Source organism: Pongo pygmaeus, chromosome 2 (assembly GCF_028885625.2).
Source record: "Pongo pygmaeus isolate AG05252 chromosome 2, NHGRI_mPonPyg2-v2.0_pri, whole genome shotgun sequence".
In the NCBI taxonomy this organism is placed as follows: domain Eukaryota; kingdom Metazoa; phylum Chordata; class Mammalia; order Primates; family Hominidae; genus Pongo; species Pongo pygmaeus.
Genome location: NC_085930.1, coordinates 32,919,553 through 33,046,147, shown reverse-complemented (window position 1 = coordinate 33,046,147; position 126,595 = coordinate 32,919,553). Strand labels below are relative to the sequence as shown.

The 126,595-nt window shown below is 39.9% G+C and overlaps 2 protein-coding genes across 3 annotated transcripts; one reads left to right on the top strand and one right to left on the bottom strand.

Moving 5' to 3' along the window:
* Positions 1 to 31,754: 31,754 nt before the first annotated feature.
* Positions 31,755 to 88,322, bottom strand: LNP1 (leukemia NUP98 fusion partner 1). 2 transcript variants are annotated; one of them, XM_054483000.2, is made up of 4 exons: positions 87,415 to 88,322; positions 58,254 to 58,442; positions 36,102 to 36,389; positions 31,755 to 32,287 (listed from the first exon to the last, which is right to left on the bottom strand). In XM_054483000.2, exons 2-4 carry the CDS (start codon positions 58,407 to 58,409, stop codon positions 32,138 to 32,140), a joined length of 594 nt encoding a protein of 197 aa, XP_054338975.1. In that variant the 5' UTR covers positions 58,410 to 58,442; positions 87,415 to 88,322; the 3' UTR covers positions 31,755 to 32,137. The 2 variants fall into 2 exon arrangements, with proteins under 2 accessions (XP_054338975.1, XP_054338974.1); XM_054482999.1 differs by lacking the exon at positions 87,415 to 88,322 and having other exon boundaries at positions 58,254 to 58,515.
* Positions 88,323 to 88,408: 86 nt separating this feature from the next.
* TOMM70 (translocase of outer mitochondrial membrane 70) lies at positions 88,409 to 126,282 on the top strand. The gene is made up of 12 exons (XM_054482998.2): positions 88,409 to 89,235; positions 103,001 to 103,174; positions 103,635 to 103,761; positions 105,377 to 105,486; positions 108,186 to 108,334; positions 111,849 to 112,056; positions 114,605 to 114,739; positions 116,110 to 116,217; positions 117,037 to 117,153; positions 120,635 to 120,732; positions 121,616 to 121,738; positions 124,027 to 126,282. Exons 1-12 carry the CDS (start codon positions 88,912 to 88,914, stop codon positions 124,178 to 124,180), a joined length of 1,827 nt encoding a protein of 608 aa, XP_054338973.1. The 5' UTR covers positions 88,409 to 88,911; the 3' UTR covers positions 124,181 to 126,282.
* The last annotated feature ends 313 nt before the right edge of the window (positions 126,283 to 126,595 follow it).

Sequence of the window (126,595 nt, the reverse complement as noted above, 5' to 3'; positions counted from 1 at the left end):
ATTAGCCCAGCATGGTGTCACGCACCTGTAGTCCCAGGTACAGGTGGGACTGAGGTGGGAGGATCACCTGAGCCTGGGAGGTTGAGGCTGCAATTGCCACTGCACTCCAGCTGGGGCAACAGAGTGAAACTCTGTCTCAAAAACAAAACAACAACAACAACAACAAAAAAACAAATGTCGATCAATGCAATTCCTGATATGAACAATCTAAAGAAAAGAAAAATCACATGAATATATCAATCAATGTAGAACAAGCACTTGACAAAATTCAGCACCATAAAAATGCTCAGAAAAAGAAGAATAGAAGGGAATTTCCACACTTGATAAAGAACACCTACCAAAGTACCTACAGCTGACCTTATACTGAGTGTGAAAGACTGGATGCTTTCCATACATACTTGGTAATTCTATTTGTGCAACATCCTTCAAGTTACAAAATTATACAAATAAAGAACAGATAAGTGGTTGCCAGGTATTAAGGAGATGGTGGAATAGGAGGGAAGTACGCTTGGCTATGAAAGAACAACATGAGGGATCTTTGTGGTGATGGAAATGTTTATTAATAGCTTGACTGTATCCATGGGATATTGTTGAGATATTGAGATATTGTAATTCGGCAGAACGTTACCATTGGGGGAAACTGGGTGATCAGTACACAGGCTTTCTCTGTATTATTTCTTACAACTTGCATGTGCATCTACAATTACCTCCAAACAAAAAGTTTAAAAAAATATTTCTGACTCTATCTCCCTCACTTGCTCCTGACCCCCACAATTTAATAATGCAGTTTGGTCACTGGATGCAACTCTCTCCAGAAAGGGATCATCTTGCTCAGTTGCTTCCTAGGTCATGTTCCAGATGAAAGGAGCAGAGGGTTAGGAAAATTTGGGATCCTGACCTGACCATTCTTGGGCATGATGTTTCATTCTTTCTCTTAATGGTAACACTAGGCCAGCTGAGTTGGTGTAACCTTCAGAGTTAGGCTGGACAAAAGGCTAGGGGATTCAAACTTAATTCTGGTTCAGCAACCTGCAATCTCTTGTTGGACTGACCTTGTCCTAGATCGTAAAGTTAATGAACACTTAAGAGTTGAGTTGAGTACACTGCTCACTGAGTCCTCCTACAGTATCCTGTGTGGGCCCAAGCAGTGGACATAAGGGATCTCTACAAACTTTATCAAAATGTACTATCCCTCCTGCACCTGACCCTCTGGACAAAAGGGCTTGGTGTGAATAGGGGATGACTGGGGTGAAAGGAAAGCAACAAGCCTGGCACATGAGGAAGATACACCTTAGACCCTGTGATATACAGAGGAAAGAGGGACATTAGTGATACTTTGTCTTTCAGAACTGCCTTAGAGCCTTCCTCCCCAGAGAAAATGCCTTAATGACACTCTCCCAAACTGTTGCAAGCACCTTAAATTTTACTGACTGTGGTTCTGCCACCCCATCAGATAGTTCTAACCATAATTTGATAACCATTCTCTTAACCTTACCAAGAAGACTGTTGACAACATCAAAGGATGGCCCCAACTCCTAAACTTCCACACCAAGCACCTGTCAACACCTCTGAATGTCTTCATCACTCCCATTCTCAGTCACTCTAGGGGGTAAACAAATGCCACTCAGCCAGTGGCATGAACAGACAGGACAGATAGGACTTGTTACCCTCAGACAGTCTTTCCAAAAACAACCAGCTTCAATTTTTCTAACTTAACTAAGAACCCCAAGACTTACCAACTAGCCAGGAAGCCACATTGGAAGAACTGTCATTTGTACTCCTTCCCCCAACCCCACTGATGTGGGTTCCCCTGAGGGCCCCAGCAATTGTCGACAATCCTGGTCTTTCTAGGGGAACCATGCACATCCCCAATACCATCCTTCTTGAGAAGTTTGGCATTAACTTGCCTCCCTCCCAAAAACATAGTGGGCCAGGCCTGGTGGCTCATGCCTATAAACCCTACACTCTGGGGGGCTGAGGAGGGAGGATTGCTTGAAGCTAGGAGTTCAAAACCAACCTGGGCAACATAACAAGACCCCATCTCTACAAAAAATTAAAAATTAGCCTGGCATGGTGGCATTCACCTGTAGTCCCAACTCTTCCAGAGGCTGAGGCAGAAAGGTTGCTTGAGTCCAGGAGGTTAAGGCTACAGTGAGCTATGATAGCACTGCTGCACTCCAGCTTGGGCAACAGAGTGAGACTCTGTCTGTTAAAACAACAACAACAACAAAAACCATAGTGAATTGCATCTTAGGAGTTGTCAGAAGAGACCTATTAACATTTGAACAAACACTACCAGCAGATTATGCAACTTTCAGATCACCAAGGAGATCTCTTTAAAAAATGAGACTACTCTGAGGCAGGAGAATCACTTGAACCTGGGAGATGAAGGTTGCAGTGAGCTGAGATCGTGCCACTGCACTCCCGCCTGGGCAACAGAGTGAGACTCCATCTCAAAAAAAAAAAAAAAAAAAAAAAAGTGAGACTACCCTTGGTTACTTGGAGAAGCTTCCCAGAGAGTAAATGACGCATTACTTATGCACACCCTCCTGGTAGTTTTTCCAACAACGGAAGTTGTATAATTAGAAATGATGGGCCAGGTGCGGTGGCTCTGGTCTGTAATTCCAGCACTTTGGGAGTCTGAGGCAGGCAGATGGCTTGAGCTCAGGAGTTTGAGACCAGCCTGGACAACATGGCAAAGCCCCATCTCTACAAAAAAAATACAAAAAGTTATCCGAGCATGGTGGCACACACCTGTTAGTCCCAGCTACTTAGGAGGCTGAAGTGAGAGGATCACCTGAGCCCAGAAGGCAGAGGTTGCAGTGAGCTGAGATCACTCCACTCTGCACTCTGCACTCCAGCCTGGGCAACAGAATAAGACATTTTCTAAAAAAAAAAAAGGGATGATGCAAGACTTACCCCTTACTTTAAATGATGTCATCAATGACACCACTTTGGTCCTTAAATGCATTCAAGTCAGTCTCAACTCACTAGCCAGGATTGTTATAGATGATAGACTTTCTCCTTACAGACCAAGTCAGGGTCTGTACCATCACTCATACATCCTATTGAATCAAGATTAATGCCTTTTTGGGCCAAGTGGAAAGGTCAACACAGAAACCTAAAGAAAAAGCCATTTGGCTTTCAAAGATAGATTCTGATGGTTTGTGGCGTTTGGTCAGCTGGTTTAATCCAGGATCCTGGGCAGAAAGGGAGGTAGATTTGAAGTCAATATTCTGGGACTCCTGATATTTGGAGTCCTGTTGATGGTAGCCTTAATTAAATGCTGTATGGGACAAATTAAAGAGATTTGGTCCCAGCCCCTATTGGTCAGGTTAATCAGATTGGCTAATGGAGTGGCATATTCATGGGAAAATTTGCCCCAAGTGAAGATAGTATTATAAAAACAAGGGTCAATATTGTTAGGAGACAATTCACTGATGTCTCAGGTTTCTGCATATCTATGAACAGAGACACAGAGAGCCTTTTTTTAGACTATCAGCTCAAGAAGGTAAAGCAAACAGCCTTGGAAAATAAAGATAATGCCTCCTTCCAGAGGAGAGGGCATTTTAAAAAAATAGAGACAATGTCTTATTTCAGGGAAGAAGTTGGAAAGGTTTGCTTGCAAGCATTATAAAATATTGGAAGTTTCTAAGCTCAGAAACCTGCTGCATGTTTAGGCATCAACTGGCCCTCACCATGTCATCCTGTAGGATTTGGTATTCTGGAAACCAGTGCGAATGCTGATAATCTGGCTCCTGCTATGACCATGAATAATAAACCACCTTTTGTCCCTGATGCAAGAGTCTCATGTCCTTTGTCATCATCCACAACACTGTGGTAGACTAGTTTGTTAGCTTACATATAGGGGAAAATCTTAGATCCTTCACAGTTCTTAACAGAAACACCATGGTCTATTAGCCATCACCACAGATCCCTGCCAGCCAAGGCACTAAGTACTCTGGCAAATACTGGTACTCTGACCCTGTATCCCATTACAGTAATTAAGTCCAGCTTATCCTCACCTGCACTCTCATAGGGAGCCAAGCACTGTGGCAGTATCTCCTATTGTTAAATAGTGGATGGTACCAGTGCTCAAAAACACCAAGTGCATTACTCCTTTACTGATGAATTCCTTATTATTGCAATGGATTCAGTTTACTCTGGGTTCTCTTGGGCAACATAATCAAGGGATGAGATATCTAGTCTCATATAATAAGTCTACCTCCCCAAGCCCTCTGATCCTCCCTCCCTCAATAATCTGCCAAGGCAGATCTGGCATTTCCACCTTTTTTTCTTTGTATTTTTTTTTAGAGACAGTGTATTGCTTTGCCACCCAGGCTAGAGCACAGTGACACAATAACAGTGGCTCACAGCAGCATCGAACTCCTGGGCCCAAGTGATCCTCCCACCTCAGCCTCCCGAGTAGCTGGGACTACAGGTGCATACCACCATGCCCAACTAAATTTTTATAATGTTCTTGTGGATATGGAGTCTCATTATATTTTTCAAGCTGGTCTCAAATTCTTGGCCTCAAGCAATCCTCTCAAAGTGCTTGGATTGCAGGCATAAGCCACCACACCACCTCTTTTATTGTAAATCCTTATCATGCCCAAGCTTCAAGGAGTCATTCCAGTAGGCTACTAGTATAGACTCCAAATGTCCTTTCCAGGTTACTAAATTCAGAGTCATAAGAGAGTGCTACCATGTTGATAAATTCTTCCCTGTCTGGTCGATATTTCACCGCATATACTCCAATATTCACATATGTTCTAATATGAATCCTGCTGATTCATATTAGCTGGGTCCTGAAATTCTTTTGGAAAGCAAGATATTTAATCTTGGTGAAGACTGTATTTCTCCTCTTAAGCTGTTGGTCTGTAGGCAGTGACATATAGCATGAGCTAATCTCAAGAAGGGTGAACATCGCCCTGTGAAGCAGCCATCTGAGGGAGTTTTTTATGGTTACCAGGAAAATGAGACTAGTCTCCTCCAGAAGAGGGGAAGCAACTGCTTCTGCGAAGCAAGTGCCTAAGGGTTAGGGCACTTGCTCCCTTTTGCCATCAGAGAATTCCCTGGGACTGAAAGTGAAAAATACATATTGAGTGCTGGAAATGAGATGCTGTTCACCTGAGGTAAAGCTGCACTCAGAAGGAGCTCTCTACTACAGTCGCAGCAGAAATCTGAAGTAGGATAAGAGGATATGATGCAAGGTATCGGCTACAGCTACCAAGCTAATTTAAGGGGGAAATGGAACAGGCAAAAATATGAAATTTAAAAGAAATTAATAAAGGAGAGAAAAGGGAACACAAAACAGATGAAGCAAATAGGAAGCACAGAGTAATATGGTAAATTTAAACAGCAATATATCAGTAATTACATTAAATGTAAATAAACCAAACACTTCAAATAAAAGACAGATTGTCAGAGTAGATAAAACACACACACACACGCACACAAATGCATATACAGGTATATGCTGTTTACTAAAAAAGCACCTAAAATATGAAGACAAAGAAAGATTGTGTATAAGTGGATGGAAAAAATAAACATATGAACAGTAATCAAAGGAAGGCTAATATGGTCATATTTTAATACTAAACAAGATAGACTTTAATGCCAAAAACATTAATAGAAATAGAAATATTTTGTGATGATAAAAAGTTCAATGCACTAGGAAGATATGACAGCTCTAAGTTATATACACCTAATAAGTTATATATGCCTCAAACTATGAGGAGAAAAAATAGGCATAAATACAAGAATAGCCAGGGGTGGTGGCTCACGCCTGTAATCCCAGCACTTTGGGAGGCCGAGGTGGGCAGATACCTTGAAGACACGAGTTTGAAACCAGCCTGGGCAACATGGGCGAAACCTTGTCTCTACCAAAAAAATACACAAATTAACCAGGCGTGGTGGCCTATGTCTGTGGTCCCAGCTACTCCTGAGGCTGAGGTAAGATGATCGCTTGAAGCGGGGAGGCAGAGGTTGCCATAAGCCAAGACCTTGCCTCTGTACTCCAGCCTGAGCAACAGAATGAGACCCTGCCTCAAAAAGAAAGAAGGAAGGAAGGAAGGAAGGAAAGGAAAGACAGGAAGGAAAGGAAGGAAGGAAGGAAGGAAATAGAGTGACAGAAAGTAGATCAGTGGTTGTCTAGAGCATGATCGGAGGAAGGAGAAAAAGGGAAGGGTTCCAAAGGGGTATATATGTCAAAATTTATCAAGTTGGTAAATTTTATGTTCTGTATATTTAGCCACAATAAAAAAAGGAAATTATCAAATTGTCATTTAAAATATGTGCAGTTTCACGTCTGTTTATTGCGGCACTATTCACAATAGCAAAGACTTGGAACCAACCCAAATGTCCAACAATGATAGACTGGATTAAGAAAATGTGGCACATATACACCATGGAATACTATGCAGCCATAAAAAATGATGAGTTCATGTCCTTTGTAGGGACATGGATGAAATTGGAAGTCATCATTCTCAGCGAACTGTCGCAAGGACAAAAAACCAAACACCACATGTTCTCACTCATAGGTGGGAATTGAACAATGAGAACACATGGACATAGGAAGGGGAACATCACACTCTGGGGACTGTTGTGGGGTGGGGGAGGGGGGAGGCATAGCATTAGGAGATATACCTAATGCTAAATGATGAGTTAATGGGTGCAGCACACCAGCATGGCACATGTATACATATGTAACTAACCTGCACATTGTGCACATGTACCCTAAAACTTAAAGTATAATAATAATTAAATAAATAAATAAATATGTGCAGTTTATCATATACTAGTTATACCTTAATAAAGCAGTTCAGAATGGTGTATTTAAGCAAAATAATGTAAAAAACACCATTACACAAAAATCTTTGATCCCACAATTATTATTTCTTAAGAATGGCTTCCTATAAGGAAATGTACTGGGTGAAAGAGTAATAATATTTGCAATATTCTTGAGACACAAATTACATTCAAGAAAGGTTGAACAAATCTCGTCTCACTCTCCCAAGTACTGAGAATTACTGGTTAAAAACATTTGCCAATTTATCATTTTAAATAGCCTCTTGTTTTCATTTACATTTTTATTAGTATAGGCACCATATTTTAGAGGGGTTCAAAGGAAGCCATTTAGGGCAATGTGGCTGTGGAGCTTAGGTTTTGTAAGGAATGATGGATGGTGCAGGGATGTTCACCTGAGGAGACCCCATGGGAACAGAGAGGCAGAGAAAGGCATGAGAGCTCTTAAAGGAACAGTAGTGACATCATTCAGGAGAGGATTAAGACCTTTGCTTTGGGGTACCAGAGGGAAATAAAAAGACCAAGTTCCATGTGGATGGAATCCTTCAAAGAAGATTTCAGCTCAGGATGAAAAACGATCTTTTCATTTGGACAGGATTATAACAATATCAACTACTAGAGCTTTAATGCAGTGAAATAATTAATAATAGTTATTATTATTATTATTATTATTATCATCATCATACTATGAAGGTTAATCTGCTTTCCTAGCCCTTAAACTAATCAAGAAAAGCTGGGGAAACTTGGCAGACACATTGCAGAGGGAGTTCCTGCCTCAAGTGGGAGTTTGAGCTAGACAGTCTTGAATCATGATCTTTAAAAGATCTCTGATTTGTTATTCTCATTCCTCCTCTTTCACTTTTTTTCTATTTGCTCCTGTACTTCTCTGGGAATAGTGACTTATCTATCTCATTATGTTTGCAAATTGAGGAGTGAGAAATATAGCCACTTGTTTGTAAGAACATACTGAGCAGACTTTAAACGCAAATTCACTAATCACAGATGATGGAATTATTTCAGATATGACAAGAGAGATTCCTGGCAGAGTACCTGGTTGGATCCTTAATCCTATTAAAGTGGTTTATGACAAGTACAACAATATTATTACCCTGTTAATGAATGACTAGCCAGTGCCCATCCCAGCTGATGAGTCTAAACCGACACAATAGTCATTATGAAGATTTAATTTGTTTGCACCTATCACTCCACCAAAACACTTGAAGGCAGTTTACACAATAGCAATGAAAACATGTGCTATGAAGAAAGATACTGTATACAGTACACACAACAATGAGAAGGGAGGAGAACTGGAAGAAAGTAAGAGTTTGAAACAATGTCTTCCTTAATGTTCGAAAACCTGCTAGAAGGGGTATTTGATGCCTTGCTCAAGGCTTTTTTATTTACTTTTGTGAACAATGAGTAGCCAGTCAAGGTCATCAAACTAGCAAGTGATACAATCTTTTTTTTTTCATGAGTTATCTTTGTGGAAATGATGTGCAAGGTGAAAGGAGGTAGGAAAAAAAAGCTAATGGTGGGAAGACAATCTAGGAGACTGTTGAAATAATTGAGATAAGAAATAATGTTAACTAATCTGGTGGCTGTAACAATTGCGAAAAGGCTTTCAAACTGCAAGTTTAAGTCATTTCACAATTGTTAGTGTAGGTCCCCGAGGTCCCTAATCTTCCTTAAAACCTTTCCCTCCCATATTAGCCTGGCCCACACTCTTCTTTTCTTATTTAAGGTTATGTAGAAAGATGAGGAAATTGCATTTACAAGAATTTCTCTTGGGGGATAAAATATCATATGAATTTAAAAGAAATGCTTTAATAACTCACTTGATAGAGGGAATGAAATCTTAAAGGGTATAACAATAAAAACTCACCAATTCCTTCCATTCCCTCATTCTTTCCACAACTAAAGATTGACAGACTGCCGGGGTCCAGACCCTGGAAATACAAAAATGGATGAGAAGCACAAAGCTCCTAATTTACATTAACTTAAGTTAGAATATCTATTATGGAAAACAGTGTGGAAGTGCCTCCAAAAATTAAAAATAGAATACCATATGATCCACCAATCTCGTTGCTGGGTATACAGCCAAAGGAAATGAAATCAGTATGTCAAAGAGCACACCCATGTTCACTGCAGCTTTATTCACAACAGCCAAGATTTGGAATCAATCTAAGTGTCCATCAACAAATGAATGAATAAAGAAAATGTGGTATATACATACAAAATGGAATACTATTTATCCATAAAAAAGAAGGAAATCCTGTCATTTGGGAAGACATGGATGAACCTGGAGGACATTGTGTTATGTGAAATAAGCCAGGAACAGAAAGACAAATACCACATGATCTCACATATTTGTGGAACATCGAAGATTTGAATTCGTAGAAGTAGAAGTTGCATGGTGACTACCAGGAGCTTGGTGAGGTGGTGGTTGGGGCACAGGGTCAGAAAGTTGGGAAGATGTTGGTCCAAGGATACAAGATTTCAGTTAGATAGAAGGAATAAATTAAAGGGATCTATTGTATGGTAATAATTGTTAATTAGAATGTATTGTATTCAAAATTGCTAAGACAGAAGATTTTAAGTGTTCTCACCACAGAAAAAAATGATAAATATATGAAGTAATGCATACGTTAATTCACTCAATTTAGCCATTCCACATGTATATATATTTCATAAGATAATGTACACAATTACATATAATTTTAATTTATCAATTAAAAATAATGCTTTAAAAAAAGAAATGCAGATTGAGAGTCACTTCCAAGATGGCCAAATGGGAACAGCTCTGGTCTGCAGCTCCCAGCGTGATCAACGCAAAAGATGGGTGATTTCTACATTTCCAACTGAGGTACCTGGTTCATCTCACTTGGACGGGTTGGACAGTGGGTGCAGCCCACAGAGGATGAGCCGAAGCAGGGCAGGGCATCACCTCACCCAGGAAGCTCAAGAGGTTGGGGGATTTCCCTTTCCTAGCCAAGGGAAGCTGTGACAGACTGTACCTGAAGGAAGGGTACACTGTCGTCCAAATACTGCGCTTTTCCTATGGTCTTAGCAACCTGCAAACCAGGAGATTCCCTCCAGTGCCTGGCTTAGTGGGTCCCACACCCACAGAGCCTTGCTTACTGCTAGTGAAGCAGTCTGAGATCGACCTGCGGCACTGCAGCCTGGTCAGGGGTGTCTGCCATTGCTGAGGCTTGACTAGGTAAACAAAGTGGCCGCTAAGTGCGAACTGGGTGGAGCCCACCGCAGCTCAGCGAGACCTACCACCTCTTCTGTAGACTCCTCCTCTGCGGGCAGTGCATAGCTGAACAAAAGGCAGCAGACAACATCTGCATACTTAAACATCCCTGTCTGACAGCTCTGACGTGAGCAGTGGTTCTCCCAGCACGGCGTTTGAGCTCTGAGAATGGACAGACTGCCTCCTCAAGTGGGTCCCTGACCTATGTGTAGCCTGACTGGGAGATACCTCCCAGTAGGGGCTGACAGACACCTCATACAGGTGGGTGCATCTCTAGGACAAAGCTTCCAGAGGAAGGATCAGGCAGCAATATTTGCTGTTCTACGGTATTTGCTGTTTTGCAGCTTCTGCTGGTGATACCCAGGCAAACAGCGTCTGGAGTGGGCCTCCAGCAAACTCCAACAAACCTGCAGCTGAGGGACCTGACTATTAGAAGGAAAACTAACAAACAGAAAGGAATACCATCAACATCAACAAAAAGGACATCCACACCAAAACCCCATCTGTAGGTTATCAACATCAAAGACCAAAGGTAGATTAAAACCACAAAGATGGGGAGAAACCAGAGCAGAAAAGCTGAAAATTCTAAAAACCAAAGCACCTCTTCTCCTCCAAAGGATCACAGCTCCCCACCAGCAATGGAACAAAGCTGGATGGAGAATGAATTTGACAAGTTGACAGAAGTAGGCTTCAGAAGGTTAGTAACAACAAACTTCTCCAAGTTAAAGGAGCATGTTCTAAGCCATCGCAAGGAAGCTAAAAACCTTGAAAAAAGTTAGATGAATGGCTAACTAGAATAAACAGTGTAGAGAAGACCTTAAATGACCTGATGGAGCTGAAAACCATGGCATGAGAACTTTATGACACATGCATAAGCTTCAATAGCCAATTTGATCAAGTGGAAGAAAGGATATCAGTGATTGAAGATGAAATTAATGCAATAAAGTGAGAAGACGAGATTAGAGAAAAAAGAGTAAAAAGAAACGAACAAAGCCTCTGAGAAATATAGGATTAGGTAAAAAGACCAAATCTATGTTTGATTGGTGTACCTGAAAGTGACGGGGAGAATGGAACCAAGTTGGAAAACACTCTTCAGGATATTATGCAGGAGAACTTCCCCAACCTAGAAAGGCAGGCCAACATTCAAATTCAGGAAATACAGGGAACACTACAAAGATACTCCTCAAGAAGAGCAACCCCAAGACACATAATTGTCAGATTCACCAAGGTTGAAATGAAGGAAAAAATGTTAAGGACAGCCAGAGAGAAAGGTCAGGCTACCCACAAAAGGAAGCCCATCAGACTAACAGCAGATCTCTCAGCAGAAACCCTACAAGCCAGAAGATAGTGAGGGCCAATATTCAACCTTCTTAAAGAAAAGAATTTTCAACCCAGAATTTCATATCCAGCCAAACTAAGCTTCATATGTGAAGGAGAAATAAAATCCTTTACAGACAAGCAAATACTGAGAGACAGTGTCACCACCAGGCCTGCCTTACAAGAGCTCCTGAAGGAAGCAGTAAACCTGGAAAGGAACAACTGGTACCACCCACTGAAAAAACATGCCAAATTGTAAAGACCGTCAATGCTATGAAGAAACTACATCAATTAATGGGCAAAATAACCAGCTAACATCAAAATGACAGGATCAAATTCACACATAACAATATTAACCTTAAATGTAAATGGGCTAAATGCTCCAATTAAAAGACACAGACTGGCAAATTGGATAAACAGTCAAGACCCATCAGTGTGCTCTATTCAAGAGACCCATCTCACGTGCAGAGACACACAGAGGCTCAAAATAAAGGGATGGAGGAAGATCTACCAAGCACATGGAAAACAAAAAAAGGCAGGGGTTGCAATTGTAGTCTCTGATAAAACAGACTTTAATCCAACAAAGATCAAAAGAGACAAAGAAGGCCATTACGTAATGGTAAAGGGATCAATTCAACAAGAAGAGCTAACTATCCTAAATATATAGGCACCCAATACAAGAGCACCCAGATTCATAAAGCAAGTCCTTAGAGACCTACAAAGAGACTTAGACTCCCACACAATAATAATGGGAGACTTTAACACCCCACTGTCAACATTAGACAGATCAACGAGACAGAAAGTTAACAAGGATATCCAGGAATTAAACTCAACTCTGCACCAAACGGACCTAATAGATATCTATAGAACTCTCCACCCCAAATCAACAGAATATACATTCTTCTCAGCACCACACCACACCTGTTCCAAAATTGACCACATAGTTGGAAGTAAAGCACTCCTCAGCAAATGTAAAAGAACAGAAATTATAACAAACTGTCTCTCAGATCACAGTGCAATCAAACTAGAACTCAGGATTAAGAAACTCACTCAAAACTGCTCAACTACATGGAAACTCAACAACCTGCTCCTGAATGACTACTGGGTAAATAATGAAATGAAGGCAGAGATAAAGATGTTCTTTGAAACCAACGAGAACCAAGACACAACATACCAGAATCTCTGGGATGCATTCAAAGCAGTGTGTAGAGGGAAATTTATAGCACTAAATGCCCACAAGAGAAAGCAGGAAAGATCTAAAATTGACACCCTAACATCACAATTAAAAGAATTGGAGAAGCGAGAGCAAACACATTCAAAAGCTAGCAGAAGGCAAGAAATAACTAAAATCGGAGCAGAACTGAAGGAAATAAAGACACAAAAAATCCTTCAAAAAATCAATGAATCCAGGAACTGGTTTTTTGAAAAGATCAACAAAATTGAAAGACTGCTAGCAAGATTAATAAAGAAGAAAAGAGAGAAGAATCAAATAGACGCAGTAAAAAATGATAAAGGGGATATCACCACCGATCCCACAGAAATACAAACTACCATCAGAGAATACTATAAACACCTCTACGCAAATAAACTAGAAAATCTAGAAGAAATGGATAAATTCCTCGACACATACACCCTCCCAAGACTAAACCAGGAAAAACTTGAACCGCTGAATAGACCAATAACAGGCTCTGAAATTGAGGCAATAATTAATAGCTAACCAAACAAAAAAAGTCCAGGACCAGATGGATTCACAGCCGAATTCTACCAGAGGTATAAGGAGGAACTGGTACCATTCCTTCTGAAACTATTCCAATCAATAGAAAAAGAGGGAATCCTCCCTAACTCATTTTATGAGGCCAGTATCATCCCGATACCAAAGCCTGGCAGAGACACAACCAAAAAAGAGAATTTTAGACCAATATCCCTGATGAACATTGATGCAAAAATCCTTAATAAAATACTGGCAAACTGAATCCAGCAGCACATCAAGAAGCTTATCCACCATGATCAAGTGGGCTTCATCCCTGGGATGCAAGGCTGGTTCAACATATGCAAATCAATCAATGTAATCCAGCATATAAACAGAACTAACAACAGAAACCATATGATTATCTCAATAGATGCAGAAAAGGCCTTTGACAAAATTCAACAATGCTTCATGCTAAAAACTCTCAAAAAATTAGGTATTGATGGGATGTATCTCAAAATAATAAGAGCTATCTATGACAAACCCACAGCCAATATCATACTGAATGGACAAAAACTGGAAGCATTCCCTTTGAAAACTGGCACAAGACAGGGCTGACCTCTCTCACCACTCCTATCCAACATAGTGTTGGAAGTTCTGGCCAGGACAATCAGACAGAAGGAAATAAAGGGTATTCAATCAGGAAAAGAGGAAGTCAAATTGTCCGTGTTTGCAGACGACATGATTGTATATCTAGAAAACCCCATTGTCTCAGCCCAAAATCTCCTTAAGCTGATAGGCAACTTCAGCAAAGTCTTAGGATACAAAATCGATGTGCAAAAATCACAAGCATTCTTATACACCAATAACAGACAAACAGAGAGCCAAATCATGAGTGAACTCCCATTCACAATTGCTTCAAAGAGAATAAAATACTTAGGAATCCAACTTACAAGGGACATGATGGACCTCTTCAAGGAGAACTACAAACCACTGCTCAATGAAATAAAAGAGGATACAAACAAATGGAAGAATATTCCATGCTCATGGGTAGGAAGAATCAATATCGTGAAAATGGCCATACTGCCCAAGGTAATTTATAGATTCAATGCCATCCCCATCAAGCTACCAATGACTTTCTTCACAGAATTGGAAAAAACTATTTTAAAGTTCATATGGAACCAAAAGAGAGCCTGCATTGCCAAGTCAATCCTAAGCAAAAAGAACAAAGGTGGAGGCATCACACTACCTGACTTTGAACTATACTACAAGGCTACAGTAACCAAAACAGCATGGTGCTGGTACCAAAACAAAGATATAGACCAATGGAACAGAACAGAGGCCTCAGAAATAATGCTGCATATCTACAACCATCTGATCTTTGACAAACCTGACAAAAACAAGAAATGGGGAAATGATTCCCTATTTAATAAATGGTGCTGGGAAAACTGGCTAGCCATATGTAGAAAGCTGAAACTGGATCCCTTCCTTACACCTTATACAAAAATTAATTCAAGATGGATTAAAGACTGAAATGTTAGACCTGAAACCATAAAAATCCTAGAAGAAAACCTAGGCAATACCATTCAGGACATAGGCATGGGCGAGGACTTCATGTCTAAAACACCAAAAGCAATGGCAACAAAAGCCAAAATTGACAAATGGGGATCTAATTAAACTAAAGAGCTTCTGCACAGCAAAAGAAACTACCATCAGAGTGAATAGGCAACCTACAGAATGGGAGAAAATTTCTGCAATCTATTCATTTGACAAAGGGCTAATATCCAGAATCTACAAAGAATTTAAACAAATTTACAAGAAAAAAACAAACAACCCCATCAAAAAGTGGGCAAAGGATATGAACAGACACTTCTCAAAAGAAGACATTTATGCAGCCAAAAGACACATGTAAAATTTTCATCATCACTGGCCATCAGAGAAATGCAAATCAAAACCACAATGAGATACCGTCTCACACCAGTTAGAATGGCGATCATTAAAAAATCAGGAAACAACAGGTGCTGGAGAGGATGTGGAGAAATAGGAACACTTTTACACTGTTGGTGGGACTGTAAACTAGTTCAACCATTGTGGAAGTCAGTGTGGTGATTCCTCAGGGATCTAGAACTAGAAATACCATTTGACCCAGCGATCCCATTACTGGGTATATACCCAAAGGATTATAAATCATGCTGCTATAAAGACACATGCACACGTATGTTTATTGCGGCACTATTCACAATAGCAAAGATTTGGAACCAAGCCAAATGTCCAACAACGATAGACTGGATTAAGAAAATGTGGCACATATACACCATGGAATACTATGCAGCCATAAAAAATGATGAGTTCATGTCCTTTGTGGGAACATGGATGAAGCTGGAAACCATCATTCTCAGCAAACTATCGCAAGGACAAAAAGCCAAACACTGCATGTTCTCATTCATAGGTGGGAATTGAACAATGAGAACACATGGACACAGGAAGGGGAACATCACACACCGGGGTCTGTTGTGGGGTGGGGGGATGGGGGAGGGATAGCATTAGGAGATACACCTAATGTTAAATGACGAGTTAATGAGTGCAGCACACCAGCATGGCACATGTATACATATGTAACTAACCTGCACTTTGTGCACATGTTTCCTAAAACTTAAAGTATAATAAAAAAAATCACAGTAACTTAGAAAGATTTTAATCCTCCAATTCAATTGTCAATAAAGAATTGACAAATTTAAAAAAAGGCAAACAAACTTTCATTATCCTTTACTATTACATGAAAATCTTATTCAAGAGACAAAGACAAATTTTACCCTTGCATTAGTCTACTATTTATGTCAATCCCAATTTTCTAATGAAACCTTATAGACAAGTCCATCAAATTTTACCAGTTTGACCATGAGGTGAGATTCTTATAAACCTCTAATAATTCTTTACAAATTTTGCTAGAGAGCAGATTTGTGCCTTAAGAGAACTTTGTTGTGCTTTTATTTCAATGCACAATTTTTGGAAGAACCATAAAATACCCTTTTAAATTTAGTCAATATGTTCATGCACAAAATTTCTTTTGCAGGATTAATTTTTTACAATCCTTCTACAACTTGTTTAAACCTTCTGCTTTATCTCATCTAATTCAAAACAATCTTTTAATCATGGGCAAAAACTTACATTTCTATGCCTTCTTATAATCTTTTACTAAAAACACATTTTACTGTTCTTACACACCTTGTATGTAAATCCATTTTCAGTTGTCTCAGTTACATGTCATAAAGGTAACTCTTAGCAATTTTTAACTTTAATGTAAAATCAGATAAGTTGCTTTAATTATTCACTAGGCATCAATTCAACTCTGACTCCTTCCAGTATAATTAAGAGCATGGTTAATTTCATATGTCCCCAGGCCTTACCAAGTTGTAAAGCAGGCTAGTTGAACAATTCTCAAAGGCCAAAGAAGCAGTTTACAACCTTAAAACATTTACCAAATCTAGCATCTGACCTACATGAGTCGGCCCACATATTTACATTTTTATGACATTTGTATTTTACCAATTACCTTTAAATTGCCTCTATCTCTCAAAGATTAAAGTCACATGAACTAAAAGACATTACAGCTTTTATTTTTCCTTCAAAAAATATTTGATCTAAGCACTTATTTTTCTTTAAGCCAATTAATTAGAGCTATTTTTTATATAAACATCACACATATAACACATATATGATTACACAGACAGACAGAAGAAGATCCAGTAGTTGTAACACTTTTCATTTGCCAATCTCCTAATCTGATTATTGGCCTCAGGGTGGAGCCCTTCAAGAAACAGAGTAATCAGAATAATATGGTTTGACTCTGTGTCCCCACCCAAATCTCATCTTGTAGCTCCCATAAGTCTCACGTGTTGTGGGAGGGACCTAGAGGGAGATGATTGAATCATAGGGGTGGGTCTTTCCTACACTGTTCTCAGATAGTGAATTAGTCTTACAAGATCTGATGGTTTTAAAAACAGGAGTTTCCCTGTACAAGCTCTCCTCTTGCCACCACCATGTAAGAAATGCAACTTGCCTTCTGCCATGATTGTGAGGCCTCCCTAGCCATGTGGAACTGTAAGTCCTTAAACCTCTTCTTCTTTATAATTTACCCGGTCTCAGGTATGTCTTTATCAGCAGTGTGAAAAATGACTAATACAGTAAATTGGTCCCAGTAGAGTGGGGCACTGCTGAAAAGATACCCAAAAATGTGGAAGCAACTTTGGAACTGGGTAACAGGCAGAGGTTGGAACAGTTTGGAGGGCTCAGCAGAAGATAGGAAAATGTGGGAAAGTTTGAAACTCCCTAGAGATTTGTTGAATGGCTTTGGCCAAAATGCTAATAGTGATATGGACAATGAAATCCAGGCTGAGGTGGTCTCAGATAGAGATGAGGAACTTGTTGGGAACTGGAGCAAAGGTGACTCTTGCTATATTTTAGCAAAGATACTAGGGGCATTTTGCCCCTGCACTAGAGATGTGTGGAACTTTGAACTTGAGGGATATGATTTAGGGTATCTGGCGGAAGAAATTTGTAAGCAGCAAAGCATTCAAGATGTGACTTGGATACTGTTAATGGCATTCAGTTTTAAAAGGAAAACAGAGCATAGAAGTTCAGAAAATTTGCAGCCTAATGATGTGATAGAAAAGAAAAACCCATTTTCTCAGGAGAAATTCAAGCCAGCTACAGAAATTTGTGTAAGTAACAAGAAGCCAAATGTTAATCACCAAAACAATGGGGAAAATGTCTCCAGGGCATGTTAGAGATGTTTGTGGCAACTCCTCCCATCACAGGCCCAGAGGTTGAGGCATAGGAGGAAAATATGGTTTCATGGGCCAGGCCCAAGGTCCCCATGCTGTGTGCAGGATTGGACTTAGTGCCCTGTGTCCCAGCTGCTCCAATCACAGCTGAAAGGGGCTGACGTAGAGCTGAGGCCATGGCTTCAGAGGATGGAAGCCTCAAGCCTTGGCAGCTTCCACATGGTGTTGAGCCTGCAAGTGCATGGAAGTCAAGAATTAAGATTTGGGAACCTCTGCCTAGATTTCAAAAGATGTATGGAAACGCCTGGATGCCCAGGCAGAAGCTTGCTGCTGGGGTGGGGCTCTCATGGAGAACCTCTACTAGGGCAGTGAGGATGGGAAACATGGGGTCAAAACCCCTACACAGAGTCCCTGTTGGGGAATCACCTAGTGGAGCTGTGAGAAAACAGCCACCAGTCCAGACCCCTGAATGGTAGATTCACTGACAGCTTGCACTGTGTGCCTGGAAAAGCTGCAGACACTCAACACTAGCCTGTGAAAGCAGTTGGGAGGGAAGCTGTACCCTGAAAATCCACAGGGGCAGAGCTGCCCAAAACCGTGGAAACCCTCCTCTTGCATCAGCATGACCTGGACGTGAGACATGGAGTCAAAGGAGATCATTTTGGAGTTTTAAGATTTGACTGCCCCGCTGGATTTCGGACTTGCATGGGCCCTGTAGCCCTTTGCACTGGCCAACTTCTCCTATTTGGAATGGCTGTATTTACCCAATGCCTGTACCCATATTGTATCTAAAAAGTAACTAACTTGCTTCGGATTTTACGGGCTCATTGTTGGAAGGGACTTGCCTTGTCTCAGAGAAGATGTTGGACTGTGGACATTTGAGTTAATGCTGAAATGAGTTGAGACTTTGGGGGACTGTTGGGAAGCTATGATTGGTTTTGAAATGTGAAAATACGAGATTTGGAAGGGGCCAGAATAACATAGTTTGGACCTGTGTCCCCACCCAAATCTCATCTTGTACCTCCCACAATTCTCACGTGTTGTGTGAGGGACCCAGTGGGAAATGATTGAATCATGGGGATGGGTCTTTCCTGGACTGTTCTCATGACAGTGAATTAGCCTCGTGAGATCTGATGGTTTTTAAAATGGGAGTTTCTCTGTACAAGCTCTCTCTCTTGCCACCACCATGTAAGAAATGCCTTTCACCTTCCACCATGATTGTTAGGCCTCCCCAGCCAAGTGGAACTGTAAGTCCTTAAATGTCTTTTTCTTTATAATTTTCCCAGTCTTGGGTATGTCTTTATCAGTAGTGTGAAAACCAACTAATACACAGGGCTAGGAAAGCATGCAGTTTCTAGGGCCCAATAAACAGGCATAGCTGGAAGACAAAATCAGATTTTGAGAGGGATCTATCCACTTTCAATTCCTGGGGTTCTATGAGGAAAACAGAGGTTTTTTCCCAAAATGGGGTCAGTGGCACTCTCTCTTTCCCAAGGAGTCCCATGTGCCGAGAAGTTATCTTAGGGCCTCTCGTGTGCATTAAGAGTGGCAAGACAAAACGGAGAAAAGTAATTCAGTCAACTGAGAAAAAACCTTTTCCAGAAAAACGTAAAGGTTTCTTAAATATACCTATAGCTTTGATATCCACTTTTAATTAAGCTAAGCATTCTTTAAGAAAATCCTTTTAAATCCCTTGTTACCCAACCTTAGCCATGTGAACCCGCCAACATTTCTGGTTTTTGAACCTTACCAAAAGTAACCTCACAGGTGAAACCAACAAACTTCAATTAAGGTTATGACTTAACTATGAATGTATGAGGTATATATTCAAAAAGGTGGTAAGCAGTTTTTACAAAATCTAGAACCTCTAAAGGTAACTCAGAGAATGGAAGCTAGAAGTTGTTCATGGATGGGAAGAGAATCAGCAAATGGTAGAAGTCACACAGTTGTTTACTTGAAAGTACTCATTCCCCAAGCCAGGATTGAACCCAGGCCACCACTGTAAAATGGCAGAGACTAAAATTAAGTACTGTGACATGGTTACATTTCAAGCTCCCAAGGACATAAAACAATATGGTGGCCTGCAGCAAAGTTTGATACTGACCAGTTTGTTGGGCTAACTTGAACAGCGGGCATATAGGGTCCTAGGCCAACATTCTATCCTAAGGCACCCCTCTTTCTGACAGAACCATACAGAAAAACACACAAAGCACACCAGATTGGCTATAGCTTAAGACAAACCTCATAAATCATTTTTCATTAATCAAAACTTTACGGAGAATATAAGCAGTTATCCTCACCATTTTTTTTTATCGGTTTGCACAGGGAGAGTGAGGTCAAAAGTCTGACTGGGTGAAAAAAACTTTTACCCTTTTGCTGGCATGTCAGGCTTCTGGGTTCTCTTCCCCTGAGCTCAATTCTAAGCCAAGCAGTTTAAGGTTTGGTAAATTAACTTTTCCTAGTTTAGAGGATGCATCCGAGGAGAGTATCCTATAGTATGGGGATGCAATTACTTATCCACAAAGAGAGGACAGAGGAGGAAAAAGGAAAAAGAAGGCTTTTTTTCCAAGGTGCCCCCCCAGGACTCAGGTTGCATTCAAGGGAGGTATGAACTAAAGATGAATGGTTACCCATTCATGAATTGTTCTTTAGACAAAAGAACTGCCTCAGTGGGTGCATGGACTAAAACAAAGCGAATGCTACTGACCCCATTTTGGGAAGATGAATGGTTACCCAGCTGGAAAGAGTGGATAAGCCATCCCCAATTCCTTTTACTTCCCAGTGAATACCCAGGGTACTTGAGGGGGAGAAAAAATAGGCATCTCTTTTCTTTCTTATGTCCTTGTATCCCTGAGTCCCAGCGACCTTGACAGGGTGCCACCCATGGGTGCCAATGTGGCTTTCACTCATAGTAACAGAAGGGCCAAGGGGGTGGGAATATTTGAACTCACCCACATATGCCCTGTGCCTGCCTGTTGTCATAACCTTTGAGTTCCCTAGACCTCATTTATGCCATGGATACAGGCATGACCTCTATCCATGAAACAGGAGGCTTGGTTTAATTGGCAGGAATTAGCCATGGTCACCTATGCTGTGCATTTTAACTTCCATTGTTGTCTGCCTCTGGACCCCTCATATTCAATTTTCTATCCTAAGTCTTCAACTCTAAGCTTGGAATTGAGTTTGGGATAAAAGAACTGCCTCTGTGGGTACATGGACTCATCAAGTCCCAGGTGTCCCTCGCCAGACTGCAGCCGGCAGCCAGCGGGACTGCTCCTCTGCTGCCTCCTTACCGTAAGCCAAATGCTAAGGTAAAGCTGAGGAGCTGGGTCCTCTTCAAACAAGGGAGCGAAAAGGGTGTCCTGTGGCCTAACAAGATGCCTTCCAAAAGGAGAAAAAAAAACTCTTGCACAGAAAACTCCCTATATCTACAGGGCTGTGTTAACTGCTGACAGGGTGGAGAAAAGGAAGAAAAAAAAGCTTAAGTTCAGGGCTGGGAAGATGCCTGGGGTAGAAACCTCTTGTTTATTCTTATGCAAGTGGGTTTCTTCAACAGGAAAAGAAACTTTTAATTGCTGTCTCCTTCTTCTTGGCTCAGCAAGGGGAGGAAAGACTCCTTGGGCACCTAGCAGGAGGGGACGGCAAGTGAGAAATGCTGGCTGGCCAGCCATGTGGGACCCTTGTGCCATGTGCCCCAGCCAGGAGGGCAGTAGGGCAGGGAGCTTGCCAGTCTGTCTTGTGTGCATGCCTGTGGCCATTGGGGTGGGGGCGGAATATGCCCACTGTTGTAAAAGAAAAGATAGGTGCCATTACAGTCCTGAAAAAAGAAGGAAAATGCCATAGAAAAGACTGGGTTGGACAAAGGCCAACATTCCTGACCCCTGAGAGCAACAGGGGGATGGGGGGCAGGTTGCAGTATCCCCTGCCTTCAGAGAAAGTCTGAGGATGAGAAAGCTCAGAAACAAAAGTGAAAGAGATTGTTGGGCCCACATTTTACTCAACCTTCTGACAAATGCCGGACAAGCCTCCAAAATGATGCAGAATTTTTTGCTCCTTAGTTCAGCTTGGTCTGGGTTCTTGTCTCACAACCAGGAAGAAGTAGATACGTGGACATTCAAAGAGTGAGCAAGGCAGGAAGTTTTATTGGGTGATGAAACAGCTTTTAGTGGGGAAGTTACACAGGGGTAGTTCCCCTGCCTGAAGGTAGGAGAGTTTCCAATATGGCTGAGCCCGGGGCTTTTTATGGGCTCAGAATAGGGAGTGTGTGCTGATTAGCTTGTGAGTATGCAAAAAAGTCAAAGACACCACTTAAAAATGGGCATGATAGTGTAGGAAAACAATTAGGAAAGGGTAGGTATATGTTAAATAGGTGAAGGCTGAGTATCAATCAGAGGAAAGCACGCCAAACAGGAGGGCGGGTTCTCAATCCGGTTCAAGGATTTACCTGGAACTGTTTCTGGCTTGAAGGTTGAATTTCACCAGGGACCTGCCCCTACCTGCCTAGGTATTTATCAACAAGGCTGCAATCAAGTTGTCAGTCATGTGAAGCTCGATTAAAGAAGGATCCATTTCCAAGTTCACATGGCTGTTAGCAGGATTCAGTTCTTTGCAGGTTTTTGGAATGAGGGCATTTCCTTGATGACTACTGGCAAGAGGTCACCCTCAATTCTTTCCCCATGGGCTTCTTCATATGGCAGCTTAAACCCCCTTATACATATATAGTTTGCAAATATTTCTTCCCAATCTGTAGGTTGCCATTTCATTTTGTTGTTTCCTTTGCTATGCAGAAGCTTTTTAGTTTGATATAGTCCTATCTATTTATTTTTGCTTTTATAGCCTGAGTTTTTTATATCCAAAAAATTATTGCCACTGCCAGTGTCCAAAAACTTTTTCCCTTTGTTCTCTTTTAGGAAATTTATAGTTTCAGGTTTACATTTAGGTATTTTATCCTTTTTGCAAAACTCCTAATTTTGGTACATAGCATCTGTCACAGTCAGTCCTCCGTATCTGTGGGTTCCACATCCAGGGATTCAACCAACCATGAAAAAAATATTTGAGAAAAGATAAATGGTTATGTCTGCCCTGAACATCCACAAACTTGTTTTTCTTTTTATTATCCCCTAAATAATACAGTATAACAAGTAGTTATATAGCATTCACATTGTATTAGGTATCATAAACAACCTAGAAATGATTAAAAGTACAGTTATTCCCCGTTATATGTGGGGGATTTGTTCCAGGACCCCCAATGACACCAAAAGCCATGCATATTCCGGGTCTTGAAGTCAGCCCTTTGGAACCCACATATAAGAAGAGTTGGTGCTCCATATACACTGGTTTGACATTCCTCAATAATGTATTTTCCATCTGTGTTTGGTTGAAAACATCTGCTTATAAGTGGACCTGCACAGTTCAAGCCAACATTGTTCAAAAGTCAACTGTATACAGAACGATATGCATAGGTTCTATGCCAATGCTACACCATTTTATATATGAAACGTGAGCATCCATGGATTTTGGTATCCACAGGGGGTCCTGGAATCAATCCCCTATGGATATTGAAGGACAGCTGTATATCTTGATGCCTCAGCCAAAATCTCAATATAAGCATTCTGTTTTGTGTATATGTCTATTTTTCCAACTAAAATTGAAGTTCCTTGAAGGCAAGAGCTGTGTCTCACTCATCTTGGTGTGCCCCACCTATTACGCTGCAGTACATGCAGCCCTTAGTAAATATCCATGAATTAGCATAGCAGAGAGGAAACTGTTTCAAGATGTTTATAATACTTAAGAAATGGCTTTGCTGGCTGGGCACAGTGGCTCACACCTGTAATCCCAGCATTTTGGGAGGACAAGGTAGGCTGATCACTTGAGGCCAGGAGTTCGAGACCAGCCTGGCCAACATGGCAAAACCCCATCTCTATCTACCAAAAATAGAAAAATTAGCCAGGCATGGTGGGACATGCCTGTAATCCCAGCTATTAGGGTGGCTGAGGCAAGAGAATCACTTGAACCCGGGAAGCAGAAGTTGCAGTGAGGAGATCGCACCACTGCACTTCAGCCTAGATGACAGAGTGAGACTTTGTCTCAAAAAAAAAAAACGCCTTCACTGTTGTTTCATTCATTATTTCTTTCACTCATTCAATAAACCTATTCATGCACCGTGCTGTTTGCCAAGAGGATATTCTCAACTTAGAAGGAGAGTACCATAATTTTTTTCCCCACTTCAAGAAACTTTTCTTTGTCTTCTAGCCACAGAGCTAACAATGACTAATGATGGAACTTTGGGAAAGCAGCATGCTAATATATCTGAAGTGGCACAGCAATATTGCCTCTGTGATGTATCCCTCCCTGAAATCGTCACACCATGTGATTCACTCAAAACCTTCCAACAGCTTCCCATGACACTTAGAATAACAACCAGCTAGGGAACAGATTATCCACCCTTTGCATTTTCCAGCTTCGTTTTCCATTGCACACCTGTCATGCACTGCTTTCCAGGAATATCTTGCTATTTTTAAAAGAAGCCAAGCAAGCTCTTACCTTAGTGCCTTTACACTGCTGCGCTGCTGCCTGAGACCCTTTTCCCTCATTTCATTCATACCTCAGCTCAAATACCACCTCAAGACAGGCTTTTTTGGAAACTCACTCTTAAAAAGCATTCCCATTATCTCTATTTCCTAACTGTTTTTCATTCTTCATGACATTACGCTATATTTTTCTTTGATTTTTGTTTACCATCTGACATGGTTTGGCTCTGAATCCCCACTCAAATCTCATCTCAAATTGTAATCCCCACGTGCTGAGGGAGGGAACTGGTGGGAGGTGATTGGATCATGGGGGTAGTTTCCCCCATGTTTTTCTCATGATAGTGAAGAAGTTTTCAAGAGATTTGATGCTTACACCTGTAATCCCAGCCCTTTAGGAGGCTGAGTGGGGGGATCATTTGAGCCCAGGAGTTCGAGGCTGCAGTGAGCTATGATCACACCACTGTACTCCAGGCTGGGCAACAGACTCTAAAAAAAAAAGAAAAAAAAAAAGAAAGAAAATAAAAAAGTAACAATAGTGATTTTGTCATTGGCCAAACACTGAGGCTTGAGTCCAGCATTACCTGTCCAAATGCTGGCTCAAGTCTGCCACCTAGAGTAGAGTAACCAGAATGCTTGACAGTAATAATGAGCTGTATTAAGGTCATAACAACACTTGGCTTTTCTGGGAGGCTGTCGTATTGTTTTCTGCATTACTTGAAAGTGTGTCAGCTATTACTTTTATAAGCAAAAAAAGTTTCCATTTTAGGAGGGAAAATATTAACTACAAATACAATTTTTCATTGTGAGAGAGTAATCTATGACATTGTTTTGCCTACAATAGGCAGAATCAATTCAAGTTTTAGGGTCCTGCTTGTTTAGAGTCACACCCTCAAACTGTATATGGTCGTCCCTCAGTATGCACAGGAGGTTGGCCCAGGATCCTCACAGATACCAAAATCCAATGATGCTCAGGTCTCTTATATAAAATGACATAGTATTTGCATATAACCTATTCACATCCTCCTGCATACTTTAAATCATCTCTAGATTACTTATACTACCTAACACAATGTAAATGCTATGCAAAAAGTTGCTATACTGTATTGTTTTTATTTGGATGGTTTTTTATTGTTGTATGATTATTATTATTGGTTTTATTTTTGAATATTTTTTATCTGTGATTGGTCAAATGTGTTGATGTAGAACCTGTGCATATGGAAAGCCAGCTATATATTGAGATGCTACTATGTGATAGGTGCCTATTGAGTTTTGGGAATGGAAAGATGATTAAGATATGGTTTCTCTCACTAAGAGTTCACAGGCTAGAGAGGAAGACAGACATGTAAGGAAATCATTCCATTACATAATGAAGCCTACGTGAGCTATACTATAGCACAAGAAAGAATATGAATAGACAGGGCACTTTTATTTAGAGAAGAAAGATGGAAACAAGGAAGAATGGAAGAAAGACAGTTTAGGTATAACAAAATTTACTTAAAATGTTGTAACTAGTATTAGGCCAATTAACCCAAAATAGCACCTTGGATTAATTAAATTTAAATACATTTTAAGCTCAGTTAAACTTAAAAACTAAAATTTTAGTAATATAAAAAGAGGTTTGAAAGTTAGCCAAGGTATAGATCAGTGCTATCTAATAAAAATAGAATATGAGACATATATGTCATTTTAAATTTTCTAGTAACTTCATATAAGGGAAAAAAGATAAAAATTAATTTTCATAATATATTTGATTTAACCAAATATATCTAAAATATTATTATTTCTATTGTAAGAAATGAAGCAAGATATAAAGGGCCTGAAATCAGGTAGCAGCAATGAGAATGGTGGGAATTGGGTAGATCCAAGTGATATTTAGAGGCAAAATAGACACAAGTTGATGATTAATTAGATGGAGAATGGGAGAAAAGGAGGAGTACAAGTGGCTTCAAACGCAGGTAAGTTCTTTCATGAGCAACTGGTAAATGATGCTACCAGTCACTGAGATAGGGAACACAGAAAGAGGGGCAGAAGGAGAGCAGACAGGGCAAGAAAGAACAGTTTACTTTCAAAAGATGAGTTTGAGATGTCTGTGAAACCTGTAACTAATACATCCAAGGGATGCTTTTATATATGAGTGTGCTGCTCAGGAGAGAGTCTGCACCACAGGGACAGATTCGGGAGCCATCAGCACATAGGTGACAGATACCCTGGAAGTGTTTGAGATTACCCAGGGAGGATAAGGTGACTGAGGCAAGTGCTTAGGCAGACCTCTGAAGAAAATCGGTATTTAAGGTGTATAGATCTCTCACCAAAGCACCAAAGACAACCAGCAGTGATCGGAGAGGTACAAGGAAAACCAGAAGAATATAAGTCTCAACAGCTAGCCAGAGAGGGGGCTTCAAGAGGGAGGGAGTAATCAGCAATGTCTGATGCTTCTAGAAAGTCAGGAGATGTTTTCAAACAATTTGACAGTAAGGAGCTCAAGGGTGACTTTGAAGAGAACGGTTTCTATAAAAGGTAAGGATAGAAGTCACATTGCAGCAGACTCAAAACTGAGGGGAAATGTAGATAACTCTTCAAGAAGTTTTGTATGAAAAGGAAGATAGCTAAGTTGGTTACTATTGGCTATCAAGAATGGTATCTCTTGGTATGTTATGAGGGAAAGTATTTATGGTAGAAGTGGCGGCCGGGCGCGGTGGCTCACGCCTGTAATCCCAGCCCTTTGGGAGGCTGAGGTGGGCGGATCACGAGGTCAGGAGATTGAGACCTGGCTAACACGGTGAAACCCCGTCTCTACTAAAAAAAAATATAAAGAAATTAGCTGGGCATGGTGACTGGCGCCTGTAGTCTCAGCTACTCAGGAGGCTGAGGCAGGAGAATGGCGTGAACCCAGAAGGCGGAGCTTGCAGTGAGCGGAGATCACGCCACTGCACTCCAGCCTGGGCGACAGAGCAAGACTCCGTCTCAAAAAAAAAAAAAGTGATTTGACTCCACTTAAACACCATTTAAAATTATGTAATAAACAATTTCATTGATTAAAGAGATGTTAATGATATATTCTTAACTGAAATGAGATTATGACTGAAAAAGTGTTTGATGTGCACTTATGTTCATGTGCATATGTACACGTAAATACCATTCTGGAAGTACATACACCAAGGTATTAACCATATTTATCTCCGAGAAGGTAAACAAACACATTTAAAATTTTTGTTCTGTTAGGCGTGGGGGCTCACACCTGTAATCCCAGCACTTCGGGGAGGCCAAAGCAGGAAGATCTCTTGAGCCCAGGAGTTTCAGAACAGCCTGGGCAACACAGGGAAACCCCCCCCCACCTTACAAATAATTTTTTTTTAGTTAGGTGGCTGTGGTGGTGTATGCCTGTGGTCCCAGCTACTGGGGCGACTAGGGTGGGAGGATCACTTGAACCCAGGAGGTTGAGGCTGCAGTGAGCAGTGTTTGCACGGTGGAAGATGATTGGATCATGGGAAAAGTTTCCCCAGTGCAGTTCTCATGATTGTGAATGAATTCTCACAAGATCTGATGGTTTTATAAAGCAATTTTCCCTGCTCTTCCTAGCTCTCTTTCCTGCCATCATGCGAAGAAGGTCCTTGCTTCTCCTTTGCCTTCTGCCATGATTGTAAGTTTCTTGAGGCCTCCCCAGCCATGTGCAACTGTGAGTTGATTAAACCTCTTTTAATCCTGTTTTCTTTATAAATTACCCAGTCTTGGGCAGTTCTTTTTTCTTTTTTTTTTTTTTTTTTTTTTTTTGAGATGGCATCTTGCTCTGTCACCCAGGCTGGAGTGCAGTGGTGCAATCTCGGCTCACTGCAACCTCTGCCTCTCAGGTTCAAGCAATTCTCCTGCCTCAACCTCTCGAGTAGCTGGGATTAAAATTGCCTGCCACCACACCTGGCTAATTTTTGGTATTTTTATTAGAGATGGAGTTTCACTGTGTTGGCCAGGCTGGTCTTGAACTCCTGACCTCAGGTGATCCACCTGCCTCAGCCTCCCAAAGTGCTGATTACAGGCATGAGCCACTGCATCTGGCCTTGTGCAGCTCTTTATAGCAGGTGAGAATGGGCAAATATAGGAAATTGGTATTGCAGAGAGTGGGGTACTGAGATACAGGTACCAGAAAACATGGAAGTGACTTTGAAACTGGGTAACAGGCAGAGGTTGGAACAGTTTGGAGGGCTCAGAAGACAGAAAAATGTGGGAAAGTTTGGAACTTCCTAGAGACTTGTCAAATGGTTTTGACCAAAATGCTGATAGCAGTGTAGACAGTGAAGTCCTGGCTGAGATGGTCTCAGATGGAGATGCAGAACTTTTTGGAAACTGGAGCAAAGGTCACTCTTGCTATACTTTAGCAGAGCAACTGGTGGCATTCTGCCCTTGCCCTAGAGATGTGTGGAACTTTGAAGTTGAGAGACATTATCTGAAATTGGAACTTACATTTAAAAGGGAAGCAGAGCATAAAAGTTTGGAAAATGTGCAGGCTGATGATATGGTAAAAAAAAAAAATCCATTTTCTGGGGAGAAATTCAAACTGGCTAGAGAAATTTTACAAGTAACAAGGACCTGAATGTTAATTACCAAGACAATGGGGAAAATGTCTCCAGGGCATGTCAGAGACTTTCAGAGCAGCCCCTCCCATCACAGACCCAGGGGCCTAGGAGGGAAAAATGGTTTCCTGGGCCAAGTCCAGGGCTCCCCTGCTGTGTGCAGCCTTGGATTTGGTGCCCTGCATATCAGCTGCTCCAGCTGTGGCTAAAAGGGACCAAGGTACAGCCCAGGCTGTTGCTTCAGAAGGTGCAAGCCCCAAGTCTTGGCAGCTTCCACGTGGTGTTGGTTCTGTGGGTGCACAGAAGACAAGAAACAAGGTTTGGGAACCTCTGCCTAGATTTCAGAAGATGTATGGAAACAGCTGGATGTGCAGGCAGAGGTGTGCTGCAGGGGCAGAGCCCTCATGGAGAACCTCTGCTAGGGCAGTGCAGAAGGGAAATGTGGTGTTGGAGCCCCCACAGAGAATCCCTACTGGGGCATTGCCTAGTGGAGCTGTGAGAAGAGAGCCACCATCCTCCAGACCCCAGAATGGTAGATACACGGACAGCTTGCACTGTGCACCTGGAAAAGCTGCAGACACTCAACACTAGCCATGAAAGCAGCTGGTATATGGGGAGCTGGGCAGAGGTACTACAAACCCACAGGGGTGGAGCCACCCAAGGCCATGGGAGCCTACCCTTTGCATCAGTGTGCCCTGAATGTAAGACATGGAGTCAAAGGAGATTGTTTTGGGGCTTTTAGATTTAATGACTGCCCCACTGAATTTTGGACTTGTACGGGATGTGTAGTCCCTTTGTTATGGCCAATTTCTCCCATTTGGAATGGGAGCATTTACCCAATGCCTGTACCCCCACTGTGTCTTGGAAATAACTAACTTGCTCTTGATTTTACCAGCTCGTAGGTAGAAGGGACTTGCCTTGTCTCAGATGAATAACTTTGGACTTGGACTTTTGGGTTTAATGCTGGAATGAATTAAGACTTTGAATGTTGGGAAAGCATAATTGTGTTTTGAAATGTGAGGACATGAGATCTGGGAGGGGCCAGGGATGGAATGATATGGTTTGCCTGTGTCCCCACCCAAATCTCAACTTGAATTGTAAACCTCATAATCCCTTGTCAAGGGAGGAACCAGGTGGGAGGATCATGGGGGTGGTTTCCGCCATGCTGTTCTTATGATAATAAGTTCTCATGAGATATGATGGTTTAAGGCAGTTTTTCCTGCTCTTGCTAGCTCTCTCTTTCCTAATACCATGTGAAGAAGTTCTTTGCTTCCCCTTCACCTTCCGCCATGATTGTAAGTTTTCTGAGGCCTTCCCAGCCATGCAGAACTGTGAGTCAATTAAACCTCTTTTCTTTATAAGTTACCCAGTCTTGGGCAGTTCTTCATAGCAGTGTGAGAACAAACTAACACTCCCCTTTTCCTTTTTATTTCTACTAAGTCAAAGTCAATGCTTGCATAAGCAATCAATTACAGTATTAGTTATGAGTAGTACTTTTGGGGGATTTTCCTCTTCACAAAATGGGTAAGCTGCCCTTGGGCATTTGAAAGTCTAAGACAGATGAGGAATAAACAGAGAGAGCATTAGAGAACTCCAGTATCTTTGCTCTCGGGGGAAAACAATTAGTGATAGAGTATGGTTCCACAAAGTTAAAACCCAGTGCATAAAGCTGACCTCAGAGAATCAGTCTTCACCCATGTAATCAAAACTGCAACCTACCCTCGCTCCTGCTATTCTCACTCACATCCACTCTTCACATGCACATCACACACAGACTGTCTCAGAACCTGCTACTAGAAGAAAATGAACATCCTGCCTCACGTTAGGACCATAAGCTCTAGCATCAGAATGAACTGGGCTCTGGCCCTAACTCTGCCACCACACCAACAAGCTACAGAACTCTCTAAACTTTGTTTCCTCATCTAGAAAGTGAAGAAAAAAATAGGTCTGTGATGGTTAATGTTAGGTGCCAGCTTGACTGGATTAAGGGGCACCCAGACAGCTGGTAAAGCATTATTTCTTTCTGCACAGATGTGTCTGTTAAAGTGATTCTGGAAGAGATTGGCATTTGAATCAGTGGACTGAATAAGGAAGATGCACTCTTACCCAATGTGGGCAGGCACTATCCAATTGGCTGAAGATCTGGATAGATGAAAAAGGCAGAGGAAAGGGGAATTTTCTGTCTCTCTCTACTCTCTCTCTCTCTCTCTGTCTCTCTCTCTCTCCATCTCCCTCAAAGCTAGGATGCCCTTTTTTCCTGCCTTGGATATTAGAACTGCAGGTTCTATGTGGCCTTCGGAGTCAGGGACTTGTACCAGTGACTCTCCCCTACCCTACCTTCAAACTAGGACCGAAAGTTATATAATCAGCTTCCCTGTTTCTGAGGCTTTCAAACTTGGACTAAGCCACCCTACTGGCTTCCCTGGTTCTGAGGCTTTTGAAATTGAACTGAGCCACACTACAAGCTTCCTTGGTTCTCCAGCTTGGAGAGTTTATGTTGGGATTTCTCTGCCTCCATAATCATGTTAGCCAATTCCCCTAATAAATCCCCTCTCATATATTCTCTATCCCTATTTATCTCTATCTCTATCTCTATGGATCTATCTTTATCTCTATCCTATTGGTTCTTTCTCTCTGGAGAATCCTGACTAACACAAGGTCCCACCTCAGAGTGCTGAAGCTTATTTTAGGTAATGCATTAAAGCATCCAGCATAGTACTTGGCATGTTAATTACCAGTTCTCCTTAAATGATGGCCATTAGACATACTTACATAATTACTTCTGATAAGAAAGTAAACTCAAGAGTCATACCAATGACTTTTATTTAAGATGATTTATGAGTTGATGTGTAAGAAGGGTTGGTGAAGCTATGTGGGTGGCTCTTTAAATACCTTCCATTACATTTTCAAATTTTTCTTTATTAAAATACCTTTTATTCTCTTTATTCCCATAAAAAGGCAACCAAGCAGATTATACTCTCAACTAAGATGCCAGCAGTAATTGGGGTATGATGCAAGTCATCTTGGAGCAGCTACATACCCTGCCCACTGCAGTCACTCGGCATCTGCAGTTGCTTTTTATAGCTGTTTTTACCCCCAACCCCGCCCCCATCCACATCCTGAAATGGTGAATTGGGGCTCAAAGAAAAAAACCAAAACAGTAGCATCTGATGTCATGAGGTGGAAGCAGAGTATTATTCAGGCCCTTTTTCAAACAGGGGAGCCATGTGTCCTTCTCCATGTTCTTCTTTCCTAGAGCTCCTTTCTTCCTCTACTTTCTTTCGGGATTTTATCTCCATCCTCAGGCATTCTCTTTCATTTCTCTCCTTTCGGCTTTCAGGTCCCTGAAAGGGAAAGATCAGAAACAGGTAAAAATGCACAAGCAGCTGACAACACTCCACATTTCTCTTAATAAGCAGACACGGAGAAAGCCCTGATGGTTTAGCAGACTTCCACCTCTTGGTTTCTAGAAATAAATTAGCATAAACCTAAGGATGTTGCTAAAGCTTTCGGTCACAAAGAAAAGAATAGAGGGGGTTGGACATCAGCAGATGGTCTGGGAAGGAAGTACAACCTGCAAATGCCTGTGACTCTTTGCCTCTGAACATACTGAGGGGTGTGATTTCATGGCACAATGAAATTAATAGTCCCCTGGTGCTTTTTGAAATGGAAAGTGGCAAATGAGATCACACATGGAAAGATTCTTAGCTTTCTGTGTTCACTCCCTTAAATTACGTTAACAGTAGAGTTTGCACTACATTTTAATATGAGGACTGTGGGAAGAATGAAGTCTTAAGGAATGACGCCCAACCAGATTAACACCCCCCAATATGTGTCCCCAGGATTCCACATTATTCGCTGATTAACTGAACATAAACTGTTGTTGTAGGATCAGGAGATATAACACTAAATAGACCTACTTCCTAGATCTTATACCTAGGTGGAGGGATACAGACAGACATCAATAAACCTAAAAGGAAATGAAAAAATAATCAATAGTTCAATAGTGATAAGTGCAATGATAACTGTAAACAGAGTGATAGGGACCTACTGGAGGGTGGGGGGGTTGCTTCTTTAGTTTGTATGGCCAGAGGGTGCCTTTCAAAGGAATTATCAAAACAATGGCATGGATAAATGTGGCCACCGTATCTATTTATCCTTCCATTTTAAAAAATAAACAAGCAAAATCATTACTCCTCTCCTATTTGAACTAGAAATGTTGGGAAACCCCTGAGTGCTTTTCAGGTGAAGTTAAGCAGTGGTGAGTGGTGGTCACATGAGCAAGGTCATGCTTGCTCAGCCGTGTTAGTTGAGAGTTATTGAGGTATCTGTTTAACACAGTGGTGTCAGCTGCTCTACAGTGTTAATGCAGTCATGAAGGTCTCCTATCAAAATGGTATAAGAAAGAGAAAATAGAGTGATGATTGAAGACTATCTGAGAAATGCTTGTAAATAATGCCCTGAAATACATTTTATCACATCTCTTAGACGCTAAATGTGAAAATTATCAAAAGAAGCCAACTGAATTTTTAAATATAAAAATGAAAGAATTTAACATTGTTGGTCATGTTCAGGACACAGAAACAGTTTCTGGTTCTTTTTTATGTCAAAATATGTAAAATTTAAATCTAGGTATTAGTATACATTTGGTCCCCAAACAAAAGACGATATAAATCATTTTTCAATTTGCTGAAAAAGAACACTTTCTAATGGAGTTAGCCTTAGGAAAGTGTGTAGATTATCAAATAGGGGAAAGTTGCAGTGTATCTGTATATGTTTGGAATTTCTAATTTTGCATTAAGATTTTATAATGTACTCTTTAAAAACTGATATAAAATAAAATATTCAATTTACAATTAATTATCTAATGTGCAAATATTAAAATAATTTTATAAATTCCTAACAGATTTCTAGTTATTACATATAACTGTGAAAAAGAGTTTTTGAGTTTAAAAAGTAGAAAATGCTTCCTTCCCTAAGTGTCTTGGAACTCAAAAGGAAGAACGTGGAAAATGAATGCAACAAGCATATTTTGTATTTTAGAGATAATATGATGAATATCTTTTAAGCAAAATGACTTTATATGCTTTTAGGGCTTATAATAATAATATTAGCTAATGTTGTGAAAGACACGGAAAGACTAAGAAAGTGCTCCAGGGTAAAATAGAGCACAGGGACATGAACCTTGGTAGCAACACAATTTCAAATTTCACTATAAAGAATATTATTGGGACAATTGGCAAAAAAATATAAATAAGGTTTATGGATTAGAGATAATAGTATTATATCAGTATTAATTTCCTGAGTTTAATTATTGTATTGTGTTTATGTCAGAGAATGTTCTTGTGCCTGTGTTTGGAGATGGGAAGAGGAGAGATAGTGTAGGCAAATAGGGACATGTTAACATTTGGAGGTAATCTAGGAGAAGGGTGTATGGGAATTCTTTGTCCTATTCTTGCAACATTTCTCTAAGCCTGAGACAATATGAAAACAAACAATATTTTTTTAAAAAGACAAAACAGGAATTCTTTTTTTTTTTTTTTTTAGAGTCTTGCTCTGTTGCCCAGGCTGGAGTACAATGGGTCCAATCATAGCTGACAGCAGTCTCAAACTTGAGCACAAGAGATCCTCCCACCTCAGCCTCCCAAACAGTGAGGAATACAGGTGCAGGCCATCATCCCTGGTAATTTTTTTTTTTTTTAATTTTCGTAGAGACAGGATTTCACTATGTTGCCCAGGCTGGTCTGAAATTCCTGGCCTCAAGCGATCCCCTGGCCTCAACCTTCCAAAGTGCTGGGATTACAGGAATTCTTGATAATAAGGTTTAGATACAGTAAAATGACAGCTGTTCACTATTCTCCCTTCCTTGTTCCTCTTATGATCAGGTGGAGAAAGCAGCCTACTGAAGGGAAACCATATGCATACAGGGTCACTCTGAGCAAAAGTGAGGTGTCACTTGAAAGGCAAAGATGCATAGTGACAATCCCAACAGCCAGTCTGCTAGGTATCACTGTGCTCAGGTGGACAATGAAATACGAAGCACCCAAGTATCTTCACCAGTGGACTCACAGAGTCTAGCTCCAGAACTAGGAGTCATTACACTTAGGTGCAATTATTTGTTTTGTCTACTACGTGGCAGCAACCCATTATTATTCCTGTTTTGCAAAATAAAACAAAAAGCCAAAGACCTACAAAAAAGAAGCATTTTGCTCAAGGCCAGTCAGTGAGCATGCTGCAGAGTTGAAACTACCCCCACATTAATTGATCTTTAGTTTATTACTTTATGTATCAAGTTTAACATCACCAGTGGAGTTTCTATTCTTCCTCCTATTTCATGTCTGTCTCTTCCTGTTGCTTTACTTTGACTCCCATGACGTCACCATGAGCACCTAGCCCACTCCTATTCCTGGATACTTACTAGACAGTGTTTGGTTGTTACTGTGTTTTTTAAGTGTAGGAGAACAAAACACCATCATAGACTATTTGCTAGAGGATTAAATATGAAAGGAGAGAAGCCCTGGGGCAATTTTTTTTTTTTTCCAAATTGTAAAAGGGGAATGAGTTACAATTATTTATAATAAGGTTGATGAAAGCAGGCTCAAGAAACTAGGGGGCTGGGTGTGGTGGCTCACACCTGGAATCCTAGCACTTTGGGACCCCGAGGCAGGAGCATTGCTTGAGCCCAGAAGTTTGAAACCAGCCTGGGCAACATAACAAGACCTTGTCTCTAGAAAAAAAAAGTTTAAAATTTAGTCGGGCATGGTGGCACATGCCTGTAGTCCCAGCTACTCAAGAGGATGAGGTGGGAGGAACACGTGAGACCAGGAGTTCGAGGCTGCAGTGAGCCATGATCAGGCCACTACACTCCAGCCTGGGCAACAGAGTGAGACCCTATCTCAAAAAAAAAAAGAAAAACTAGAAGACTTTGGTAACAAAAATGTTCTGGGAACTCTTCCTATACCAGATGTCTTCAATTATAAATAATAATTTTTAAAAATTCATTCTGGGTTATGTTAAACTGAATGTCATTTTTCAAAGATCTTATTACCAAGCTGTAAATGAAGAAGTTACATTTGTTCCCCTCAATCTTAAGGAGGACAAAACCTTTGGGTTTCCTTTTTTAAAGTGGCTTAAATATTCAGTAGCTCTGTTACATACCAAAGAGGCAGAACGTTTGGTTCTAAAGCACAGTTGCCGTTCAAAGGACTCTGAAAATTTCTCAATTTTGGAATGGGATCTTCCTTTTGATTCCAGTGGCTCCTTGAATGACCCATCCTCTGAGTATTTTCTGTAATCCCGCACATGGCTACGGCATCGAAATTCTTGGTCCTCATGAGAATGCCTTCTAGGAAGATGGTCAGATGATCGGCATCGGAATTCCTGGTCCTCATGAGAATGCCTTCTAGGATGGCGGTCAGATGATGGAATTCTGGGAAGCGCAGGAAGCTGAGAATACAGAATGAAAAAATTCACAATATAAAAGGACTGTGCAATGTTAGCACAGAGGCAGAATGTTTATAAACTACTAACTAAATGAATCTCATGTTGAATTGACATATTATCTTTGTGAAAGGAAAATAAAACTTGGGGCCCCCAAATCACTAAGCTAAAGGGAAAAGTCAAGCTGGGAACAGCTTAGGGCCAACCTGCCTCCCATTCTTTCAAAGTCACCCCTCTGCTCACTCATTTATCTCATGCATTGAGACAAACACATACCTGATTGCCTCCTTTGGAGAGGCTAATCAGAAACTCAAAAGAATGCAACCATTTGTCTCTTATCTACCCATGACTTGGAAGCCCCCTGCCCATTTTGGGTTTTCCCACCTTTGCTTTGAGTTGTCCTGCCTTTTCAAATCGAAACAATGTTCATTTTGCATGTGTTGATTGATGTCTCATGTCTCCCTAGAATGTATAAAACCAAACTGTGCTCTGACTACCTTTGGCACATGTCATCAGGACCTCCTGAGGCTGTGTCAGGGGCATGAATTCTCAGCCTTGGCAAAATAAACTTTCTAGATTAACTGAGACCTGCCTCAGATTTTGGGGGTTCACATTTTGGCAACCATGAAGGGATTCTGAGTGGAGATGCCCCTGACCTTTGACAAATCTCCCATTGGTGCTTGGTACCAGCATAAGCTAACTGTATGGCTCAAACCAATAGGACAATTTGCTGAGGTCTGAGACCACCCCCTCCAGAAAGTCCCTGATCTCCCAAAATTTGGTCAAGACCTAAAGTTTATTTTGCTGTACAACTCCAATCTCTGTCTCTCTCTTTTTTTTTTTTTTTTTTTTTTGGAGTTTTACTTGCTTCCAACAAGGAAGGCAAGATTTCCTGTTGCCATGGTGATGGAAGGCAGGTAACTCCTTTATGGAGTTTGAGTTCGCTTCCAGCAGGGAAGATGAGGTGTTTTGTTTTTTTTTTCCTGCTTCTTAGGATGGTAGAGAGCAGTGTACAGGCTGAGACCCATCCCTAGGTAAGGAACTGAATTAGGGTTTGTCTTGGCTAAAGTTAAGATTGACATCCAGGCCAGGCGTGGGGGCTCATGCCTATAATACCAGCACTTTGGGAGGACGAGGCGGAGGGATCACCTGAGGTCAGGGATTCGAGACCAGCCTGGCCAACATGGTGAAACCTCGACTCTACTAAAAAATACCAAAAAATACAAAAAAATTAGCCAGGCGTGGTGGTGCGTGCCTGTAGTCCCAGCTACCCGGGAGGCCAAGGCAGGAGAATCGCTTGAACCCAGGAGGTGGAGGTTGCGGTGAGCCGAGATCACGCTATTGCACTCCAGCCTGGGCAAGAAGAGCGAAACTTCGTCTCAAAAAAAAAAAAAAAAAAAAAAGATTAACATCCAGCTGGCATTAATTTCTCCTTGCCCATTAGAGCACTCAGTGACCATATAAGTTGTGCCATTGTTTGTTTTAACTGTTTTTTTATTGTTGTTTGTTTCTGTTTTTGTTATTGTTTCAGTCTTTTTCCCATTGGGTTTGATCAACTCTATCTGACTTGATCAAATCCAAAGGAAATTTCCAAAATTATGGGGAACAAGGCCTCTGAAGTGGCTACGTTCCCACCAAAAAAAAAAAAAAAGTGGTATGGCGTGGAGAAAAATGGCCAGCAAAAGGAAAAATAAAAAAAGGAAAGATTTTTTTATTTTGACTACTTAAGAGTCTTTATTTACATAACAAGGCCATCTTTTTGCTAGCCAGGCCAAGCTGAAAGCAATGGCTGTCCCCTCACATTGCAGTTTGATAGCTAAGGTCCTGCCTTCTTTTCTCCACCATGACAGCCTGGGTTTTGTTTCTTAAATAAAGCCATTTCTGGTTTGATACTTGGTACTTCTGAAATAGCTACAATTTTTCCTAACTAAAATATGGTAATAAGATTTAAAAAGTTTTTTTTAAGGAGCTCAATGATTAAATTAAGCTTAATTAAAAGCTAACATTCAAGATGTGTGTGTATATGTGTATGTGTGTGTGTTTGTATTTAAAAAGCCTTTATGTTTTTGGTTGGTTTTTTTGTTTGTGTTTGTTCGTTTGTTTTGTCTCCTAGGACCTTGTCCTTCTTTGAGCAAAAGTTTTTTTCTTCTCAGTTGACTGAACCCTGTTTTCTTCATTTACTTCTGCTGTCTCTCCTTTCTCTTGCATCCTCTGCTGCATGAGAGACCTAAAATAGTATATAATAGCCCAGCCCAGGGTTCTTTAACGAAAAACGGAGAAGGTGCCAGACTCCCTTTGGGGGAGAAACCTGTTTTTCCTTATGGAACCACAAGAGTGTAAACAGACAAGTTTGTCTCAGCTTTTAAACTGCTTGCTTTTGTATTGTGTCACCTGATTTGTTACTAAAATAGTTATTGCAATGGAGGATATCCTTGGGTTTTTAAAGAAGAGTGTATTTAGACACTTAGAAATGTCTTTATTAAAAAAAAAAAAAGTTTAAGTGCACTATGAAAACAACACATGGGCTAGCCTCAGGATAATTCTCCATTTTTGGAAACCCAGGATTCAATGTGGGCTCTGCCCAAAGCTCAGAGATCCAGTTAAAAGATAGGTAGTCCCTATGTAAATAAAATTAGTCTCCTTATACAATCCTATAATAGATTTTTATAATTTTATGTTTTATTTGACATCCATCTTTAATCTCCCTCTAGCACACCAGACTTTTATTCTCCATACCTTATAATGTAAGTTTTGGTACTAGATTTTTCACCTGAGTTGTTTCCTTTAATATGCAAATTTAAAGCTATTTAGCTGATAACTGCCTAGGGTTGCGAAACAGGTTATTAAGAATCTGAATGTCTAAGATAGGAAAAAAAATGGTTTTTATGAATCTATAAGCTGTACTTCTTTCAGCATCTGTAATACCTCTATGTACTTATGTGTTGTGTACACAGTGTTTTACTACTGAAAATACATAAAAGAGCTCTAATTAATTGGTTTAAAGAAAAATAAGAGCACTTAAATCAAATACTTTACCAGGAAAAAAAAAGACTAGTCAAATGCATTTTCAATTTTATGTAACTTAAGTAAAACCTTTAATAAGTAAGCTAACTTTAAAATTATTGGTAAAATACTATTATAAATGTTTGAAGAATTGCTGGCATACATATTTGTTTGCATTTATTAATCAAGTAATTTTATGCTTATCCCTGCCAAATACTATAAGGTGACAAAATTTGACATAGGGGTTACAGAACTATAAACCCAGCCAAAAACAGAATGATCTTTACTCATGTAATATTTAATAAATATGACATTGATATTGGTTTAATAAAAATGGCTACATTTTGAATTTAGTAAGATTACCATAACTTCTAATCTTGTGACTTTAGGCAGTCTAGTCCACAGGCAGTGAGGTTTGTTTTGGAAAAGGACTGTTATTGTCTTTGTTTCAAAGCTAAATTATAAACTAAGTTCCTCCGAAAGTTAGTTCAGCCTATGCCCAGGAATAAACAAGGACAGCTTAAAAGGAAGTTAAAAGCAAGATGGAGTCAGTGAAGTCCAATCTTTTTCACTGTCTCAGTTATAATCTTACAATGGTGGTTCCATAACTTTAGATGATGACTATCACAGTTTTCATAAATAATCTAGGTAACCAATTAAAATAAAATAATTAGGTAAATGTAATGGGATAAATACTTGTGGACAAACTCATCATAATTTAGAATCTAAAGTTAAACTAAAGAATAGAGATTTCATTATTTGGGTATTTTCCAATTAAAAATATATTTGTAGGAAAATATTCTTTCTTAAAGAAAAGGTGTGTCATTTTAAAAAAGAAGAACAATTTTTGTCTAATTCAAAGCTCATTTAAAGGTCATATATAAAACAAGGTAACAGGAACCAGGAAACAAGAGAGATGTAAAAAAAAGTTATCAAAATAAAGAGGGAATTTTCTTGTTAGGAAGCTTAAAGAGAAATAATTTCATAGGAGAAAGACTCTTGTATGGTAAATTTAGTCCTAGAGTAAAATGACTCGTTGTTTAAGAAAGAGGGATGCTCGGGACAAACCAGAAAATCTAAGCATATCATGAAAGGTCTGTGTAAGTCATAATAAAAGGATTTTTTTAATTCTTTTTTTAAATTATACTTTAAGTTTTAGGGTACATGTGCACAACATGCAGGTTTGATACATAGGTATACATGTGTCAGGTTGGTTTGCTGCACCCATCAAGTCATCATTTACATTAGGTATTTCTCCTAATGCTATCCCTCCCCCAGCCTCCCACCCTCCAACAGGCCCCTGTGTGTGATGTTCCCCTTCCTGTGTCCCAAGTGATCTCATTGTTCAATTCCCACCTATGAGTGAGAACATGCGGTGTTTGGTTTTCTGTCATTGTGACAGTTTGCTGAGAATGATGGTTTCCAACTTCATCCATGTCCCTGCAAAAGACACAAACTCATCCTTTTTTATGGCTGCATAGTATTCCATGGTGTATATGTGCCACATTTTCTTAATCCAGTCTATCATTGATGGGCATTTGGGTTGGTTCCAAGTCTTTGCTATTGTGAATAGTGCCACAATAAATATACGTGTGCATGTGTCTTTATAGTAGCAGGATTTATAATCCCTCGGGTATATACCCAGTAATGGGATCGCTGGGTCAAATGGTATTTCTAGTTCTAGATCCCTGAGGAATCGCCACCCTGTCTTCCACAATGGTTGAACTAATTTACACTCCCACCAACAGTGTAAAAGCATTCCTATTTCTCCACATCCTCTCCAGCACCTGTTGTTTCCTCACTTTTTAATGATTGCCATTTTAACTGGCGTGAGATGGTATCTCATTGTGGTTTTGATTTGCATTTCTCTGATGACCAATGATGATGAGCATTTTTTCACGTGTCTGTTGGTCGCATAGATGTCTTCTATAGAGAAGTGTCTGTTGATATCCTTTGCCCACTTTTTGATGGGGTTGTTTGATTTTTGCTTGTAAATTTGTTTAAGTTCTTTGTAGATTCTGGATATTAGCCCTTTGTCAGATGGGTAGATTGCAAAAATTTTCTCCCATTCTGTAGGTTGCCTGTTCACTCTGATGGTAGTTTCTTTTGTTGTGCGGAAGCTCTTTAGTTTAATTAGATCCCATTTGTCTATTTTGGCTTTTGTTACCATTGCTTTTGGTGTTTTAGTCATGAAGTCCTTGCCCATGACTATGTTCTGAAAGGTATTGCCTAGGTTTTCTTCTAGGGTTTTTATGGTTTTAGGTATAACATTTAAGTCTTTAATCCATCTTGAATCAATTTTTGTATAAGGTGTCAGGAAGGGATCCAGTTTCAGCTTTCTACATATGGCTGCCAGTTTTCCCAGCACCATTTATTAAATAGGGAATCCTTTCTCCATTTCTTGTCTTTGTCAGGTTTGTCAAAGATCAGATGGTTGTAGATGTGTGGCATTATTTCTGAGGGCTCTGTTCTGTTCCATTGGTCTATATCTCTGTTTTGGTACCAGTACCATGCTGTTTTGGTTACTGTAGCCTTGTAGTATAGTTTGAAGTCAGGTAGTGTGATGCCTCCAGCTTTGTTCTTTTTGCTTAGGATTGTCTTGGCAATGCAGGCTCTTTTTTGATTCCATATGAACTTTAAAGTAGTTTTTTCCAATTCTGTGAAGAAAGTCATTGGTAGCTTGATGGGGATGGCATTGAATCTATAAACTACTTTGAGCAGTGTGGCCATTTTCATGATATTGATTCTTCCTATCCATGAGCATGGAATATTCTTCCATTTGTTTGTGTCCTCTTTTATTTCATTGAGCAGTGGTTTGTAGTTTTCCTTGAAGAGGTCCTTCACATCCCCTGTAAGTTGGATTCCTAGGTATTTTATTCTCTTTATAGCAATTGTGAATGGGAGTTCACTCATGACTTGTCTCTCTGTTTGTCTGTTAATGGTGTATAGGAATGCTCATGATTTTTGCACATAGATATTGTACCCTGAGACTTTGCTGAAGTCGCTTATCAGCTTAAGGAGATTTTGGGCTGAGACGATGGGGTTTTCTAAATATATTTTTTTAAAAACCAAAAACTTTTATATGATCAAGTTGTCATAATATTATTAGGTTTTGGTTTGCTAAAATAAACTGAGATTAAAAATGTTTTTTAATTAAGGTTCTTACATCATGTATCTCTCTGTATGCACTTTTAAATACTTGTGACATTGAGTAACAGGCTTTGACTCCTGGGTCTAAAAAGGAAACCAAGTCCTGATAAATGTTAAACACTGACAGCAATTAAAACCCTATCTTCAGGCCCTGTAGAAAACGCAATCAAAATAAACTGCATTCCTGAGACCCAGGGCCAGAAATTAAAGCTATTCAACTCCTCAAGGCCTGGGGACTATCAAGGAAGAGGTGGGTGTGTGAGATTGTAAGGGCTAATTTTGAGAGATAAAATAAGTTCAGTTTCTCTATAATTTTTTTTGAGAGAGAGTCTCGCCCTGTGTACCAGGCTGGAGTGCAGTGGTGCAAGCTCAGCTCACTGCAACCTCTGCCTCCAGGTTCAAGCAATTCTCCTGCCTCAGCCTCTCAAGTAGCTGAGATGACAGGTGCCCACCATCATGCCTGGCTCATTTTTGTGTTTTAGTACGGATGGGGTTTCACCATGTTGGTCAGGCTGGTCTCAAACTCCTGACCTCAAATGATCTGCCCACCTCTGCCTCCCAAAGTGCTGGAATTACAGGCATGAGCCACTGCACCTGGCCAGTTTCCCTATAAATTAATCAGCAATGTCAAAGACACACTGATGCAAGACCAGCATATGGGCCCCTATGTCAAATTAACAAGGTTTTCTTGAAGCATTAGCTGACTCCTTAATAAAGGTTATAAAGGTTTTAAAAGGCTTATGGAAGTTATATCTCACAGACAAGCTTAAAATTTTACAGATTGTTTATAAAATTTTGAAAAACAAATTTAATTGGCTTCATGCAGTTTTTATTAGGGCTTACTGTCTGGAAAATTAAGTCTCCTATCTCAAAGAATGAAGATTTCACCTTTTTAAAAAAAATCCTTTATTACTTTGGTTAAACGAAATGACTTATTTCACAATGACCTGTGATCCTATTTTGTGATACCAAGTGTTTTAAATCTTGGATATTTGATAAATTTTCCAAATCAAATAATAAATTATGTCTTTTCCTGACCTAATTAGTCCTTTAAGATATGAGGTTCCCTAAAGTCCAAAAATGACATAATTGGCTTAGTTGGTATAACAATTATACAGGAAGCATTATCAAATATAAAATGGTGTTTGGTTTTCTTAGGGCTGTATTTCTATAAATATGTTATTGGTTTGTGTTCCAAAAGTATGGGAAACTCCTATAATTCTGATATGACTTAATGGACATTATAAGTAATAATTATAATTGTTAGGTTAAATTATGGTGTGCCAATTAAGTAACAAATTTCCTTGTCAATTGTGTCTTTAACTATGGCTGCCCTAAAACATTTTTGTCATCCATGGACAATTGTCTTGTTTTGGTCCTCTTTAGAAGGTGGTTTTATAATCAGCTATAAAACTCTAACAGGTGCTCTTGAATGCAGGTTTCTGATAACTTTGGAGACTGTGACATCAGAATAGAAGAAAAACTTCAGGACTCATGGAGAGCTGAAATGTTTATGACTATTAAGCAGAGCAGGAATTAACTGCATCAACTAAACTAATAATAGAAGTCTGAAGTAATCTTTTTAACTTTTTGCCTAAAACGCTGCTGAGCCTTTGTTTTGTTTTTCAGAGTCAAGAAAACTTTTAAGCTATTTACAATAGGTTTTAACAATTAAGTAAAGTATACTCCTATGAACAAAATTTGGAGCATATTTGTTTTCTCTATACCTGATTTCTCCGGAATTTGGAAACTGTTTGGGAGTATTCTTAACTTATGGCAATACAGTTATTTGCCTAAGTGCAATAAGAATCTGTTTTCATTTACAACAGGACACAACTGGAGAAACTTGTTATTTTACCAAGGCTTTGACTGGAATGGTGTGCTTTCCTTTAAGGAATCAAAGTTGACTTACAAAGCCAATAAAATCCCTGAGGAAAACTGGCCACAAACTTGTCTACACAATTCCTGTATAGGGTTCCTGACCTGTGGTAAGTAAAGAATGTAACTTTCTTACAGGCCTAGGAGCCTCAGGTTTTATCTTAGAACCTCAAGAGGAGAGGATCACCCAACTCAGCTCAGTTTTTTAAAAAGTCTTATCTGAGATTCCTTCTATGGAACAAAGTTCCATCAAAGCCAATTTAAAAGCCTATGTAAAAAATAATTATTCTTTTTGAACTGTATACAAATGATTAGGCCAAGTATAATAAAGCACAGCAGTCCTACCGTGATTTATCTTTGGTAAAAATGGGAAACTGGAGAGAGAAAAATTGTTTCAAAAACTATAGCACACCTGTTGTTAGATTCTAGTCTTGCCTAATGTTTTTCAATTTTTATTATTTTCTACATTTTGGACTGAATTATGTATTTTCTTGGCTCCAAGTCTTCAAAACATTGTTTTCCATTTTTTCCTTCTTTTTTTCCCCATGTTTTTCTCATTTGGAGTCACCAAAATCCAGGCTGTGCTTTCATAAAGCCCTGCAAACTGAAACTAGACAACTTAAACTTCAGAAGAAAATAAGAGCAACCTATTTACATACATAAGCCACTAATACCTGCCTACTGATGTATGGACTTCAGAGTAATGTGAAAAAAATATTGATTTTCCAGAATTGTTCTTTTGTTTGTTGTTGTTTTGCTTCCTTCCTCCTCCTATTTTCTCTTCATAGGACATGAGACTTCACAACTTGCTAAAAATGAGCCTGCCTAACTCAGGACCTACCTGTCTAGGAATAAACCATCCTATCCATGAGAGATCAGATGAAACCTGAGACCAGAGACTCATTTTCTTCTAAAATACTTACTCCAAAAGATTTTATTTTTAAAAAAAGGTGGGAAATGTGAAAGAAAAATAATCTTGGGGCCCCCAAATCACTAAGCTAAAGGGAAAAGTCAGGCTGGGAACAGCTTAGGGCCAACCTGCCTCCCATTCTTTCAAAGTCACCCCTCTGCTCACTGAGATAAATGCATATCTGATTGCTTCCTTTGGAAAGGCTAATCAGACACTCAAAAGAATGCAACCATTTGTCTCTTATCTACCCATAACCTGGAAGCCCCCTCCCCACTTTGAGTCTTCCTGCCTTGCTTTGAGTTGTCCTGCCTTTCCAGATAGAACCGATATTCATATTGCATACATTGATTGATGTCTCATGTCTTCCTAGAATGTATAAAAACAAACTGTGCTCTGACCACCTTAGGCACTTGTCGTTGGGACCTCCTGAGGCTGTGTCACAGGTGCGCATCCTCAACCTTGGCAAAATAAACTTTCTAAATTAACTGAGACCTGTCTCAGATTTTCAGAGTTCACATCTTGATCAGTAAGACTTTTCTCCTACAGTGAGGCAGCAGAATCAATTGGTTAAAACATTAAGTAGAATATCCTGAGACTAGCTTTGTTGCTTACTACTCCATCATTAGAACACTAAAACAAAAGACGCCAAGCCTTAAGTTGATATGTAAAAATAAACTCCAAAATGATTTTTAAAATTTTTTAATGGAGCCATAAATGTTTAGGAAATATAAAGGTAAATATTCACATAATTCATATATGGAGAAAGAATTTCTAAGCAAAAGAGCAATGGAAGAAGTCATATGGAAAAAATCAACTTTACTATATAAAAATATAAAGCTAGGGCCAGGCACGGTGGCTCATGCTTGTAATCCCAGCACTTTGGGAGGCCGAGGCAAGTGGATCACCTGACATCAGGAGTTTGAGACCAGCCTGGCCAGCATAGTGAAACCCTGTCTCCACTAAAAATACAAAAAAATTAGCTGGGTGTGGTGGCAGGCACCTGTAATCCCAGCTACTCGGGAGGCTGAGGCACAAGAATCACTTGAACTCACGAGGTGGAGGTTGCAGTGAGCTGAGACTGCGCCACTGCACTCCAGCCTCGGCAACAGAGCGAGACTCCGTCTCTAAAAAAGCAAAAATAAAATAAGATTTTTATATATATATATATATATATTTAAAGCTAATGTGTATCAAAAGCAACATAAACAAATTTAAACTACAGGTAAAAAATGAACTTCAAAAATTTGCTGCATATTGCTAATGTTTAATAAATATCCTAAAGATACATCAGTACATCTCACACAAATAAAGAGATCATATAATATAATGACATCAATCATTAACATCACAATTGGAAAATGGGCAAAGGACAGACAGTTTAGACAAGCCAAACTTTTTGAAATAATTATGACATTTGCTCTCTCAATTTCTCTGACTCACTCAACTCACTCCAGTCCAGCTTCCTCGCCCACAGCTAATTTTGATCAGGATATTGGTCTTCATGTTGCCAAATTCTGTGCACTTTTTGGTCTTCATCTTAGTCATTCAGTGGCATTCAACTCTGTTATCCACAGGAGCCTTTTGAAAACACTGTTTCCTTGCTTGCTACCACTGCACCCTCCTGCTTTCCCTTTGATCTTGCTGCCACTGTAATTTAGACATTTGCTCACTTCTTCCTTCTATCAGCTCATAGCTGTTGGGGCTCCCCAAGGTTCTAGACTAGTCTTCCTTTTCTACCTTTCCTTTCTCACTGGTCTTTGATCTCTTTCTCGAGCTCACCTGCTCCTGTGCAGTGCAGGCCCTGGCACAGGCTCCTCCCTGCCAGTGACCTCATCCACAACACTACTCCCTCATCTTTCTAATGGCTAATCATCCTTCAGTCACAGCAAAAACTGTATTTCCTCAGAAAGCCTTTTCTACCTCTCTGATTGGTTCAGGTTCCTGCCAGATGCTCTCTTGGGTTCCAATGCTTCTCCTCTGGGATACTTATCACAACTATAATTAATAATTTGGGTAATTTTGTTCAGTGCCTCTCTTCTCCACTAGATTGTGTGCTGCATCATATCACGGGCTATGTTTTACTCTCTGCCAGGACCCAGCACCTTGCCTTGTTCATAGCATGGGTTCATTAAATATATATTCAATGTACAGTATAAAGAATAAAAGAAAAGGAAACACCAAATGGTTACAAATGTTAATATTTAATTAGCAAAGATTATGTAAAATAAAATAACAATATTTTTACCTTTCAGGTTAGCAAAAAAACTGTGTTTTAATAATACCAACACTGGCAAGAGTACAGGGAGACAGGAACTAACATCCCTTACTGATGGGATTATAAATGTGTGCAGCCTTCTTAGAAAGCCTTGAGAAATATGTGTTAAGAAGCTTAAAATATTGGTATCCAAGAAGACGTAAAAAAGAAAACATAATAAGCTTAAAATATTCCCCTCCTTAGATCCAGCTATTGTATGTTGTTATGGGCTGAACTATATCTCTCCAAAAATCACAGGTTGAAACCCTAACCTCCAACAGCTCTGAATGTTACTGCACTTAGCTATAGGGCTTTAAAGAGGTGATTAAGTTAAATGAGGCCATTAGGGTGAGCCCTAATCCAATCTGACCGGTGTTTTACAAGAAGAGGAAATTTGAACACGAAGAGAGACAACAGAGTTGCTCACTCTCAGAAGAAAGACCATGGAAAATCACAGTGAGAAGGCAGCCATCTGCAATCAAACAAGCGAGGCCTCAGAAGAAGCCTTAATCTTGGACTTCCTAGCCTCCAGAACTGTAAGAAAATAAATTTCTCCTGTTTAAGCCACCCAGTGTGTGGTATTTTGTTATGGCAGCACTGGCAAACATATGCATATCTTTCTAGATATGCATACCTAGAAACTTACTCTCAAATAATAATCAGAAATATGGTTAAAGATATGTAAAGCTGCTAAGATACCTAAGTTAAATCTGTATATATTAGTCCATTTAGTAAATAGGTCAGTCGTGGTAGTAGGTGCTGTGGATAGGATGGGGAGCAAAACAGGCTATTAGAGATTGCATCTGCATAGGAGATAGATGTTAAACAAATAGGGCATGTGCCTATGTCCTTGGCTAAATGCTATAAAGGGGAAGTTCAAGGTGCAATGAGAAGGTAGAACGGGGTAAAACTTAATATATTGGGGTGGGTGTTGGGGGGTAGAGGAGAAGGATCCAGAGAGAATTCTGTGCATGTGTGATGATTGAGCTACAAGCTGAAGGATGAGCAAGGGTTAGAGGACAAGGACTGCTTTCTGCCTGGAGATGAGCACCACATGGGCAGATCCACTGCCATGGAAGAAGCTTGCTGGCATAGTGGTGCTGGGGAGCACAGTGGACCAAGAGGAACCAAGAGAGCTGGAATGAGGAGACATTGAGGGATTTCAAGTAGGGCAATATCCCAAGATTGGTAATGTTAAAACATATCAAACTCTTACCAAAGTTTTTCTCTGTGATGTGCTATTCTTCCTTTTGCTTTTTTTTTTTTTTTTTTTTTTTTTTAGTATTTTTCACAGTTATATCTGGGGAACAAGTATTATATTGTCAGGAAAAAAAAAATACATTAAAGTTTTGCGACTGGGAGTGAAATGGATGTTTGTACAAACGTCCTTTTCCATTAAGGAGCCTAAAAAGAATGGCAAGAGTTTGATCACAACATAAAGTGTGTACTTAAAACTCTTTACAGCAAATGGGTTTTCCAGTTTGTCTCTTCTCTTTGGCATATGACTTTGTGGAAAATGGGCCTAAAAGAGAACTGTAATTGGGACAGGGAGAAGCTCCTCCTCTTAAAAAATGTTTACTTGCTATGCGAGCTCTATTTTTGGAATTTTATATGCCCTCCTAAGGTAATTATCCTCAATAAGACCTAAAACAATGTCCCAAATGGCTTAAAATAGCCTCACCTATCTATCCCCTATTTTGTGAATCACGCTGTAGCAACTGGGTTGCTATCTTCTCACACTCTGAGCTCACCCTGGGCTCCTGGGCTACAGCGTTGCAGCAGGCACTGACTGTGAGGGAAACGACTGCCCTGTACACCGACTCTCCTAATTAGAATGCTCCAAACAGCACGACTCTTTCCCCTGTGGTCCCAGAACAACAATCTCTGTCAAAGAAAATCCCATGCGCTCTCTGTCCCCAAGTCATTGGTTCTCATTTAAAAAGAAATTGGTTTTTAGGACAGTGAAACTATTCTGTATGCCACTATAACGGTAGGTGCGTGCCATTATACATTTGTACAAACCCATAAAATGTACAACAGCAAGAGTGAATCCTAATGTGTAAACTATGGACTCTGGGTGATAATGATGTGTCAGTGTGGGTTCATCAGTTGTGACAAATGTACCGCTCTAGTCAGGAAGGTTAATCATGGGAGAGGTATGCATATCTGGGAGTATGGGGGCTATGGAAAATCTCTGTACCTTCTGCTCAGTATTGCTTTGAACATAAAACAGATCTAAAAAAAGAAAGTTTTTTTTTTTTTTTAAGTGCCAATAAACCTAAAAGGAAAGTTGGGGAGGGGGAAATTGGTTATGTAATATATTCACCTCAAGAATATATTCTTGAGCTTAACTACTCGATGTTCTTTATTTTGGCTGTAATTGCAATCACCCTTCAATTGTATCCCTCCCACCCTGTAGTCAATGGTTAACAGCAAGATGAGACATAATGGGAAAGATCCAGGTGCTGGCATAGTAAGACCCATATTGAGTACTAGTGCACAGTATGTACCTGGCACTCTGGGGCCATGTCCTTGATAGCTAACTTCAGAATAAAGTCTACAAGGGAGTGATTCTTCCCCTTTTACATATGAGGAAAATGAATCTTAATGAGGCTAAGTCTTGCCTAAGACTTATGTGACTAGTGACTTTATTAGAGAGATAAAGTGACATGCCTAAGCATGTGACATCTGGTTCCTGGATTAGCAGTACTAAATCCTTTATCTTTAACAACAGCAACAACTTTATTCTATTTCCATGTGAAACTGCCTGTAAATGTGACTTTTAACCATGTACCAATTTAAACAGAATTCTATTATAAAGTTAGTAATAATAATCTATAGGTCTTTAGGAATTCATCTGAAAGAATTTTATATGAGGAGTATTTTATAACGTAGTCTAATGCTATCATCAGAGCCAAGAGGACTACACATGAGTGGACTAGCTATACTTGGAAACACTATCAGGGAAAACATTCAAATGTTCAACTGGTAAAATGATAGTTCTTTGAGAAATAATAAAGATAAGCTTAGTAACCATGCACTGTACATTGTTTTGGGAAGCCAAACAATGTTTTAAAGTAATCAGTAAAATAACTTTTTTTAATTGGGGAAATGAACAGACCCTGCTTGGTCACACTATTACACACTAAATCAATACAAAACTGTCACCAACACCATATCATAAGTTATATAGTGGCTAAACAGAGGAGAGCTATAAGAAGAAACTCCTGTGAGCTTATAACACTTCACACCTCAGGCACTTGGAATCTTTTCCTAAAGCAAAATTCAAGGACTTGTCTTACTCATCCCAAAGCTGCAGTAGCCAAACTAAGCCCATATAAACCATATGCCACTGAGATCATAACCCCAAATGACATTAAATTAGGTCATGTATAATAATGTTTTCCCTACTTGGTCTCCACTCTCTGGTGATGATGCTTGTTATGAGAATGTATTAGTCAGCTTGGGCTGCCATAACAAAATACCATAGGCTGAGTAGCTTAAGCAACAGAAATTTGTTTCTCACAGTTCTGGAGGCTAGGAAGTCCCAGATCTAGGTTCTGGCTAATTCAGTTCCTGGTGAGGGCTCTCTTCCTGGCTTGCACATGGCTGCCTTCTCACTGCAACCTCACATGACTGCTTTTTTTAATGCACATGTGGGGATAGAGAGAGAAAGAATAAGCTCTCTGATGTCTCTTCTTATAAGGGTATTAATCCCATTAGGCCAGGACCCTACCCTCATGAACTCATCTAACCCTAATTATCTCCCAAAGGCTCCGTTTCCAAATACCATCACATTGGAGATTAGGGCTTCAACATATGAATGGGGGAAGGGGAAGCACAAACATTCAGTCCATAACAGAACATATGTTACCTGCCAATGTTCAACATAAAATTACCAATTATCTTCCCATTGTAATATAAAAGAAAAACATAAAAGACAATGAAGTAAAGAGAAAATGAAAAACTCTAGAATTTTGTGCAGTAATTAACTGAAGACATCTGGAAAAAAATTTCTAAGTGTCAACACCTCTGACAGAGGAGGAGGAGGAGGAGATGCAGAGGGAGGAGATGAGGGAGGGGAAAAGGAAAAGGGAGAGGGAAAGCATCTTATTAGGTATGTAAACTAAAAATAAAATCCTAAGCCCCTCATCAACTGAACAGACCCCCTCTTCGCCAAGGGGATTCCATAAAAACCTTAAAAACTTAGTTCTGAGCCATGACGGGACGGGAGGTCAGATGCGCCTCGTTGTACTCCCTGTCTTTTATGGTTTAGACACAACAATTGACCAGCATTAATGTTAAAATAGAGACTATAACACTGACAGAACAAAGCCTTTGTGGCAATAAGATACCTAATTATAAAAAGGACCTAAGTCCATGCCAGGCAAGGGTTAAGAATAAACTATGAATAAACTTAAAGAATAAACTATGTTATGACTGCCACAAGGTTTTTCTTTTCCTCTAGCAGCTAAACAAGCACCGGCCCTGACATAAGCAGTATTAAAACAATTTGCAGCTCCATCAGATGCTGACTAGCTGATTCCCTTGTTCCACCAGCCATTACTACAGTTTTGATTGGACAAGAGATTGATTTCAATAACTTTCTCCTGACAAGACTACCAACCATGGACTGGTTCTAGCCAGTTTATGGGGGCTGCACACTCACTCACCTTCCTGTCCTAAGAAGATCTTTTCATGAATAGGGCCTAATTGTAATATGTTTAAATGTTAAGTCTCCATCCCAAAGTGAACGTGGGTCATACATGCTACATTCATGTTTGTTCAAAATTCCTGTGTCCACAGAACTGTGTCAGGACCACCTTCATGAATATTCATAGCTCCTCCTATAACCTGTTGCATATGGAAGTTTAGCCAACCTGTTCAGCATAAAGCTCCTACCCCCTACCCCTCCTCCTTTGAAGTGCCTGTCTCCAGTCTTTCTGGAGGCTATGCTTCCCAGGCTGTGGGATGGCCACCTTGCCGGCTATAAGCTTTACAAGAAATAAAGTCCCCTCTCCTTTTCTAAATGTATACACTGTATGCATTTAGTTTAAAAAAAACTTATTTTTTAATAAATAAGTTAATAGGTACCAGGCACTGTTCAAAGCACTGTATATACATTACTTATTGAATATTCACAGCACCTTTATGAGGTCTGTACTATGATCACCAATCCCATTTACATGTGGGGAATTGGAGGCAAAGAGAGCTCAAGCAGCTTGCTCAGAGTTATGCTGCTAGTAAATGAATGACACGGGAGGCCAGCTCCAGAGCACTTGCTCCTGACCACTCCTCTCCGCTGCCTTTCTAGCAACTCCTCCACCTTAGCACCTAGAAGAAGAGAGAAAAGTCCACAGAACATTATGCTAAAAGCTCCCTATAGAGTTGTCACTGGTACCTGAAATTCTATCATTAGTTTCATTTCCTTGGATTAAGGAATTGCCTCCTATGAAAATTAAATTCAAATATAATCTGAAATACAAGAAGCCACTGCCAATCATGACACTTGATAGTATGTGTTCTCTCCCAGGTTTGTGAGAACTCCCCTAAGAGGGCCATGCCCCACCTGCCCTGTAGTGAGATATTATAAGAATGAGAGTGCAGCCATCTGAAAGTAGATCAACGATAAAAAACTAAAATTACAAATATCTTTCATCACTTTAAATTGAGAGCATGGAGGGAGAATATACAATGGAGAAAGGTAATTTTATTTAAAAAAAAAAAAAAAAGACAGCCAGGCGCAGTGGCTCACACCTGTAATCACAGCACTTTGGGAGGCCGAGGCGGGCAGATCACCTGAGGTCAGGAGTTCAAGACCAGCCAGGCTAACATGGTGAAATTCCATCTCTACTAAAAATACAAAAATTAGCCAGGCGTGGTGGTGCATGTCTGCAGTCTTGGCTACTCAGAAGGCTGAGGCAAAAGCATTCCTCGAACCCTGGAGGCAGAGGCTGTAGTGAGCCGAGATCTCACCACTGCACTCTAGCCTGGCAATAGAATGAGACTTCAACTCAAAAAAAAAAAAAGAAAAAGAAAACAGAAGGAGAAAAAAGGAGGCATCACACTACCTGACTTCAAACTATACTACAAGTCTACAGTAACCAAAAGAGCATGGTAACAGGTAACAGGTAACAGGTACCAAAACAGACACATAGACCAGTGGAACAGAATAAAGAACTCAGAAATAAGACCACACTTATATAACCACCTGATCTTTGGCAAATCTGAAAGAAACAAGCAATGGGGAAAGGATTCCCTATTTAATAAATGGTGCTGGGAAAACTGGCCAGCCATATGCAGAAAACTGAAACTGGACCCCTTCCTTACACCTTTTACAAAAATTAACTCAAGATGGATTAAAGACTTAAATGTAAATCCCAAAACCATAACAGCCCTAGAAGAAAACCTAGGCAGTACCATTCAGGACATAGGCATGGGCAAATACTTCATGATGAAAACACCAAAAGCAATTGCAACAAAAGCCAAAATTGACAAATAGGATCTAATTAAACTAAAGAGCTTCTGCACAGCAAAAGAAACTATCATCAGAGTGAACAGACAACCTATGGAATGGGGGAAAATGTTTGCAATCTACTCATCTAACAAAAGTCTAATATCCAGAATCTACAATGAACTGAAACAAATTTACAAGAAACAAACAAACAAACCCATCAAAAAGTGGGCAAAGGATATGAACAGACACTTCTCTAAAGAAGACATTTATGCGGCCAAACATATGAAAAAAGCTCAACATCACTGATCATTAGAGAAATGCAAATCAAAACCACAATGAGATACCATCTCACACCAGTCAGAATGGCAATTATTAAAAAGTCAAGAAACAACAGATGCTGGCAAGGCTGTGGAGAAATAGGAACAGTTTTACACTGTTGGGGGGAAAGTAAATTAGTTCAACCATTGTGGAAGACAGTGTGGTGATTTCTCAAGGATCTAGAATGAGAAATACCATTTGACCCAGCAATCCCATTACTGGGTATACACCCAAAGGAATATAAATTATTCTACTATAAAGACACATGCACATGTATGTTTATTGCAGCACTATTTATAGCAAAGACAAAGGACCAACCCAAATGCCCATCACTGATACAGTGGATAAAGAAAATGTGGTGCATATACACCATGGAATACCATGCAGCCATAAAAAAGAATGAGATCATGTCCTTTGCAGGGACATAGATGAAGCTGGAAGCCATCACCCTCAGCAAACTAACACAGGAATAGAAAACCAAACACCACATGTTCTCTCTCACAAGTGGGAGCTGAACAATAGAACACATGGAAATAGGGAGGGGAACATCACACACACTGGGGCCTATCAGAGGGTAGAGGGCAAGGGGAGGGAGAGCATTAGGACAAATACCTAATGCATGCAGGGCTTAAAACCTAGATGACGGGTTGATAGGTGCAGCAAACCACCATGGCACATGTATACCTATGTAACAAACCTGCACGTTTTGCACATGTATTCCAGAACTTTAAAGAAAAAAGAAAAAATCTTGGGTGTACATCGGTAGAGACTTATTCTGTATCCTTCAAAGTACATCATGTGGGCAAGTACATATGGTGCCTTCCCTGGAGCATAGAAGAAGCACTGTGAAGGTCCATCAGGAGTTACAAAAGCCCTGGGCCAATAAACTCAGTTTCTTCTCCCAAAGATCTTTCATTTAGCACAATCTTCCCTTCCACAAGCCCCAGACTACATAGAACAATGTTAAGAGAACCATGTTAAGCTGAAAGAGGTGATGACTAGAAAGCTAAACAGACTAAAAGTATTAAAAATGCACTTCCACAGAATAAATAAATGACAGGGAAACTGTTTTACTTCAGTTTTGTACTCACGTGATGTTGGAGAGAGAAGGCAAGTCAGTTTAATAACAAGAGAAACTTCACATTATGTTTTTTTCACTAAGGACAACAGAACAATAACGTCAGATTTCTTTATTCACTTTAATTCAGCAAACACAGGTTCTAATGAGTCTGGGGAAAAAGCAGCATTCTATAAAAAGGCCTAAGCTTTACCCTTTGTTGTACTTCATTCTTTCTGCCCAATTTGTATTTTCTACTAGACTGACAGTTCCACAAGTGTGGGGACTGGGCATGTCTTCTTTCACCCTGTGATACTTGGACAATGTTTGGCTCACAGTAGGTGTTCAATAAATATGTTAAATTAATTAATGTTGATCACTGTGGTTTTGTGTGAATCATGAGACTGATGAAGATGTATTAGAAACTACATTCAAGGAGAAGTGGGGAAAAAAAGAAACCACATTCAAAGTAGGCAAGGGGGAAAGCTCTTCTCCTCCTATGCATATAATACTGAATGTAATATTGATGGTTATAGATTATTAAAAGGTTGAGAGAGGGAAGGGCCTTAGAGCAGTCGGGAGAGAAGAAAAAAAGTAAGAATAAGAGTAAGCTTTTCTCTTTAAAGTATTTTCATTAGCTCAAAGCAGACAAAAAATTGAAAACCAAATTGTTCCTTAAAATAAGAATATATATATATATGTATGGACAGAGAGAGAGAGACAGAGAGACAAGGTCTCATTCTGTTACCCAGGTTGGAAAGCAGTGGCATGATCACCGTTCACTGCAGCCTCGACCTCTTGGGCTCAAGTGATCTTCCCACCTCAGCCTTCCAAGTAGCTGGGACTATGGAAGCACCACCACACCCTGCTATTTTTCTTTTTTTTTTTTTTTTGAGAGACGGAGTCTCACTATGTTGCCCAGGCTGGTCTCAAACTCCTTAGTTCAAGTGATCCTCCGGCCTTGGCCCCCCAGAGTGCTGGGATTCCAGGTGTGAACCACGGCACCACGCCAAAAGTAAGAATATTTGATTACATTTTAGAGATAGAAAGAGTTAAGTATTCAAGTATAGATTCACTTATACATATACAGCATTATGTAGATAAAGAATGAAGAATTAGACTCCCCAACTACTTTCCAGTACTCTGCCCATTGACCTCTGGTTCCTCTGATTTGTGCTCTATGCTTATTGTTTCTCCATTCTATTCAGTCATATTTTTAACTTTTTTAATCCAGCAATTTTTATTCTGCATGTTAGTCTAATAATTATGGAATTCATTGCTGACTCAGAGAATCTAAACAGGTTAATTCAGGCAAATGCCCGAAGCAGGGATAAGCAGATAAAGATGTCATAAGGACACAGTTTACAAATGTTATACAAAATAGATGCTGTGATTCCATAGATTAAGGCAAACAACATTGCAACCTAAAAGTGAATTCTGTAAATAGGGTAACTATCTCTGTTTCAAAAGCCCCATAGATGCTAAAGTTTATTCAAGGAACTAGTAAACCATGTTTCTTTCTATGTTTTCATATTTCCTGTGGCTCCAAGAGGCCATTGTAATAAATAGTAAATTACGGTTTTGGTTTTTGTTTACCCCTGTTCTAACATCTGGAAACTGGAAACTAATCATACTCCTAGTTCACACAGCCTGGATACTTTGCTCATTGTGGAACATATATTAAAATGAGAGGCAATAAGCAGGTGTTTATTTTATAACAGAACATGGAAGGTTAGAGGTAGAAGGGTTCTTAGAGATCACTCAGTCCAACACCCCCGTCTTTTTCACTTTAGCAACCTGAAGCTGAAAGAAGGGTTGAAGATTGCCCTTTGTCCCTGAGTATGCATTTGGCAAGGGATATATTTTGAAATATTTGTGTCTCAAAGAATTCTCGTTCCTCAAACTTGCTGATCACCAGGAGTAATAGAGGTTGCCTTATACACTTTCATATGTCTTATAGACATTATGTGTCTGGGAAGCCTGAAGTTAAAAATAAAATAATATTACCCCAAACAAAACTTACTTGGTTCCGGGGTTGGCAACAGCAGGGGATTGAGAAACTATCCTCTGGTAGCTGACATTTAATAGGACTTATAAAAAAGAAAAGCTGTATTATTGCTGTGTAACTATGAAGCGCAGGACACACATGTCTACTGTGGAGCCTTCTAGCATCACAGTAGAGCAGAGAGAATAGCCGCCTGTACATATCACTGAGTCCACAGCTGACCAAGCCCATCCATTCCCCTCTTGGGAGCTTTCCTGCTAGCATCTTGTTCCCCAGATATCAGGTGCTCTGCCTAGCCATAACAAAATAGTGCTGAGGGCAGGAGAATTTTAGCTCCCTCTCCCATCTAGAAACCAAATGGACTCCCTGAAAGAAAAACAAGTATGTCAAATTTCTCAAAGGTAGTGACTTGTTATGTGGGATCCCCAGTTCCTTAGAAGGTCTACCAAAGAGTGGAACAATTTTTAGTATTTCAAACGGAAATCACACATTGAGCCACAAGGCTACACAGACTAAGTATAGCATCAAGTTTCTTTCCTTTGGCTTAAATTCCGTCACTCAGTGGGATTATCTCAGGCTTATCAGGAGCTCTGGAGAGTGGTTAAAGATATCTCAGATAACTAAAAATGAAGAAATGATTACCCATTAGATGACAATAAGGTCCCTTGAAAGACAAGATGAAATAATAAGAGAGATTTCTGTGGGTATGAGAAAAACTCGGAAGTACTGGTTTTAAACCAAAGAAAACTTTATATCCAAAGATTCCTCAAAAAATTATCTAAGAGAAACCCCCTCCCCTATTCCAGCTCTCCCCTCCAGTTCCATGACAATCACTCACTGGGCAGGGCAGGGAGGTTTTCCTGTGACTGGTGGCTTGTGGTCGGTGGCGTTCCCGGAGTCCTCTCTGATCCTCCTCTCTCCAGCTGTGGCCCCAGAAGCTGCTCATCCATTTGGCAAAAGACACATCATCATCATCATCATCTTTGTGCTCCATATAAAGGTGATGCCAAATACTGAAGGCCTGTCTCTAAATGCGACAGAGGGAAATATCACCCAACAGGGCTGACAATGAAACCCAGGATCTCTCCCAAAAGACAAAATGAAACTGGTCTTTTTAAAATGGTCTCCGATACTGGCATCCTTAAAGGAGAAAGATTTACTAAACAACCACTTCATCATCAGGCAGCCTTGGGCAACGTCTATTTATAAATTGTGCAGCCCACATTCCCCTCCCCTTGTCTTTTTAAATTGAAAGGCTTTCTAATCCTTCCATTGCTGGGGCTTGTGCCTCACAGCCTAAGGGTGGGAAGCAGAGTCCACTGCCTGGTTTTCCCTGTGCTTTGCTGCCAATGACATGTGATGGCATCTCCAGCTGTCAATGATGATGGAGCATGACCCTCACAATATGCCTGTCAGCTCCAGGCAGGCTCTGAAATGGGGCCACATACAAGGAACAGACTGACCACAGCTTGCAAGGTAGCCAGCTGTTGCCATGTCACATCTAGAGCTAGATACTCTCCTAATAAAATGATATTGATATAAAATCCAGCTCCTGGATCAAAAGGAGTAGTTTTTAAAATCGAGGTATTACTTATACATGTACAAATGTAAATAATATACAAGTACATGTAAAATGTACAAATCATAAGTGCACAGCTTGATGAATTTTTATGTATGTATACCCCTGTGTAACCACCACCATGCAAGTAAAGACATAGAACATTGCCAGCACCCCAACTGGCTCCATGTATCCCCCTTCCGATCCATACTCCCTTCAAAAGTTTACCATTAATGATCTGTGTCACCATAGATTAATTTGCTTGTTTTTGAACTTACTTTCAATGGCATTATACAATATGCATTATCCTGTGTTATTCAACAGGATGTAAGTGAGATATATCCATGTTTTTGCAGTAACAATAGTTGATGCTGTGTGTAGTATTGCATTGCATCAACATGCCACAATTTTTAAAAAATTCAGTCTGCTAGTGATGGTCATTTTAGGCTGTCATTTAGGTTACTTCTAGTTGGGGCTTTTATAAAGTTTATATAAATTTTATAGTCCCTGTCTTTTAGTGAGCATTTTTTTCAAGGTAAAGAGAATATTACATTTATGGAACTCCTACTTTGCATCAAGTATGGAGCCAAGTATTCCATATACGCTAATTTTCTTTTTTTCTTTCTTTTTTTTTTTGAGATGGAGTCTCGTCCTGTCGCCCAGGCTGGAGTGCAATGGCATGATCTCAGCTCACTGCAACCCCTACTTCCCAGGTTCAAATGATTCTCCTGCCTCAGCCTCCCAGGTAGCTGGGATTACGGGTGCCCACCACCAAGCCTAGCTAATTTTTGTATTTTAAGTAGAGATGGGGTTTCACCATGTTGGCCAGGCTTGTCTCAAACTCTTGACCTCGTGATCTGCCTGTATCAGCCTCCCAAAGTGCTGGGATTACATGCATGAGCCACCACGCCAGACCCCCATATATGCTAATTTTCTTATAACAACCCTGTGACTGGGAGATTTGTATGACATTTTATTGATAAGGAAGTTGAGATGCAAATAGATCACCCCTTGCCAAAGTGAAATTAATACTAAGCGGCAAAGCCAAGTTTGAAGCGGGGAATAGAAAAACAAAGTCCAGGCTCTTTCCACCATCCTGCCAGTATTTCAAGAGAACTTGCAGAAGTCTCGCATTTTCAATCAGGAATTCTTGGCCATTTGCCATATGAAAATCCTTCCCTGAGCTGCAAAAAGATAAGCTTGATAACTATGACCAATGTTTGTAGAGCATGGTATCACAACTTTTATGTTACTAAGGAAAAGCAGCCAAAGCTTAACATATCTTCTAACATTTTTATTTTTTGCAAATGGCCAAGACTTCCTGTGTTATCACAACTCATTGCTGGAGGAATTAAGCACATCCTGTGGGACTTCACTGGAACAGGACTTTCTGGAAGAGTGTGCCTGATTTCCTCCAGACTGCACCCCATATGCCTTTTCCATTTTCTTTCTCAGTTTTACCTTGTATCCTTTCAACATAATAAATCTTATCCATGAGTACAACTATATACTGAGTTCTAGCAAATCCCCAAACTGGGGATGACAGCTACTATCAGAAGTGGGATTTGCTAAAAAACAACCCAAACCACTGAACTATGGCTAAAGCAGCGTTTGGGAAAAGGAAGGATGAAGAAGACATGATGGTGAACCTCCAATGCCCAGTGGCTACCTAGCCATCTATAGTATGAATCAGCTGCTGAGATGATGTCTGTTGTGAGAGGTAAAAGTTACCTACAGAATTCAAAATGACAGATCCAACCCCAGGACAACTGGTTCATTAGATTCCTTGGCTGCTTTTGGCCACAGGTAGCTAAAATGAAGGGATTAAAAAGTGCAGCCTGGCTGATGCCTTTGGGTTTTGTTCTCTCCTCTAGATGAGAAGAGAAAGGGCCCAAACATTCCCAAAACACATTTTGCATGGGCCAAAAATGTGAAAAGTTTGCATTGCTTTCTCCTCCAAGTGGGAAGGAAGAGAAAGCAATGCAAACTTTTAACGTTTTTGTTAAGTCGGTTCTAAGAGCTAGAACAAGGCTTTAGATAAACCAGCAAGAAAGGGGAGGGGGGAATAATACCCCATCGCCTGGTACAGCGGCCCCTGGCATTCCAACTGGGAATCTCTCAGCAGGTATAATGTGAATCATACATGCTGAATTTACCACTTTACTACTAGGAGTTTGAGTAAACCTGCAATGAAAAAAAGAGAGAGATTTTTTTAAATGGCTTCTATTCTGTGGCTATTGCACCTAAATATATGATAAAAACTGATGTAAAATATTATATGCTTATACTTTCATAAATGCTTGAGGGATTACTCCAGTTAGGGAAAGCTGCTTCATAAGAATTATTAGGAGAATATGCACCTCTTGATTTTTGTTGCTAGTAGATGAATTACAATGTAAACTCTGAGTATTTAAGTACTGAAATATCCGTAACTGATTATTTTTGCTATAATTTTTGCCTGTTGGAGCCTATGGGAAAATGTAGACAACACAGAAGCACAGCTCATCTCCACTGGAAAAAAACACCTTTTGAATTTTAAAAAGCAGTTTTTAGTTTGCTAATAAGTTCTTATAAAATCAGGCGTCTATCTGACCCTTAGAGGCTAATGATTTTCCAGCCTAATGTGCATATTTTGGAGTGGGTCAATTGGACTCTAAATCTGACCGTGTAAAAAGGGCTTAGAAAACATTTCTTGTCAATTGGACTTGGAACAAAGCTGTTTGGCCCTGTATCTTCTTGGCTTTGCTGCTGCTATAGAGGAAAAGTTGCTAGCTAGTTTGGAATCCTGAATTCATAGATCCTAACTGCCTGGAGCTTATGCTAAGCTTGATACTGTCCGTGAGGGATTGTTCCAATCTCTGAAGACAGGCATAGGCTCAAGGAACAGAATTCAGCCTCGGGGACTATTGCAGGTTTGTTTACAACACTCCTCTGTGGGGCCATAAACTCTGCTATCCGAATCACATGGGTCACTTTCAGATGCCTACGGGAAAGGGCTTGTTCTTTGACAGGACCATTTGAAACCAAACTAGTTGCACCAGAAATGATGAATCCCAAGAACCCTGTCAAAAGCTGCAAGCTGGGGGAGAGCACATCACAGAGAGTGGGACCCGTCCATCCACTCCTGACAGATAGGGCTCTTGACCCCTTATGGGATAGCTCACTGCTATTAATTTGTGTTCAGCTTGCCAGAGTATTTTGAAATTTGCGATGATGGATTGATAGTCTGACTCTTCTTTGCTCACCTCTCTTCTTAGTTAGGCAGTTTGATTGCTAAATGCAGCTGTTCCTAGACAGAAATTGATATTTTCTAGGCTGCTTCCTGAATAAATAATCAGGACAAAAGGGATAGGGTAATGTAAACACAGTTTGAAAATTTTTGAAAATTCAGGATTTTGTCCTAGCCCATTCTGGAACACGATGTGTTTCTTCTGGTTGTTACGTGAAACAATGATTTTCTATGTAAATTCTTTTGTCCCTCTTACACCCAACCCTTCCTACTCTTCGTTATAAATGGTCTAGATAAGAATAAACAATGGCTGGGGAAAAGGTAAAGTTATGATTTCTGAATGAATCACACTGTTGCGTAATAGCAAAGAAGAAAAAAACCCGGCACCTGGGGAGATGCAGGAGAAAGAGGGCATTAATGATCTGTTTTTCAGAACTGCTCCTGAACACCAGTGCTGCCTTTCCAGGATGCTGGCTTGAATTCGAACTGACTGCGAGCCTATGATCACACCCAACAGCACTGACTATGAGATAGCAGCAACTGGCCCCAGCTCCTCTAGTTTCCAAGAACACCTCCAGATATTGTCCACACTTATGAAAAAAACTGACAGAAACAAACTGCCTTCAGGCAGTCCTTCTAAAACAAAGAACTTAGCTGAATTATTTAGACTGGACAGGGAAACCGTGGGCTGAAGTCCCCACGGTGGGAGGACACACTGGGGGCTCTGCTAAACTGTGTTACCTGACTAACGCATGTTTTCATTAGGGTAACTGAACTTGAATTCTTTGTTTCTAAGAATGCTCTCTGGGATTGTCCTTCCTGTGTATATATCTTGACTATCTTGGCCTGCCTCAGCCCAAGAAGGCATGCAGGTCAGCTTCAATTTACTACCCAGAGATGTGCTGTGCTTGAATTGATGCCTTGGGCTAGGTTAAAAAAGGTTAATACAAAACCTTAAGGAGAAAGCCACCTGGCTTCCTAAGATTAACCTTTGTAGCTAATGGGATTTGTTTTAATTGGATAAATCCAAGACCTCTGGATTTTAAGTAAAGTCAATACTCAGGTTAGTTTCATACTGTGTCATGGGACACTACTGTTAATAATTTTGCTACAAAATGCCTTGACCGAGGAGATCAGCTACACAGAAAATGGTTAATATAGCAGGCCTGAAACTGCCCATCCTTAGAAGGACCTGCTTGCAAGGTTAGCCCTTAGCTGGCTTCTGGGAACTTGGCTGGTAAACAGTTCCTGCAGTGACATAACATTTTCCTTAAATTATAGGAGTGGTCTAAACTGTTTGCCCGACTAATGTGGTTTATGCTGAACAACTGACTTTCTTCTGCAAATCTGGAGTTTGTGTATGTGATAGGCAGAGAGTGCCTACCTGACCAGCACCCAGTCATTATCTGGGGTACTGAGTCTCTATTGAGCCTCCATAATAAACACTTGCCTTGCACAATGGCCACAGAGCGTTGCTGGAGGAATTAGGCGTGTACTTTGTAACTCCACTGGGAGAGGACTCTTGGAAGCTTGAGCCAGATTTCCTCCAGACTTTCCCTATGCAACTTTTCTCTTTACTTGTTTTGCTTTGTATCTTTGCACTATAATAAATCTTAGCCATGAGTACAACTATATGCTGAGCCTTATAAGTCCTTTTTAGCAAGTCATGAACCTCAGGTTGGTCCTGGGGAACCTCCTAATACTGGAAGGAAAGGGAACTCTTCAGATCTCTGACCAAAAATTCTCCCAAAACAACAAGATGTAAATATACCCCAGAAAGAAAAAGGGATTTGGACTACATTAAAGAAAATGAGACTTCCAACTCCATTTTTTCCCCTAGTTAAGCCTATTTCTTCTTTACAAACATGAGGAAAAGATAGCTCCCTACTCTACTACGCTAAGGTTCTTGAAACAAACATGGGGCACCAAAAAAGCACTAGCAGAAAGTGTCAAGTCTTTCAGCACTGGGAGAGATGCTCTTCTGGGCTTTCTTGGGAGCCCTGGCCTGAGGGGAGACTCCAGCCCACTCCTGAAGCCCAGACACCTGCTTTCCCTAGCAAGGGCCCTGGGCACCTGCCTTGAGGAGATGCTGCTGGGGATGCATACCAAAGGGAGCTGCCCTTTTGACCCTGCACCTTTTTGAGCCTGCAGGATGATGCAAAAGCTGCCAAGTGACTGCGACAGCTGCAGCTTCTGAGCTGAGAATTTGAGTATCATGCTGATACTCAAGAAAATGAGAATTTTCTTATCATGCTGAATGTGAAAAAAAAAAAACCTTCTCTTACAGAATAGGAAGCTTGTAGTGTGTGTATTCTCATAAAGTGAACGGATATCATGGGTGCCCAGGTAATCAGTGAAAATGATCCTTGGGCTGTCAAGTGGTTTCTCAGTGCCCTCTCTCTTAGGAGACTATGCAATTATGAGAAAATGATTTTCCCTTTATTTATTTTATTTTTACTTTTTTTATTATTATACTTGAAGTTTTAGGGTACATGTGCACAATGTGCAGGTTAGTTACATATGTATACATGTGCCATGCTGGTGTGCTGCACCCATTAACTGGTCATTTAGCATTAGGTATATTTATTTTTACAGAGATGAGGTCTCACTATGCTGCCCAGGCTGTCTCGAACTCCTGGACTCAAGCAATCCTCCAACCTCGGCCTCCCAAAGTGTTGGGATTACAGGAGTGAGCCACCACGCCCACTCGATTTTCCCTTTATTTATTTCATTGTCCCAGTGCCATGCTGTTGTTGCAGTAGTAACTTATTTTTTTTTATTTCATTTTTCTTTTTCTAAACAGTTAAGGGAAAGCATCATTCCTCTTACTGATTTCAAGCTTGACTGAACCGGTCTCATTCTAGAAAGGAAATGCTGTGTCCAGAAGAGCTAAACTGCTACATCTTTTTTTTTTTTTAACAGTCAAAATACATCAATGGTTTTGAGTCAGTTTTTACTTCCCAGAAAGCAGTGCTTAAATACTTGAAACTGTGTGCTATGTTCTATTCAATGACCTGATTGTCAGACTCTTGTTGACACTTAGTGGCAACGTGTCATAGTATAATCATCCATTTCCTTGTATGTTATCAAGTTATACTGTGAAGTTTGCCACTCTTTTGAGGTGGTCATCAAAGACAAACCTTTTTTAACCAAGTGTCCTAAAGCATGTCTCTAAGGGTATATCACCATTATTTTTTATTCTAAAAAGCCATGAAGCATGTATTATGAGAACTGTTTTTAAACTATACCACTAGTGGTGTAGAAAAAAAAAAAAGAGGAGACAAAGAAAGGTATGTTTTCAGAGATTTGCCTATAAAATATTGGTTATATAAATATCCAGTTACCTTGGCATTAAGCATCATTAAATTCTTCAGGATTTTGGCTAATTGTGGGCTTCATAATAGTTGTTAGACATTGGAAGAGATTTTAAAGAGCCAATAAATCATCTCTTCCACAAGAGACCTTCAAACACAGCCCTGATTCTCATCTGCCAAAGATGAAATCTGTGTAGCTTTGTCTCCAGAAGTGTTATTAGTTGGTTGACCTCTCAAAGTCTCTTCAATCCCTAGGCACCAATTATTCTAAAACAGATGAGCTACTACTGTTAAAATTTACTACTATGTAAAAAACTTTTTGGGAGGCTGAGGCGGGCGGATCACAAGGTCAGGAGATTGAGACCATCCTGGCTAACATGGTGAAACCCTGTCTCTATTAAAAAGGCAAAAAATTAGCCAGGCATGGTGGCGGGCACCTGTAGTCCCACCTACTCAGGAGGCTGAGGCAGGAGAATGGCATGAACCTGGGAGGCGAAGCTTGCAGTGAGCACAGATCATGCCACTTCACTCCAGCCTGGGCGACAGAGCAAGACTCCATCGCAAAAAAAAAAAAAAAAAAAAAGACTTTATCAATCCAGTTCATCAGTGTGCTATATTTCAGAAAAGGCTTCCTTTCAGTTATTAACTCCAATGTCACAGAATCTAAAGGTAATGCCTCAGCACTTCTGTTGAATCTACAAGCCTCTCCATAAGAAGTGATCCAAACAAGAACTGGGGGAACTGAGAGTCCTGAGTGCCTCATATTTGGGAGGGACAAAATGTTGCAATTTACAATAAAGGAGAGGATCATCATACACATAAAGAAAACTGACAAAATACAACATTTAGGAAAATAAATTGCAAAAACTAAAGTTTGAGTCAAAAAATAATGTGAAGTTTTCAGACTATTAAAACAAACTTAAATGAACCTCCGTAACAATCTTTTCTGAGGATCAAATATCACATGTTATTAGCAGGAATAAGGTCTTTATGGAAAGGTATATGGCAAGATGCATTTAAAAGCTTTAAAAAAAATTTGCATCCTTTGACCCAGAAATTTCTCTATTTTTTACAAGTGGATAATAAGAGGTACATACAAGGATGTTTGTTCATATAACATTATTTAAAATAGCAAAAACTTGTAGGATGTGGAAACATCTTAAAAGTACAGCAACTGGAGATCAGGCTAATACATTATGATATATTTATACAATAGAATTCTATGCAATCATCAAAAATCATAGGATTTAATGACACAGGAAACTTCTCAAAATAAAATAGGTGACAAAATAAAATACAATACAGGGTGATAATTAATTTTATGTGTCAACTTCGCTGGTCCATGGTGCCCAGATATTTGGTCAAACATTAATTCTGGATGTTTCTGTGAGGCTGTTTTTGATGAGATTTACATTTAAATAGGTGGAATTTGAGTAAAGCAGATTTCCCTCCATACTGTGGGTAGGCCTCGTCCAATTAGTTGAAGGCCTGAATAGAATACAGATTAACTGCCCCAGCAATAGAATCAAGAAAGAGACCCACATATATTTCTAGCTGAATTTTGGAAAGAGTACAAAAGCAATTCAATGGAGGAAGGATTTTCAACAAATGGTGTTGGAGCAATTGAACATCCACAGTTTAAAAAAATAAGTCTTCAACCCAGTGCAGTGGCTTATGCCTGTGATCTCAGCACTTTGGGAGGCCAAGGCAAGAGGATCACTTGAGCTCAGGAGATTGAGGCTCCAGTGAGCCGTGATTATGCCACTGCACTCCAGCCTGGGCAACAGAGCAAGACTCTTATCTCAAAAAATAAAAAAAGAACATTACACAAAAATGAACTCAAAGTGGATCACAGACTTAAATATAAATTGTAAACTGTAAGACTTTTAGAAAAAAAAAAGCATGGGAGAAAATCTTTGGGATCAAGAGCTAGGCAAGAATTCTTAGACTTGACACCAAAAGCATAATCTATAAAAGGAAAAATTGATAAATTATACATCACTGAATTAAAAACTTTTGCTCTATGAAAGATCCTGCCTCTCCCTCTCCCTCTCCCTCCCCCTCCCCCTCTCCCTCTCCCTCTCCCTCTCCCTCCCCCTCCCCCTCTCCCTCTCCCTCTCCCTCCCCCTCTCCCTCCCCCTCACCCTCTCCCTCTCCCCTCTTCGGTCTCCCTCTCCTTTTTCGGTCTCTCCTTTTTTCGGTCTCCCTCTGTTGCCGAAGCTGGACTGTGCTGCCGTGATCTCAGCTCGCTGCAACCTCCCTGCCTCTGGCTCCTGTGATTCTCCTGCCTCAGCCTGCCGAGTGCCTGGGATTGCAAGCGAGGGCCGCCACACCTGACTGGTTTTTGTATTTTTGGTGGAGACGGGGTTTCGCCGTGTTGACCCGGCTGGTCTCCAGCTCCTGGCCTCCAGTAATCTGCCCGCCTCGGCCTCCCAAGGTGCTGGGATTGCAGACGGAGTCTCGCTCACTCAATGCTCAATGTTGACCAGGCTGGAGTGCAGTGGCGTGATCTCGGCTCGCTACAACCTCCACCTCCCAGCCGCCTGCCTTGGCCTCCCAAAGTGCTAAGATTACGATTACAGCCTCTGCCCTGCCGACACCCCGTCTGGGAGGAAGTGAGGAGCGCCTCTGCCCTGCCACCCAATCTGGGAAGTGAGGAGCGCCTCTACCTGGCCGCCCCGTCTGGGAAGCGAGGAGCGCCTCTGCCCGGCTGCCCCTTCTGGGAAGTGAGGAGCACGTCTGCCCGGCCGCCCCGTCTGGGAGGTGAGGAGCGCCTCTGCCCGGCCGCCATCCCCTCTGAGAGGAAGTGAGGAGCGCCTCTGCCCGGCCGCCCAATCTGGGAAGTGAGGAACACCTCTACCTGCCCGCCCCGTCAGGGAAGCCAGGAGCACCTCTGCCCGGCCGCCCCGTCTGGGAGGTGAGGAGCGCCTCTGCCTGGCTGCCCTGTCTGGGAAGTGAGGAGCGCCTCTGCCCGGCCGCCCCGTCTGGGAGGTGAGGAGCGCCTCTGCCCGGCCGCCCCGTCTGGGAGGTGAGGAGCGCCTCTGCCTGGCTGCCACCCCGTCTGGGAGGAAGTGAGGAGCGCCTCTGCCGGGCCGCCCCTTCTGGGAAGTGAGGAGCACGTCTGCCCGGCCGCCCCATCTGGGAAGTGAGGAGCGCCTCTGCCTGGCTGCCCTGTCTGGGAAGTGAGGAGCGCCTCTGCCCGGCCGCCCCGTCTGGGAAGTGAGGAGCACCTCTGCCTGGCCGCCCGTCTGGGAGGAGAAATTCTTCTGCCTTGGGATGCTGTTGATCTATGGCCTTGCCCCCAGCCCCGTGCTCTCTGAAACATGTGCTGTGTCAACTCAGGGTTAAATGGATTAAGGGCGGTGCAAGATGTGCTTTGTTAAACAGATGCTTGAAGGCAGCATGCTCTTTAAGAGTCATCACCACTCCCTAATCTCAAGTACCCAGGACACAAACACTGCGGAAGGCCGCAGGGACCTCTGCCTAGGAAAACCAGAGAACTTTGTTCATGTGTTTATCTGCTGACCTTCTCTCCACTATTATCCTATGACCCTGCCATATCCCCCTCTCCGAGAAACACCCAAGAATGATCAATAAATACTTAATTAAAAAAAAAAGAAAGATCCTGTTAAGAGGATGAAAAAAGTAAGATAAAGACTGGTGGAAAATGTTTACAAACCATGTATCCGACATAGGACTAGTAACTAGAATATATTTTTTTAAAAACTTTCAAATTTCAACATTAAAAGAACACACAATCCAATTAGAAAACAAAGGCCAGGCATGGTGGCTCACACTTGCAATCCCAGCACTTTGGGAGGCCAAGATATGAGGATCACTTGAGCCCAGGAGTTTGAGACAAGCCTAGGCAACATAGGGAGACCCTGTCTCTATAAATTTTTTTTTTAAAAAAACTAGCCAGGCATGGTGGCATGCACCTGTAGTCCCAGCTACAGGAGGCTGAAGTGGGAGGATCATTTGAGCTTGGGAGGTTGAGGCTACAATGAACTGTGATCATGCCACTTTATTCCAGCATGAGTGACAGTAAAGACACCATCTCAAAAAGAAAGAAGGAAGGAAGGAAGGCAAAGAAAAGAAAACAAGAAAACAAGCCAATGACATCAAAGAGATTTCACTGAGAAGGATATACAAATGGTGTCTATGGCCATAACGCCCTGAATGTACCCAATCTCAACTGATCTCAGAAGATATACAAATGGCAAATAAGTACATGAAAAGATATTCAACATCATTAGCCATTAGGTAAAGACAAATTAAAATCACAACGCAATATTACTACGTACCTATCAGAATGTGTAAAATTTAAAAAGAGTATTAACACCAAATGTTGAAGAGGAAGCAGAGAAGCTGGGTCATTCATACATTGCTGATGGGAATAAAAAATGGTACAGCCACTTTGAAAAATAGTTTGCCTGTTTCTTCTAAAACAAAAAATACATCTACCATATGACCCAGTGATTGTACTCTTAGGCAATTATCCTAGAGAAATTAAAACCTATGTTCATGCAGGAGCCTGCACATGAATGTATAAGCTTGATACACACAACCTGACATATTCAAGAGAACTATGCTGCGTAAAAAAGTTCAATCTCAAAAGGAATTTTATAATTATATAAATAAAAATATAATTCCATATAAATAGAAATAATTTTTATATAGCATTCTTTAAATAACACAATCATAGAGAAGAAGAACAGATTTAGCGGTTCCCATGGGTTAGAGATTGAGGAAGTGGCTATCAGAGTTTAGTTTGAGGAAGCTTTCTGACGATAGACCAGTCCTGTACTTTGATTGTGACAGTTAAACAAAGCTATGGATGTGATAAAATTGCACAGAACTACACACACACATACACACACACAAATGAGTGTGTGCATAGCTAGTGAAATTTGAGTAAGTTATATGGATTATACCAATGTCAATTTCCTGGTTTTGACATTATACTATAGTTATACAAGATGTCAACATTAGAAGAGTAGGTGAAGGATGCATGGGACTTCCATGTACATTTATTTGCAACTTCTTGTCATTATTTCAAAATAAAAAGTAAAAAAGAAAAATGACTTATATCAAGAAAAAGAAACTTCTCTAAATGGGTAGCTACAGGATCAAAATGCTGTTGAGTTAGAGGTACTCTGGGAAGAAAGCAACGATGACAGCATAGGTTTTTAATCTGTTTGAATCCCCACATGAAAACTAATAGAGCAACTGTAGCAGAAAAAACCTATGGACAGCTCTACGACAAAGCCAAGTGACAAGATGACCCCTCAAGATGTGCCCTACTCCCAAGTGCAGGTTGTGGGGTCAAACCACCAACAGCTATAGACCTGGTATGGTTGTCCACGCAGGAGGAAGAGGAAAGAAGCAACAGGGCATCCTCTAGACCTGAGAACAGGAGAACCACAAAATAGTCAACAGTTTGGAAAGCACAGGGAACCAATTTGAGAATAGTAGCTGAAACTGGGAGGGATTTGTTCTCTCCAATACTGAGAGAGTACAAAAAGCCTGTGGTAAGAAGGATTGAAAGGGCTGAACTGTCCAGCCACCATAAACTCTCAAATCTGACCTTCTAGGACAAAGCCTCACACTGAGGAGAAACTGTGAAGAGTGGAATCAAAACTGCAGTAGGCAGGGACAACAGAGATGAAGAAAAGAGTGGGTCTAAAACCAAATGGGATGGGGAACACAGCCAGCACATCTTAGAAAGCAAGCTGCCATATTTGTAAACACTATACAAACACAACAGAAGAGGAAGCTCTGTGGAATTTCAAAAACTTTCCTGCACCCTATGTCATTCTAAGAGTTCAAGAATTTTACATAAAAATGAGGGACAGAAAATATCAAGGTAGAATCTCACACAGCATTTCTGTTTTAAAAATGAGAATACAGACCTACAGACAATGAAAGCATGACCAAAAAAAAAAGTACCTACAAAACAGATCAATGTTGGTAGCCACTATTTCAAAATGAACTAAATGATAGTTACAAAGTGATGTGAAGTGGAGCATGGTGGCTCATGCCTGTAATTCTAGCACTTTGGGGGAGGCCAAGGCAGTTGGATCACTTGGGGTCAGGAGTTCGAAACCAGCCTGGCCAACATCGTGAAACCCCGTCTCTACTAAAAATACAAAAAAAAAAAAAAAAAAAGTAGCCAGGTGTGGTGGTGGGTGCCTGTAATCCCAGCTACTTAGGCAACTGAGGCAGGAGATTTGCTTGAACCCAGGAGGCAGAGGTTGCATTGAGCCGAGATCACACCACTACACTCCAGCCAGGGTGACAGAGTGAGATTCCATCTCAAAAAAAAAAAAAAAGTGGTATGAGAAATGAAAGAACAAAAAAGAATTAGAATAACATACAAATGATCTGATAAAACTCAGGAAATAATTAGAAATAAAGAGAAAAAATCATGTCAGAAAAGGTTAAGCTAGAAGGAATGAGTAAAAAATGCAATCAATAATGTCTCCAAATAAATAGAAGATAAAAAAGATATTTTTTAATAAATGAAGAAAGAAATCAAAAGAATTCAAGACTAACTAACAATTATAAAGATATGCAAAGGAGAGTAACATTATAGATAATGAACTCCCTGAAAAAGAAAAGCAAAGCAAGGGAACAGAGCAAATACTGTAATTCAAAAAACAAAACGCTTTCCTGAAAAGAAAAAAAGATTTAAAACTACGTATTGAAAAATATACTGGCAGGGCGAGGTGGCTCATGCCTGTAATCCCAGCACTTTGGGAGGCCAAGATGGGTGGATCATTTGAGGTCAGGAGTTCAAGACCGGCCTGGCCAACATGGTGAAACCTCATCTCTACTAAAAACACAAAAAAATTAGCAGGGCGTGATGGTGTAGGCCTGTAATCCCAGCTACTCGGGAGGCTGAGGCAGGAGAAGTGCTTAGCCTGGGAGGCAGAGGTTGCAGTGAGCTGAGATCGCACCAATGTACTACGGTCTGGGTGTCAGAGCGAGATCCTGTCTTGAAAAAAAAAAAGAAAAAAGAAAAAAAAGAAAGAAAGAAAGAAAAAGAAAAAGTATACTGTATATTTGAAAATATCAACGTCATACAACCGACACCAGGACGTATCATAATATGTTTGCTAAATTTTAAAAGAGAAAGAAAGATTCCTTGAGGGAACCTGGGCAGAGATGGGGAGAGGGAGGTAATAGAGAGCATGAGTTATAAGGAAAAGGCGATTAGATTATCATCAGACTTTTTGCCAGCAATGTTTTATAGCCAAGGAAAATATATGAACTTAAGATACTAAGGAAACATTGCTTTGGAAGTATGGTTGCCAAAAAGCATACGGTCAGCACAATTAGAATAAAAAATAGGCACAGACACAAAAAGATAAACAAGGAAAAAAAGAAGGTATGAGCTAGGAATTTTATACCTAGCAAAATCAACTGTGGCAGACATGAATTTGAATGGGACAGGTCAAGATGAACTCAAGGGTAACAACATACACCTGGGCCTGTTGCTGGGTTAGGGGAAAGGGGAGGGAGAGCATTAGGACGAATACCTAATGCATGCGGGGCTTAAAACCTAGATGATGGGTTGATAGGTGCAACAAACCACCATGACACATGTATACCTATGTAACAAACCTGCACATTCTGCACATGTATCCTGGAACTTAATGTAAAAAAAAAAAAATCAAAACAAAAAAATGTATTTATATATTTAACCAAAATAATTTTTTCTAAAAAAGGACAGACCAGAAACACCACACACACACACACACACACACACACACACACACACACACACAAAAGATGTACTCAAGTTATTATTTATATCCTGACTCTGTCCATGGAAAAGGCCTAGAAGCAAGGGCCAACCCAAATGCAATGAACACCCAGATTGTGGCCTTGAAATGCCAATTCTCATTAAACAACAACAGCAGCAGCAGCAACAGAAGATTAAAAAATAAACAAAGACAAAGAAAACAAAACAAAACAGGGCTTCTTGAAGAAATGGCTGATTCCTGGTCTGTTGCAGGAAATAAACAAAATGACCTTGGAACCTCTTGACATAATAGAGAACAAGGAAACTATGAATGACAACTAGGGCTTTTTTGTTTGTTTTTCAAAAAGACTCAAAGCCACAGATGGAACAGTTTGAATTTCAATTTCCCCTTATAAAAATATTCCAACTAATAAATGAAAATGAGAGAATAGAAAGAATTAGAATATTGCCATTCTGTGATCACCATGGAATTAGTGAGCATTAAGCATAAGTGGCTGCTTATATTACAGAGAGACAATCAGACATTATCTGCCTTCTGCCTTGCAAAGGAATCAAACCTTGGTCTAGTCCAGACTCTAGGTTCATCTACCAATATAGATTACAAGAAACTTAGAAAACATCAATTTTTGCTAATGGACAAGACTAAACCACAGCATCTGGGGTTGCACATTTGGGTGACAACAACGCTTTTTTAAAGCAAGTAAACTATTGTTGATAGTCAAGATAATGGTTACTTATAAGTGGAAGAAGAGGATTTGTGATTTGGATAGCAGTCATAGAAGAAGCTTCTAAGGTGGTGGCAAAGTTCCAATTCTTTGCTTGAATGGTGAAAGATAACATCGAGGGTGTTATCTTTATAATAATCCATCCATTGTTCTACTGTTAAGCTTTTATGTAATTTCCACTTTTTGCTATCACAAGCAATGGTGCCCTAAACAGGTTTTCTTGTGTGTGCAGTGTGTTGTCTATCTAGAGGTGAAATTTCTGGATTGGAGGTATCTGAATCTTCCATTTTATTAAACACTAACAGTTTAGAAAAGGAACCCACAAAAAATACTCATAATGGTTGCCTTTCTAAAGTAGCTCCATCAATTTACAATTCCACTTTTTGACATCCTTGCCTCACTGGTACTGCTGGATTTAAAAACTGTTGCCAATATTGCAGATGCAAAGTGAAATTTCATGGTTGTTTTAATTTGTATTCCCCTATTTATTGGTGAGATTAAGGATGTTTTCATATGTATATTTTCCATTTGCACTTCTTTTACAAGTAGCTTGTTTATATCTTTTGCTCATTTTTCTTCAGAGTTGTCTTTTTCTTATTGATCTATAGGAGTTCTACATGTATTCTGTATATTAACCTTCTGTAAGTTTTAAACATCACAAATACCTTTTCCCAGTATGTCTTATCTTCCGACTCTTCTGTAGTGTATGCTTTCTGTAAGTTAAAATCTTTTAATGTACCCAAACTGATCTTTTTCTTCATAAGCTTATCCTTTACCCTATCACAAAGTCATCAAGATATTCTCTCATATTTTCTCCTATAAGTTTAAAGTTTTAGTTTTCTGGGTTTTTAATCTATTTGCCATTTTGTGTATGGTATGTGGTAGAATTACCCTTTTTGTTATTTAGGTATCTCTATTAGTTTTCTTTGGCTGTATTTCAAATTATCACAAATTTAGCAGCTTAAAACCACACAAATTTATTATCCTACAGTCTCCAAGATTTAGAAGTCTGAACACAGGTTAGCTGAGTCCTCTATTAAGGGTCTCATTAGACTGAAATCAAGGTATTTGAGGCTCATGTGTCTTCCAAGTCCACTCATCATTGGAAGAATTCAGTTTATTTTATTTGTAGGGCATTTTCTTGCTGGCTATTGACCAGGGATCACTCTAAGCTCCTAGAGTTCCTTGCTATGTGGCCCCTCCATAGGCAGTTTGCTTCTTCACAGCCAGCAGGAAAAATCTCTTTCACTTCCAATCTCTTTGACCTCTCTGAAGGGCTCTCTTGATTAGATCAGGTATATGCAGGATCGTCTGCCCTTTGATTAACTTTTTTTTTTTTTAAAGACTGAGTCTAGCTCTATTGCCCAGGCTGGAGTGCAGTGGTGCGATCTCGGCTCACTGCAACCTCTGCCTCCCAGGTTCAAGCGATTCTCCTGCCTCGGTCTCCCAAGCAGCTGGGATTACAGGTGCCTGCCATCATGCCCGGCTAATTTTTGTATTTTTAGTAGAGACGAGGTTTCACAATGTTGTCCAGGCTGGTCTCAACTTCCTGACCTCAAGTGATCCACCCACCTCGGCCTCCCAAAGTGCTGGGATTACAGGCGTGAGCCACCGCACCAGGCCGCTTTCATTAACCCTGATTAAACCATCTTGAACCCTTCAGACCAACCCATTCAGCAGCTGAATAACATGGAGTAATCTCTGTTGATATTACCAGAGGAGCCATGTCCAAATTCCTGAGCAACAAAATTATGATATGTAACAAAACAATGTTTCAAGACGCTGAGTTTTGGGGTAGTTCGTGAAGCAGCAACAGATAGTCAGAACATAGTTACAGAACCTATTTTTTTTTTTTTTTTTTTGCAGCTTTGAATGTTTTTCATAATTTGACAAAATTGGGTCTTTTCTTCATTGTTGAAGTTAAGGCTATCTTCCACTGGTCGGGAAAAAATGGCAGAAAGATGGAAAAGCACAGACTAGAGGCTCTCAGGTTCAGTGCTAGAGCAATGCTAAGATCAGCACTGCACAACCATGGCTACTAGTTTAAATGCCTTTTATGAGTGAATACTCTACTCTAGGCCCATCACTTTGTAATGGACCAGAATTCTCATGCAAATCATAAAAAGAGGCACCTTTCTCCAGGCAGACCCAGCCTGACAGAAGGCTGTGCTGAGCAAAGTGCATGCTGGACCTCAACCCCCACTTGCCCCAGCATCCTTGTGTAGGGCACCATAAGCATAATCTGTATGTAATATCTTTATAAATTAAAGTGCAGGGCAACAATTCTGCATTTACAAATGACACAAATTCTTGTGGGTGGCAATGAACTAAACTGATGAAGGTGGAAAGATCTTATAAATCCATATGAGTGGGAAGAAAGGTGGCAAATGAGTGCATAAAATATACATATGAGCTATCAGTCACAGCTAAGGAGAGGAAACTAGTGTTACTACAGATTGTTCCCTGAAGATAAATGCAGATGCTCCTTCTGACAGCAAAAAGGGCAACCACTTGACTGAATCATAAAATGACATTCCCCCTGAAAAGTGAAGCAGTACCACCCACTCAACTGATGCTTTGATGGAAGTTGAATAATGCAGAAACCATCAGGATTGGGGAAAAAAAATAACAGCATAAGGGCTCAAAAGAAACAGGCTTCTATATATCATAAATGAGACACAAAGTACAAATCAATCAGGTCTTCCAGGAGGCAGCTTCAGTGGTGGAAGTGGTAGCAGTGACCACAGCATGCTAGGGCCTGGGATCTAGCCAGAGGCCATAAAGGTGGTTGTGATGAAAGGAGACTATTTCTGGTGGTAGCAGCTGCAGCAGCAGGAGCAATTGGTGTCCCAGCTGACACCAGTGGTATTGGACAGCAATGGTGGCACCAGACCGTTAATATTGACAACAATATCAGTTAGAAACTTGTTCAACAAACACTTCATCAGCTTTTTATTTGGCATTGACCATATTTCAGGTATTGTGTTGGGTGGATAAATAAGTTAACAGGCACCCATCATATGCCCAACCCTCTTACAGATACAGGAGTACAAAGACGACTAGAACATGCTCCCTGCCCTTCAGGGACTCAGAATTGAGCATAGGCAGCAGATATGAGAATGAATAATTACAGCAATACAGTAATTGTGAGGAAGAAATAGAAACTGAGGTATGGTCTAATACAAAAGAGAAAACATATTACTTTGCTCTGACATATAGAATTAGAGAAGGCATTGTAGATTTTGTACAGGATACAAAATAAATCAGACACAGCTTCTGATGTTGAGATACTTATAATCCAGTAGATGAGTTAGGACAAGCATAATACTATAAAACAAGGCAGAAAAGTAATAAGTTTTGAGAAAGTCCCAGAAAAAGTATTTTGGGAGTTTAGGGGAAGCATGTAATAGACAATAAATTTTTTTTAAGTAAATGCAAATCCTACCTATTCCATCCATGCTATTGTTTGGATATGGTTTGTTTGTCCCCACCAAAACTCAGGTTGAAATTTGATCCCAAATGTGGCAGTTGGGAGGTGGGGCCTAATGGAAGGTGTTCGGGTCAACGGGGTGGATCCCTTATGCTTGGTGCTATTCTCACGGTAGTGAGTTCTTGCTCTCTAGAGACTGGATTAGCTCTCTGGGAACAGATTAGTTCCTAAGAAAGTGGGTTATTACAAAGCAAGGTTTCTCTTTGGTCTGTCTTCACACATGTTCACATCCTCTTTGAACTTCTTTGCTGTGTTTTGATCTAGCACGTGGCCTCTTCCAGAAGCCAAGCAGATGCCAGTGCCATACTTCTCAGCATGCAGAACCATGAGCTAAATAAATTTCTTCAGAAATTACCCAGCCTTGGGTATTCTGTTATAGCAACACAAAAATGGCTAACACAATCTTGAATGTCCCTTTTTCCTTCTTTGATACCTTTAGCAGAATATTTATTTACTTAAAATAATATTTATTGAGTGCCTATTATATGCTAACTATTATGGACTGAATATTTTTGTCCCCCATGTTCCCACAAAATCCATATGTTGAAGCCCTAACCCCCAGTGCGATGGTATTTGGAGATGGGACTTTGGGGAGGTAATTTGGGTTAGATGAGGTTATGAGGGTGGGGCCTTGGTTTGATGAAATTAGTGCCCTTATAAGAAGAAACATCAGAAAGTTCACTCTCTCTCTCTGCATGCATACAAAGAAGTCATGTGAGAAACAGAGGGAAGGTGGCCTACAGTGAGCCAGGAAGAGAACCCTCACAAGAAAACAAATAGACCTGAACTTTGATCTGGGACTTCCCAGCCTCCAGAAGCATGATAAACAAATTTCTGCTGTTTATACCACTCAGTCTGTGGTATTTTGTTATGGCAACACTTGTAGAGTACTACAGATTTTGGTACTAAGAGTCGGGCATCCAGCCTCCAAAATTCATGCCCTTCTTACATACAAAATACATTCATCATTCATCCCACCCTAATGTGCTAAAAGTCTTAACTCATTACAACATCACCTCTAAAGCTTAAGGTCCAATGTCTCATTAAATATCATCTAAATCAGGTATGGGAGAGAACTGAAGTGTGATTCATCCTGAGGCAAAATTCTCTGCAGGTGTGAACCTGTGAAACCAGACAAGTCATGGGCTTCTAAAACATAATGATGGGACAAGGCATAGGATAGACATTCCCACTCCAAAAGGGAGAAATAGCAAAGAAGGAAGAGGTGATGGGTCTTGTAACAAGTCCAAAATCTAGCAAGGAAAATTCCATTGGATCTTAAAGCTAGAGAATAACCCTCTTTGGTTCAACTCTCTGCCCCCCAGGCCCACTCGGGTGGTAGTATCATTCTCACAGCTCTACAGGGTAGCCTTGCCTCTTCAGCTTAAGAAGTAAGGCCAGTCCACGAGCTCTCTGCTAGGGCAAACCTGACCCTGACCCTGATATAGTAGGCAAGGGTTCCTGACCCACCAAAACTGGAAGGGCACACCCACTCTTTGAAAAACAGAAGGATTCAGACCTACTCCCTGGGCCTGTAATGGGACTGGCAGCCCTGAGGATTTCTGAATTGCTGTTGGAGTCAGTCTTCCCTTTTCTTGAAGGATAAAGTATTTTCAGAGCCAAATAGCTCTATGGTCTCATCCTGTAAAATCTAAGTCTGATAGCTTTCCTTCATCCTGTCTCATTTTTTTCTGTTTCCTTAGTCTCAGCCGGCAGTGTTTCTGCTGGTAAAATCCCATCTCTATTCTTGGCTTCTGATGAGATGGCTGATTAAGTCCATGAGGTGTACCCAATCTCCATGTTTTGGCTCCTTTTTCCTAACCATTCCTTCTACAATTCACCTCTCTCCTCTTGCATTTTACTATAAGCAGCAAGGAGGACCCAAGGTGTACCTTTGATACTTTACTTAGATATCTCCTCTGCTACGTATCCAATTTCATCACTTGCAAGTTCTACCTTGCACAACACTAGGACGCAATGCAGCCAATATTCTTTGCTACTTTATAATAAAGATCACCTTCCAGTTTCCAACTGTCTGTTCTTTATTTGTATCTGAGATCTCACCAAAATGGCCCTTAACATCACATTTGAATGAATATTCTATTCATGTATTTACATATTCTCTAAGAAAACGGAAGCTTTGTTTCTAGCTCTCCTCTTTACTTTCTGAGCCCTCGACAAAATTGCTTTTAACATCCATATTTCTACCAACACTTCCCTCACAGCAATGTTGGCTTTTTCTAGCAGGCACTTGAAAAATCTTCCAGCCTGTACCCATCACCCAGTTCCAAAGCTAATATGTTTAGGTATTTTTCTGTTACATCAGCACCTCACTCCTAGTACCAAAATCTGTATTAGGGTTCTTCAGAGAAACAAGACTAATTATAGACAGATAAGATAGGTAAACAGATAGATAGATAGATAGATAGATAGATAGATAGATAGATACAGAGGTAAGCTATGTACACATATATTTATGCATATATTTAATTAAATATATACAAATATATATTTAGGCTGGGTGTGGTGGCTCACGCCTGTAATCCTAGCACTTTGGGAGGCTGAGGTGGGTAGATCGCTTGGGGTCAGGAGTTCAACACCAGCCTGGCCAACAGGGTGAAACCCCGTCTCTACTAAAAATACAAAAATTAGCTGGGCACAGTGGTGGGTACCTGCAATCCCAGATATTCGGGAGGCTAAGGCAGAATCGCTTGAACCCAGAAGGCGGAAGTTGCAGTGAGCCGAGATCACGCCACTGCACTCTGGCCTGGGCTACAAGAGCTAAACTCAAAAAAAAAAAATATATATATATATATATGTGTGTGTGTGTGTGTGTGTGTATATATATGTGTGTGTGTGTGTGTGTGTGTATATATAGCTGGGATTGCAGGCGCCCACCACCACGCCCAGCTAATTTTTGTATTTTTAGTACAGACAGGGTTTCACTGCCTTGGCCAGGCTGGCCTCGAACTCCTGACCTCATGATCAACCCTCCTCAGCCTCCCAAAGTGCTGGGATTACAGGCATGGGCCACCGCGCCCAGCCTATTTATTTATTTACAAAATTATGGAGGCTAAGACCTATAGTAAACAAGCTGGAGACCAAGGAGAGCTGATAGTGTCTTTTCAGTCTGAAAGTCACTAGGCTCTACACCTAAGAAGAGCTGATATTTCAGTTCAAGTCCAAAGGCAAGAAAAGATGAATATCCCAGCTCAAGGAACTTAGGGAGGAGGAGTTCCCTCTTATTCATCGGTGGGTCAAGTTTTGTTCTATTTGGGCCCTCAACTGATTGAATGAGGGCCAACCACATTGAGGGCAATCTGCTTTACTCACTCTGCCAATTCAAGTATCAATCTCATCCAAAACACTCTCACAGATTAAAGTAGAGCAAGATGGTGGAATAGGACTCTCCAGCAATTTTCCCCCAGAGAAACATGAATTTGAACAACTATCCATGTATAAAATACCTTCACAAGAGCTAAGGAAACCAGGTGAGAGATTACAGCACCTGGTTATAGCATAATGATAAGAAAAGACACATTTAAGTGGGTAGGAAGAACAGTTTTACATTACCCATGTCACCCTTCCCCCAAGACCAGGCAGCACAGCCTGGAAAAAGATATTGTCTGCTTGGGAGGAAGAGAGGAAAGTAAAGATAAGACTTTGCCTTGGACCCCAATACCAGGCCTGTCACAGTAAAACTCAGCACTGGGTAGACCCCCCATGCCCCATGACTTCAGGCCAGTAACTGCAGACTGAGACTCTAGACCCATCCCAGCAGCAGATGGGAAACCATAGCCCCTGTGAGACAAACTTGAGTTCCAGCCCACATCACCATCAGCCAACTACAGTGGTCTTGGGCTCCAAATAACCCACAGCAACAGGCAGCCCTCAGTGGCTGCAAGCTTCAGATGTACCCCAGCGCTGCACTAGCCTCAGCAGCTGTGGGCTTTGAGTGCACCCAAGTGCTGCACCAGCCTCAGCAGCCACAGGATTCCATCCCAGTGCTAAGTCAGCTTCAGTGACTATGGGATTTCAGCCTGGCACTGTGCTGGTCACAGTAGGGAGTACATAGCACTCCCTAGAGCTGGAAGGGCTGCAGTGGTCACAGGCTCGGAGACCACACCAAATGACCTGCCTAGAATCTCTGGACAGGCTTACTGTTAGAGGATGTTCCCAGACAAAGCCAGACTGTGAGGGCTGGAATAAGTAACTGCTTCTTGAATGCACACACACTGACACATGACCACAAGAACAATCAGGGAATCATGACATCACTAAACAGACAAAATAAGATGCCAGTGACAGACCCTAAAGACACAGAGATATATCAAGTATCTGCCAAGGAATTCAAAACAGCCGTTTTAAAGAAGCTCGAAGAACTTCAGAAAATACAGAGAAACAATTCAACAAAATTAGGAAAATAATAAATTGTCAGATGAGAAATTTACCAGATAAATTGAAATAATAAAATCAGACCAATTTTGGAGCTGAAAAATACAATGAATGTAAAAATGTAATAGAGAGCATCAAGAGCAGGATTGATCAATCAGAAGAAAGAATCTGTAAACTTGAAGACAGGCTATATGAAAATATACAGAGGAGAAGAAAGAAAAAAGAGTGGAAAGGAATAAAGAAACTTTATAGGGTTTATGGGATAGTATCAAAAGAGCAAATACGCAAGTTACCAGCATTCAAGAGGGAGTAGAGAAAGATAAGGGTGTAAAAGGCTTATTTAAAGCAGTAATAGCAGAAAACTTTCCAAACCTGGAGAAAGATATAAATAGCCAAGTACAGGAAGGTCAAAGATTTGCAATTAGATTCAATCCAAATAAGACTACCACAAGACATATTATAATCAAACTCTAAAGATTAAGACAAAGACAGGATCCTAAAAGCAGCAAGACAAAAAAAGCAAGTAACATATAAGGCAGTTCCAATATGCCCAGCAGCAGATTTCTCAACAGAAACCCTAGAGGCCAGGGAAGAGTGGTATGATATAGTCAAAGTGCTAAAGGTAAAAAAAGATTGTCAATCAAGACTACTGTACTCAGCAAAACTGTCATTCAGAAATGAACATGAGATAAAGACTTTCCCAGTCACACAAAATCTGAGGGAGTTCATCACAACCAGACCTGTCTTACAAGAAATGCTAAAGGGTGTTCTTCAAGCTGAAAGGACACTAATGATAAACACGAAAACATCTGAAAGTATAAAACTCACTCGTAAAAATACGTACATAGCCAAATTTAATTTATAATACTCTGATACTGTAATGGTAGCATTTAAATACTGTAATGGGGGTGTGTAAATCACGTATCTTTAGTAGGGCTAAAAGATAAAAGTATTAAAAATAATAACTACAGCAACTTGTTGATGGATATGCAATATAAAAATACTTAAATTGTGAAATTGAAAGCACAAAATATTGAGGAAAGGAAGTGGAGTTAAAGTGTAGCTTGCATGTGTATGTGTAAATAATCAAAGTTAACTTGTTATCAGTCTAAAATAACCTGTAATATCTATGTTTTTTGAAGCAAAAACCTACAATAGATACACTAAAAAAAAAAATCAGCCAGGCAAAGTGGCTCATGCCTGTAATCCCAGCACTTTGGGAGGCCGAGGCAGGCGGATCATGAGGCCAGGAGTTCAAGATCAGCCTGGCCAACATGGTGAAACCCCATCTCTACTAAAAATACAAAACTTAGCCAGGCGTGGTGGCGGGTGCCTGTAATTCCAGCTACTTGGGAGGCTGAGGCAGGAGAATCGCTTGAACTCGGGAGGCGGAGGTTGCAGTGTGCCATTGCACTCCAGCCTGGGCAACAAGAGCAAGACTCCGTCTCAAAAAATAAAAATAAAAAAATAAAAATCAAGGAATCAAAAACACCACCACAGACACATTTATAATGTTTAAACAAGTATCTGGGTATCCCATGGCCCAGTCAAATTGACACATGAAATTACCCATCACACCACCTACATTCTGGGCTCTGGCTGTACAAAATGAACAGTTTCTGTCCTCGTGGGGCTTACATCCTATTGAGGGGATCACACAATTTATTTTTGTATTTTTCCCACAGACAAGTGTACAGTTCACAGTTTGTTTTTTTTTTTTCTTGAGGCGGCATCTCACTCTGTCACCCAGGTTGGAGTGTAATAGGGTAATCTCGGCTCACTGCAACCTCTGCCTCCGGGGTTCAAGCGATTCTCCTGCCTCAGCCTCCTGAGTAGCTGGGATTACAGGCATGTGCCACCATGCCCGGCTAATTTTTGTATTTTTAGTAGAGACAGGGTTTCACCATGTTGGTCAGCCTGATCTTGAACTCCTGACCTCAGGTGATCCGCCCGCTTCGGCCTCCCAAAGTGTTGGGATTACAGGCACAAGTCACTGCATCCGGCCCACATAGGTAATTTCTAATAGTGCTAGGTGCTAATATTGTAGACCAAGGAAAGAGAAGAGGTGTATGAAGGGAGGCATGGGTGGGCAGAAACATTGAACTTTATAGTGAAAGTGAAGAGGATTTAAAAGTCTTTGAGCTCAAGAGTGAAATTACAGTTATGCTATAGGAAGAGTAAATTGATATCAAGGTGCAGGGTGACACATAGAAGAGAGGCACTAGAGGCAGAGAAGTTATCTGGGAAGCAAGCAAATATAGGATTTAGGGAAGATGAAGGAAATGAATAAAAGAAAAAAGAAGGGAATGTGATAGTATTAGGAGTTGAGGCCTTTGGGAAGTGATTAGATCATGAGGATGGAGCCCTTAAAAGTGGGATGAGTGCCCCTATAAAAGAGACTCCAGAGAACTTTCTTGCCCCTTTCCACTATTTGAGGACACAAACCAAATTTGCAGTCCTCAACCCAGAAGAGGGCTCTTACAGAACTTGACCATGCTGGCACACTGATCTCAAACCCGCATCCTCAGGAATTGTGAGAAATAAATTTCTATAGTTTATTAGCTAAGTAGTTTTATGAGGTTTTTGTTATATCAGCCTGTACTAAGATGGGAAGAAACTATTTATTGAGTGTCTGTTATGTGTTATACATACTCTTAGGAGTTTTCACTTAAATGAACTAAGAAGTGTCAGAATGGGTGAAAAAACTATAAGAAAGATACTACAACAAAGTTGAATTTGTTGAAGACTTCACAGCTGATTTTGTGTTTATGTGTGTATATAAATACAACAGCATAATCATTTGTGCTTGGGTAGGTAAGGATGAAAAAAGAGAGAGGTCTAAAAAGGTCTATGGTTTCAAATATGAGTAACTGCTAAGGTAATAGTGCTATTATTAGAAAAAATGGATAACACAGGCTGGGCACAGTGGCTCATGCCTGTAATCCCAGCACTTTGAGAGGCCGAGGCGGGCAGATCACGAGGTCAGGAGATCGAGACCATCCTGGCTAACACGGTGAAACCCCGTCTCCACTAAAAATACAAAAAATTATCCAGGCGTGGTGGAGGGCGCCAGTAGTCCCAGCTACTCCGGAAGCTGAGACAAGAGAATCGCTTGAACCCAGGAGGCAGAGGTTGCAGTAAGCCAAGATCACACCACTGCACTCCAGCCTGGGCGACAGAGCGAAACTCCGTCTTGGAAAAAAAAAAAGGATAACACAAAGAGAAAGAATGAGTGGAGAAAATGACGAGTTATATTTTTGACAAAAGTCAGAAATCGAAGCAAAACTGCTTAGTAAGTAGTAGGAAATATAGGGCTAGAGGTAAAAAGAGAAGCTGTGCCAAAAGATATATAGACAGTGATTATCTGCATAGAAATGGTACCTGAAGCAATGAGATTTACTTTGGTTACTAATGGAGAGATTAAAGATAAAGAAGACATATTCTAATAAATTCCTCACTTGAGGAATATCTAGAGCTGTGCTGTCCAATATGGTAGTCATTAGCCACATGATACTACTTAAATCAATTAAATAATGAAAACTGTAGTCCTTGTCACACCACATTGGACATCATAAATATAAAACATTTCCAGCATCATAGAAAGCTGTGATGGACAGCACTGATCTAGAGTTTGGTCAGAGCGTAGAAGAACCAGAACAATCTATTCTCCTGAAGCCAAGGAAAAGAACATTTCAAGGAGAGAATAATCAGTGGTATCAAGTAAAAGTGGGTGACAGCCAACCTCCCCCACCCACAAAAAAACCACAGTGAATTTTATGACTTCTAAAGCACTTTCAGACTAATTATAAACTTGTAAACTAGATTACAACAGATTTTGGAAGAAATGGGTGCCAAATAAGTAACAGATGTAGACAATTCTTTTCAGTAATTTTTCAGTAAGGAAAAACAGAGAATGAAAACATCAGAGAGCTGAAAGAGAATAGAGCTGTTCTATATGTACGTGCTTAATATAAGCAGATTTGTGCACTGGCTGGAAGGTTTGGACACCAGTCAACCAGCTATTTACCAACTCTAGCAATCTGAAAGGCCTTTCATGTAGCAGTGACAATTGAAGGGACAGAATTACATCATTTTAAAACAATAAGGAGCCTTAAAAATAACCTAATCCACCTCTCCTCACATTTTAAAGAAAGCAGAGTTGCCCAGGTCACACACACAACTCAGTGGTATTAAAATCTAGAATAAGAATTCAGGTCAGCTGGGCATGGTGGCTTATGCCTGTATTCCGAGCACTTTGGGAGGCCGAGGCAGGTAGATCACCTGAGGTCAGGAGTTCAAGACCAGCTTGGCCAATATACAAAAAATTAGCCCGGCATGGTAGCGGCCGCCTGTAATCCCAGCTACTGGGACGCTGAGGGAGGAGAATTGCTTGAAGCCTGGAGGCGGAGGCTGCAGTGAGCCAAGATGGCGCCATTGCCCTCCAGCCTGGGCAACAAGAGAGAAACTCCATCTCAAAAACAAAACAACGCAGGTCTTCCACAACCTAGTCCATTAGACTGTCTCATTCAACTGCCTCCTAAGATACAGATCAAAGGTGAAGAAAGCTTCTTCAGTTGAGTTCCACTAATCTACCAAGAAAAAGATAATGTCTATGTTCATATATACAGAACTTCAATTTTTTAGAAATGAAATGCAGTATTTTACTTCTTTACTTTAAAATTTAGAAAAACTGAGAACTAATCATCAAATATCTATTACTTTGTAACAAACATCAAAAGAACTTTAAACATTATCTAATTAAATCTTTACTATAGCCTGAGAGGTAGATGTTTTCACCATTTCACAGATTAGAAAAACATGCATCAGATCAGTAAGGTCCCAAAGCCAGTAAGTGACACTCTATTTGGCTCTACAGTACCATCAATTAGGAAATGGAGGAGAAAATGAGAGAATAGAGCAGCATAGGCTAGAGAATGGAAATGAGATGTTTATCAAAGTATAAAAGTAACCAGAACAGATTCGTTTACTAATGCCAACCTTAAAAATAAAGCCAAACAAAATCAGGCCTTTAGATAAATATTAACCTAAAAAATGTTTCAAGAAAATAACACTGATTCCCTTTGGAGTGGGGAACTGTGCAGCTGAGGACAGGGATTGAAGGAAGACTTCACAGTAAACTCTAACTTTTGGAGTTTAACCATAACGGTGTATTGCTTACTCCAATAAATAAGAAAAAGGTTTAAAAAAAAAAAACTTCAAATATGTTTTAGTTCCTATCAAGTTTGTAATTGTTAGCATTCTACAATCCTCCAAGAGGCCACAGCAAAACTGAAATTTCAGAAAAATAAAAAAAAATCCTAACTTCTGTTCTGAAAAAAGCAAGGCAGAGCTTATATTAAGGTGCAGAAAATTTGCCTTTGGGGATTGGGGGATCAGGAGGGGAGAAAAGCCTATTGCCTGCAACGATCAACTCAATTCCACTGCTATTTTTAGCCCATTTTTTTAGTCTGTTGCTAAGAAACCCTATCGCCTGAAGGCAATTTACTAATAGGAACTTACATGAAGCAGGAGAAACCGGTGATCCTGAAATTCTTTCAAATTAGGCCATTCTATTTTAATCAGTCCATTCTGGTGCCACTTGATAAAATATCTCCTTTCAATCTTTATGTAGCTCTACTGTGATGTTGTTGCACTTAATAGCAAAACAATCATTTATGAAATTTTAATGTAAGGCTTCTGCAAACCAGTATACCAGAAATGGAGAGCCATAGTTCTGGACTCTGATTTTTCTATTAATAGTTGTCTTCATGAAAATACCGTGTATTCCAAACAATACCTTGCAAGGTAATTTTATATTTTAAGAGATCTGGTGCAGAGCATCGGAAAAAGAGTTGATAAAGCTATTATAGATAAAAAGCTGTGAACTGAAATTGCGATTTGGGAATGAGACGAGAAGAGGGCTGAGACCGCTACTGCAAAGCAACCCGGGGGGTGTGCGGATCAGAGTGAGATGTGGGTTGGTGTGTCACGCAGAAATCAGCTCAAGACACAAATACGCCAAGAAAGGCTCGAAGCCGGCGGGAACCCTGACGCTTCGCATTTCTACCAACTCAGTTTAAGAAACCCCTAACAACGTAGATGTCATCGCTTCCGTAATTGGTGCCGACGAGGAGCCACAGCGACCACGCTCAAACCGTTTCGACTGGAGCCAACCTAGACGTGCCATTTCCACCTAGTCTTCTGCCATCGCTATCTCCCCTATAACCTCAAATTTGTCCAAACTAAAATCTGGCTATGTTAGTGATAAGAAGTTCAGTGATGCAGCAGCCTTCTTCAGCGGTGAGCTCTTTTCTCACACATCTTTAAATGTCCTTCTAATCCGTTGGTTTCTCGGGCACGCGGGCAGAAAACCGAGCTAACGGCCACAGAGGCTCAAGAGGTGCCAACGTGGCTATAACGGGAAAACTGGATCCGAAATCGACCAGTGAACTGCGTAGCTCGGTCTACGCCCCGCCCACCACCCTTGCTAGCCAATAGCCTTCACAACTCTTCTGCCACTCCCGCCCATTCCAGTGCTGCGGCGCTGCTTTTTCCTCCGCTCGGATCTTTTGAGCGCCCCTAGCCCGCTGTATACGCGCCCCTCCTCGGCTTCGGTAGGCAAGAGGGCCATCTGCCCTTCTTTCCTGAAGGTAGAGGGGACAACACCAGCTACGACGGGGACTCCAGAAGTCAATCTCCCGAACAGCAGCGGGGCGAAAAGAAAGAAAAAGGGTTTCCGGGGACTCCCACTCACACCCACGCTTTCCCTTAACCCGGAAGTGATTTCCGCCCCTCCTCTCCCTCTAAGGTTGAGACTGGAGGAGAAGGACGGCTAGGTCTGGCCCGGCATGCCCTGGGCTTCCGGTGACCTCTGGCCCTTTTCTGTCGTCCGCTTTCTCTGCTTAGCGTGCTCGCTCGCTCATTGCTTTCCTTCCCTCCCTCGGTCTTCCTTCGCACGCTGTTTAGTGATTGTGGCGCTCGCGACAGACAGGGAGGCGGTGGCGGAGGACACTTGTCATGGCCGCCTCTAAACCTGTGGAGGCGGCGGTGGTCGCAGCAGCTCTACCGAGCTCCGGGAGTGGGGTGGGCGGCGGCGGGACTGCGGGCCCGGGCACGGGGGGGCTGCCGCGATGGCAGCTGGCTCTGGCGGTCGGGGCACCCCTGCTGCTGGGCGCGGGTGCCATATACTTGTGGAGTCGGCAGCAACGGCGCCGGGAGGCCAGAGGCCGGGGCGACGCCAGCGGCCTGAAGCGCAACAGCGAACGGAAGACCCCGGAGGGCAGGGCCAGTCCGGCCCCGGGCAGCGGACACCCTGAGGGTCCCGGTGCTCACTTGGACATGGTGAGAAGCAGCCCCAGGCCGTAGAGGAGGAAACTGGCGCGTGCAGCTTTTCCTTGGCGGGTTGTGTCAGTGAGGGGGCTTCCCATCAGACGGAAGCTGCCAAGCGGCAGCACAACACTTGGGTTTAGGGAGACTCATTTCTGGCTGCCAGTGGAGGGCATAGAGTAGCTCGATGACAGGTTACTGGCATTCTTTGACAGTTTCCTTTTGGTTTCAGGAAAATCTTTTGCTTTTCTTCTCAGTGACACAGCATTTATCCCTAGTGTTGTAGATGGGAGTGGGGCATTTGCTAATGTGATGATTGTGTTTAATAAGTGAAGGAAGCTAAATTCCATTAACAATTGGTATGGTACATCGTGATACGAACTATTTCTGTGATATCCAAAGCCTGCAACCTAATCGGTAAGAGCCGTTTAATAATGAGCCACTCCCCCTTTTGGAGTGTGTTTTTGCTGGGGGTAAGTGGGCAACTACAGTGACGATTAATTGACAAAAGCAAAAAAAAAAGAACACACACAAAAACGATTAGATGGCTTTCTACATAGAAAAAGAAAGACTACACAGGTTCTAAAGAGTGAAATGATGTTCAGTGGCATTTGTTTTACAGTCTCTGAACTGTAAGCAGAACTGTCAAGCTCCCAAGGCTCGTCCTCTCTCAGCAGCCCCGAAGCCCCCTTGACTGCAAGCGCTCAGCACCCGTTACCTCTCCTGCCATGCCCCAGCCCCGAGGTGTCCTTTTACACTCCGGACCCCTTGGCATTTGTCAGAAAACGCTCTGCACTGCACTGTTCCCTCTTGTTGCACAAGAGTAGCAGCCACAGCAATGCTTACCCGGCTTGGTTGCACACAGCCCCCTGCCCCAGGTCCAGGCCTGCACACAAATACAAAAAAAAAAAAAGATGGGAGTGACTTCTTAAACTTTTTGATTGGAAGCATCTTAAATTCAGTTTTTTCATTTCACCTGGAAATGTACATGACCAAGCCTAATATGCATGATATAGTTTCTCTGATGTGAGGCCAAGCATTGGAGTATTTAGTGAACTGCTTTGTGTGGTTTTGGTAACTGACTGTTAAATCTTTTTGGTATCTAACAGCTGTGCAGAGAATTAGCCTGGCTGCATTTGACAATACTGGGATTGGGTATGGTGGATTTTATCTGGGTCTGGAGTTGTTCAATGGTAGTACCAGAGTAAGTCGAGGTCAGAGAAACGTTTGGTCAAATATCTCCCAGTTTTATACATACATATATACAGTTGGTCAAGTAACTTCTAATTGTATCCAAGTGTATACACTTAAATACGTATGCAAGTCATTTCCATCTCATACTATTCAGGTTGAATTTTTTTTTTTTTTTTTTGAGATGGAGTCTCACTTTGTTGCCCAGGCTGGAGTGCAGTGGTGCGATCTCAGCTCACCACAACCTCCGCCTCAGTTCTGCCTCAGCCTCCGGAATAACTGGGACTATAGGCGCGCGCGCCACCATGCCCAGCTGATTTTTGTATTTTTAGTAGAGATGGGGTTTCACTGTGTTGGCCAGGCTGGTCTTGAACTCCTGACCTCAGGTGATCTGCCCGTCTCGGCCTCCCAAAGTGCTGGGATTACAGGCGTGAGCCACTGCGCCCGGGCGAAGATATTTTTACTAGGATGTCAAATTAGCTTTAAAGGAAGTTTTGGTGTAGGAATGAACAAACTAGTATCTATAGTGTGTGAGGCATTGTGCTAGGCCATGAGAGAGCCATATGATCTTTCCTATGGGAGAGTGAAGCCTTACCTATTTTCTAAAAGGTTTATGACTGGATAGTAGGAGAACCTATGGACTGTGAGAACTAGGATTTGTAAGCTTTATAGTGGGCTCTCCAGCATTGTCACTTTGGGAAAGTCATTTTATCTCCTTGACCTTAGCGTCATTCCTGTAGATAAGAGGATTAAAATATTAGATCTCTTCTGTTTCTTTCAGTACTAAAAATTGATGATTCTGATTATGATCATTTATAATAGTTCACTGCTGCTATTAAAAGTAGTTATCAAGAGGGTTATTTGAATTATCACTTGTCTTACATCAATTTTGGATGTCTGAAATTCTCCAGTCATTTTCTATTTCGTTCGTTAATTTAGTTTTAATCATGGAAGAATAGTAGGTAAAATGAAAGATCCAAAAAGTTCTCAGTTCTGTAAACATTAAAGATAGTTATACATGAAACTAAATTTTTTTTTTTTTTTTTTTTTTTGAGACAGAGTCAACTCTGTCACCCAGGCTGGAATGCAGTGGCACGATCTTGGCTCACTGCAACCTCTGCCTCCTGGGTTCAAGCAATTCTCCTGCCTCAGCCTCCCAAGTAGCTGGGATTACAGGCATGCGCCACCGTGCTTGGCTAATTTTTGTATTTTTAGTAGAGACAAGGTTTCGCCTCGTTGGCCAGGCTGGTCTCAAACCCCTGACCTCAGGTGATCGACCCACCTTGGCCTCCCAAAGTGCTAGGAATTACAGGCACGAGCCACCTCACCAGCTGAAACTAGATTTTAACATTTCATTGTGGTTTTAGCCACCCCACCTCATCCCAGGGGTTCTGTACCACTGGTATTTGATTAAACCTAGCCATCTTCTTTTCAGATTTTAGATGTCCCTAATTCCTCTTTTCCACTTTTCCACATTGTCTGGATCAACACTGATTTTTTAATTTCATGATGTTTCAGAGTTTTTTAGTTTTTTGTTTTTTTTTTTTGTTTTTTTTTTTGTTTTTTTTGAGACGGAGTCTCACTCTGTCACCCAGGCTGGAGTGCAATGGCGAGGTCTCGGCTCATTGCAACCTCCGCCTCCTGGGTTCAAGCGATTCTCCTGCCTCAGCCTCCCAAGTAGCTGGGATTACAGGCACACGCCACCACGCCTGGCTAATTTTTGTATTTTTAGTAGAGACGGGGTTTCACCATGTTCGCCAGGCTGGTCTCGAACTCCAGACCTCGTGATTCACCCGCCTCAGCCTCCCGAAGTGCTGGGATTACAGGCGTGAGCCACTGCCCCTGACCACAAATAACTTTTTATTCACCCGACTGCTGTTAAAAATTAGAATTTAAGATTGGACTGTTTGTGTAACTTAAATTGCTTTAAAATGATTTATTTTTGGCTCCAGATAAAACAGGGCAAAACATTTGCGCTAACCATTGTCCATCTTGTGGAATTTGTAGGCTTACACCTCTAATCTTTGAATTACTAGATAGTTCTTTGGTAAAGCAACAATAGGAAGGTCTTTGTGATTTTTTTTAAATGGAAATTTATATCTTAACTGTTGGCGACCAGTAAATATTGAAAGACTACTTTTGTCTTCTTTTAATAGTCTGGTCTTTAGAGTTATTATTAGACTATCTAAATGTAATTGATCAGTAATTGTAATTTCTTATCTGTGGTTGGATAAACTGCTGTACGTTTGAATAGCACCTCTAAATTGGCATCCTCGGTGGATTTCACAACCAGAAGCATTTGCTTTCACTGATGGAAAACTGGCAGAATCCTGATGCCCTAACTGTCCTTTCTCCACCTGAGCAATAGCTACAGTTTTTAAGGGAACGAATAAATAGACAAATATTGTCTGTTTAGGGTTTGATATCAGAAAATAGAATGGAAAATCTGTATTTTTGTCTTTTGGCTTATGTTTACCTTAATGTAAAATGATCTGATAGAATTACTGGACTTCTGTCTATTGGGTTGGAGATTTTCCTTTACAATTAAGTGAGTACAATTACCTTTTTTCTGGGATAGCAAAAACTTGTAAAGGAAGTGCAAAGGATATTCATAGTTGTTTTAATTAATGGGAATACTGGGGTATCACTGAAGAAAAGCATTTAGTCACAGTTGATAGTATCTAAGACTGAGGTGCTTAAAGTATTAGATCATATTCCATTTTGAACTATTATAAAATCTACCATGATGTGCCATTTTGCTTCAGTAATTTTTTTAAACTTGAAGAATTAAATTTTAAATTGCAAGACTTTTTAGAAGATCATATTATCCACAGTGCTTCTCAATCTGTGGGTTTGAGTCATCATGAGGGACCACGACACATATATTCCAAGCATGGTATCCTGGCTGTACCAATGTCCCAGATACTTCTTTTTCAAACATCCTGTGATTTTTTAGAAAAATGCACTTATTTAAAAGCATTATTGACTTCATGGTAACTTTTTGTCCAATTGTTATTTAATCTGATGATAAAAAATGCAGTCATTCTTGTGTTCATATTTAACATTACACAGAGTTTAACCCACATGAAATGGTTAGGAACCAATAATCTAAGCCAGCCTGCTACAGTAGGAAAGGGAAGATGTACCTACACATTTTAGTAAAGGGTCGAGGACTGCATAAACTGTTGTTATTGGTCATCTTGTTTGAAATGAAGTCATTCTCTCCCCCAAATGATCTGTTTTGAGTCATTTTTAAAAAATCAATCAGGGACACCAATGACATTCCCTCTAAGCTTAGTTAACACTTTTCAATCTCTTAATCCTTGGCAGTATTTCACATTGTATTCTAAATGTCATAACTTTTCCTGCTGCTTCTGAGGTACTACATTTTCCTGATTAAAAAAAACAAAACGTGATACCAGCCTCATGATTTCTTAGTCTCCTTATCACAATACAGAGGTCATTTCACCTTTTCTGAAACTTCTCTCTACCTAAGCACACCGCTATGTGATTTTATAACACCCTGGACTTTTCCCTTTTGTAGCACTTAACCACGTGGTACTAGAATTGCTCATTCCTGTTTCCTGCTATGCTCTTGAATCTGTGAAGGCTGAGACTGGCTCTATCTTGTTCACCATTGTATTGCCAGAACCTAATACAGGTGCATAGCAGGTGTTGAATGAATGAAGTTTCATTTTTTGACTAATAATTAAGGGTTCCTTTGACATCCCTAACTTTATATTTTATATATATGTGTGTGTGTGTATATATAAATTTCACAAGTGGTATATTTTTCAAATTTTCCAGCTCTTCATTTTTGTTCTACAAGTTAATGCTGGATTCCGTGGAAATCTTTTTTCCTTTCTCTTTTTTTTTTTTTGAGTTGGAGTCTTGCTCTGTCACCCAGCTGGAGTGCAGTGGTGCAATCTCTGCTCACTGCAGCATCCGCCTCCTGGGTTCAAGTGATTCTTCTGCCTCAGCCTCCCGAGTAGCTCACCACCACACCTGGTGAATTTTTGTATTTTTAGTAGAGATGCGTTTCACCATGTTGGCTAGGCTGGTCTTGAACTCCTAACCTCAAGCAGTCCACCCGCCTCTGCCTCCCAAAGTGCTGGGATTACAGGCGTGAGCCACTGTGCCCGGCCCCATGTAAGTCTTTTTTGTTTGTTTGTTTGGGGTTTTTTTGTTTGTTTTTTGAGATGGAGTCTCACTGTGTTGCACAGGCTGGAGTGCAGTGGCGCGATCTCGGCTTACTGCAACCTCTGCCTCCCAGGTTCAACCGATTCTCCTGCCTCAGCCTCCCGAGTAGCTGAGATTACAGGCAAGTGCCACCACACCCGGCTAATTTTTTGTATTTTTAGTAGAGACGAAGTTTCACCATGTTAGCCAGGATGGTCTCGATCTCCTGACCTCATGATCCGCCCGCCTCGGCCTCCCAAAGTGCTGGGATTACAGGCGTGAGCCACCACGCCTGGCCATAAGTCTTAAACCTCATTTGGGCATACTTTTTGTAAATCAGTTGATTATGCATGACCTACAGTCATAATCCTGCAGAAGCAGTAATTATAAAAGTATATTCTTCCTAGGTAAAGAGTTATTATGATTTAGTAGGTGGGGTTGGTTGTAATTTTTAAAATTTCAAGACGTGAAATGGGAAAGGACTTTTTTTATTATCTTAGGTTTTATTCCTTATTAGGTTTGAATCCTTACTATCTTAGGTGTTATTATCCTAGGTTTGATTCATATGAAAGTAACAATTGGTTGGCCAGATACAGTGGCTTACACCTGTAATCCCAGCACTTTGGGAAGCTGAGGAGGTAGATCACCTGAGGGCAGGAGTTCAAGACTGGCCTGGCCAACATGGTGAAACCCCATCTCTACAAAAATACAAAAATTAGCCGGGCATGAAGGTGGGTTTCTGTAATCCCAGCTACTCAGGAGACTGAGGGGAGAGAATTGCTTGAACCCGGGAGGTGGAGGTTTCAATGAGCTGAGATCCTGCCATTGCACTCCAGCCTGGGCAACAGAGCAAAATTCTGTCTCAAAAAAAGAAAGAAAGAAAGTAACAATTGGTCAATAAGTATTGAAACATTGTTTCTCATACAGTAAGTGTTCCAGAGTTATTTAGGTTGCAGTGGGTGGACATCGTGGGGCAACAGAGCAAAACTCTTATCTCAAAAAAAAAAAAAAAAAAAAAAGAAAAGAAAGTAACAATTGGTCAATAAGTATTGAAACATTGTTTCTCATACAGTAAGTGTTCCAGAGTTATTTGCTACTTCTATAAAGCTGTGATTCAAGTATAATATATGCTTTTTGAGTTTGAGAAATTTAAAACAATAAAACCATTTTAAGAGAAACATCAAACCACCTCAGGTATATTTTAACTGGGTATAAGTGTGTCATCATGGTGACAAATTAATACCCATTTTATTTTCTCACACGCAGATTAATGTACCTAATTCTAGCTCATTTTCTTTTACAGTGACTATACGTGATCATCAGGTTAATATTTTATAAATGCTGAGAATTTACAATAGTTTTCTTATTGCCAGATGTATATCATTGACAGCCTTTTGCAATGTAGTCCTGTAATCATGTTGCAGGACTTGTTTTTAGAGGCTGGTGCATTTCTGATCTCTTGAGGTTCTATATGTGGGCTAATCCTTTTAGGGTTATGTTTCCTTCCTGGAGTACTTTCCTGTCTTTTGTTAATCATTTTTATTTCAGAGCGGATTCTCATGAGTAGCCTTCACTGACTATCCTAAGCAAAACCTGATTTTCTTACTTTGTATTCCACTAGATTTACCTGGATTGTACCTTAATATTGTAGCTTTCATTTCAAAATGTAACCTGTTTTCTAGAATAGATTTCGTGTCATTAAGAGCTGAGGGGTATGTTCCTAGGTTCTGCCTCGTTTGAGAAGTCTCAGTACACTGAAGAGAGAAAAGGTATATTTATTATTTTTTATTTCAATATCTTTTGGGGTACAAGTGGTTTTTGGTCACATGGATGAATTGTATAGTGGTAAAGTCTGAGATTTTAGTGCACTCATCACCCAAGTGTACATTGTACCCAATATGTAGTTTTTTATCACTTACATGCTCTGCCACCCTCCTCCTCTGAGTCTCCATAGTCCATTATGTCAGTCTGTATGCTTTTGTGTACCTGCAGTTTAGCTCCCACTTGTAAGTGAGAACACATGGTATTTGGTTTCCCATTTCTGAGTTACTTCACTTAGAATATTGGCCTCCAGCTCCATCTAAGTTGCTGCAAGACATTATTTCATGTTTGTTTTTTAATGGCCGAGTAGTATTCCATGGGTATATATACTACACTTCTATCAGTGGGCATTTAGGTTGGTTCCCTATCTTTTTTTTTGTTTGTTTTTGAGACAGAGTTTCACTCTTGTTGCCCAGGCTGGAGTGCAATGGCGCGATCTCGGCTTATTGCAACCTCTGCTGCCCGGGTTCAAGTGATTCTCCTGCCTCAGCCTCCCGACTAGCTGGGATTACAGGCATGTGCCACCATGCCCAGTTAATTTCGTATTTTTAGTAGAGATGGGGTTTCTCCATGTTGGCCAGGCTGGTCTTGAACTCCTGACCTCAGGTGACCCACCCACCTCTGCCTCCCAAAGTGCTGGGATTACAGGCATGAGCCACCGCGCCTGGCCAGTTCCATATATTTGCAGTGATGAATCGTGCTGCAATAAACATACACATGCAGGTGTCTTTTTGATATAATGACTTCTTTTCCTTTGGGTAGATACCCAGTAGTAGAATTGCTGAATCAAATGGTAGATCTATTCTAGTTCTTTTTAGATCTATTCTAGTTCTTTAAGAAATCTCCAGGCTGGGCACAGTGACTTACGCCTGTAATCCCAACACTTTGGGAGGCCGGGGTGGGTGGATCACCTGAGATCAGGAGTTCAAGACAAGCCTGGCCAACATAGCGATACCCTAATGTCTCTACTAAAAATACAAAAATTAGCTTGGCATGGTGGCGTGCGCTTGTAATCCCAGCTACTCGGGAGGCTGAGGCAGAAGAATCGCTTGAACCCGGAAGACAGGTTACAGTGAGCCAAGGTCACACCACTGCACTCCAGCCTGGGTGACAGAGCAAGACTCTGTCTCAAAAAAGAAAAGAAAGAAATCTTCCATACTGTTTGAAAAGATAAATGTTTTGTTAGGTGTATTACCTGAAGTATTTACTTTAGATCATGTGTCTCACTTGAATAATTTTGGATTTATGTGTATGTGTATATGTAGTTGCTACTCTTTGGACTAATAATTTTCTGCTTGTTGGCTCAAAAATTTACCAGCCACCTAATATATAGTCGTGCATCACTTAACAATAGAGATGCATTCCAATAAGTACATCATTAGTCGATTTCATCAAGTATACTGACACAAACCTAGATAGTACAGTCTACTATGCACCTATGCTATATGGCATAACCTGTTGATCCTAGGCTACAAACCTGTACTGCATTTTATTGTGCTGAATACTGTGGGCAACTATAACACAATGGTAAATATTTGCGTACCTAAACATAGAAAAGATCCAGTAAAAATACGGTATAAAAGATAAAAAAATGGTACACCTGTTTAGAACACTTAACATGGAGCTTGTCGGACTGGAAGCTGCTCTGGGTCAGTGGGTGAGTGAATGTAAAGGCCTAGGACATTACTGAATGCTACTGTAGTATACTGTTTAACCACTGTACCCTTAGGCTACACTAAATTTATAACATACTTTTCTTCAATAATTAATCTTAGCTTACTGTAACTCTTTAACTTTATGAACTTTTAAATTTTTTTAACTTTTTAAAATAACATTTAGCTTAACATACAGCTACATGGAAGGCTAAGGTGGGAGGATTGCTTAAGCTCAGGAATTCGATACCAGCCTGGACAAATAGGGAGACTTTGTCTCTTAAAAAAATAAGTAACACTTAGCTTAAAACACAAGCACATTGTACAGCTTCATAAAAATATTTTCTTTCTTTATATCCCTACTCTATAAGCTTTTTCTTATTAAAAAAAATTTTTTTTTAAACTTTTATGTTAAAAACTAAGACACAGATACATTAGCCTAGGCCTACACAAGGTCAGAATCATCAGTATCCCTGTCCTCCTTCTCTACATCTTGTCCCACTGGAAGATCCTCACGGACATTAACATGCATGGAGCTGTCATCTCTTATGATAACAAGCCTTCTGGAGTAGCTCTTGCCTTCAACACCTGCCTTGAGGCTATTTTATAGTTAACTTAAAAAAAAAGTAGGAGTATACTAACATAACAAAAAGTATAGTATATGTATTGTAAACACATAAACCAGTAACATAGTTGTTTATTGTCGTTCTCAAGTATATGTACTATACATTATTGTATTTGCTATACTTTTTTTTTGAGATGGAGTCTCGCTCTGTTGCCCAGGATGGAGTGCAGTGGCACAATCTCGGCTCACTGCAAGCTCCGCCTCCCGGGTTCACACCATTCTCCTGCCTCAGCCTCCTGAGTAGCTGGGACTACAGGTGCCCGCCACCACACCTGGCTAATTTTTTTGTATTTTTATTAGAGACGGGGTTTCACCGTGTTAGCCAGGATGGTCTTGATCTCCTGACCTCGTGATCTGCCCACCTCGGCCTCCCAAAGTGCTGGAATTACAAGCGTGAGCCACCGCACCCAGCCTGTTTTTTGTTTTTGTTTTTGTTTTTGTTTTTGTTTGTTTCTTTTGGGATGCCGTCTCCCTCTGTTGCCCAGGCTAGAGTGCAGTGGCGCGATCTTGGCTCACTACAACCTCTGCCTCCCAGGTTCGAGTGATTCTCCTGACTCAGCCGTCTGAGTAGCTGGGATTACAGGCGCTCACCACCACACCTGGCTAATTGTTTTGTATTTTTAGTAGAGATGGGGTTTCACCGTGTTGGTCAGGCTGGTTTCAAACTCCTAATCTCAAATGATCTACTGCCTTGGCCTCCCAAAGTACTGGGATTACAGGCATGAGCCACTGCACCCGGCCCCAATATATGCTATACTTTTATACATCTAACAGCATAGTAGGTTTGTTTACACCAGCAGCACCACAGATACATGAGTAGTGCATTACAGTGGCTGTGACATCACTAGGCAATAGGAATTTTTCAGCTCCATGATAATCTTATGGGACTACCATTGTATATTCAGTCTGTCATTGACTAAAACATTGTTATGTGGCGTATAACTGTGCATTTTCATAATGGGATTTTAGTGTTTCTATCAGTAATAGTTCTTTTGTGAGACTGACGGTTGTTTGTTTCCTATACTGGTGTCCAGTATGGTCCTTCAGGATAAAGACTACACTGTTGGTTACTGTATAGTAGAATCACATCAACTAAAATAAATTCAATTATATTTGCTTGGCAAAAAGAAAAAGATGTAATTATACTGATGATTCTGTTTGTCTTTAACTTTAATGACTTTTTGTCTTGGAGCCAGTGGTGCGTGAGACAATGATACTTGAGTCTGTTTCCTTTGTTTCTTTTTTTTTTAGATGGAGTCACACTCTGTCTCCCAGGCTGGAGTGCAGTGGTGTGATCTCGGCTCACTGCAACCTCTGCCTCCCGAGTTCAAGTGATTCTCCTGCCTTAGCCTCCTGAGTAGCTGGGACTACAGGTGCCTGCCACCATCCTGGCTAATTTTTCTATTTTTGTAGAGACGGGGTTTCACCATGTTGGCCAGGCTGGCCTCGAACTCCTGATCGGAGGTAATCCACCCGCCTCAGCCTCCCAAAGTGCTGGGATTACAGGCATGAGCCACCGCACCCAGCCAATTGAGTTTATTTTAAACCTTTATTAGATACATGAAAATTCATGATTATTGTGCCTTTTTTGCACATTGAACCTTTTATCAGTAAAATTATCTGGACATCATGTGATGCTTTTGAATGGTATTTTGTCTATATTGCCTTAATTTTTATTTTTTAGTATTCACCTTCCACAACTTTTTACATTCCTTTTTAAAAAAAAAAATTGTTTGGCCTTAGTATGTCATTTGGTTTTACATCATGCCTTATAGGCAGCAGGTAGTTAGTTTTGGTTTTAAACAATTTGAAAGTCTTTCAATGCAGGGATCTAAACTACTCACATTTATTGTTACTATTTACATGTTTAGCGATTACTGCCATATTTACTCTGCTTTTTTGTTTCTTATTTTTCCTTCCTTTCTGCTTTTTGTTGTATTGGTCATTTCCCTATTTGGGGATTTATTTTTAGTGGTAAGGAAGCTGTACATTTCTATTTCTGTTCTTGTGTTCAACCTCAAATGCTAGTTTAGCTAGGTATAATACTTTAGTTACAAAATAATCTTGCTTTAGGACTTTGAAATTGTTACTTAATTGGTTTTTAGTACCAAATGCTGGTGACAGTCTGGCACTGGATTGTTTTTCTTTTTAAATACTTTCAGGATTTTTGTTGTGAAATTTCACCATGCTGTGTCTAAAAATGCATGTCATTTTTCTTCAACTCCAAGAATTTCTCTGATTCCTTAGATTTTTTTTTTCTATGCCTTTCCTTTTGGAACTCCGCATAGGCAAATGATGGAACTTCTGGATTTATACTTCATGTCATTTAATTTCTCCAAACTTCCCACCTCCCTGTCCTCTGTTTCCATGGCATTCTGTCAGGTTTCCCCCATTCTCTACTTGTTAATTCGCTCCTCAGCTCGCTCCTTTAATATACAGCCAATCTGCTGAATTAATTGTAATAATCTTTTTTCATTTTCAAGATTTCTAATTGGTGCTCTTTAAAAGCAACCTTTTTTAATGATGGGAAGATAGCCTCTCATTTTTTTGAAACTAAATTTTTTGTTTGCTTGGTATATCCTGCTTTCTCAGATACTACTTTTATATTTGAGTTGGGGGCCTCTTTTTTTATGGGTTGGTTTTCCCTTTTGTTAGCAATTCTTGATTGTGTGGTCTCTTAAAAAACAAGAGGTAAGGTATGGTATGTCCTGTCACTGTCACTTGTCTCTTTTAAGAGACTCTGGTCTCAATGTCTTAATATGTTGTCCAGGCTAATCTCAAACTCCTGGGCTCAAGCAGTTCTGCCTCAGCATCCCAAGTATCTGAAACGATAGGTGTGTGCCATGGTACCTGGCCACTTGGCTCTCATGTAGAAGATCCTCACTCCTGAATGACACAGCCCTACTCTAATGTGATTTCTACTTCCTCCAGTGGAGTGGGAAGATTGTTGAGGTTGTCTCAAATGCAAGTTTTCTAGCAATCACCCTGACGATTGCCCCCCAGAGCCCACAACTACATAAGGGATTCCTAGTTTTGCTTTATTGTGGGTGTTTTGTGGGTGTTTCTCTGTCAGTCCGTAGGAGTCTCTGTTAGTCCTGGCACATATTCATAGTCCTGAAACATATGTATCCTTGAAATTAAATTTATGTCTCAAAGCTTTTGGGAGATAATTAAGTCTACTGACAAATGGAAGATTTTAAGTTCATCTATTAATTTATATATGCTTGTCTTGGTTCCTTTCATCCTCCCACATCAGTTTTAAAATATACATTCTGGTTGACACTAGCTAGCTTAAAGTAGTTATGTAATATTCTGAGCTTCGATACTTAGAGCTTCCTAGAAATCCTTTGTGCACTTTAAATCCTTTAAAAACTTTAAAGTACTACAGCGTTTTTGAAAAAGTCTGAGTGTTTTTGAAATTAAAAACATATAAGCCTCCAGCCTGGACAACATGGCAAAACCCAATCTCTACTAAAAATAAAAAAATTAGCCAGATGTGGTGGTGCACGCCGGTAGCCCTAGCTACTTGGGAGGCTGAGGCAGGAGAATCACTTGAACCTAGGAGGTGGAGGTTGCAGCAAGCCAAGATTGTGCCACTGCCCTCCAGCCTGGGTGACAGAGAGACCCTGTCTCAAGAAAAAAAAAAAAAAGTATATACATATGTGTGTGTGTGTGTGTGTGTGTGTGTGTGTGTGTGTGTGTCTTTTAGCTGGGCATGGTGGTGTGCACCTGTAATCCCATCTGCCTAGAACATGGAGGTAGGGGGATTGCTTGAGCTTGAGACTAGCCTGGGCAGTATAGCAAGTCACCTCTCATGCTTTTTGAGGGGGCAGGGGGGGTGGCAGAGACAAAGTCTCAATCTCTCACCAAGGCTGGAGTGCAGTGGTATGATCTTGGCTCACTGTAGCCTCCACCTCCTGGGTTCAAGCAATTCTCATGCCTCAGCCACCCAAGTAGTCGGGACTGCAGGCGTGTGCCACCATACCCAGCTATTTTTTATATTTTTAGTAGAGACGGGGTTCCGACACGTTGCCTAGGCTGGTCTCAAACTCCTGGCCTCAAGTGATCCGCCCCCCTCAGCCTCTCAAAGTGTTGGGATTATAGGCATGAGCTACCATGCCTGGCCAAGATATGCTTTTTGACTCAACAATCCTACTAGTTAGAATCTATTCCATGAAGATATTTTTATGAAGCAACTTACATTGTAAACAGCGATTCTGTCTTCCTGTTTTTATCAATTTATTGTTTAATTACTGTGGTCTGAGTCTGTGAATGTTGATTAGTGTTTGATAATTGTTTCCTCTCATTTCAGAACTCTCTTGATAGAGCCCAAGCAGCCAAGAATAAAGGCAATAAATATTTTAAAGCAGGAAAATATGAACAAGCTATTCAGTGCTATACTGAGGCTATTAGCTTGTGCCCTACAGAGAAGAATGTCGACCTTTCTACATTTTATCAAAACAGAGCTGCTGCCTTTGAACAGTTGGTATGTACTTTAGGTTGTTTCTTCTGTTCCTTTTCTTTCTCTTTATTTGCTTAAAGTTTCAGTTAAAGCTACTCAAATAAACCTAATACATTTTTTGAAGTTGTTTCAAAATTATGGGATGTTGTTTTTATTTCCATTAATTGCAAAACTTTTTAAAGAACAAATTCTATAGTTTTGCTGACTACAGATATATTCCAAAGTTAAGTATATTTCACATTTTATAAAATTAGATAGTATAGAAAGTTTCTGGTGACCCTATTCTCCTCAACAGTTTGAGGCTATTTCTTTAACTTTTTGATATTTATATGAGCTTTTGTAATGTATTGCAGATATTAACTCTTTGTATTAGGAATACTTTTTTATTCTAGGACTTCTAATACTCAGCCTATTAAGTTTAAACTGATTTCTACTGGACAGTACTTTCTTTAGTGTGACGTTTTTTAAATACTTTGAATTACAGCAAAAATGGAAAGAAGTGGCACAAGATTGTACAAAGGCTGTTGAACTTAATCCCAAATATGTGAAAGCTCTCTTTAGACGTGCAAAAGCCCATGAGAAGCTAGACAATAAGAAGGAATGTTTAGAAGGTGAGGGTAATTTTGTGTTTACATATGAAAATTACTTAACATTTTGTAGTCATTGGTAAATGTATATGAAACTGCCTTGTGAGTGCAAGAATCAGTTGTTTTTAAAAGTTTGCAATTAAGATTGTGTCTTCTAGTTTAAAGTAAGATTGCTGATACTTAAGTATTGTCTCTGTTCTCAACTATGGAATTAAATGACTATTAAGATTAGGAGTTTATGTACTACACATTTTAAATTTAGCAGCTAATGAGCATTAGTATAATTCTCTGAATAAGGAAATCAGAAAAGAGGTTTTAGCAAGTGATAGTGTTTCTAAGGTTCTACATATTTCATTTAATATGTATAAATATATCTTTGAGAGCTGTGTTTATAATATGTATAAACATAGCTTTGAGATGAATCATTAAAGAAAACATTGTTTTTTGCCTTTGGTATTTTCAAACATTATTTTATACCCAATTGGAAATTATTGTTTTATACCTAATTTACACGTAATTGCAAATGTAATTGGTACAAAGCATCAAAGTGAATTTGTCATTCTTATTAAATGCCATAAATATTCTGTGGTCTCTGATTGGCCATTTCTCTGCTTCCAAAGCTGCAATTAACAGTATACCTCCGGCCTTTGAAGTACATTCTTCTAGGTGACGTGAAGCAAAACCAAAGTATAATTTTCTACAATCTAAAAGTTCTTTCCACTTCATATTTGTCTGCTTTAAAAGCATCAGTAAAAGGAAAAGGTCCCTTTCTGAAAAGAAAAGTGTAGATTACCAAATGAGGGTATTTTAGAGAACATTTTAGCAAAATTTGAGGTTTTGTGGTGGCACATACTTTGATAGTGTGTGGAAAGAGTGTTGTTTTAGAAAAGGGAATCCTGAGTTTTGAACCAGAACTTGAAGTTACTAACATAATAACTGGCAGAGAGGAGGTTGATCTAAGTGTCACGGAGAAGAAACAGGATGGGAAAAAAGACATTGACATTGGCACTAGCCATGGTTATCAGGGTAATATATCAGCAGATTGACTTGATTGGTGGAGCAAGGATGTGGAATTGCAAGAAATTTAATTCAGAAGGAGACGAGACGTCCATTGTTTGAGTGCTTTGAATGAAAGGCTGAGAGGTTAAGGAACCACTTACTTTTTAATTTCAAACCACCGCATGCATCTTGAGCTGTGACGTAACCAGATGAAAATGGTATTGAGGCAGATTTATTTAAGAGCTCTGTGGCAAGATGGCTTTGGAGACAGGGAATAACTCTGAGGCCTATAAACAAGCACCAGACATGAGAGAGCCACACTGTGTTTATATGCCTTAGAGTTGCTAGCCAGAAGAGAATGTTAGGGTGGTGAGAAACATCAGAAATCATGCAGCATAGCCCCTTTCATTTCACAGTTAAGGAAAGCAAGCCCCAGAGAAGTGGAGTGACTTTCTGAGCTTTCAGTTTTGTCATAGAGAATATAAAATTAGGTATTAAGAATCAGTTAATTGGAAATGAAACAGTCCCATTTGGCCATGAACTTAGTTTGGCTTTCTGTGGTTACATTATACCCATTTGATGCTGCTGACCATCTTTGCAATAATTTTATATTTACCCTTGTGTTTTTCATCATTTCTAGATGTCACTGCTGTGTGTATATTAGAAGGGTTCCAAAATCAACAAAGCATGCTGTTAGCCGATAAAGTTCTTAAACTTCTTGGAAAAGAGAAAGCCAAAGAAAAATATAAGGTAAATTGATCTGATTTGGGGAATAGGGGGAGTACTGTGTACATTGTGAAGGGTATTTTCTAATTTATGCTGCTTAAGCTTAGGCATAGTGGTAATGGCAACAACTGCAATTAGAACTGGGTTATATTTCTTCTTCCTATTATCTTGGGTTTTTATGGCTTGTCCTTCTTCAGTAAGAATATATGCTCTGTCCATTACTCTACCTGGAGAATATTGAAATTCATCTGTGTTAGGGATTGCCCCACTATGGCCCATAGGCCAAATCCAGTCTGCTACCTGTTTTTATAAATAATGTTCAGTCACATGTTGTTTTCAGCTGCCTTTGAGATATAACAGCAGAGTTGAGTGGTTGTGACAGACTGTATAGACTCCAAAGCCTAAAATATTTACTATCTGGCCTTTCACAGGAAAATATTTTTCTATATTATTAAAGTTTTTAAAGGTATACTGAGTAAGTTGGCATTAGTTTTAGGCTGTTATTAACAGGTAGTTTAATTCAACAATCATTTATTAAACAAAGCTATATGTTTGGCATTTTGGAGGGATGGGTTCAAAGACATGGCCCTTGCCCTTATAGAATTAAAATTTAGTGAGAGAGACTGACTGTTACTATGTATAAAAGGCATGTGGTAGTTAAGTGCCCAAGGTGAGATGTAAGTAAAGAGAGTACCATAGGCATCACTAAACATCACTGGAGATTCACTGTTAAATCCCAGTAATAGTGAGGTAATTGTTCCTTTTTCCTTTAATAATAATTTGCTTTTTTCTTGAATTTATTTTAGTAATCTGTGTTTTTAATTTTATATCTCTGGATATTAGCTGAGTGAAACAGTTAAAACAAGTTTCTTCACTGCAGGACTTTAATAATCTACTAAGGTGTGTTGTGAATCTCTAAGAGGGGTATAGCTGTAGTGGTTCCCAGTCTCTCTTTTTTTTTTTTTTTTTTTTCTTTCTTTGTCACCCAGGCTGGACTGCAGTTGCTATCTTGGCTCACTGCAACCTCTGCCTCCCAGGTTCAAGCAATTCTTGTGCCTCAGTCTCCCAAGTAGCTGGGACTACAGGCATGCACCATTATGCCTGGCTAATTTTTTTGTACTTTAGTAGAGGCAGGGTTTCACCATGTTACCCAGGCTGGTCTCGAACTCCTGAGCTCAAGTTGTTCAACTTCCTCAGCCTCCCAGAGTGCTAGAATTACAGGCATGAGCCACTGTGCCTGGCCCCAGTCTCTTTAAACTATGGATTTTTTTTTCTCTCGAGCATCTCATAAGACTAGGGTTTCTCAAAATCACTTTGTAAAACACCATGGTAGAGTCCATAAGTTGAACCTCAAAGGAACCTAGTTTCCTTGTACATAGTGTGGAGTAATTAGACTGATTGGATTGCAAGATGGTAAGAAAATATAAAATAATGTATATTTACATAGGTTACAGATCAGTTTCCACATTTTCTAATCTGTTTGTTTGTCACTTTGTAAATCACAAAATACCTTCCATATTATTATTTTGATTTTTTTATAACAACCGTATAAGATAAATAAGGCAAATATTTCTATTGCCATTTTAGAGATGAGAACACTGATACTAGAAGTTTAATGACATGCATGATATCACATAGCTAATAAGTGGCAGAACTAGAATTTGCATCCTGTTCCTTTGATACTTAAATCCCTTTCTTGTAACAGTTTATTTTCACTTTAAATTTATAACCCTGTATGGAAGGCAGGGAGGTGATAGCTTCATTTCTAAGCTGAAATAGGAAACTAAAAAACATTAATGATTTATCTAGCTTCAGGTAAGTGCTATTTAAATTTCTATTTAAGCTTTTCCCCTAAAATGGTAAATGATTGCCACTACGTATTTATTCTCAGAGTGTCTTTAGTAAATTACTAAAGTTAGGCATATTTATCACTTTGATAGGTGACCATTTGACTTAAAATATTTATTTTATTATCCTAAATTAAAACGAATTGAATCTCTCTCCCCAGAGAGTGCCCACAGATCAATATGGGTTTTCTCTTAGGTTTCCTCTTTAGTTCTCTTTCTATCCCACTTTCATCTATCCTAGATTAGATAATTTACTTATAAAGCCAATTCCTTTATTCCTTCAAATATGAAGACATTACCAAAATAACAGTAATGATATTTGTTATACATAAAATTAAAAATCCCACGTTTCCATTAAACTCTTTGGGCTGAATTTTGTAGATAAAGCATTCAAAATACATTATGAGAGCCTTTTGGGTGTGTTATTCCCACTTTATTTAAAACTTTATAATAGTAATTGTGTTTCGGGAGGAACAAAATACTCCCATAATTATGAATTGGGTGGCTATGCCTCAAATAAATAATCAAAACAGGAAATGTGATTTCAGTATGGTTTTCAGTGACACTTAACCTGTAATAAAGATCTTCAGATGAAAGCCCAAGGTAAATGGACTTAACATTTTCAGCACCTGTGTAAGATGTGGTCTTACATCTTTGTAGAGGAAAAAGGCTCTCATTTAAAACCTGCTTTAAACAGCTGGGACTGGCAGCTTCACCTTTTCCACTGTCTTTTGTTCTGTGGCTTGGAGCTTAATTTTAGTTATTTGAAAATGAGAATCCAACTTTTATGACAGTTATTCTTAGTGTTCTACAATGTACCTGCTTCTTTGGTTAGTATTTCCCATTCTGATGTCTTTAAACATGACTAAATTTCAGAATCGTGAACCTCTGATGCCATCTCCACAGTTTATCAAATCTTACTTCAGTTCTTTCACGGATGATATCATTTCCCAGCCCATGCTTAAAGGAGAGAAATCTGATGAAGATAAAGACAAGGAAGGGGAGGCTTTAGAAGTGAAAGAAAAGTAAGTATGTCAAGCATAGTGTCTACTTAGTGGTGTTTTGGCTGCTTTGAACTTTCCTTAGGGCCCATATGGGTTCTGAACCATCTCACAACAGCAGCTATCTATCTACAGATAGAGATAGACAGAAATATAATTAAAAATTATATAATATTATTATTATAAAAACACTTTTCTTTCTAGCATATATCTGTTACTTCTCTGGTGACTCAAGGTTTTACTGCCAGGAGTCTACCCTGCTTTTACTGAAGGTCCTATATGATCTTCTCAAAAGGACTCCCATTGAATCCAGTGGCTGTGTTTGAATAGAGGCAATAACTTGAAAATTATTGTGTAGCTCAACATGCAGATGTTCTAGTGCAGGGAAGTTTTTAATTTATAAACAGATACTTTTAGGGGTGCCCAAAGAGTGAATTTTTTCAAGGTTTTTTCTGCTTGTCTAGGAAGATGCCCATTTGGAGGGCTTCTTGTTGGAGCCTGTAGAGAGCTGAAGCCAAAGTACAGGATACTATGTTTCTAGCTGGAGACCTAGTGATATAATGTCATATAAACCATCTAGCCTGCTTTATTCCATTCATATTTATCAATACTTGTATTTTTCTGTCAAGGGTAGCCCTCCTCTCTGAGAGAAGGTACAATATTATTATCAACATGATTTTTTTAACGAGTTAGGAAGAAAAGGAAATAGTGTTCTAGTAGCTGTGCATAACTGGGTTTTGCATCTTCAGCATACTGGAGGGTTTGAAGAAACAAATTGCTTTTGATTTTTATCTTCCAATTTTTCTACCATTGCTGGTGACCTTTTAAGAGAAGATACTGTGCATAATTATACTGCAGTGTACAAATTTTAGTTCATTGATACACAATCTTTGAGAAGATTGTAGTTGGGAAATAAATGTTTAAGATGTTGTATTAGCTCTTGTGACAGTTATGCAAATACTTTCTTCTTCTGGTTAAGAAATAGTCCTTGTCCCAGAAAAACTATAATGAATTTAATACCATTATTCTAAAAGCTTTATTGAGAGATGGTAGGACGTAGCTAGCTAGCATCAGCACACTAACTGGAATTGGACCCAAGTTTTAAATTCCATTTTACTCTGAGCCTTAGCTTTGTCACCCTTTAAATGGAGCTAGTAATATTTACCTTACAAGGTTATTGTGAGGTATAGAAATCATGCTTATAAATAACTACAACTTATGTTCTTCAGTAAGTGGGATTACTTCTAATCTGATGCAATCTTGGCTCACTGCAACCTCTGCTTCCTGGGATCAAGCAATTCTCCAGCCTCAGCTTCCCTAGTAGCTGGGATTACAGGCGCATGCCACGACGCCAGCTAATTTTTGTATTTTGAGTAGAGACGGAGTTTCACCATGTTGGCCAGGCTGGTCTCGAACTCCCGACCTCAGGTGATCCGCCCACCTTGGCCTTCCAAAGTGTTGGAATTACAGGTGTGAGCCACTGCATCTGGACTGTTTGTGTTTTCTTAGCCTGGTGACCTGAGAAACAAAACTAGGATGTAGGCAACTTTGGAATGTCATTACAGGAGAGGTTAGCATAGAGCTTATAAGATTTTTGACTGACATAACTTTTTAAATTTTTTTTTTAAGAGACAGGGTCAGGTCAGGCATGGTGGCTCATGCCTGTAATCCCAACACTTTTGAGAGGCTGAGGTGGGCAGATTGCTTGAGCCCAGGAGTTTGAGACTAGCCTGGGCAACATGGAGAAACCCTGTCTCTACAGAAGAATAACAAAAATTAGCTTGGCATGGTGCTGTCCACCTGTAGTCTCAGCAACTAGGGAGGCTGAGGTGAGAGGATTGCTTGAGTCCCAGAGGCAGAGGTTGAAGTGAGCCAAGATCATGCCACTGCACTCCAGCCTGGGGAACAGAGCAAGACTGTCTCAAAAAACAAAAAGGAGAGAGAGGGGGTCACTCAGGCTGGAGTGGAGTGTTGCAATCATAGTTCACTACAGCCTCCAACTCCTGGAATCAAGCTATCCTCTCGCCTCAACGTCTTGAGTAGCTGGGACTCTAGGTGCACACCACCATACCTGGCTAATTTTTTTTTTGTTTTTAATTATGGAGATGGGGTCTTGCCATGTTTCCCCGGCTGGTCTTGAACTCCTGGGCTCAGGTGATCCTCCCACATTAGCCTTCCAGACTACTGGGATTGCAGGCATGAGCCACCATGTCTGGCCTGATGTAACTTTTAAGTCATTTGCCAGTTTTCTGTATATAGATATAACAATTGAAATGAGAAAATGTACTTTAATTTACAGTGCCTTATGTTTGGAAGATACCACATGTACCTCATGACACCTAGTACAAATTTCAGTTAAAAAAAATTACTTCTACAAGCATCTCCATAAAAGTCGTCATCTTAGAAGAATAATAAGAGATACTGTGCTCACTGCTTTTTAAAACATAGAGAAGGGTGTTTTTTAAAGTATTAATTGATTGAAGAGTCTTCCTTTAAATTTGCTTCTTTAATAAGTTCAGTTATTTATTTATTTATTTATTCATTTATTTTTGAGACAGACTCTCGCTCTGTCACCCAGGCTGGAGTGCAGTGGCGCGATCTCGGCTCACTGCAAGCTCCACCTCCCGGGTTCACACCATTCTCCTGCCTCAGCCTCCCAAGTAGCTGGGACTATAGGCACCCGCCACCTTGCCCGGCTAATTTTTTTGTATTTTTATTAGAGACGGGGTTTCACCATGTTTGCCAGGATGGTCTCGATCTCCTGACCTCATGATCTGCCCGCCTTGGCGACTCTAAACTCACTTATTTCCTATTTCCCTGTTCCTTCTTTTAGCCGTTAAACAACTGTTGAGTACCATTGATGTGCCTCAGATATGAAGGTGAATAAGACAGGATCCTTACCCATGTTGCAGATCAGTCTCTCTTTCATTAGCTCATCTTTTCAGTATCTAAATGTCTAAGCTGATACCAGGACTCTGCTGCTTCCTTTTTAAAACTCCTCGTCCAAGGTTTCAAGAAAATCCCCGTCTACATCAAAAATCCTAATCTGTTTAACCGCACCACCCCTCCCTACCCCAACTCCATGCCACACTGGCTGATGATCTTGTTAAGGGGAAATAGACAATTGCTTAATTAACTCAGGTGTGCCAAATGTGGCATGTTTTAACATTTAATTCTTTCTTTCTTTTCTTTTCTTTCTTTCTTTTTTTGAGATGGAGTCTCGCTCTGTCTCCCAGGCTGGAATGCGGTGGCACCATCTCGGCTCACTGCAACCTCCACCTCCCGGGTTCAAGCGATTCTCCTGCCTCAGCCTCCTAAGTAGCTGGGATACAGGCACGTGCCACCACGCCCAGCTAATTTTTGTATTTTTAGTAGAGACGGGTTTCACCATGTTGGCCAGGCTGGTCTGGAACGCCTGACCTCGTGATCCACCCACCTCGGCCTCCCAAAGTGCTGGGATTACAGGCGTGGCCACCACACCCAGCCACATTTAATTTTTTCTTAGTAAATAATTTCCTATGTTTGTTTTTATTTTCAGTTCTGGATACTTAAAGGCCAAACAGTATATGGAAGAAGAAAACTACGATAAAATCATAAGTGAATGCTCAAAAGAAATAGATGCTGAAGGCAAATACATGGCAGAAGCATTGCTACTACGAGCTACCTTCTACCTGCTTATTGGCAATGCCAATGCGGCCAAACCAGATTTAGATAAAGTCATCAGTTTGAAAGAAGCTAATGTGAAGGTACATTAAAAAATGTGTGTGAAGAAATTATTAAATAGAAGGTGATGCCTTTCATTATGTTTTGCCAGATTTTTAAAAGCATTTCAACTGCCATTCTTCAAAGGGCTGTTTTTGTTTTTGAAGAAATTACTCTTAATAATAATGTAGTTGGTGCAGTGAATCTGAAAACATAAATATCAATGATATTTATCTTTATTTAGGAAAGGAAATTTTTTTTTCCTATAGCATCTGGTAGTTTCATCTTCTCCCTGTAGCCACTGCCCACCTTATTGGACTGTATGTATTTGGGCAGTGGTAAAGGTGATATAGCAATTCTGTAGATAATGCTGTAAGTAACGTGTAATATGTAGCACCAGGTTATAAAACACTTAATAAAAACACATTAATATATTCAGAAAGGTTCTAAAAATAGAATGTATAAATATGGCAAAAGTCTTGCAGTTGTACAGTTGGAACAGCCTTTCATTTTCTAAGTATTCTTAATGTGCTATGTATTACACATTTCATAATTAAGATTCAGGGGCATCTGTTGAATTGTTACATTCTATTCAGTGTAACAAAACAATTTAACCACCAATTAACTATATTACTTATTAGTTTGTTAACATCTCTGTGACCTGTTTCCTCATTGCATTAAATGAACTCTGTAGCCTCTCTCCTCTCCTATATTTGGGGGGATATAAAAGTTGTTTATAAGACCTAAATATTGTTAAAAGTTTCTTTCAAAATGAGATTTTCAAATTGAAGATACCCTCATAATATTATCTTTAATATTATTTTCTGCTGATTTTCCTGATGATTACAACTGTTATATGTTATATGTTTTTGTTGTAATTGTGGAGGATATTATTTGTTCTATATGTATGTAGTATTGCTTTGAACAAAATTTTAAACGTATTGTTTTCATGATCACATGACTTTTAATGGCAAGTAGTAATGATGCCTACCATATGCCATGCACAAAAATTAACTCAAAATGGATTAGAGCCCTAAATGTAAGAGCTAAAACTATAAAACTCTTAGGATAGAGGACTAAATGTTTGTTACCTTAGATAAGCAGTAGTTTCTTAGATATGGCACCAAAAGCACAAGCAACCAAAAAAAAAAAAAGATAGATTGGACGTGATCAGACTTCTGTGCTTGGCTGGGGGTGGTGGCTCATGCCTGAAAATCAGCTGGGCATGATGGCATGTGCATGTAGTCGTAGCCACTCAGGAGGCTGAGGTGGGAGGATCACCTGTACCTGGGAGGTCAAGTCTGCGGTGAGCCGTGATTGTGCCACTGTACTCCAGCCTGGGTGACAGAGATCCCGTCTCAAAAAAACAAAACTTCTGTGTGAAAAGACACCATCAAGAAAGAGAAAACACATCACACAACATGGGAAAAATACTCACAAATCATGTATCTGATTAGGAGCTTGTATCCAGAATAAAGAACTCTTAGAGCTCAACAATAAAAAGACAACCTAAGTTAAAAATGGGCAAAGGATCTGAATACACATTTCTCCAAAGAATATACAAATGACCAATAATAAATGACAAGATTGTTGGTATCATTAGCCATTAGGGAAATGCAAATCAAAACCACCGTGAGATGCCACTTCACACCTACTAGGATGGCTATAATCAAAAAGACAATAAGGCTCTAATAAAAAACATTGGACAATAGTAAGTGTTTTTGAAGATGTGGAAAATTGGAACCCTCATACATTGCTGGTGAAATATATTAATACAATGGTAAAGCCCTTTTGGAAATTAGTTTGGCAGTTCCTCAGAAAGTTACCATATGATCTAGTAATTCCACTCCTAGGTATATACCCAAGAGAATTTAGTACATTCATTAACACAAAAACCTGTACATGAGAGCTGGGTGTGGAGGCTCACACCTGTAATCCCAGCACTTTGGGAACCCAGGAGTTCTAGACTACCCTGGGCAACATAGCAAAATCTCATCTCTATTTTAAAAAAGATTTTTTAAAAACCTAGTATGTGAATGTTCATAGCAGCATTATTTATGGTAGCCAAAAAGTGGAAGTAGCTCAAATGTCCATCAGTTGATGAATGGATAAATAAAATGTGATATCTGTACAATGGAATATTTTTCAGGCATAATAAAAGAATGAAAAACTGATACATGCTACAATATGGATGAACCGTGGAAACATTATGCTAAATCAAAGAAGCCAGACACAAAAGGCTATATATAATGTATGATTCCACTTATATGAAACATCCAGAATATACAAATCCGTAGAAATAGAAAACAGGTTGGTGGTTTCTAGGTGCTGAAGAGTAGGAGGTGAGGGGGATGGAGAGTGACTGCTTATTTGTATGGGGTTTCTTTTAAGGGTGATGAAAATGTTCTGGAATTAGATGGTGGTAATCAACACACAACTTAGTGAATATACTAAAAACAGCTGACATGCATACTTTAAAAGGGTGACCTTTGTGATATGTGGATTATAGAAAAAAGCTGTTATTTAAAGAAACTAGATTGGAGGAAAAAAAAAAAAAGTAATGATGAACCTTTCCTCACTTGGGATATATAGCTTCGAGCAAATGCTCTCATCAAAAGAGGCAGCATGTACATGCAACAGCAGCAGCCTTTGCTGTCCACTCAGGATTTTAACATGGCTGCTGACATCGATCCTCAGAATGCAGATGTTTATCACCACCGAGGACAGGTAAGTCTGTTTTCTTACCTAGAGGTCTGACTTGTGGATTGAGCTTTGATACCATTTTTGAGAATTTCTTATGTAATTTTCTTGAGTTTTCTTATATAATTTCTGATAGCTGTGAACAAAGTATCACAGTGGTTTACAGTTTGAATTGGCCTTTGTTTAGTCTGTCTTGAATATTTGTCTTTAATTTTGGTATTTACTTATGAAAAAAGAGTAAAGGAAGGCAAAAACTGTTGGCTTACCAGTTCGAGTTTGTTTTTCTGGTGTTTCTGGTTCATAGGTTTCAATGAGTAAAACATTAATAACATTTAGTAAGCAATGTGAGTTAATACTAGAATCAACAGGATGATTTTTGTGAGCTTCTTGCTATAAGGAAATAGTCTGGACTGTCCAAATAGTAAAAATAAATATATTTATCTTTTGAAGTTTTATAACAGGCATATTAGTTTTTTAGTAGAAATATATAGTGAAGAAACAGTTTCCAATTACTGCCTCGGGTGGGGAAAACATGGCTCTGTAATCAGCTTAACATGGCTTCTTGGAATGCATTATGGTAGAAAGTGGGCTATGCATTAATAATAACAGAAGAGCCGAAGTTCTTTCTAATGGAGAATTTTACCTAATAGGGTCATGTGTCCTGCCAGGGAAGTGCATTATTAGGCGATTTTGTTGTGCAGACATCGTAGAGTGTACTTCTACAGACCTAGATGGTATAGCCTACTATACACCTAAGCTGTACGTTGTAGCCTGTTGCTCCTAAGCTACAAACCTGTATAGCATGTTACTATACCAAATACTATAGGCAGTTATAACACAATGGTAAGTATCTGTGTGTCTAAAACATATCTAAACATAGAAAAGGTACAGTAAAAATGCAGTATTATAATCTTTTGGGACCACTGTTGTATATGTGGTCTGTTGATTGAAATGTAATTATGCATGACTGTATTTCTTTCAGAAGGGTGTTAAGTGTTGAGATAACCTCTTAAAATTCTTGACATTTTGATCTTTACTGGTAGTGTCTGAAGATTAATTTGAAAGGTAATTATCTGATGTCTAACCTGCTTTGATATTAGAATGTACAGGATGTTTAGTTTTCTAGAAGAAGGGGTTTCTTGCTTAATAGTGATCAGAATTGCAGTGCAGAAATGGTTGGCTTGTAGCCCTTTCTAAAAGTTGGATACCATTTTTATGTTTTGAAATCTTGCCTTTTAAATTTCAAGATTTTTAAGTTCACTGTTTCTAGAAAGTAATTATATATTATTACTACATGCTCAGCATTATGCTGAGGTGTAATAATAGAGATGAGACACAGAACATACTTAACTGGTGCACCTAGTTGAATTACATTTATTTACGTATTTTTTTCTTAGCTGAAAATACTCCTTGATCAAGTTGAAGAAGCAGTGGCAGATTTTGATGAATGTATTAGGTTAAGACCTGAGTCTGCTCTGGCACAAGCACAGAAATGTTTTGCATTGGTAGGTACTACTTTCTTTTGTATTTTCCTAAACATCACTTTTATTTTCCAGTGTCAAGAAAAATGAGTATCTCATTGTCTACAAAGTCTTCTCTTTCTTTCTTTCCCAAAGGATAACTACTGAGGAAAAAAGGTGCTGATTGATACCTAGCTCTTGTATTTCTCTAGACATTCGTTTGAGTTCATCTTGATAGATGTTTGTCCCTGATTTTATACTTCCGTAAACAGAACTGGTCTCCCTGCTTCACCATAAATCAATACAAAGAGCAAAAACATTTTGAGGAAATACTCTGTAAATATGACACCATGTAACTTGCTCTCTCACCCCTGCTTCATAGAACTGTTTCTTAATATTCAGAAACACAAAGCTCAAAAGGTTGTGTGTTTTTTTTTTTTTTTAAGTAAAAATTTTTCTAGTAAAAGATACTTCCAGTTAGCTGTATGGCTAGAGTCCTAAAAGAATGTTCAGTTTAAAGGAAGAAATTGTGTCACAAATATATATTATAAATGAAAAAAATGACAAAAATTTTACTAGATTTAAAATTCATTTATTGCAAAGTTCACTTCTTACAAATTAGTATGCCCACTTCTACAGTATTGAACATCTTGAAATTGTATAGTGGTCATGGAGTCCTAGTTGTACATAACCTTTGGCTCTCTGCTGCTGAGATACCTACTTGGAACCCTTTTGGATGCTGCAGATTATGTTAGCAAATCACCTGGTTTTTTTGAAAATATTTATGTAATTTTGTGTGTTTATGTTAACATTCCATGAGTTTTTGAGTTCTTGATTTGACAGGCCTGTTTTGATTTTTTATAGTACCGCCAGGCATATACAGGAAACAACTCTTCACAAATCCAAGCAGCTATGAAAGGTTTTGAAGAGGTCATAAAGAAATTTCCAAGGTGTGCCGAAGGCTATGCACTATACGCCCAGGTAAATGTTTTTTCAGGTTTTTTAAAAATAACTGCATGCATATGCTAAATCTCAGTATGGAAATCAGAAAACAGTGTTATCATGGTTGCAGCTTCTTTGGAAGCAGGTGGCTTTGTTCCTGATTGATTCTCATGGCCCCTGGTTGGTCCCGAATCACCTCAGAAGAGGCTCCTTTGTTACCCAATTTGGAAATCATGGCCCTAAACTCAATATGGGGAAGCTTAAGGCGAGAATTTCTCTCCTGTCTTCATTTGGATTGGTTTTGCAAAAAGTAATTACCTTAGGAAAATTTACTGTATGCAATTGGTGGAGAAAATATCCACGGAAAGGCTTTTCTTTCTATCTGGTCACTGCCTTTTTATATGGCTAGGTTGTGGTAACAGTTTATTTTAATTTATCTTTGCTTTATCTAAAATTCTTGAAACTCTCTTGGTTTAGGATTGAAGCTATGGAAAGCAGGATTTAAATCTGAATTTTTTTATTGTAGTCTGAAATTCTTGAAAACTTCTTAGTTTTAAATCATTCATTTAAATGAAAATGATTAGCTTCTTGTACTGACGGTCATACATTTTCCCCTCAAATAAATGATCTCTGAATGACTTAGTTTTCTTTCTTAAAGCTGAAAATTGGTTTTGGTGTCTACATAAACTAGCCATCTCAATACTCTATATCAGGGGTACAGCTGCTTCGTGGCCTCTTAGGAATGGGGCTGCACAGCAGGTGAGCATTGGGCAAGCATTACCACCTGAGCTCCACCTCCTGTCACTGTCAAATCTGCAGCAGCATTAGATTCTCATGCCTGATGATCTGAGGTGGAACAGTTTCATCCCAAAACCATCACTCCTCCTCCTACCCCATCCATGCAAAAATTGTCGTCCACAAAACCGGTCCGTGGTGCCAGAAGTGCTGGGAAAGTGTTGGGGACTGCTGCTCTGTATAATTTATTTTTCTTTTTAATTACAAAAGACATGTTGGGTTTTTCCCCACAGCACAGAAATAGGAAACGATAACAAATTACTATCCCCTGGCTGGGTGTGGTGGCTCCTGCCTACAGTCCCAGGACTTTGGGAGGCTGAGGCAGGCGGATCACTTGAGCCAGGAGTTTGAGACTAGCCTGGCCAGCATGGAGAAACCCCATCTCTACTAAAAATACAAAAATTAGCTGGGTGTGGTTTGGCACACACCTGTTATCCCAGCAACTCGGGAGGCTGAGGTAGGAGAATCGCTTGAACCCGGGAGGCGGAGGTTGCAGTGAGCTGAGATTGCACTACTGCACTCCAGCCTGGGCAACAGAGTGAGACTTCATTTCCAAAAAAAAAAAAAAAAAATACCATCGCTGGTTGACCCCTCTCCTTAAACCATTCTTAAGGATGCTTATTTTGTTTTTAATTTCCTTCATGGTATCTCTAGGCAGGTTATAAGAACAATTTCACAAAGATTTTAAGGGTTTATTGAGGGTGGAACTATGAGAAAATTGATTTGTGTTGGATCTGTTCTTTAGAGGTAGGTCTTACATATAACTACATTAAAGTGTACATTTTAATCCTATGAATGGGTACACTTGAGTTTATGCCTTATAATTAGTAACAAACCAGGAAATGACAGCAACATCCTCATCATTGTCATGGAATTCAGAAGGGCTTTTTTGGTGCAGATTTCTCTAAGCATCTAGAAGAGCAAAGGCCACCGAATAGCAACCACTACTGGGGAACAACTCCTCTGCAGAACTTTCCCAATAGCATATTTCCCTATTACCGTTCTGCCTTCAAGATAGGTTTGGTTTGTATGAGCTGTCTTCTCATCAGCATTAGCATTATTACAGTCAGTTTGCACTCAGATTTCTTTTATTTGGTCTGTTTTCTCATTTTAGCTTCACTATATAGTATATGTAACTTTATATATGCATACAGTACGTGTGTGTGTGTGTGCGCGCGTGTGTGTGTATATATATATATATATATATATATATATATATATACTTAGTGTAACTTTCTTGGCCCTCAAAGCTTTGGCGTAGATGCTGGCCAACTCGCAGAGTTACAGCTTGAGCATAGTCTGATATCCACAGAACTGTGCCTTCCATTTCAGCCGTGGGATTTGCCTTAAAATAGTTGATTATAGCTGCTTCTTTTGTTTTTAAAATAAGTATTTATTACATTATTGTTAACTATGACAGACAATTGGAGAAAAATCCTAAATGTTAACAGAAGATTGAATTATGTTTGCAGAATTGTGGTACACTCACTTAATGGTATATTATGCAGCCATTAAAAGTTACAAATACATTAAAGTTACAAAGCAAGATATAGCACTGCCTATTATTAAAGGGAAAATTGTATACAAAATGAACTCAACATGTGAAAGAAAACAAATAAGTAAATAGAGATAGATAAATATATTAGGAAGGCATCCATGCTCACAATGGTGGAAGCTATAAAAATATTTCTACTTTCTATATCTTTCTGATTTTTATTATAAAGAAGATGTGCTGACTACATTTCTTTGATATTTTTAAGAGCGATTTTTAAAATATTTCAGTTGGCTTATTTTAGATATGAAAAGACTAAGAGCCATAGAGCTAAATATAATGACTCACATAGTTCTTAAAAGTCATCTTATAAATAACCGGGGTTAACTGAATATGGGCTAGGTATTATAGATAATATTAGGGAATTATTTTTGGAGATATATTAGTTGAAGCAGTTATAGCTGCTTTTTAAAAAATCAATAATTTTAAAGAAATAGCTCTGAAGACATTTAACACATACATCTTAACTTACACTTCCAAATGAATATTGCCCTTAAGATAATTCCCTGGCCAGGTGCGGTGGCTCACTCCTTTAATCCCAGAACTTTGGGAGGCCAAGGTGGGTGGATCACCTGAGGTCAGGAGTTCGAGACCAACCTGGCCAACATGGTGAAACCCCATCTCTACTAAAAATACAAAAATTAGCCAGGCAAGGTGTTGCGCGCCTGTAGTCCCAGCTACTCAGGAGGCTGAGGCAGGGGGATCGCTTGAACCCAAGAGGCAGAGGTTGCAGAAAGCAGAGATTGCGCCACTGCACCCCAGCCTGGGTGACAAGAATGAAACTCTATCTCAAAAAAAAAAAAAAATTCCCTTGGGCTGTATTATGATAAATTATGAATAAGTGATGTGACTGTACCTATGAGAATGTGATATTAGAGCTGTGACTAAGAATGGGATTATCTGTATTGAACAGTTTACTGGAGATTATCTGCTATGGCATATAACTAACCACTTGCTGAAGAAAGAGGACAGTTAAGATTTCATATTTATAGCAGTGCCACCTAAAAACTCCGATAATTAAGATGTAAAATGTAAATCAGTCTGTATCCCCAAAACACGATAATTTTGTAATAATGAATAAATGAAGTAAATTTTTATAATGAATAGTAAGTATACTTTTAACTGCTTAGGTTGACAGTTACCTTAATATAACTGAAGTATCTCCTCACATAGGCATTAACAGATCAACAACAGTTTGGTAAAGCTGATGAAATGTATGATAAATGTATTGATTTGGAACCAGATAATGCCACAACATATGTTCATAAAGGGTATGTATTTTTGTGATTGTTCCAATGAGATAATAAATTTCTTGCATGGTAATAAAATGTATTTATTTTGGCCACTGAGGAAGGGGACTGTGGTAGAGAAGTTAATTGACAAACTTCTTAATGCTCCTGGATGTCTTTTCATTCTTACAGAAATTAGTTAAGGAGGCCAGGCGCAGTGGCTCACACCTGTAATCCTAGTACTTTGGGAGGCCGAGGCAGGCAGATCATCTGAGGTTGGGAGTTCAAAACCCTCCTGACCAACATGGTCAAACCCGGTGTCTACTAAAACTACAAAAAATTAGCCAGGTGTGGTGGCACATGCCCGATTCCCAGCTACTCAGGAGGCTGAGGGGTGAGAATCGCTTGAACCTGGGAGGCAGAGGTTGCAGTGAGCCAAGATTGCACCACTGCTCTCCAGCCTGGGCGGCAGAGTGAGGCTCTGTGTCAAAAAAACAAAAAGAAAGAAATTAATGTACTATTCTTGCTCTATGTTAAGGGTTTTAATTTCAAACTGAACATCCTGTCAGCTGTTGCTTATATCGAAATAGGAAGCATACACAAGTGTTCGTGTCCTTGCGTACTTGAATTATCCTAAGAAACTTCACTTAAATTTATATAAAGTGAAAAATAAGGGATGCAAGATTGGTAATAGAGCCTAGACCATTCAACATTTTTTGTAATAAGGAACTTAGACTAGCAAACCAGTACAAGTTGAGAAAAAAAAACACAATTTGATGCTGGTTATATATTGCTTTAGGTTTTGTTTTTCCTTATAAGTTAACTTATAAGTTCATTGAAGGCAGAAATTGAGTCATATTAATGTGTGTGTATTCCTGCTGCTACTGGGCCGTGGTCACATCTGACTATTTTTTTGCATTTGCAGTTTACTTCAACTTCAGTGGAAGCAAGATCTGGATAGAGGTTTGGAACTTATCAGCAAGGCTATTGAAATTGACAATAAATGTGATTTTGCCTATGAAACCATGGGAACTATTGAAGTACAAAGGTAACTTCTGGAGTCTGTTAGGAAATGTATGGTAGCTCCATAGATATTTAGCTTTTTGTTCTTATTACGTACATGTTAAAGTCTGTTATGTTCTTTCCTCTTTTCACCTGTATTATTCACGTTGGAAAAAAAAATGTGCTTAGGCAGTGACATAAGGATTGGTAGCCAAGTTGCCAGAAAATCTGGACCCTCCTCCAAAGAAGCATCCAGCCAAATGACTGGGCAAGTTGCAACATCAACTCAGAGCCCCTGAATTTTCTTTAAAATCAGAGTTGGATAAGAACATTTTTTGCAGCTCTGTCCTTAACCTCTTATTTTGTGTAAGTGTTTATCCAGAGTTGCTCTTAAGATCCACCATTAAAAGGTGACAGCTGTTTTATATATGGGATTTATTGTATACCATCTTAATATTGGTATTGCCATTCATTTGAGTTTCCTACTTTAGGCCAAGTACTAAACTTCTAGATGTTTCCTAAGTACTATTTCAATTAATCTTCATCCCCATCTTTATAAAGGTGGAGATTATATGATCCCTAATTTAACTGATGCCCAGAGTGCTTAGGTTTACAAGGTTGCACAGTAAGCCAATAGAGAAGACAGGGTTTGAGCTCATCTATCACTGATACGACAGTCACTGATCTTGGCATTATCACTTGTCAGGAAGCAGCATGAGTTTTCTTAATTCCCTATCATTCAGCCCCTCCTGTAGTCCTCTCCCTGCTCTACAGTAGGCAGAATATATATAGGCTGGTAAAAAAAAAAAAAATGTGTTTCTTTTGAACCATTCTGTACCCACAGTGGCATGTAAATATTAAGTTTTTTTTTTCTTCTTTTCATGAGACAGAGTCTCCAGCCCAGGCTGGAGTACAGTGGCACAATCTTGACTCTGCAATCTCTGCCTCCCGGGTTCAAGCGATTCTTGTACCTCAGCCACCCAAGTAGCTGGGACTACAGGCATGCACCACCATGCCCAGCTAACTTTTTGTATTTTTGGCAGAGATGGGCTTTTGCCATGTTGGCCAGGATGGTCTCAAACTCTTGGCCTCAAGTGATTTGCCCATCTCAGCCTCCTGAAGTGCTGGGATTACAGGTGTGAGCCACTGTGCCTGGCCTAAATTATTTCTTAATTGCTAATTTGTTAATGTGAATAAAATATTCTTGTACTAGAATAGGATAGGGTGGTAGTTCTTAATCTTTTTTGAGCAAAGCTGTGGATTCTTCTTAGAGTAATGCACACAAAAACACTTTGCTTTTAATTTAAGGCTTTCATAGATCCTGGGTTAATTAAAGACCTCTGATTTAGGGTTTGATGGAATTTTGTTCACATATTAATTGAACTTTTAAAAAATCCATTCTGAACCTTACAATTAAATAAGTGAATTTGAATAAATGAAATTGCAGATTATCCTAGGATTTTGCAGATCTGCTAGCTGTTGGCCTAATGCCAGAATATGAACTCTTGAAAAAAGTTTTTTTAAAAATACACCTATCATGTTGCCATATATTATAATAGGGGATTAAATATAGTCACCCTAGTGGTACCTCTTACTGGCATATAAAGAGTCTAACTGGCACATATGCCAATAAAATGTACCTTACTAACATGTATGCCAGTTAGACTCTCTGTATATGCAGGTATATATATATAGTAGGGACTTAATATTCTTTGTAGGATTGCATATATATGTAGCTAATACTAGTTACTTAAAACAGTTGGTTCTTAGATAGCTGTGGATTTGACCAGAATCAGGCAGAGGCAATAAATCTGAGTATTTAGTAGGTGTGAGTGTGCAGCACAATCAAGGAACTCACATAGACTGCCTGAAGAGTAGAGATGCATGGGGTTGGGGACGTGCTGGTAAGAGATGAAACAGAAAGAGGTGGGCCCACATCAGTCTGTGAAGGTAAGGCCCTTGCATGTCATTAGTGTCCCGATATTATGTCACTGCTTTCTAAAGGAGACTCATGTTAACAGTAGAAACATGTAGAATTTAGGAACCAGACGGAATTGTGATTTTAAATAAGCCAATTAATTTCCCTAGTCTCACTGTTATCAGTAAACACAGAATACAGGGGATATAATGTAAGCACATAGTATTTGTAATAGTAGTTGACATTCATTGAGTGCTTTCAATGTGGTAGGTACTCTTGTTTATTTTAAAAGAAGCATTTTACTAGAATCATAGTAGAAACTTAGTGGTCAGACTTCATGTAGCATCACTTACAACCTTCACTGAATATTGTGAAGTGCTTGTTGAATCTGAGACTTAAAAATTTTGTTCTTTTAGAGGAAACATGGAGAAAGCCATTGACATGTTCAACAAAGCTATTAACCTGGCCAAATCGGAAATGGAGATGGCCCATCTGTATTCACTTTGCGATGCCGCCCATGCCCAGACAGAAGTTGCAAAGAAATACGGATTAAAACCACCAACACTATAAAACAGGGGGAAAGCAGACTGACCCTCTTTTTAAAAGTTTACCCCCTCTTCAACTGAACCCTAAAGACACTGTCATGAACTGTGTTGAATGGTGGAAATTAGTATTTCTGTTTGTGGTGTTGTTATTTGTTACATCTGTTTCATGTCTAGGTGTTGTGGGTGTGGCTGTTGAAGGAAGTTTGCAGTCTTGCAGCTTTTATTCCCTGTGCAACAAAAGATTAGAACATGTTAAAGGGATTTTTAAATAAAGTTGCAAAGAGTACAAATGATAATTGGCCATGCAAATAAAAACTGATTTGTTGATTTTTTTTTTTTAGTGGGGGTTGGGGGTTGATTATGTTCTGGATGATTTCGTCTTTATATATATGTGTGAATAATGTAAGTATTTTACAGCATGTTGATTTTTAAATTAAGGTAGTAAATGCTGTAAAATAGATTTATATTAACCGCTTTCAGTTGATTTTTTTTGAAAGAAACAAAGGTTAAATGGGGGATTAAAGTAAAATTGAGAGACCCTTTAAACCATTGTCAGTATGCACAATGCCTCTGATTCTGCAGAGTTTTAGAAACTTGGTGGCACTTATTAATCCTCTTGGCCCCTTTCCACTCTAATGGATAGTGTACATTCTTCTTAAAGTCCACAACAGCAGATTTTCTTACAGTAAATTTTGCAGATGCAAAATATTCTAATTGATATATGTGCTGGAAGACTGAGTATTGATGGGGGAGTGGACCAGACAAGAGGTAAGATGAAACAGAAGTGTGTTTATAATTGTTTGTGACTATTTTCTATAATAATTAGTACTATTTAATGGTGAGCTTTTAAAAGTGTAGGATAGAGGGTACAGTGGCACTGTATATACTATTTATAGTCTCAGCTACTAGGGAGGCTGAGGCAAGAGGCTTGAGACCAGGAACTCGAGGCTGTAATGTGCCATGATGATTGCACCTGCGAATAGCCACTGCACTCCAGCCTGGGCAATATAGCAAGACCCCATCTCTTTAAAAAATTTTAGAACTTTTTTAAAATCAAAGTGCAGATTGCTTGTATGTAAAACCCAAATAGAGTAAGTGTGATATATGGGAGTATTAAAATAGCTTAAAATTTCTAGTGAAGGACATGTGGCTAAAGGGTCAAAAAGGATGTAAGACTTGGAGCCAGAGCATAGTATTTCCTGAAATAACAAGTTTAGTGCTTTAACTATGGCTACATGTGCTTAAGGAATTTTGAGCCACTTATTTTTGAAGATGCTGAGGACATGTAGAGTGCTTTTTTTGTAGTGAGCTAACCTTGATCTCTAAGGACTAACTACCCAGGTCCAGGTCTTCACTAGGGATGCTGACAGTGTTTAAGCTTTACTCCACCTCCTTACTTAGAAATCACTTTACAATTTATTTCCATTTTCCACTTTTATAGACCATCCTTTTGCTTATATGCTAGATTTTTCTGGTGAGGGAAGGGTTGTGTTCTTCAGGGGTCTTTTGTTTTAAAATACTCAGGATGGGGAGAGGTTTATTTAAGAACGAATTATAATTATGGTTTACACTGTTGGGAGTAAAGGAGCATTTTTACACCCCTTAAGGGTGCTTAATTCTGTTGAAACCAAAAAGATTTATCTACAAATGCTATCTTTTTTAGAAACTATTAGAAATGACTCCCTTTCAAAGTCAATCTTTGGAAAATACTGAGGAGGTCACTAATTAGTTGGTGCAGTTAATATAATTCAAGATGATTTGGATGATGGGAAGTTTGAGACCGCTGCATTTTGTTTTTAAATTATGCACCTTCTGATAACCCCCAAATACAGAAATGTTCTACATCTCTGAATGACCTCTGACTTTAAAAAAGTTTTTATTTGCATGGCTGTATTTACATTAACACTGACATTTTCTTCTACTCTTCTCCCTTCTTTCACCTTGGGGTTGGGTAGAGAAACACAAAGAAAACTGAAGCATGTGCCATTCTATACTGTCATTCCAAATTCTCATGGACTATTGCCTGTTGTGAAAATATTTGAAACTGCACTGAAAGCTGCATCTGTCTGTATCTTTCTTTTGTAAATGACCTCACATGTAAATTCACCAAATAAATATTACATTCAAGCTCTTCTATCTGTTCTTTAAATAGAAAGATAGGTAGTTTAGGCTGGGCATGGTGGCTCACACCTGCAATCCCAGCACTTTAGCAGGCCAAGGCGGGCAGATCACGAGGTCAGGAGATCGAGACCATCCTGGCTAACACAGTGAAATCCGTCTCTACTAAAAATACAAAAAATTAGCCGGGTGTGGTGGTGGGCGCCTGTGGTCCCAGCTACTTGGGAGGCTGAGGCAGAAGAATCACTTGAACCCGGGAGGTGGAGGTTGCAGTGAACCTGCTGAGATCACGCCACTGCACTCCAGCCTAGGCAACAGAGTG

Excerpts from the sequence above, each read along its gene's own strand:
- LNP1 (XM_054483000.2), bottom strand. The coding sequence starts at position 58,409 with ATGGAGCACAAAGATGATGATGATGATGATGTGTCTTTTGCCAAATGG. Across the intron at positions 36,390-58,253 it reads AAACCTCCCTGCCCTGCCCA|CTTCCTGCGCTTCCCAGAAT; the intron begins GTGAGTGATTGT and ends CTGTATTCTCAG. Across the intron at positions 32,288-36,101 it reads CCAAACGTTCTGCCTCTTTG|GGACCTGAAAGCCGAAAGGA; the intron begins GTATGTAACAGA and ends TTTCCCTTTCAG.
- TOMM70 (XM_054482998.2), top strand. The coding sequence starts at position 88,912 with ATGGCCGCCTCTAAACCTGTGGAGGCGGCGGTGGTCGCAGCAGCTCTA. Across the intron at positions 103,175-103,634 it reads CTGCTGCCTTTGAACAGTTG|CAAAAATGGAAAGAAGTGGC; the intron begins GTATGTACTTTA and ends TTTGAATTACAG. Across the intron at positions 120,733-121,615 it reads ACAACATATGTTCATAAAGG|TTTACTTCAACTTCAGTGGA; the intron begins GTATGTATTTTT and ends TTGCATTTGCAG.